The 144,179-nt window shown below is 41.1% G+C and overlaps 2 protein-coding genes and 1 long non-coding RNA gene across 8 annotated transcripts in view; 2 read left to right on the top strand and 1 right to left on the bottom strand.

The window, feature by feature from the left end:
* Positions 1 to 7,626, top strand: part of LOC307188361 — a 52,882-nt gene extending 45,256 nt beyond the window's left edge. Inside the window, exons 4-5 of one of the 2 annotated variants that reach the window (XR_013828917.1) lie at positions 3,143 to 3,271; positions 6,284 to 7,626. This is a non-coding gene — a long non-coding RNA (uncharacterized lncRNA). Of the gene's footprint in view, positions 1 to 3,121; positions 3,272 to 6,283 lie in introns of both variants that reach the window. The other variant, XR_013828918.1, reaches the window with a different exon arrangement.
* Positions 7,627 to 26,922: 19,296 nt separating this feature from the next.
* Positions 26,923 to 74,345, top strand: NEMP2 (nuclear envelope integral membrane protein 2). 5 transcript variants are annotated; one of them, XM_079924048.1, is made up of 12 exons: positions 26,925 to 27,209; positions 41,418 to 41,533; positions 45,768 to 45,999; positions 46,137 to 46,209; positions 47,647 to 47,740; positions 48,568 to 48,682; positions 50,324 to 50,549; positions 53,678 to 53,854; positions 54,582 to 54,770; positions 63,757 to 63,887; positions 65,322 to 65,404; positions 74,013 to 74,345. In XM_079924048.1, the coding sequence occupies exons 1-9, from the start codon at positions 27,104 to 27,106 to the stop codon at positions 54,721 to 54,723; spliced, it is 1,281 nt and encodes a 426-aa protein (XP_079780174.1). In that variant the 5' UTR covers positions 26,925 to 27,103; the 3' UTR covers positions 54,724 to 54,770; positions 63,757 to 63,887; positions 65,322 to 65,404; positions 74,013 to 74,345. The 5 variants fall into 5 exon arrangements, with proteins under 5 accessions (XP_079780176.1, XP_079780177.1, XP_079780174.1 ...); XM_079924047.1 differs by lacking the exon at positions 74,013 to 74,345 and adding an exon at positions 68,995 to 69,130; XM_079924049.1 differs by lacking the exons at positions 26,925 to 27,209; positions 74,013 to 74,345 and adding exons at positions 35,367 to 35,660; positions 68,995 to 69,130.
* On the bottom strand, positions 66,768 to 138,649 carry MFSD6 (major facilitator superfamily domain containing 6). The gene is made up of 7 exons (XM_079924046.1): positions 138,240 to 138,649; positions 111,823 to 113,434; positions 86,569 to 86,666; positions 71,366 to 71,527; positions 70,341 to 70,439; positions 68,834 to 69,114; positions 66,768 to 66,986 (listed from the first exon to the last, which is right to left on the bottom strand). The coding sequence occupies exons 2-7, from the start codon at positions 113,379 to 113,381 to the stop codon at positions 66,783 to 66,785; spliced, it is 2,403 nt and encodes an 800-aa protein (XP_079780172.1). The 5' UTR covers positions 113,382 to 113,434; positions 138,240 to 138,649; the 3' UTR covers positions 66,768 to 66,782.
* Positions 138,650 to 144,179: the final 5,530 nt, after the last annotated feature.

The raw sequence follows: 144,179 nt of genomic DNA, 5'->3' as shown, positions 1-144,179 counted from the left end.
AGCAGTTTGTTTTCTCCTGAGGCCTCTCTCCTTGGCTTGCAGATGGCCATCTTCTCACTGTGTCCTCACATGGCCTCTTCTTTATGCAATGCCCCTGATGTTTCTTTCTCTTCTTATAAGAACGCCAGTCACATTGGATTAGGGCTCTACCCTGAGGACCTCATTTAACTTAATCACCTCTTTAAAGACCTCATCACCAAATCAAAGATAAAGGGGATAAAGGCCTGGCTACCTTGGCCTGACTTGGGACAATTCTGAAGAGCCATTCTAGCTTCAGTATTCCCCATGGGCTTGGCCAAAGAGCTCATTGGGCCTTGAATCACAGCTCTACTTCATCTTTTGTCCAATTCTGTTTCCTTCTACAGGTTTTGATCCCAAAGTCTCACCCTAATGAATATTCTCAACTCTCAGTTCTGTCTCAGAATCTGCTTCCTAGGGAACCCAACCAATGACAGTGTTCGTTATGACCCATTAAAGTGATTTCATAACCCACAGTTTGAAAAAGCCTGGCCTAGGGGTTAGTTTCCTGATTAACAGTGCTTTGATTGTGTGGCAGTGGAGAGGGCACGGATGATCCAGCCAATGCAGATCTCGAATTCATTTTGCTGTTTATATCCCCATGCCTTATCCATGTCTTCCCTTTTCTCTTTTAAAACGTTTTTTATTTATTTATTTTTGTGGCTGCATTGGGTCTTCGTTGCTGTGCACGAGCTTCCTCTAGTTGCAGTGAGTGGGGGCTACTCTTCGTTGCGGTGCGTGGGCTTCTCATTGCGGTGGCTTCTCTTGTTGCGGAGCACAGGCTTCTAGGTGTGCGGGCTTCAGTAGTTGTGGCTCGCGGGCTCTAGAGCACAGGCTCAGTAGTTGTGGCGCATAGGCTTTGATGCTCCATGGCATGTGGGATCTTCCCAGACCAGAGATCAAACCCGTGTCCCCTGCATTGGTCGGCAGATTCTTAACCACTGCGCCACCAGGGAAGTCCCTCCATGTCTTCTGTAGACCTGATTTCTCTGATGCTCAGGCCTTTCCTGCTGAGTATCTCCAGGAATAAATCTCCCTCCTCACCCTCCAAAAAGGAGTAGGCTGGCTGCTGATTTTCTGTGCCTGGGGGTATAAGAGTATGTGACTGTTCCCTATATAAGCTTTCAACTTTTGCTTTACACCGCACACCTTACCCTCACTCTCTGCCAAATGTGGTGACTCCAAGTCCTGAGCCTCTTTCAGGTTCTTCAAGGTGAAGTATCTTTCTTATCTTCAGCATGCCCCACTGCACACACTTTAGATTGTGACTTCATCTCCCATTGGGCCACTTAACATTCCCCCATTCTCTTTCCACCAAATATTTATTGAAATCTTGCATCTATTCATAACTCCTCTTCTCATCTCTACTAAGAGGAGATATATGCCTCTGTTCGTTGCACCATCTTCAGCTAGAAGTTCACAGCTAGAAACTTGGTGGCAGTCATATCACCACTGTAACTGTGGAATGGGCTAGGAGGTATTTGTTTCTTACTTTTTATACTTTGCTTGCATCTTTCTATGTGAGGTCTTTTTTAAAAAATATTTATTTATTTATTTTGGGTGTGCCGGGTCTTAGTTGCTGCATGCAGGATCTTCATTGCAGCATGCGGATCTTTTAGTTGCAGCATGCGTGCTCTTAGTTGCAGCATGCAGGCTTCTTAGTTGCAGCATGCAGACTTCTTAGTTGCAGCATGCATGTGGGATCTAGTTCCCTGACCGAATCCCGGCGCCCTGCATTGGGAGCTCAGAATCTTACCCGTTGGACCACCAGGGAATTCCCGAGGAGTTTTTTTATGTAAGGGTCTTTGCTTAGTGTGAAGACATAAAGTTAAATCATATACTTAAAAGTCCTTATGAGTCATGATGAGCTCTAAGATTAAATATGATACAGGAGAGAAAGTGATAAATGCATAAGAGAGTAGAGCCAGCATTGTGGAAATTTAAAGGAGAAAGTAGTTATATTCAAAATAAAGAGTAAAATACTGGTGGATAAAAAGTAGAATAAAATTGGCCCTAAGGTTTAGTGCTGACAAGAGAAATTACCAGCCTTGTTAGGCATGTTACTACACCTCAGAGAGATAAATGAGGAGAAATGGTCCCAGCCTTCCTTCAAGGAGTGCACATCAATTTAATATAGAGAAAGCCAAATGACAAAACCAAATAAAAATATACCAACACAAATTCAATTGTGCACTTCTTAAAACCCACCATTATGCTCTTATTTCCTATTAACGAGTGGACTTGTAATATTGCAGAATAGATTCTCTTCACAACATGTGGCGTATTATCTGAGCTCCTTGAAAAGATGAAAATAGTTACCACAAATGGGAAGAAACTCCAGCAATATCTTTCTAATTCTTCATACTTTAAATACTGAGAAGGTTCAGGAATGACTCTCTAATGCTGGAGTTTTAGGCAAAGCAACATCAGGTTAAGGGTGATTTGGGGAAGGCCTTTCTGGTAGCCTTAAAAATATACACAAGGAGCAAAGACTGGCCTCCCCGCCTCCTCGGGGCCAGCCTCCCCAAGAGGAGGCCTTGGCAGGGCTTTGATGAGTGGGCTGACCCTTGTGTTGGCTCTGGAGTTGCTCTGGCATAATTCACAGCCAATTTAAGAATAAAAGAACTGTTTATTGACTATCTATGTGTGGATAGAGCTTGTTAATTAAAAAACACATGACGGTCGTTGGAAAAATTATTCTCTCCCCACCCTTAAGCCATTATTGTGTTTTGGCTGCTGAGCAGTAGGAGTACGAATATGTCCACCTGTGTAAAGGAGAGCAGATGAGTGGGTGGGTTTGTGGGAGAACAAAGGAGAGGGTCGATAGTAGGTGCCAGGTCGCTGAGTGTGTGTGTGGGCAGAGGCTGGACCCATGAGTTAGCAGGGAGTAGGAGGCCAGGTATGTGTGGGCAGTGAGTGGGTGAGAGGAGAAAACAGTACAAAGGCATTTTGCAAATGTGAATATCTTAAGAAAATATCCATAGGACAGTACAAAAGAGCATTAGAAAACAATTCATTAGCAATTCTAATTTTAAAAAGCAAAGCATTGCTGATAATGCCATCTTACAGATAGTCATTTTTAATTTTTAACTATGTCATTCAGAATTATATGTGTGTTATTTAGCCGGATAATCAGTGGTGAACCTGCCAACGTCACTGAGGAGAATATTTCAGCAGTGATCTCAGAGTTGCCTCCATAAACAAGAGTGGCTCAAGACAGAGCAGAGGAGCAAGCTGAAGACCCATAGTTGAGGTAAGCTTAAATTTTCTATCTAAAATAAGCTGAAAATCCCAGGAAGAAAGGGGTACCTTTTCTCCCTCTGTCTGTTAGGCACAGGCATCTATATTAAGTTTCTTTTGTAACTATACATGGGATTTTTAAAAAAATCTGCATTAAAGTCTGAAACTTAAGAATAGACTCATATAATATTAGGGTGAAGAGGAATCAAAGAGATCATCTTGATGAACAATCACATTTATAGAATGAATTACAGACTCAGAGAGCTGAAAAGGACTCAGCCAAGAAGTAGTGTGGGGAGTCTATAAAGTCTGATAACTCAATCAACTAACTGGAAACAAGGGCACTGCCCCCACCCCGCACCCCCGCAGCAGCCTCCTGAAATAGATATAAAATGAGAAACTCCGAAGCAGAAGCTGGGGAGTGTTCACTCCACGGAGAGGTAAGAGGCAGGAGATGAGGCATGTGGACTGGCACAGCAGGATGCAGACTAGGAAGAGCCCTGCTCTGATGCTACAGGGCAAGTCTATGCGTAACTGAGTGGGGGACTGGAGACGCCCAGTCCGTCTGTAACCATATGAGCTTCCTGGCTGGGAAGTGGCCTTATCAGACCAGAGCTTAGCTAAGGAGTTCTTGTCCCCTTTCTGCTGGTCTTAGCCTGTGTTTTTCCTTTGAGCTAATTCAGATCCGCTGGGCTTGCTTCTTTCAGAACTTCCCGAAGAGAGAAAGGGCCGTTTGGGTTTTCTCTTTTCAGTCAGCCCAGTGAATCCCAAACCACAGATTTCTTCTCTTTCTCTTCTCTTTTACTGAAGTGCTTTAATTACCATTTACCAGCTTTTCGTGCAAACTTTTCTATGTGTTGAGAACGTCCAGTCAAGGGCAGGGTGAAGCAGTTGGGCAGCAGTTAAGTACACAGTAAAATAAAAACTAAGACCTCCTTATTAAAAAAAAAATTAAGACTTTCCAAGGGGGCCACTAAAATGGAAGCTCTGTCTATCCATAATAGAATTAAGTAACTGAATTCATTATATCATGAAAATAAAGCTGTGATGTGATTTGTAATGCTGGTATTTTGGCATTTATTTTGTATAACATAAAAATGGCTGTATTTGATTTTTTTAAAAATAAACGTAAATGGTGCTATGGACTGTTGACCTAAAACAAATAGACTGCTAGTTATTTCTCCAGCAAAAACGGGTTTATATGGGATCAACAAAGAATTGCAATTCACAGTGTGCAACCATGGTGATCCCAGGTGCAAGTGCCCACAAAACTGGAGCGAACTCTTTTACAGAGTGGAAAAAGAAACTGGGGGAGGTATAGTAAACAAAGAGCCCATGGCTTTTCATTGGCTGAGTCATGACTGTCTTTCATAGGCTGGGGGCTTACCCGGAAAGAAGGAGTCTTTCTTCTTCCTGTTGGGCTCATGGTAGGGCATGAGAGCTCCCTCTTCTGGTCTCCTGACTGTATTTAATTGAGATTTCTGTTTATTAGGTTTTTACAGGGCTGAATTTTGTCCCCCCGCCAAAAAAATTTGTACGTTGAAGTCCTAAACCCTAGTACCTCAAAATGTGGGTGTATTTGGAGATAGGGCCTTTAAAGAGGTAATTAAGTGAAAATGAGGTCTTACAGGTGGGCCCTAATTCAATCCGATTGGTCTCCTTATAAGAAGAGATTAAGACACAGACACACAGAAGGAAGATCATGTGAAGACACAGGGAGAAGTTAGCCATCTGCAAGCCAAGGAGAGAGGCCTCAGAAGAAACCAACCCTGTTAACATCTTGATCTTAACTTTGTAGCCTCCAGAACTGTGAGAAAATCAATTTCTGTTATTTAAGCCACCCAGTCTGTGGTACTTTGTTATGCAGCCTTAGGAAACTAATACATATAGTCTTCATTATGTGCTACATTTTACCCTCAGTGTTCTCTATCTGAGAGAGAGAGTTAAAGTTCAATACAGAGATTACCCTCTCCCACTTCTTGGGTCTTCTCAAGTAGGATGACTAGAGAAGGTTCTGTTTGAAGTCAATTATCCTAGGAGAGAAGGGGACAGGCTGCAAGAGAATGAATGGTACAGAGGAGAGCAGAGAGAATCTGGCCCCAGGGAAAGGGTGTGCAGGCTGCCAGGAAAATCATGGTAATAGGGCCTGGGAACCTCCCCTCCTCTTCCTTCCCAATAACATCTCCTAAACCTCCTGGAAGAAGCATTGAAGTGTTTCTTAATGAGTACAACTTTGTTCCATTCAAAATGTTAATGAAGTGTATAAATTCTCTGGTTACCTGAGGTGCACTCCATCAGGGGTTGTGCAACCAACTTAGTGGATTGCATTAACTTTTCCTAGATGAAATTGGTTAGGGTGGAAAATATATAAATATCAGTCAAGTTTCAACAAATTTTTATTTTACATATATACATATGTAATCACATACATGCATATGCATGTATATTATGTATAATATATATAATCTGCATATATTGGCATGTAAAATGTTTTGTTTTGGTTTGGTTTTGGCTGCGTTGGGTCTTCCTTGCTGTGTGTGGGCTTTCTCTAGTTGCGGCAAGCAGGGCTGCCCTTTGTTGCAGTGCTCGGACTTCTCATTGTGGTGGCTTCTCTTGTTGCAGAGCACGGGCTCCAGGTGCACGGGCTTCAGTAGTTGTGGCTCGTGGGCTCAGTAGTTGTAGCTCTTGGGCTCTAGAGCACAGGCTCAGCAGTTGTAGTGCACGGGCTTAGTTGCTCTGCGGCATGTGGGATCTTCCCGGAGCAGGACTCAAACCCATGCATTGGCAGGCGGATTCTTAACCACTGCGCCACCAGGGAAGCCCTGTATTTCTTACGATACATGATGATCAAAGAAATTTAAAGCCATTCCTCTAAAACACGAAACTGATCAGGTCACTTTCTTTTTTGAAATGCTTCATTGGTTCCTCAATGTCTACAGAACAAAGTCCAAAGATTTAGCAAAACCTTCAAACTCCCAAGATGGAGCCCCAGTCTACTTCTCTGTATTTCTTCTTATGCTTTCAGACTGAGGAACACTTCAGGAGTACATGGTAACGTGCCAGGAGGCACCAAGAGCCACCAGAGGAACAGTCTACATTTTCCTATAACGAAAATTTTACTTGCTGGCATGTATGGAAAACACGCTTTTTGTATTCAATAGCACAGATATATTGCGAAGTGGAATTTAAACGTTGCATGAATTTTAAGGTAAGATATTAGAATGCAATGAGAGGCTGCCTGGAGGTTGGGACAGGATTCTCCCCTCCGCTGCTCAGGGTACTCGGGAGTAAACACTGGAGAAGCAGTGCCGCAAGCACCAGAGATGCTGACACTGTCCTTTCACATCTACCATGAAGCAAAGCTACTCATGTCCAGCAACAAGCAGGTATAGCGATGCCACATGGAGCCACTCCGAGTACTGCAGGTCACACAAAGCACACTGCTGACGCTGACCTTAGCCAGCGGGAAAAGCAAACCGCAGGGGCTAGAGTCCAAAAACCTGGGTTCAAGTGCTACTCTGTCTCCTCCAGGCTCTAAGGTGCTAGACGAAGCTCTTAACCAGACTGTGAGAGAGATCTCCCTGTAGCACCTGTCACCCCGTGGGTCCTCAAGAAATATTTGACTGTAGAGCTGGCCAGGCAGGTTCCACTTCCACCCACGTGCTGCACAAGGATCTCTTCAAAGCTGAGCCCTGGGCGGAAGAGTAAAACCTTTTCACATAGAGGTGGGAAGAGTCCTTTCTGCTAATGGCTTAGAACAAGTCATTTATGTCCTCTAAGCTCAACTTCTTCTGAAGGGTGGGACTCATAATAACAATACCTCCCTAAGAGGGTTATTCTGAGGATGAAATGAGACGTGAAAATCCTGGATAAACACACCTCCTCTTATGTAACAATGAGAATGATCATTTTTATAATCGTCAGCTTATATTTGCCTTATGTCAAAGGTTTATATAAAGTTGGTTTCCAATAATACATGGAGCACCTAATTTTTTTTTTCATTGGTTCAGGGACACCGAAATTTTCTCTCTTTAATTGTACCAGAAGTAAAACAAAAATTACACTGCTCCAAAGTTGTCAGAGGATTTTATAACATGGAGAACACATTTCCCAAACCCTTCTGAAGTTATAATAAAATCATCAAAGCTTAGGAAGTTATATTTACTATTTCTAACTTAGGAAGTTATATGTACTATTTCTAACTCTTGTGAAAATGCGGGTTCTGCTTAAAGAAGAGAGTAGTTTAAGTCTATTTAGTGGGTTCAGGGAAGATGACTACAGTGGCAGTGTAATTTTGAATCCAAATCTTAACATAAAAACATATGGGGCTTCTCTGGTGGCGCAGTGGTTAAGAATCCACCTGCCAATGCAGGGCACATGGGTTCAAATCCTGGTCGGGGAAGATCCCACATGCCGTGGAGCAACTAAGCCCATGCGCCACAACTGCTGAGCCTGTGCTCTAGAGCCTGCGAGCCACAATTAGTGAATCCCACGAGCCACAACTACTGAAGCCTGTGCACTCTAGGGCCCACGTGCCGCAACTGCTGAGCCTGTGCTCTAGAGCCCACGAGCCACAACTACTGAAGCCTGTGTGCTCTAGGGCCCACGTGCTGCAACTACTGAAGCCCGCGTGCCTAGAGCTGTGCTCTGCAACAAAAGAAGCCACCGCAATGAGAAGCCCCTGCACGACAACGAAGGGTAGCCCCCGCTCGCCGCTACTAGAGAAAGCCCACGCACAGCAACGAAGACCCAACGCAGCCAAAAGTAAATAAATAAAACATTAAAAAAGAAAACATATAGAACAACAACTTAGCAAAATCAAAATCCCATGGACAACATTTACATGGACGCTAGGCTGCAAGGCACCCACACAAACTTCAAAATACATGTGAATGAGAACAAACCACCCGCAGCCATAAGACCTGGATCCTATCAGCATGTGAGCAGGAAAAGGAGAGAGAAGCAGTGAAACTTGACAGCCTTTGACAGACTTGAGAAGAGACGCCCTAGATAGCAAGGACTATTTGCTGGAAAGCATGTAGTCAGGTTTTGCCCAGTCGGGTAGGTGGTGAGTGCAAGGGGTCTGCTACAAAGACTGAAGGTGCTTAAGCAGCCCTAGAGACTGACTTGCCAGAGCTTCCTTTCAGGACAGAGTGTCACACTGAAGAGAAATGCTGAGAGTGGAATCAAAATTAAGCTGAACAGAGACAGATAGAACAACAGATAGAGGAGGCCCATATAAAAGGGCCGGGGAAGGGAACAGAACCAGGAAATCTCGTAAAGCAAGCTGACCCTTCTTAGCACTACCTGAAAACAACAGAAGAGGGAGTTTATGAAGCTAGAAAAGCTACTCAAAGCTGTGTCTCCAACTAAAAGTTCTGGAAAGCCATTTTAACATAAAAATGAGAAACAGAAAAGTGTTGAAGCCAAATGCCTTGCAAAGTTATTTCTAAGAAAAACAGTGAGCACAATAAATATCCCTACACCAGAAAGACATGATCACAGAACAAATCAAAACTATTATCTTCTATCTCAAAAGAAGCAAAAATACATTAAGAAAGCGATAAAGACATGAAGTGAAAACATTATTAAAATACGCTGCCACTAAGGTGGTAAAAGCCAGGAGACAATTAGAAATTTTCTAAAAAATTATTTCAGAAGTGACACTAAACTGAAGGCATGCAGAGCAAACATAATAAAACAGATTAAGCCTTAAAAAAAATAAAATATTAAAAGGAGGACATTTTTTATTTTTTCCCAACAAAATTTTTTTTTAATTTTTATTTATTTATTTTGTCTGTGCCCGGTCTTAGTTGCGGCATGCAGGATCTTTTTTAGTTGCCCCAGGCAGGCTCATAGTTGTGGCATGTTGGCTTCTTAGTTGCGGCATGTGGACTTCTTAGTTGTGGCATGCGAACTCTTAGTTGCAGCATGCATGTGGGATCTAGTTCCCTGACCAGGGATCGAACCCCTGCCCCCTTCAGTGGAAGGGGACCACTAGGGAAGTCCCAAAGGAGGAAATTTTTTAAATAAAAAGTAAAGAAAAAGATAAGAAACATTTGACAGAAAATGACAAATATTGGGACTCTAGAGCCTGCGTGCCACAACTACTGAAGCCCGCGCGCCTAGAGCCCGTGCTCCGCAACAAGAGAAGCCACTGCAATGAGAAGCCCGCAAACCACAACAAAGAGTAGCCCCCAGTCACCGCAACTAGAGAAAGCCTGCACGCAGCAATGAAGACCCAGTGCAGCCAAAAAGAAAAAAGAAAAAAAAAAAACAAATATTAAAGATGGACAAAGAAGATTCAACCTCATATAACTGAAATCTTTGAAGATGTGTAAAGCAAGGGGACAAAACATATACTAAAAAATATAATTAAAGAGAAATTTTCTTTATAAAAACAATATGAAGCTACATATTGAAAAAATATACTGTGTAGCTGAGACTCTTGACCCAGAATTATCAACACCAAGACAAATTTCTAACAAAATAGATGAACTTTAAAGAAAAAAAAATTCCATTGAGTATCCAATCAAAACCAAAAGTGACTTAAAAGGTAAAAAAGTAGATTATCATCAGGGTTTTTTTGACAGCTATACTTTATACCAGAAGAAAACAGAATAAAATATTTAACAGATACAAGGAATAAAATGTAAACCAAGGATTTTATATTCTGCGAAACTGACTTTCAACTATAAAAGGCACAAAACAACAGTTATCAATATGCAAGGACTCAGAGCATATTGTTCTCAAGAATCTAGAGAAGGACGAGTATTAGACAATCAACATGATTAAAGAGACATCATCAGTAAAGAGACATCAGGTGGTAGACGGTAAAACATAGTTATCTGAAGAACTAATAATAAGTGAGAGTTAAATGAAAGTATAACATATAAAAGCTATATTCTCACATAATGTAGATACAGTATAACTATAAAAAATGGGATGAGGGTGAGGAGAGCATATAAAAAAATTCAGCTGTTCTTTGTAATTATATTGGTGGTGGTAATATGTGTATTGTTATTCTAAGCCTGTCATGTGTACAATGTAGAATAATGTAAATGAGTAATTATGAGATACAATTCCATCATCTACTGTACACTTGGGAACCAGAAATCTTGTTATGGAGGAAGAGAGATATAGATGCAGTAAAAGTATAAAAAAGACTAGGTTAAAATCCCATAGTACTGATTTTTAATTGGAAATATCAGCATAATCATTAGGTATTTTATCTGTAAAATTATATCTATATGTATATTTATCAATAGATAGATTTCCTGGCTCTGCCGCTGAAAAGGTCAAGTAGCAATTAAGTAACCAACCCAGGAGCAATAAGCATTAGCACTCAGATTGTGGTCTTGAAATCGTGGAAGAAATAAGGCTTTTGGAAACATGACTGATTTCCTATCTGGGGTAGGATGCATACAAGATGAATGTGAACATCTGCTATTAAAAATCAGAGAAGGGGGCTTCCCTGGTGGCACAGTGGTTGAGAGTCCGCCTGCCGATGCAGGGGACACGGGTTCGTGCCCCGGTCTGGGAAGATCCCACATGCCACGGAGCGGCTAGGCCCGTGAGCCATGGCTGCTGAGCCTGCGCATCCGGAGCCTGTGCTCTGCAACGGGAGAGGCCACAACAGTGAGAGGCCCGCGTACCGCAAAAAAAAAATCAGGGAAGTTATCAAAAATTACTGGGGTGTGTCAAAAGGGCTCAGACCAACCTGAAGAGAATCCTGCTGGCCAAAGATAGGACAATTTGAGCTTCAAAAAAAAAAAAGTTATAATTGCTATTGATTGAAATTTTATCAAATATGTTGAAATCATGAGTTCATGACAATGTTTTTTGTGTTTTTTGGTTTGTTTTTTTTTTTTGCGGTATGCGGGCCTCTCACTGTTGTGGCCTCTCCCGTTGCGGAGCACAGGCTCCGGATGCGCAGGCTCAGAGGCCATGGCTCACGGGCCCAGCCGCTCCACGGCATGTGGGATCTTCCCGGACTGGGGCACGAACCCGTGTCCCCTGCATCGGCAGGCGGACTCCCAACCACTGTGCCACCAGGGAAGCCTGACAGTGTTTTTGTTTGTTTGTTTGTTTGTTTTTGCGGTACGCGGGCCTCTCACTGCTGTGGCCTCTCCCATCGCGGAGCACAGGCTCCGGACACGCAGGCTCAGCGACCATGGCTCACGGGCCCAGCCGCTCCGCGGCATGTGGGATCCTCCCGGACCGGGGCACGAACCCGCATTCCCTGCATCGGCAGGCGGACTCTCAACCACTGCGCCACCAGGGAAGCCCCCGACAGTGTTTTTAAAAACAAAGAATTGGTGACCTTCAGAGAAGGATAAGGAACCAATTTATTCTCTTAAAAACTGGTAAATAGAGGAAAAGAACCAAGCACCTATCCTACCTTTTGCACATGAAATGTATCACTGGGTAACCAAATAGTAGATGAGAGATATGTCTCCTTGTCAAAGCATTTCAGCTAATATAATAAGTGAAAAAGAAATAATGGAATCTGAATATCACCCTTTTGCAACCCCTGGTGAATTAATGGATCTAGACATCAGTAGTTAGTAATACCACAAAAAGAGAATCAACCAGACATTGTATGACTCCTGATGAAAGAACACGACACAACCTATAGTCTTACCCAAAGGAATGAAACTAAGTCCAGTGAAGCCTCAGAATCCAGGTGCCAGTTTTCAGGAAATACCAAGGACAGAGGAACATGCCACACTGCACAATGAGTATGAAAACAGCAAACTTCAGACTATGGGAAACTTGACAAGGCAAAAAGCTTGGGTTCTTCAATAGATAAATCATAAAGAAAAGAAACAATGGAAGAGTGAAACTGTACAATAAGAGAGATTTAAATGACATATCCAAAAAAATTTTAATGGGCAAAACTGTCTATGGATGTGCATTTGGGTGTCATAAACTATAAGGAAACAAGTGAAAATGATTACTATGAAAATCAGGATGGTGGGTACTTTGAGGGGCGGGAGGTGATATGAAATTGGAATGAACACATGGAGGACTTCTGGAATAGCTGGAAAATTCTATTTCTTGACTTGGGTCTTGGCTACAAGAGCGTTTGCCTTATAACAACTCATTGGGGTATATGTTTATTTTGCATTGCCTTTTAAATCTTTTATTTTACAATAGATATAAGGATTAAAAGTAATAAAAACCTATTTAACGTAAAGGATACCTATTCTACGAAAGGGAGAATTTCAACAAAATCCTCTCATATATGTTATTCAACATTGATAAAGCATCAAAGAGAACCTATTATATTTCCAGTGATTATTATATCTGGCAAAGAGTGGAATGAGGAAAAACGAGGAAAAGTCAGTAAAGAACCAGGTGAGATGGTGAAATGAAAGGCAGGGACAGTAACCTCTTAATCCTAAAACAATCCAAGCAATATTGGTAGGTTTAGGTGAGCTGTTTTCTCTGAAGTGGGTTTAGATTGTACATAGAGGAATAAATCTTTATAAAGCCCCAATCATTTGGAAAGTCTGGCCCTTTGAAACTTAGAGCCTAAATATTTCCTTGTTTTAATTATTGCTGAGACAAGTTAAGAGCCTTAAATATTTAGATGGATTATTTTAAACATAATTGTTAGGCAAATTATCTTTAAATGAAAAAAAACAGGAGTGCCATCAGAACACTACTGCCAAGCCACATGAACATGAAATGAACATGAACATGAGTTTCCAGGGACACACCCGAAGTGTGGTTAGGACCAACAAATTCTAACCTGCAAAATGCATGCCTGAAGAGTCGACTTCCTCCTCCTTTTCTTCTATTTGCTCCAATGTCTTAATGGCTTATCCTGCCCATCATTTCAAGGGGCAAGTGACCTAGTTAACTGAACTCTGTCACATTAGATCATCCAGATTAGTCATTGCTCATTCTACTCTATCCCTCCTTTTTTTTTCCCTGCCTTTTTTGTTTTCTACCATTCCTATTATCTTCTCCTCATTTTCCCCATTATAACCCACACTCCTTTGTCTAATTTTTCTTCTTTCATTATTCTAATAGAAAATATTTGCTATTTTGGAAATTGAATGCTTTAGAATGAGGATATGTAAATCCACTAAACAAGACCGATAGAAGGAAAAACATATGATTTGTGTAGAAGTAACTCTCATTTTGAGTCAATGTGTAAATTTCAAAAAGAAAACATTTATTGAAGTTGAGAATAATGCATAAAACTCATTTTTTAAGTCAGCATAAAGTTTCAGAGTACCATTTTCAGACACTTATGAGGGCTTTCGGAAGCTGTCAAAAATATCACCATAATAAATTTTTCCCTATCTGTTGTTCTTCCAGTTTTTGTCTTCTGTGATACCACTTCCCACCATCGAGGCTGGAAATGCCCAACATTCACTCCACACAGTTTAACAAGGGCATGGGCCAGTCATTTGCTAATGGGACTAGCAAGAGAGTTAGCTGAGAGGGTGAAGGTGAGAGTTTCTTAGAAAGGCTTTATTTCTCTCTTCAAACGATGGAAGGGAAAATAGTGCTCCTGCTTTCGGTTACAGTTGTGTGAGGGAGGACCCAATATCAGTGGCAATGGCAGCTTTTTTCAATTATGAGGAGAAAAGCTTGAAAACAAGTCCCAACAAGCTGAGAGTGGTGGAGTAGAGAACTGAAAACAGCCCGAGACCTTGATAGGATGGTTCAGCTGCTGAATCAACCTGCTGGGACTTCCATGGGACATAATAAATGTCTTCATTGTTTTACTTGGAAATTCTGTTACTTGTAGTTGGAAGCATCCTAATACATACTCTGATAATATAGGTAGACTTCTTGACCCAGTCAAAAGGGACAGGGTATAAATCAAAGTAAACAAGTGTAATTGAGTTGGGCAGAATGTTACTGAAATGTCCTAAATAATTATTTTTTTCATCCAGCTTTACAGACTTTGCTTAATACAAGCAAAAATATATCTAATTTCTGTCAGATAGACTCTATCGGCAAAATAGGATTCATAGTATTAGCAAAACAGAAGTACATTAGTTGAATTATTTATACTTGCCACAATCTCTATTGAAACATGACTAATCTAGAAATTATGATTTGGTTATAGAAACTGCTCAGAACAGATAGACTTTCTTGTGTCCATTTTCTTCAAAAAATAAAGTATTATTTTATTATAAATAAAACATTATAAATTTCTTCCTAACAGTTAGTAACTTACACTGTCTTTCCACACCCATGGTCACAATAACATCCTGGAAAAATAAGGGAGTCAAAAATCTGTGTAACAACTCCATAATACACTTGGGTCAAGCCAGATATAGAATACAAAGAGACAGCAATATTGGAAATAGAGGCTATTGAGATCTGACTTACAGAAGCAAAGGGGGAGAGAAACAGCAGAAGAACAAAACCTGAGACATATTTATCTCCATCTCCCAGCCTCCACATACCCTTTTAAGAAAAGATTTCTTTCTAAAAACACTTGAAAGAATATAGGTTGAAGAATTTTTCTGAGTAGACTGTGACCACTGGGGACATCCTGAAGTAGCTGGTGGGAAACTGAAAGAAGAGAAAATCTCTATTTTAACTGAATTGAAGGGCTCCTTAAATTATACACAGTTCTTTTACATTGTCAATAAATGACTAATAAAGGCAGTTAAAGAACTTAACTAAAAGGATATCTGCAGTTTATAGCTTCCCCTGAAGGAAGAAAAGACTTTCAAATATAATTATCTCACTATAAATTATTTTTTGGAGAGATTACTCCAGTGGGGCAGGGGGCAGGGTGGGAGGACCAAGATTGTAGAGAATGGCCGATTAAGAAAAATGCTCCCTAAGGGTGAGTTGGCAGAAAAGAAGACTTTGGCAGAGCTTCTTTAGGAATCAAGTCAAGTGGAGTGGCAGGATTGGATGGTGTCCAGGTAAGAAATAAACTAGAATCCCAGTGCTGGGAAAATGTATGCATTTTACATGCAATCCTGAGCTGACTCACTGCAATTTAAACCTATTTCATTTTTGCTCTTAAGAAAACATAACAAATAATTGGTGACTATTTTTCTGTATCCTAGTTCCTTAAATTAGCTCTTAGAAAGCTGCAACTTTTCAACCTTCTTTTCCTCAGATTAACCAAGAACTTCCATCTTTTCCCATAGATACAGTACTATTTTCCAGCCATCATCAACTAATCATCAATCACTTTTTTTTTTTAACATCTTTTTTGGGGTATAATTGCTTTACAATGGTGTGTTAGTTTCTGCTTTATAAAAGTGAATCAGTCATACATAAACATATGTTCCCATATGTCTTCCCTCTTGAGTCTCCCTCCCTCCCACCCTCCCTATCCCACCCCTCCAGGCTGTCACAAAGCACCGAGCCAATATCCCTGTGCCATGCGGCTGCTTCCCACTAGCTATCTACCTTACTACGTTTGTTAGTGTGTATATGTCCATGACTCTCTCTTGCCCTGTCACAGCTCACCCTTCCCCCTCCCCATAACCTCAAGTCCGTTCTCTAGGAGGTCTGCGTCTTTATTCCTGCCTTACCCCTAGGTTCTTCATGACATTTTTTTTCTTAAATTCCATATATATATGTTAGCATATGGTATTTGTCTTTTTCTTTCTGACTTACTTCACTCTGTATGACAGACTCTAGGTCTATCCACCTCATTACAAATAGCTCAATTTCGTTTCTTTTTATGGCTGAGTAATATTCCATTGTATATATGTGCCACATCTTCTTTATCCATTCATCCAATGATGGGCACTTAAGGTTGTTTCCACCTCCGGGCTATTGTAAATAGAGCTGCAATGAACATTTTGGTACATGACTCTTTTTGAATTTTGGTTTTCTCAGGGTATATGCCCAGTAGTGGGATTGCTGGGTCATATGGTAGTTCTATTTGTAGTTTTTTAAGGAACCTCCATACTGTTCTCCATAGTGGCTGAACCAATTCACATTCCCACCAACATCTCCACACCCTCTCCAGCATTTATTGTTTCTAGATTTTTTGATGATGGCCATTCTGACTGGTGTGAGATGATATCTCATTGTAGTTTTGATTTGCATTTCTCTAATGATTAATGATGTTGAGCATTCTTTCATGTGTTTGTTGGCAGTCTGTATATCTTCTTTGGAGAAATGTCTATTTAGGTCTTCTGCCCATTTTTGGATTGGGTTGTTTGTTTTTTTGTTATTGAGCTGCATGAGCTGCTTGTAAATTTTGGAGATTAATCCTTTGTCGGTTGCTTCATTTGTAAATATTTTCTCCCACTCTGAGGGTTGTCTTTTGGTCTTGTTTATGGTTTCCTTTGCTGTGCAAAAGCTTTGAAGTTTCATTAGGTCCCATTTGTTTATTTTTGTTTTTATTTCCATTACTCTAGGAGGTGGGTCAGAAAGGATCTTGCTGTGATTTATGTCATAGAGTGTTCTGCCTATGTTTTCCTCCAAGAGTTTGATAGTTTCTGGCCTTACATTTAGGTCTTTAATCCATTTTGAGCTTATTTTTGTGTATGGTGTTAGGGAGTGATCTAATCTCATACTTTTACATGTACCTGTCCAGTTTTGCCAGCACCACTTATTGAAGAGGCTGTCCTTTCTCCACTGTACATTCCTGCCACCTTTATCAAAGATAAGGTGTCCATATGTGCGTGGGTTTATCTCTGGGCTTTCTATCCTGTTCCATTGATCTATCTTTCTGTTTTTGTGCCAGTACCATACCGTCTTGATAACTGTAGCTTTGTAGTATAGTCTGAAGTCATGGAGCCTGATTCCTCCAGTTCCTTTCTTCGTTCTCATGATTGCTTTGGCTATTCAGGGTCTTTTGTGTTTCCATATAAATTGCAAAATTTTTTGTTCTAGTTCTGTGAAAAATGCCAGTGGTAGTTTGATAGGGATTGCATTGAATCTGTAGATTGCTTTGGGTAGTAGAGTCATTTTCACAATGTTGATTCTTCCGATCCAAGAACATGGTATATCTCTCCATCTATTTGTATCATCTTTAATTTCTTTCATCAGTGTCTTATAATTTTCTGCATACAGGTCTTTTGTCTCCTTAGGTAGGTTTATTCCTAGATATTTTATTCTTTTTGTTGCAATGGTAAATGGGAGTGTTTTCTTGATTTCACTTTCAGATTTTTCATCATTACTATATAGGAATGCCAGAGATTTCTGTGCATTAATTTTGTATCCTGCCACTTTACCAAATTCATTGATTAGCTCTAGTAGTTTTCTGGTAGCATCTTTAAGATTCTCTGTGTATAGGATCATGTCATCTGCAAACAGTGACAGCTTTACTTCTTCTTTTCCGATTTGGATTCCTTTTATTTCCTTTTCTTCTCTGATTGCTGTGGCTAAAACTTCCAAAACTATGTTGAATAAGAGTGGTGAGAGTGGGCAACCTTGTCTTGTTCCTGATCTTAGTGGAAATGCTTTCAGTTTTTCACCATTGAGGATGATGTTTGCTGTGGGCTTGTCATATATGGCCTTTGTTATGTTGAGGAAAGTTCCCTCTATGCCTACTTTCTGCAGGGTTTTTATCATAAATGGGTGTTGAATTTTGTCAAAAGCTTTCTCTGCATCTATTGAGATGATCATATGGTTTTTCTCCTTCAATTTGTTAATATGGTTTATCACATTGATAGATTTGCGTATATTGAAGAATCCTTGCATTCCTGGAATAAACCCCACTTGATCATGGTGTATGATCCTTTTAATGTGCTGTTGGATTCTGTTTGCTAGTATTTTGTTGAGGATTTTTGCATCTATATTCATCAGTGATATTGGCCTGTAGTTTTCTTTCTTTGTGACATCCTTGTCTGGTTTTGGTATCAAGGTGATGGTGGCCTCGTAGAAGGAATTTGGGAGTGTTCCTCCCTCTGCTATATTTTGGAAGAGTTTTAGAAGGATAGGTGTTAGCTCTTCTCTAAATGTTTGATAGAATTCGCCTGTGAAGCCATCTGGTCCTGGGCTTTTGTTTGTTGGAAGATTTTTAATCACAGTTTCAATTTCAGTGCTTGTGATTGGTCTGTTCCTATTTTCTATTTCTTCCTGATTCAGTCTTGGCAGGTTGTGCATTTCTAAGAATTTGTCCATTTCTTCCAGGTTGTCCATTTTATTGGCATAGAGTTGCTTGTAGTAATCTCTCATGATCTTTTGTATTTCTGCAGTGTCAGTTGTTACTTCTCCTTTTTCATTTCTAATTCTATTGATTTGAGTCTTCTCCCTTTTTTCTTGATGAGTCTGGCTAGTGGTTTATCTATTTTGTTTATCTTCTCAAAGAACCAGCTTTTAGTTTTATTGATCTTTGCTATTGTTTCCTTCGTTTCTTTTTCATTTATTTCTGATCTGATTTTTATGATTTCTTTCCTTCTGCTAGCGTTGGGGTTTTTTTGTTCTTCTTTCTCTAATTACTTGAGGTGCAAGGTCAGGTTGTTTATTCGAGATGTTTCCTGTTTCTTAAGGTGGGCTTGTATTGCTATAAACTTCCCCCTTAGAACTGCTTTTGCTGCATCCCATAGGTTTTGGGTCGTTGTGTCTCCATTTTCATTTGTTTCTAGGTATTTTTTGATTTCCTCTTTGATTTCTTCAGTGATCACTTCATTATTAAGTAGTATATTGTTTAGCCTCCATGTGTTTGTATTTTTTATAGATTTTTTCCTGTAATTGATATCTAGTCTCATGGCATTGTGGTCAGAAAAGATACTTGATACAATTTCAATTTTCTTAAATTTACCAAGGCTTGATTTGTGACCCAAGATATGATCTATCCTGGAGAATGTTCCATGAGCACTTGAGAAAAATGTGTATTCTGTTGTTTTGGGATGGAGTGTCCTATAAATATCAATTAAGTCCATCTTGTTTAATGTATCATTTAAAGCTTGTGTTTCCTTATTTATTTTCATTTTGGATGATCTGTCCATGGGTGAAAGTGGGGTGTTTAAGTCCCCTACTATGAATGTGTTACTGTTGATTTCCCCTTTTATGGCTGTTAGTATTTGCCTTATGTATTGAGGTGCTCCTATGTTGGGTGCATAAATATTTACAATTGTTATATCTTCTTCTTGGATCGATCCCTTGATCATTATGTAGTGTCCTTCTTTGTCTCTTTTAATAGTCTTTATTTTAAAGTCTATTTTGTCTGATATGAGAATTGCTACTCCAGCTTTCTTTTGGTTTCCATTTGCATGGAATATCTTTTTCCATCCCCTTACTTTCAGTCTGTATGTGTCTCTAGGTCTGAAGTGGGTCTCTTGTAGACAGCATATATAAGGGTCTTGTTTTTGTATCCATTCAGCTAATCTGTGTCTTTTGGTGGGAGCATTTAGTCCATTTACATTTAAGGTAATTATCGATATGTATGTTCCTATTCCCATTTTCTTAATTGTTTTGGGTTTGTTATTGTAGGTCTTTTCCTTCTCTTGTGTTTCTTGCCTAGAGAAGATCCTTTAGCATTTGTTGTAAAGCTGGTTTGGTGGTGCTGAACTCTCTCAGCTTTTGCTTATCTGTAAAGGTTTTAATTTCTCCATCAAATCTGAATGAGATCCTTGCTGGGTAGAGTAGTCTTGGCTGCAGGTTTTTCTCCTTCATCACTTTCAGTATGTCCTGCCACTCCCTTCTGGCTTGTAGGGTTTCTGCTGAGAGATCAGCTGTTAACCTTATGGGGATTCCCTTATGTGTTATTTGTTGTTTTTCCCTTGCTGCTTTTAATATGTTTTCTTTGTATTTAATTTTTCACAGTTTGATTAATATGTGTCTTGGTGTATTTCTCCTTGGATTTATCCTGTATGCGACTCTCTCTGCTTCCTGGACTTGATTAACTGTTTCCTTTCCCATATTAGGGAAGTTTTCAACTATAATCTCTTCAAATATTTTCTCAGTCCCTTTCTTTTTCTCTTCTTCTTCTGGAACCCCTAAAGTTCGAATGTTGGTGCGTTTAATGTTGTCCCAGAGGTCTCTGAGACTGTCTTCAGTTCTTTTCATTCTTTTTTCTTTATTCTGCTCTGCAGTGGTTATTTCCACTATTTTATCTTCCAGGTCACTTATCCGTTCTTCTGCCTCAGTTATTCTGCTATTGATCCCATCTAGAGTACTTTTAATTTCATTTATTGTGTTGTTCATCGTTGCTTGTTTCATCTTTATTTCTTCTAGGTCCTTGTTGACTGTTTCTTGCATTTTGTCCATTCTGTTTCCAAGATTTCGGATCATCCTTACTATCATTATTCTGAATTCTTTTTCAGGTAGACTGCCTATTTCCTCTTCATTTGTTAGGTCTGGTGCATTTTTATCTTGCTCCTTTATCTGCTGTGTGTTTTTCTGTTTTCTCATTTTGCTTATCTTACTGTGTTTGGGGTCTCCTTTTTGCAGACTGCAGGTTCATAGTTCCCGCTGTTTTTGGTGTCTGTCCCCAGTGGCTAAGGTTAGTTCAGTGGGTTGTGTAGGCTTCCTGGTGGAGGGGACTAGTGCCTGTGTTGTGGTGGATGAGGCTGGATCTTGTCTCTCTAGTGGGCAGGTTCACGTCTGGTGGTGTGTTTTGGGGTGTCTGTGGCCTTATTATGATTTTAGGCAGCCTCTCTGCTAATGGATGGGGTTGTGTTCCCATTTTGCTAGTTGTTTGGCATAGGTTTTCCAGCACTGTGGCTTGCTGGTCGTTGAGTGAAGCTGGGTGCAGGTGTTAAGGTGGAGGTCTCTGGGAGATTTTCGCCGTTTGATATTATGTGGACCTGGGAGGTCTCTTGTTGACCAGTGTCCTGAAGTTGGCTCTCCTACCTCAGAGGCAGAGCCCTGACTCCTGTCTGGAGCACCAAGAGCCTTTCATCCACACGGCTCAGAATAAAAGGGAGAAAAAGTAGAGGGAATTAGTAGAAGTATGAGGAAAGAAAGAAGGAAAGGAGGGAAGGAAGGAAGGAAGGAAAAAAGAAAGAAAGAAGCAAAGAAGGAAAGAAGGCAAGAAGGAAAGAAAGGAGGGAGGAAGGAAGGAAGGAGGGAAAGAAGGAAAAAAGACAGAAAGAAAGAAGATACAGTAAAAATAAAATAAAGTATAATAGTTATTGAATTAAAAAATTCTTATTTAGAAAAAAAAAAGGGACAGATAGAACCTTAGGACAAATGTTGGAAGCAAAGCTATACAGACAAAATCTTACACAGAAGCATACACATACACCCTCACTAAAAGAGGTAAAGAAGGAAAAATCGTAAATCTTGCTGTCAGAGATCACCTCCTCAATTTGGGATGATTCGTTGTCTAAAGGAGGGAAGGAAGGAAGGAAAGAAAGAAAGAAAGAAAGAAGGTAAAGTATAATAACGTTATTAAAATTAAAATTGATTATGAAGAAAAAAATTTTTTAAAAAAACCATGGACGGATAGAACCCTAGGACAAATGGTGGAAGCAAGACTATACAGACAAGATCTCACACAGAAGCATACACATACACATTCACAAAAAGAGGAATAGGGAAAAAAATCATAGATCTTGCTCCTAAAGTCCACTTCCTTAATTTGGGATGATTGGTTGTCTATTCAGGTATTCCACAGATGCAGGGTATATCAAGTTGATTGTGGAGCTTTAATCCGCTGCTTCTGAGGCTGCTGGGAGAGATTTCCCTTTCTCTTCTTTGTTCTCACAGCTCACAGGGGCTCAGCTTTGGATTTGGCCCTGCCTCTGCATGTAGGTCGCTGGAGGGCGTCTGTTTTTTGCTCAGACAGGACGGGGTTAAAGGAGCCGCTGATTCGGGGGCTCTGGCGCACTCAGGCCGGCGGGGAGGGAGGGGCACGGAGTGCGGGTTTGCCGCCGTGACGTTGCACCAGCCTGCGTTCTCCCGGGGAAGTTATCCCTGGATCTCGGGAACCTGGCAGTGGCGGGCTGCATTGGCTCCGCGGAAGAGGGGTGTGGAGAGTGACCTGTGCTCGCACACAAGCCCCTTGGTGGCGGCAGCAGCAGCCTTAGCGTCTCCCGCCCGTCTCTGGGGTCCGCGCTTTTAGCCGCAGCTCGCGCCCGTCTCTGGAGTTCCTTTAAGCAGCGTTCTTAAACCCCTCTCCTCACGCACCAGGAAACAAAGAGGGAAGAAAAAGTCTCTTGCCTCTTCGGCAGGTGCAGACCTGGACTCCCTCCCGGCTAGCCGTGGTGCACAAACCCCTTCAGGCTATGTTCAAGCCACCAACCCCAGTCCTCTCCCTGCGCTCCGTCCGAAACCGAAACCCGAGCCTCAGAGCCTCAGCTCGCAGCCCCGCCCGCCCCGGCGGGTGAGCAGACAAGCCTCTCGGGCTGGTGATTGCCGGTCGGCACCGATCCTCTGTGCGGGAATCTCCCCGCTTTGCCCTCCGCACCCGTTGCTGTGCACTCCTCCACGGCTTCGAAGCTCCCCCCTCTGCCTCCCGCAGTCTCCGCCCGCGAAGGGGCTTCCTAGTGTGTGGAAACTTTTCCTCCTTCACAGCTCCCTCCCACTGGTGCAGGTGCCGTCCCTATTCTTTAGTCTCTGTTTTTTCTTTTTTTTTTTTTCTTTTGCCCTACCTAGGTACGTGGGGAGTTTCTTGCCTTTTGGGAGGTCTGAGGTCTTCTGCCAGCTTTCAGTAGGTGTTCTGTAGGAGTTGTTCCACGTGTAGATGTATTTCTGGTGTATCTGTGGGGAGGAAGGTGATCTCCGCGTCTTACTCTTCCGCCATCTTCCTGAAGACCCCCCCCATCAATCACTTTTGAATATTTTTTCCCCACCAGTTTTATCGCATGGTCAAAAGACTATTTGCCTCAGAATCGTAAATGTAAATTCCCAGGCCATACACTGTACCTACTGAATATGAGTCTTTGGAGATGGGACTCTTATCCACACCAAAATTTGAGAACCACTACTTTAAAGGATTCCACAGCTCTCAATTTGAATGGAAAGATCTGAATTGAATTTGACCAATTATCTTTTATCAAGGACTTTAGCAATTGAGTTTAGAGAACATTTGATGTATTTCTTAATAAATTATATTCTAATCCCTCCCAACATCATTTATTCATACTGAAAAGCTACCTATCTTTTACTTCTGACATGAATTATTAAAATTACTAAACTAGTATATGGCAAGTCAATTTCAAAGTATTTCTTAAATGAAATATGCTAAGAAAATCATGATCCAACAAGTCAACATCTATTTTTATTCTTTTCTTTTATGGAGAAGTCTTGAACAGCCTGTTTTTTTCTCTTGATATATAAAATTCTAAAAATGGGAATTTTTAAAAGGGAGAAATGATGGCGTATAACTTCTATAATCTTTGCGGCATTGGTGGATATCATTACAGTCTTTCTAAATCTTTCTTTATGAAAGAACCCAAAGTAGTAGAACTGCCTATTTCTTCTAATACATTTAATTAAATGTTCTACCTACCTAGAAACCAAGTGAAAGCTCCTAAATAATTTCTGACATGAGCTAAATTTTACTTCTGATTCACAATGACTGATTATAACCCTATGACAGTTACAGAAAATTAATTAGTTATGAAGAGCAAGAACTCTAGAAATAAAAATGCAGAGGCAGAAATTTGAATTGTAATCTTTTTCACACCATGTGGAAATAGTCATATGGAATTAAAGAACTTGGGTCATTAAAATAATATTAAGGAAGCTCTTTATTATACATTTTTTAAAAATAAGTATAAGTCATATTCTAACAATGTGAATTACATAAAATGCACACACAGTATTTTAGCTGTGATTATAAACTTGCCCAAAATTCTACTTACTGTCAAGCGTGAAACTTGTAAAACTCAAAATTTAGTCCTAATACTCTTCATTCACTTGGGTTACATGTTAAGAAGAGACATTTGGGGCTCTACGCCCGATGGACTGAATCAGTCTCTGGAGGGTATGTCCTGGGAATCTGCATTTACAATGCTAAACATTTACATATTACCCACACAACTAGCATTCTGGCAAGAGTTCCAACTTCTTCCCTATCTATGAGATCCAGATCCCCCAAGTGGCAGTGCTTCGTTTTGTCTTAGAGACGGACGTGGGGTGTTTACCAGAAATCCATAGCTGAGGGACTTCCCTGGTGGCACAGTGGTTAAGAATCCTCCTGCCAGTGCAGGGGTCACGGGTTCGATCCCTGGACTGGGAGGATTCCACATGCCAAGGAGCAACGAAGCCCGTGTGCCACAACTACTAAGCCTACGCTCTAGAGCCTGCGAGCCACAACTGCTGAGTCCGCGTGCCACCACTATTGAAGCCCATGCACCTAGAGCCCGTGCTCTGCAACGAGAGAAGCCACAGCAATGAGAAGCCCGCGCACCGCAACGAAGAGCAGCACCCACTTGCCGCAGCTAGAGAAAGCCTGCGTGCAGCAACGGAGACCCAATGCAGCCAAAAATAAATAAATAAACAAATTTAAAAAATTGTTTCCGAAGCAAAAGCATCAGTGACAATACTCAAAGTATTGCCAATGTTGTTATTAAAAAAAGAAAAATCCATAGCTGAAATCTGTAGGCAATACAATTGGGCAACTTCTTCAAAGAGATAATGAATTTTGTCCTTTTTCAAGCATCTCTTTTGGTGTAGAAATGTATGGGCTGGTGTTAAAATCCAGTTACAATTAATCGTTTTACATCATCTAGGCAAATTTAATGGTGACCCCCCAACTACAACTTTCTCACCTCACTGACCCAGTGATGGGCAAAAATATTCTCTATTTTCTAACAGAAAGATAGAAAGCAAACCTGCATAATAATCCCAGGAGGCTTTGAACAGAAGATTCTGCAGGTGTCCTGTTTATATGGGATTTGGTTTTGGTTTCGTTTGTTTAATCAGTATAGTTCATCTCCTAGAAAGAGGCACACAAATGCTGGTGTAATTTAAGAACAATAGACTGCACTAATCACAGATTGTTAATCCCATCTGCTCCTCATGAGAAGGAAGCAGTGTTCCATGATGTGTCAAAGGACCTATGAGCCTTCCTAAATCTGACCACTCTCCTTATTCTGTCTTCTTGTATTTCTTTCTCCACGGTTCTTTGGTGTCTTTTTTCCCTTCTTCTCATTGCATTGTCACCACAAAGCTTATCTATTTTCATATGAGAGGTTTTCATATGAGAGAGAGGTTTGGGGAGGTTAGGTCAGATTTCATCATGGTCCCCCAATGACAAAATTATCACCTCCTAAGAGTCTGTTATCTCTGGAAAAAATTTATTGCTATCCTATAAAGAGGAATGTGGTGTTTTGAGTTAGCTTCTTTACTAAGAAGCTAAAGATATTTATTAAGAGTATGCTACATGAATAGCACGTTAAATATTAATTTAATACACTACTTCCTGTCCTTTTATTCCTCTACCTGATACAGCTGTAGGAAAACACACTTGTCGTTCAAGAATATACCTGTTAAAAAAAAGAAAAAGAATATACCTGTTTCTTTTAGCCACGTTTCGTAGTGCCATTCAAAATTAAACTAAATCAAAATGAATATGGTTAGGGAAAAAAAATGTTGGGCAAGAGGCAAGTGGGGTCAGGGTCTCTGCTATTTCTCTGGAGATAGTCTGCAGGGTAAGACAAGGTAGGAGTTCAAGTAATAACAGTTTATCTGTAAAAATCATCCTCCCCAGGAGTCCTTTACAAGATTTCTGAACTTTCAAAAAGCCATATATGGGTGTGCACATGGCACCAGGGGGTTGAAGGCAGTTGGTTAAACCTAACTTTGAAGCCAGGGAAAGTCTAGTGAGTTCTACTCAGATCTTTGGGGAAAATGAGGCTAAGCTAGTTTTAGAGGTTGATTTCTGTTACAACTGGCTTCTCTGAAGTACCTTAGCAGAAGTCCAAAATTAGAAAAGAGGAAATGACCTTTTGTTCTACCGAGTGTTTAGTAGGAAATATTGAATCACATTAATGGGTTTCCAAGGCCTGAGGAGGGTTTGGACCTTAAAAAAAAAAAAAAAAGTACAGTATAATAATGTTTAAGACTACAAGCTCTATACTCATTATCAATATTAAAACCACACAAGATATTTTTCCAGGTTTATTGAGATATGACTGACATATAACACTGTATTTGTTTTAGGGGTACAACACAATGATTTGATATATGTATATATTGCACATATAATTTATTTAACATCCGTTTCATCACAGTTACACATTTTTTTAATGACGAGAACTTTTAAGATCAACTCTTAGCAATTTTCAAATATTCGTTACAGTGTTGTTAACTTTAGTCACCATTACATCCCCAGAACTTACTTATCGTATAACTAGCAGAAGTTTGCACCTTTTGACCACCTTCACCCAGTTCCCCCACCTCCCCCCACCCTGGCAACCACTAGCCTGTTCTCTACATCTTTTTAAACACACACACACACACACACACACACACACACGTTAATTTTAGGGGATATATTGGTGAGGGAACGTTTTACATGCCGTTTATACTTAAATGTGAAAAGTCAATGCTATTTAAGCAACCAAATTGCCAATCTGTTACTGTTACAAACAAAAAGGAAAAATAAACTGATTTTTATTTCTAAATAAAGGGTTGCTGAAGGGCCTTCGCCTTCCGGGGGTATGACTCTGAGAAGCTCTGACAACTGAGCCCTAAAGCCCCACAGTCACGGGTCAGGGCAGTTGTAAGCACAATTCTCAGACGAAGGGTCGGCTCCTCCCCACACCCTCCAGGGTGAGACGGGGCGGAGCCCGGAGGGCCCCGGAGGCGGGAGGGGCGGGACAGGGCGCGAGCGGGGCGGTGGCGGCGGGGGGGGGCGGGACCTCCGGGTTCCCGCGCGCAGGCCGCAGCGGCCCCTGGTTTCCTTCTGGGACCCGCGGCATTTCCGCTACTCTCGGCCGAGAGGGACCCACAGGTCTCGTCCCGCCGCTGGGCCGCGCGGAGCTGACCGCCTGGCGGGATGCGGCCGTCCCCGGGGACGTGCTGGCTGCTCTTCTGGCTGCCGCCGCTGGCCGTGCTGCCGGCGGACGCGGTGCGCGGCGAGGAGGACGAGGCGGCGTTGTCAGGTAATCGCGGGCACGGGCGGCGGGCGCGCGCACGCTCCTCGGCTCCCCCGCTCCCTATCCCCGCCCTCCTCGCCCCCTCCCCCCGTCTCGGCCGGCTCCCCGGAGATGGACCAAGCTCTCCCTTCTCCGGGCGGCGGGGCGCGGGGAGCTGTTTCCTTGCCCGGCTTAAGGTTTCCTTCGCGGGCGCGGCCTCCCTTATCGCCTGCTTGGGCGTCCCTGGACTCTGCTGGCACTTGGACATTATAATTTTAGGGTTAGAAGCAACTGCAGAGTTCATTCTGGCCCAGTTCCCTCGTTTTGCAGAAGCAGCCGAAGCCCAGAGAAGTTCTGATTAGTCCAAGGACACACAGATAGTCATTGTACAGATGATCCTAGTCTCCCGACTTTCAACACAGGGCATTTGTATACATCAACTTAGGTTGAAAATATTATTATTTATCTAGGTAAAACTTTGGACTCAAGACTAGAGAAGGTTTGGCTTTAGAATTGGACTGAACTTCGCCTGCCCTTACTAGCTCTGTGACCTTGAGTGAGTCATGCTACTACCGGTCACATGTAAAACACGGATAATATTTCACAGGATTACTGTGATGTTTAACGTGTACCTGGTACAAAGGAAACAAGAAATGGTAGCTGTTCGTAGTGTTGTTATGGGCTGTCTGGAGTGGGGCAAGGCAGGAGTTCTAACTCCACAACTGCTACTAATTTGCTATGAGCTTAACGTTTCTTTTTCACTGTTTTCACTATTTTTAAAAGATTTCCTGGAATCACTGTCCACTAACTTCATCTTATTGCCCCCCTGTGGTTGCAAGGGAGGCAACCAAGTGTAGCTGGGCATAGCTGCTACCCTCCGATAAAATCAGGATTGTTTGTCTAAGGATAAAGGCAGTTATCAGATTGAGCTGGAGCTACCAACTCCTCTGTATCTTGCAGTGAGGTACGCCTTGGGGGACTCTTCTATACCAGTTTTCATTGAATGGACATTTGTTGAGTATTTACTATGTGCTAGGCAGTGTTAAAAGTGCTTTAACTGCATTATCTTATTGAATACTCATAGTAGCTGTATGGGTAGGTACCATTTATATACCCATTTTACAAGAGGGAACAAAGGCTTGGTAGTAGGAGAGGTAACCAGTATGTACTGATGAAAAAATAAATCACAGATCTGTCTAAGAGGGAGGATTTCTGAGTATGGCTGCAAACAGAAAATTGTAAGTAGCCTTGGACCAGCATCCAGAACGTTGATTTCTCTAGTTCGGTCATTACATTCAGCCACCCACTTGCAGAATTACATTGGTCCAGGCTTGTTTTTATGGGCCATAGTTTTCTCATCAGTAAAGATGAAGAAGTTCTATTACTGAATGTTCTCCAATAATTTCCTTACCTTTTATTTGCCTCAATGAACCCACTGTTTTTCAGGTTTTTGTTACCAGATTTAGTGTTAACATGTCAACTAATTTATTTTGTTAATCAAATCATACATAAATGCTTCTGTTCTGCCTGAGACATGCAGGATGCCCACTGAGTTGATAAAATTCTAGTCCACAGCTAAGAGAAATGGCAACTTCTGTAGCCTTATAGCAACACTTGCCCTTACAGATGGGCTTCACAACTGAGATTTTTTTTCTTTTACATCTTTATTGGAATATAATTGCTTTACAGTGGTGTGTTAGTTTCTGCTTTATAACAAAGTGAATCAGTTATACATATACATATGTTCCCCTATCTCTTCCCTCTTGCGTCTCCCTCCCTCCCACCCTCCTATCCCACCCCTCCAGGCTGTCACAGCTCCTAGCTGATCTCCCTGTGCTATGCGGCTGCTTCCCACTAGCTATCTACCTTACGTTTGGTAGTGTATATATGTCCATGCCTCTCTCTCGCTTTGTCACAGCTTACCCTTCCCCCTCCCCATATTCTCAAGTCCATTCTCTAGTAGGTCTGTGTCTTTATTCCTGTCTTACTCCTAGGTTCTTCATGACATATTTTTTTTCTTAGATTCCATATATATGTGTTAGCATACGGTATTTGTCTTTCTCTTTCTGACTTACTTCACTCTGTATGACAGACTCTGGGTCTATCCACCTCATTACAAATAGCTCAATTTCGTTTCTTTTTATGGCTGAGTAATATTCCATTGTATATATGTGCCACATCTTCTTTATCCATTCATCCGATGATGGACACTTAGGTTGTTTCCATCTCCGGGCTATTGTAAATAGAGCTGCAATGAACATTTTGGTACATGACTCTTTTTGAATTATGGTTTTCTCAGGGTATATGCCCAGTAGTGGGATTGCTGGGTCATATGGTAGTTCTATTTGTAGTTTTTTAAGGAACCTCCATAATGTTGTCCATAGTGGCTGTACCAATTCACATTCCCACCAGCAGTGCAAGAGTGTTCCCTTTTCTCCACACCCTCTCCAGCATTTATTGTTTCTAGATTTTTTGATAATGGCCGTTCTGACTGGTGTGAGGTGATATCTCATTGTAGTTTTGATTTGCATTTCTCTAATGATTAATGAAGTTGAGCATTCTTTCATGTGTTTGTTGGCAATCTGTGCATCTTCTTTGGAGAAATGTCTATTTAGGTCTTCTGCCCATTTTTGGATTGGGTTGTTTGTTTTTTTGTTATTGACCTGCATGAGCTGCTTATAAATTTTGGAGATTAATCCTTTGTCGGTTGCTTCATTTGCAAATATTTTCTCCCATTCTGAGGGTTGTCTTTTGGTCTTGTTTATGGTTTCCTTTGCTGTGCAAAAGCTTTGAAGTTTCATTAGGTCCCATTTGTTTATTTTTATTTCCATTTCTCTAGGAGGTGGGTCAGAAAGGATCTTGCTGTGATTTATGTCATAGAGTGTTCTGCCTGTGTTTTCCTCTAAGAGTTTGACAGTTTCTGGCCTTACATTTAGGTCTTTAATCCATTTTGAGCTTATTTTTGTGTATGGTGTTAGGGAGTGATCTAATCTCATACTTTTACATGTACCTGTCCAGTTTTGCCAGCACCACTTATTGAAGAGACTGTCCTTTCTCCACTGTACATTCCTGCCTCCTTTATCAGAGATAAGGTGACCATATGTGCATGGGTTTATCTCTGGGCTTTCTATCCTGTTCCATTGATCTATCTTTCTGTTTTTGTGCCAGTACCATACTGTCTTGATTACTGTAGCTTTGTAGTATAGTCTGAAGTCAGGGAGCCTGATTCCTCCAGCTCCGTTTTTCGTTCTCAAGATTGCTTTGGCTATTCGGGGTCTTTTGTGTTTCCATACAAATTGTGAAATTTTTTGTTCTAGTTCTGTGAAAAATACCAGTGGTAGTTTGATAGGGATTGCATTGAATCTGTAGATTGCTTTGGGTAGTAGTGTCATTTTCACAATGGATTCTTCCAATCCAAGAACATGGTATATCTCTCCATCTATTTGTATCATCTTTAATTTCTTTCATCAGTGTCTTATAATTTTCTGCATACAGGTCTTTTGTCTCCTTAGGTAGGTTTATTCCTAGATATTTGATTCTTTTTGTTGTAATGGTAAATGGGAGTGTTTTCTTGATTTCACTTTCAGATTTTTCATCATTAGTGTATAGGAATGCCAGAGATTTCTGTGCATTAATTTTGTATCCTGCAACTTTACCAAATTCACTGATTAGCTCTAGTAGTTTTCTGGTGGCATCTTTAGGATTCTCTATGTATAGTATCATGTCATCTGCAAACAGTGACAGCTTTACTTCTTCTTTTCCAATTTGGATTCCTTTTATTTCCTTTTCTTCTCTGATTGCTGTGGCTAGAACTTCCAAAACTATGTTGAATAAGAGTGGTGAGAGTGGGCAACCTTGTCTTGTTCCTGATCTTAGTGGAAATGCTTTCAGTTTTTCACCATTGAGGATGATGTTGGCTGTGGGTTTGTCATATATGGCCTTTATTATGTTGAGGAAAGTTCCCTCTATGCCCTCCTTCTGCAGGGTTTTATCATAAATCGGTGTTGAATTTTGTCAAAAGCTTTCTCTGCATCTATTGAGATGATCATATGGTTTTTCTCCTTCAGTTTGTTAATATGGTTTATCAGATTGGTTGTTTTGCGTATATTGAAGAATCCTTGCATTCCTGGAATAAACCCCACTTGATCATGGTGTATGATCCTTTTAATGTGCTATTGGATTCTGTTTGCTAGTATTTTATTGAGGATTTTTGCATCTATGTTCATCAGTGATATTGGCCTGTAGTTTTCTTTCTTTGTGACGTCCTTGTCTGGTTTTGGTATCAAGGTGATGGTGGCTTCGTAGAATGAGTTTGAGAGTGTTTCTCCCTCTGCTATATTTTGGAAGAGTTTTAGAAGGATAGGTGTTAGCTTGTCTCTAAATGTTTGATAGAATTCGCCTGTGAAGCCATCTGGTCCTGGGCTTTTGTTTGTTGGAAGATTTTTAATCACAGTTTCAATTTCAGTGCTTGTGATTGGTCTGTTCATATTTTCTATTTCTTCCTGATTCAGTCTTGGCAGGTTGTGCATTTCTAAGAATTTGTCCATTTCTTCCAGGTTGTCCATTTTATTGGCATAGAGTTGCTTGTAGTAATCTCTCATGATCTTTTGTATTTCTGCAGTGTCAGTTGTTACTTCTCCTTTTTCATTTCTAATTCTATTGATTTGAGTCTTCTCCCTTTTTTCTTGATGAGTCTGGCTAGTGGTTTATCTATTTTGTTTATCTTCTCAAAGAACCAGCTTTTAGTTTTATTGATCTTTGCTATCGTTTCCTTCATTTCTTTTTCATTTATTTCTGATCTGATTTTTATGATTTCTATCCTTCTTCTAACTTTGGGGTTTTTTTGTTCTTCTTTCTCTAACTGCTTTAGGTGCAAGGTTAGGTTGTTTATTCGAGATGTTTCCTGTTTCTTAAGGTAGGATTGTATTGCTATAAACTTCCCTCTTAGAACTGCTTTTGCTGCATCCCATAGATTTTGGGTTGTCGTGTCTCCATTGTCATTTGTTTCTAGGTATTTTTTTATTTCCTTTTTGATTTCTTCAGTGATCACTTCGTAATTAAGTAGTGTATTGTTTAGCCTCCATGTGTTTGTATTTTTTACAGATCTTTTCCTGTAATTGATATCTAGTCTCATAGCGTTGTGGTCGGAAAAGATACTTGAAACAATTTCAATTTTCTTAAATTTACCAAGGCTTGATTTGTGACCCAAGATATGATCTATCCTGGAGAATGTTCCGTGAGCACTTGAGAAAAATGTGTATTCTGTTGTTTTGGGATGGAATGTCCTATAAATATCAATTAAGTCCATCTTGTTTAATGTATCATTTAAAGCTTGTGTTTCCTTATTTATTTTCACTTTGGATGATCTGTCCATTGGTGAAAGTGGGGAGTTAAAGTCCCCTATGAATGTTACTGTCGATTTCCTCTTTTATGGCTGTTACTATTTACCTTAGGTATTGAGGTGCTCCTATGTTGGGTACATAAATATTTACAATTGTTATATCTTCTTCTTGAATCAATCCCTTGATCATTATGGTGTCCTTCTTTGTCTCTTTTAATAGTCTTTATTTTAAAGTCTATTTTGTCTGATATGAGAATTGCTACTCCAGCTTTCTTTTGGTTTCCATTTGCATGAAACATCTTTTTCCATCCCCTTACTTTCAGTCTGTATGTGTCTCTAGGTCTGAAGTGGGTCTCTTGTAGACAGCAAATATATGGGTCTCGTTTTTGTATCCAGTCAGCCAATCTGTGTCTTTTGGTGGGAGCATTTAGTCCATTTACATTTAAGGTAATTATCGATATGTATGTTCCTATTCCCATTTTCTTAATTGTTTTGGGTTTGTTATTGTAGGTCTTTTCCTTCTCTTGTGTTTCTTGCCTAGAGAAGTTCCTTTAGCAGTTGTTGTAAAGCTGGTTTGGTGGTGCTGAACTCTCAGCTTTTGCTTGTCTGTAAAGGTTTTAATTTCTCCATCAAATCTCAATGAGATTCTTGCTGGGTAGAGTAATCTTGGTTGCAGGTTTGTCTCCTTCATCACTTTAAATATGTCCTGCCAGTCCCTTCTGGCTTGCAGAGTTTCTGCTGAAAGATCAGCTGTTAACCTTATGGGGATTCCCCTGTGTGTTATTTGTTGTTTTTCCCTTGCTGCTTTTAATATGTTTTCTTTGTATTTAATTTTTGACAGTTTGATTAATATGTGTCTTGGCGTATTTCTCCTTGGATTTATCCTGTATGGGACTCTCTGTGCTTCCTGGACTTGATTAACTATTTCCTTTCCCATATTGGGGAAGTTTTCAACTATAATCTCTTCAAATATTTTCTCAGTCCCTTTCTTTTTCTCTTCTTCTGGAACCCCTATAATTCGAATGTTGGTGCATTTAAAGTTGTCCCAGAGGTCTCTGAGACTGTCTTCAGTTCTTTTCATTCTTTTTTCTTTATTCTGTTCTGCAGTAGTTATTTCCACTATTTTATCTTCCAGGTCACTTATCCGTTCTTCTGCCTCAGTTATTCTGCTAGTGATCCCATCTAGAGTCTTTTTAATTTCATTTATTGTGTTGTTCATCATTGTTTGTTTCATCTTTAGTTCTTCTAGGTCCTTGTTAAAATGTTTCTTGCATTTTGTCCATTCTATTTCCAAGATTTCGGATCATCCTTACTATCATTATTCTGAATTCTTTTTCAGGTAGACTGGCTATTTCCTCTTCATTTGTTAGGTCTGGTGCATTTTTATCTTGCTCCTTTATCTGCTGTGTGTTTTTCTGTCTTCTCATTTTGCTTATCTTACTGTTTTTGGGGTCTCCTTTTCGCAGGCTGCAGGTTCGTAGTTCCCGTTGTTTTTGGTGTCTGTCCCCAGTGGCTAAGGTTGGTTCAGTGGGTTGTGTAGGCTTCCTGGTGGAGGGGACTAGTGCCTGTGTTCTGGTGGATGAGGCTGGATCTTGTCTTTCTGCTGGGCAGGTCCACGTCTGGTGGTGTGTTTTGGGGTGTCTGTGGACTTATTATGATTTTAGGCAGCCTCTCTGCTAATGGGTGGGGTTGTGTTCCTGTCTTGCTAGTTTTTTGGCATAGGATGTCCAGCACTGTAGCTTGCTGGTCGTTGAGTGAAGCTGGGTGCTGGTGTTGAGATGGAGATCTCTGGGAGATTTTCACCGTTTGATATTATGTGGAGCTGGGAGGTCTCTTGTTGACCAGTGTCCTGAAGTTGGCTCTCCTACCTCAGAGGCAGAGCCCTGGCTCCTGGCTGGAGCACCAAGAGCCTTTCATCCACACGGCTCAGAATAAAAGGGAGAAAAAGGAGAGAGAATTAGTAGAAGTATGAGGAAGGAAAGGAGGGAAAGAAGGACGGAAGAAAGAAAGAAGGATAGAAGGCAAGAAGGAAAGAAAGGAGGGAGGGAGGGAGGGAGGGAGGAAGGAAGGAAGGAGGGAAAGAAGGAAAAAAGACAGAAAGAAAGAAGATACAGTAAAAATAAAATAAAGTATAATAAAGTTATTGAATTAAAAAATATTTATTTAGGAAAAAAAAGGGAGACGGATAGAACCTTAGGATAAATGTTGGAAGTAAAGCTATACAGACAAAATCTTACACAGAAGCATACACATACACTCTCACAAAAAGAGGTAAAGGGGGGAAAATCATAAATCTTGCTCTCAGAGACCACCTCCTCAATTGGGGTGATTCGTTGCCTAAAGGAGGGAAGGAAGGAAGGAAAGAAAGAACGAAGGTAAAGTATAATAAAGTTATTAAAATTAATTATTAAGAAAAAAATTTTTTTAAAAAACCATGGACGGATAGAACCCTAGGACAAATGGTGGAAGCAAGACAATACAGACATGGTCTCACACAGAAGCATACACATACACATTCACAAAAAGAGGAAAAGGGAAAAAAATCATAGATCTTGCTGCTAAAGTCCACCTCCTCAATTTGGGATCATTCCTTGTCTATTCAGGTATTCCACAGATGCAGGGTATATCAAGTTGATTGTGGAGCTTTAATCCGCTGCTTCTGAGGCTGCTGGGGGAGATTTCCCTTTCTCTTCTTTGTTCTCACAGCTCCCAGGGGCTCAGCTTTGGATTTGGCCCCGCCTCTGCGTGTAGGTCGCCGGAGAGCGTCTGTTCTTCGCTCCGAAAGGACGGGGCTAAAGGAGCCGCTGATCCGGGGGCTCTGGCTCACTCAGGCAGGGGGGAGGGAGGGGCATGGAGTGCGGGGCGAGCCTGCGGCGGCAGAGGTCGGCATGACGTTGCACCAGCCTGAGGCGCGCCGTGCGTTCTCCCGGGGGAGGTGTCCCTGGATCCTGGGACCCTGGCAGGCTCCCCGGAAGGGGGGTGTGGATAGTGACCTGTGCTTGCACAGAGGCTTCTTGGTAGCGGCAGCAGCAGCAGCAGCCTTAACGTCTCATGCCCGTCTCTGGGGTCCGCGCTTTTAGCCGCGGCTCGCGCCCGTCTCTGGAGCTCCTTTAAGCAGCGCTCTTAATCCCCTCCAGGTACGTGGGGGGTTTCTTGCCTTTTGGGAGGTCTGAGGTCTTCTGACAGCGTTCAGTAGGTGTTCTGTAGGAGTTGTTCCACGTGTAGATGTATTTCTGGTGTATCTGTGGGGAAGAAGGTGATCTCCGCGTCTTACTCTTCCGCCATCTTCCCGGAAGCCTGAAGTTTTGACTAAGTATTTTTACCTTAAAATAAAAGGTAATTTAGTTTATGACTAAACTCTTTAACCTAATTGTATCTTTATACATTTAGGAAAACATAAATGACAAAAGTAGTACAAAAGAATAATTCTAAATTTATCAGTTAAAGCAAGTGATGTGCAGTTGTCTCTTTTTTTAATATATGATATGTAGTCCTAACATTAGATTAATTGAATATTTTCAAATTGAATGGTATTTTATGTGAACTAAGGGATTTCACTGGCAAAGGTAACCCTGACTCACATCCTTTGGTAATGTAAAGAATTGCACTTTGTCATAGCAGTTTGGGCACAAATGTCCAGAAATACACTGTTCTCCAGGAGTCAGGTTTATTGAAAGGTTCAAGAGAGCCTACCGAGGACTACAGGTAGTTAAGGAGGGCCGTGCTCGGTCCATGGCCTTGCTGGGGTAGCCATAATAAGCATGGCATTCGGGGTTGGTCCTGCTTATACTCCTAAGTTTTTGGGAAATGAGGCAGAGCTGGGATAGCCCACACTTGCAGACCCCTCTCCTGACTTGAGGCTTGAGGAAGTGAATGCCTAGGTTATGGGAGCACCCTCTGGGGAGGAGAAATATTTCAGCTCCAGGGGGAAGCAGTGGCTCTCCCTAGGCAGGTGTTGTTCTCGTCTGACCAAATGAATGATTATTATTACATTTTTATGAATCCCTAGAAATTCCCTTTTGTTTTCTGGATTGCCTCGTGAGGGGATGTTGTTGATATTGTGATATATTTGGATTTGCCCGGATCTGACACTAGGAGGTTCCAATCCTAGCTGAATGAACCAGCAAAGACTGAGACTGCATGAATAAATGACACCTGCAGACCTAACAGCAGCTTCACAGCCCTCAGTGTCAGGGCTGGAACAGGTGGTAGAGTTCAGCCAGGCAGTGAAGCTGGCTATAATTTCTGTTTCCTACCCGCAGGCAGAGATAGAGGAAGTAGAAACTGAATAATGAAATGTCTCTAGAAGCTTACTGAAGGGAGGAGGGGCCCAGGAAAGACAACGTTTATAAACAATCTAAGATTAAAAGATCTGGTTCCCTCTAGGAAGGCAGTGGGCCAGCTGTGGTAAGAATCTTGATTGTCAAAGTCACTGTCTTATGCTAGTTGGCCATGGCTTACGATTCACATGAACTCACTTGGAGCTAGGGTTGTGGTTTCTTGTGGCTGTGAGTTTCAAGTTCCTTAGATAATTAGGAATTCTTGTGTGGGTGGATTGAGATGCATTCACCTCAGGAGACAGGTGATAACAATGAGGGCAGCCAGAGGGCACCATGAATTGCTGACACTTTGTCTATAATGTCTCATGTATTGTGTGAATCCAACATCAGTTTCACCTCAAAAGCCAGAGGCCGCTCTGGAGAATTCCAGGGGAGACGCCGCTTGCAACATGCTTTTAGTAGTGTTTCTGTAAATATCAAGAATCAGGGCAACGTACCCCTATCTGTACTTTCCTTAATCTGGTTGAAGACCAAGGTGAAATCAGAGCAAGTTCTTTTCTTCTAACTGGGAGGTCTTTACACAGAGTACACTGATGTACCATATAGAGTACAACAAAAACACGCTGATCACCGCCTCCTGCCTCCCTCTGCCCTCTTCTACCTGGTGAGGAGAAAGAAGAGGGTTCTCAGCCCAAGGGATATTAAGGGTTACAGCTCTCCACCCTCTAGTTAAGGGTACATTGATGATGGGGTAGGGTAAGGCGGAGGTGTAGCCTGCAGGTTCTGTGGGTGGGATGGCAAGGCACAGGCTGGACAGGTGTCCAGCATTAGGTTGCTTCAAGGGGAAGAGCAGAGTGCCCCCCCTTTTACGGTGCTGGCACTGGCCAGCCTCTTAATAAAGATTGGCCAGGCTTTCACGGGGTCGGCTATGCACGCACAAATAACCTACCAGTCCTCTCGAATTACAACACACACGTGAAAGACAAATATTTAAATGCTACATACACGGTAATGAACATGCCATGTCCCTAACTTCATGGAAAGAGAGTATAAACTAAAAAATACATATATAATATGAAGAGAATAAAGCAGAGTAAGCAGAAAGTGGGTGAAAGGGGTAGGAGTGTGCCATTTTAGACAGTGGGGCCAGAGAAGGCCTTCCTGAGAAGGTGAATTTTGAGCAAATACATACGTTATCTATCAGAAGGAGCCAGCTCTGCCGAGATCTGGGGAAAGCCGGTTGCAGATGGAGGAAACAGCATGTAGGAAAGGTTGAGGCAGGGGTGGCTTGGCACCCTGAGGACAGGACGCTTGGTGTGGCCGGAGAGGCTAAGCAGGAGGAAAGGTCAGAGGTACCCAGGTCCTAGGAAAGGAGGGTGGGTTTTCTTACGGGTGTGACGAGAAGTCATTGGAGGGTTTTGAGCAGGTAAATGCTGTGCTCTGGTTGATGTTTCTAAAAGGTCCCTGTACTGATTAGAGAATAGGTTGTAGGGGAGCATCGTAGGGGTGATTCTGTAAGCAGACCAGCTAGAAGTCCCTTATAGTAACCCAAGTGCAAGAAGGCTGCGGCCTGGACAGCAGAGAAGCATTTATTCCTAAATTCAAGCTATTGCGCTCTACCCACATTGCGTCATCTTGCTCTTATCTGAAGAGTTACAGATATCAAATGATTTAGGAGACAGTCTTAGGACCAAAATGGAAAAAAAAAAAACACCTCACTGGAAGGCAGCGTTTGTTTGCAAAGCTCAGGCTCCAAAGGGTTTTTCCTCAGACCACTAACAAGAGGGTAGTTCGTATACTTAGGGGAATTGACTCAGCCCTCGAAGTGGTGGAACGCTCTCTAGGAGACGGGATGCACGGAGGGACCCTGGAAAGACCACAAGAAAAGCCCCTAGTGAGCACGCGTATGGTGTTAGGAGTAACCCTGAAGAAAGAACGGGCTGCAGTTAACGTTCTCATGGTGGTCTGGGCTGCTGGGGTCTGCAGACCACAGACCTCACGCTCTTCACCTGACCCCAGCCCCAGAGTGTGCTCCCTTCCCAACGATAGGTAGGAATCCCCTCTTCCACTGGGGATTCCCAGCATAAGGTTCTCAACTCCAGCCGCCTGATTTCACTCTGTTCCTGCCTAGAGAGCCCACAGGGGACCGCGGAAGGCAGAACATGGGATACCAGAAGGCGAGTCCGGAGCCCTCCCTGTGGTCACTAGCTGAGGGCTTTTAACGTGCGTGGTGTGTTATCATTGCAGTCGCTCAGGCTCTTCCAGGGTCTGCACTGCCTCCTTGGACACGCGTCTTTCATACGGCCAGCTGCAGCCCCTTGGGGTCCCGGGAGGGCCCTGTCCCCTGTGCAGCCCGTGGCCAGGAGTCATTTGTGTCTCAGATACACGCAAGAAGGCTCTCAGCATCTGTTGCTTTGTGTGTGTTGTTAACACTGTTCTGCATTCTCCTTCTTGCCCTTGTGTGTAAACAGACCATGAAAGAATGCATTTTTAATTTTTGTATCCTATATTTAAAAGAGAGCCTCTAGAGCTTCCTTCTCGTGTCTTTTTGAGATCTGCCTCTTAACCTGGATTCTTATATTTGCATCTCATACTCTCAAACTCTGCAAATTTCTTGGTATATTTAAAAACATATGCGTCACAGTGTTAAGAGTAAAGATTAAATGGTTTCACAGCATCACAGTGGAGGGTACTGGATCCTCGTGTAACTTCTCTGCTTTGTGCAGCCACCTGAGAACCTTGACTTTTATGCAGTTGTATTTTCAGAGCTGATGGGCATTCACAGTGTCTGTTTCTTCACTTTTCTCCAGCTTAATGCTAAGGTGTTTCTAGGCAGGACCAGGATCTATCTGGACTTACTTAGTGTTATTCCCTAAATGGATATAATTGTCGAGTTGTTATTACTGGTTACCCGATCCTTCCCCAACTTCGGTGTAGCAGGTTGTTCTAGCTTCATTTCAGGTTTTTCTGGAGAAACAGCTGATCACACTCTCCTTAGAGGAGTGAGGGTTGGGGCATAAAGCCTGTTTCTTGATGTGCACGTAAACATTCCCTGTTGCTGTTTCATATATGACAGACGTAGTGGTGATACCCTATCCTGGGTCCAGAAGCATCTGTGACTTTCATCTCACTTCATTTTAAATTCAAACATAGCAGCAGCCTCAGAAAAAAATGAACCCCATTACTTCATAATTTTCTTGTGGCATTTACTACATTTACCATCTGTAACGCTGCACCTGTCTTCTCTCTCTCTCTGTTACACTGTGTTATGTTGTATTATATATTACATACTATATATAAAATATTTTTTGTGTATTACACAGAACACACACACGTAGGTATGTACTACATCTGTCTCCAGCCAAACTTCTCCTGTGCTACAGACCTGTCCATCTTCACCTAGCCCCACCAACCAAGACTCAGTACTTCTAAAATTGAACCCTTCCCCTTTTTTTGCTTCTTCTCTAGTATTCCTTATATCACTCACCGGAACCATCAGGTCGTTTCTGAATCTCTGAGTCTGTTGATTCCACTTCCTGGGTGCTCTTACATCTGTTCTTTCTCCTGCCTCCTTAGTTTGTTTCTTGTTTAGACTGCTTCGGGAGCCTCCACAGCTCTTCTGCTTTCAGTCTTCTGCCCCTCTAACATTTTGCGTGGCCTACAGAATGCTCTTTCTAAGACACGACTGTGTTCTCTGTTCCCACAGGTCCATTCTGTGCCTTGCTCACCCCTGCTCAGTTCCCGGAAGCTGGCCTCTGTGGGCTTCTTTGCCCTCTGGCTTCCAATGGTTTGGCAGATGAGAGGCACTGACGGGAGGGCGGGAGAGAGCTCCCCCTGAAGCTCTGGCAGGGCTTGCATCCCCTTAGACTACTGTCCTTTCGGCTCTGGTAACAACGGGTCCTCCCTTTGCCATTTCAGGCCTAGGGATGTTGAAGTCTTTCTGCTCTTGTTGGTGCCTGGGAACTTCACGGTTCCTTGTTGTTAATGCCTGAACCCTGCCTACATCTTCACTGAACTCTTCTCAGTGAAACCCTTTGGAATGTCAACAGTGTCTTGCCGACACTTTGACACTTACCTAAAATCCTTCAATGCTCTGCTTTCTGCGGGAAGTCCACCCTCCTCAGTGTAACAGAAACCACCTAGCTCTCTAGCTGCAGGTGTTGAAATGTCCTGTGTATTCCCTACACTCCGTCCTCGTGAATGGCCGAAGCACTTCCATGATTTCCCTCATCTCCATGGTTCTGTACACATTTGTCACCCCACCCCCTGACTTCTGTCTCGTTGCCTCTGACTGTGCTTCAGTGCTCCTCTCACGTTTCCTCCTTTCTGGGAAGCCTCCCTCAATCCTTGCCCTCTACTTCAAGATTGAAGAAGTGCCTATTCTCCATGCTCTTGCAGTCCCTCCATCTGTCATAAGAGTATTGGTACTGGACTGTAATCTTTTTGTCTGCCTCCTGCTAGATTGGAAAGACTGAAGGACTATAATTACCACGTAGAAGAATTTACTGGCCATAGACTACAAAAACAGCCGTCATTAACCCTGTGAATAAAAAAGAAGATAAGATTCTGGGCAATTACATATTTAGGAAATATATTCTTTTTTCCATTTCTCAGTTGCAAGATGTAAAGCTTTGAAGGAAATGGATTTAATTAAAACGTCTCAGTCAGACTGTTACTGCTACAATCAAAAATCCCAAGTGAAATGGAAGTATATATGGTCAACTGTGCAGGTAAGAGCCTACTTTCAAATTATGTCTTAGGAACAGGGAGTTAAAACGTACTATTTCAAGAGTAGAAGTAGCTTTTGTATGACATAGAGCTGTGTATCAGTATGAAAGCTGCCTGGGGGATTACACACAGCAGTTCAGGTTGGGGGGGGGGCTATGGGAGGGGACGTTAACCTCCATACTCTTCATCAGCCCCTCTCCAACCACTCCAAGTAGATATACTATCTGAGTGCAGTGTGCTTGCTGTTCGGACATGGCTCAAGACAATACCCTCTTGCCTACTTTCCAAAATAATTGCTATCTCAGACCCTTCTCTATAGAAATCTGAAGTTACCTCTGATCCCAGGTGTGGTCAAGATAGTAATTACTCTTAATAGCCTAGCATTTTCCTTCCTTCAGCATTTAATGAATATTTATTAAGCACCTACTAAGTGCCAGGAATTCTTCTAGGCTCTTAGGATCCATCAGTGAACAAAATAGATCCCCGCTCCTGTGATGTTTACACTCTTGGGAATGGGGGTAGGGGGTAGGGTGGGGTTAGCTATAAATGTAAAAGAGGAGAAAATTATAAAACTAGTAAGTGCTATAAAAAAAGAAAATGTAGAGTAAGATAAGTGGAATGAGGGGGGTGGAGGCAAGTTGCAGTATTAAAAAGAGTGGTCAGGGTCTTTCTCATTGAAAAGGTGACACATGAGTAAGATCTCAGTGATGTGAGTTACCCAGCAGGGTATCTGAGGGAAGAGTGTTCTGGCTGAGGGAAGAGCTAGGACATCATCATATCAATAGGCACTTGATGTTGCTTTGTACTATTACTGATAATATACACCACTTTGGTCACTTGGTTAAGGTGTTATCTGTCAGTTTAGTTTTACCACTGTAAGATAACTATTTTCACCTCTGTAATGAATGACTATTTTGAGGGGATAATTTGAGACTGTGTATATATTTTATTCCTCATCAAACTTTTACCCCCTAGTTTTATTATCTGTTGATGATGCTTGCCTGAATCAGTTATCATCACGATGTTTATCAAATGGTGATTTTCTAATTCCATTATTCCTTCTACATTCATTGGCATTCTTCTATAAGGAAGAGTTTTACCTCCCCCATTTATTTATATCCATATGGTTTCATGGATTGCCAATTCATTTGCTGGACTACAATTCCTTACTTTTATTATTTGTTTTGTTATTCAAATTGTCCTAGATTTGGCCAGTAGGAGCCCCTTCGAACTAGCTCTTATGTTCTTTAACTTGTGCCTATCATTATTTGAGCACTTCTTTACCTTCTGGCAAACAAGATGTTCCCAAGCTTATCCTGTAATTTCTTAGACGCAGCTCTGGAGTCATACATTTTTGCAAGGAGCATTCAGTGTCAGGTGTGTTCATTACTACCGGATATCATTATCATATGTGTATATACACACCCATACTCCTGTACACATGGCTGTTTCTTCCTTCCTTTCTTTCTTCTTACTTCCTGTCTGTCTGTCTTCAAAAACCATGAATTCTGATCTCTCCAACACCACTGGGTTCACTCTAGTCTTTCTCCTTTCCATATCTATAACTCTCTTCTCTGATTGTGAGAAACCTGGTTCCCATTCTCATCAATATATTGATTTATTTGCCTAATCCTAGAGTAATTTCAGAGTTGTTAAGCCATACTGTTGTGAAAAACAAACCTAGTAACAAGAGCTCAGTATTTGTTTACAGTGTGTTTTATCTTTAGTTTGAGGGGTCACAGTCTAAATATTGTGCTCAAAAGTTACTTGGGTTAATTCATTCCTACCCATCCCCCTTCAATATGGTTATATTATTCATTTGAAATACACTTGTTTTTATTTGTTTCCATTTCAGAGTTTTTCCTCATCCTGGTTGATTTTATTATTATTTTTTAGTATGTACAATATTAATATGGCTCAAAAGTCAAAACTACACAAAGGTATTCTCAGAGAAGCGTCACTCCCCCTCATCCCTTCCCACCCAACCCATGTAGGTAATCAATCTTGTTAGTTTCTGGTATATCTTTCCTGTGTTTCTTTTTACAAAAGTAAGTGGTGATGCGTATTTATAGATGGTGCTTAAAGCCATGGGACGAAGGAGTGAGTTTAGACGGAGAAGAGGAGAGGACCAGCGACTGAGCCTGGGTCAGTCAGATATTAAGAGGTCTGGGAGGAGGAAGGGGCCAGCAGAGGAGAGAGAGAAAGGGCAACAAGTGAAGGAGGTGCCCAGGGAGCCCCAGGAAGTGCGACAGGGAGGAGGGAGTGATCAGCAGCGCCAGACTCTGTTGATGGATCAGATAGAATGACTGGGAATGAGTTGACCATTCGGTTTAGCGACACCATGCCACAGATGACCTTGTCAGGGGCAGCCTGTTGGAAATGAAAGCCTGACTGAAGTGGCTAAAGAGAGAAATGGGGGAGAGGAACCGGAGGCTGCAGGTATTGGCAACTTTTAAAAAGAATTTTATTGTAGTGGGAAGCGAGGAAAGGGGGTGATAGCTGAAGGGGAAAATGGAGTCAATAAAAGGGTTTTTTGTGTTTTTCTTTAAGTGGGAAAAATGCCAGCATGTTTGTAAGCTGATAGGAATGGTCTAGTAGAGTGGGAAGAAGTACTGGTGGGATGTCCTTGAGTAGCCAAGGTGGGTCGGATCCAGTGCACAGGTTGGGGGCTTGCTTTTAGAATGGAGCATGTAAATCTCCATGGCAGAAATTTCCTCTGGAAATGCACAGGCCAGAAGCAGAGCATGTGCCTGCAGATGCTGACAGATGGGGGGATATGGGGATAAGAGCCCTCCCGGTTCTCTTCCGATTTCTTCCGTTCTCAGTGAAGTAGGAAGGATCACCAGCCAGAAGTGAGGCAGGGAGAAGTCATTGAGGTATTGAGGAAGGAGAAGCCGTGAGGTCATCGTTGAAGAGTGGAAGAGCCACTGGATAGGAGTGTGTGGTATGATTGCCGACAGCCTTCCGGTCCTACTTCAGGTTCACAGTCAAGGGTTTGCAGTGAGAGCACTACGAGTTTCTCCAGCATGATCGGTGGTGCAGATGCAAAAGTGGAATAGGTGGAGGGTTGGATTTTGTAAGTGAGTGTGACAAAGCACAAGGGGTACAAACAAGTTAAGGGTACATATAAGGGAATGCTTTATAATGATTGATCATGGAACTTAGCTGGAAAAGAAGGGGCTGAGGACATCAAGGGTGAGGAGCAGAGGAAAGGTGCTTGCTCCCTGCTGGGGTTAATGCTTGCTGGGGTCGGGGTGTTAAGGGAGGCACGCTGGAAAGGTAGGAGGTGGTGGTCAGCTAGTGGGGTGCATTTCATGCAGCCTGTATTGGGGGCTGCAGTGTGGGACTGACAAGATTGGGGTGTGGCTGCAGGCATGATTAGCTGAGGTGAGTGGAGCATAAGAGGGGAGGAGTTCAAGGAACCAAGAGGACAGGATATTGGAAGGAGTTTTGTGTGTATCTTGTGTATATTTAATCCCAGAGACATGACAGGAAGTAGTATTGGAGAGCGAGCAGCAGAGAGCCAGGAGCTAAAATCCAAGAGAATCGGGGCATTGGTAGACAGATAATGGGTGATTTCACCTGAGGCCTGAGATTCAGAGCTGGTGCTCTCTTTTCCCTTTTCAGGCTTGCCGTATCCTTGGACAAAGAAGAGAAATAGAGAGGGACAAAGGCAGCAGCAGAGTTGTCCTTTAATGATCCCTGGGCTGTCATCATCTGCTTAGTATTGTAGGTGGTTCTTTGCTCTGAGACTTGAGTAGGACCTGGGGTTGGGTTCTGATCCTCCTTCAGCGGGCATGGTGAGAGAAGCCTGAATCACATATGCTCAGCTGATCTGTAAGATAGAAATGCTTTTTTCTCAGTCACAGTAGAAGTGGTAGATATATAAACCCTATTCTCATTAGGTTTATAACCAAATAGTTTGCTACCTATTATTTTCTATCTCATCCATTTTCACATGTCTCTTGGCCACAATAACCTGCTGGAAGAGGGAATTCCATTATCCACAACTCAGGGGAAGAAACATCCACTTTAAAAAGTGTCTGTGCTCCAGTGTGTGTTGACTAAACACAGATCTCTGGATCTGTCCCTGGGATCAGAATGTTGCCAGGTACCTCTGAGTGTTCTTTACTCAACCAGTCTTGGGCTCTCTTTACTCCTTTTCTCATGATTTTAAGAAGCTTGTAAGAAGTTTTAACTTCTGTGTTTGTGAATTCGTTTGTTCTTGTTTTGTAGGTGAAAATTACCAGTTCAGGCCTGCTCAGTATTGTATATATCACAGAAAGATATAATTGCCAGTATCCAGAAACCATTCTGTCTATTATCAAATGTGTGATTCATAACCTTTGGACACCAAAGGAGTCTAATGATATAACCATAACCATCAATCCATATCGGGAGACTGTGTGCTTCTCTGTGAAGCCTGCCAGGAAGATATTTATCTATACCGTAAGAGTGAATCGAAACAGTAAGTCTCTTTTTATTATACTTGATTTCTGGAATCAGTTTTTCTGGAGTGACATTTCAGTAAATTGACTTTTTTTCACTACACTACATTGACACAGAATCTTTGTTTGTTGTGTGTCTGTGTCTTTTTTGCTCCAGTTGTGGATTTCAAACTCTTCCTTGTGTTTGTGGCGGGCATTTTCCTCTTCTTTTATGCAAAGACCTTGAGTCAGTAAGTATTCATTTTTACTTTCTTAAATTTGTGAATCAAAAAGAGTAGGACATTTTTAACCCTGTGCTGAATAGTTCCACACTAGTTTTTAGGTCTTGCTTTAGATTTTGCAAACAATTGGTCTGAAGACAGTGTTTGAAAGGTTTTAAAACCAGTAACATTTGTTTGTATAGTATGATATGTACTGCTTACAGAGTACTTTCACATGCATTACTTTGTATTATGTATCAATATACATTTTTTAAATAGATTTATTTTATTTTAATTAATTTATTTTTTGGCTGTGTTGGGTCTTTTGTTGCTGCGCACGGGCTTTCTCTAGTTGCAGCGAGGGGGGCTACTCTTCGTTGTGGTGCTAGGGCTTCTTATTGCGGTGGCTTCTCTTGTTGCGGAGCACAGGCTCCAGGCGTGCAGGCTTCAGTAGTTGAGACACACAGGCTTCGGTAGTTATGGCTCACGGGCTCTAGAGCGCAGGCTCAGTAGTTGTGGTGCACGGGCTTAGTTGCTCCGTGGCATGTGGGATCTTCCCAGACCAGGGCTCAAACCTGTGTGCCCTGCATTGGCAGGCGGATTCTTAACCACTGTACCACCAGGAAAGCCCCTATACATTATTTTAATTGATTTGATTCTCTTAACAACTATGTGAGCTCTGGATTATTGTTCTCAATTTATAAATGAGAAAACCGACATCTGTCATTACATGAGTAGTCTTGCCAGGGCTGAAATTTATACTCAGGTTTTCTGATGCTGGGTGCCGTCCTCTCTCTTATATTTGCACCACCTCCTAGATTTGTGGCTCTGATACAGAAGGTTGAATTTAACATATTATCCTGATACTTTTTTTCTTATAACTTCTCTCATGAAAAAGGAATATCTTTCCAATAATATTTTACTTCTTAACTTGCTATTCTGGACATTATTTATTTTCAAGTTTTTCCTTATGGCTTAAGAGAGTGTGTTTCATGTCCTCCATGGTCTTAATAAATTGGATGTTGCTTACATAGCCTGAAGAGTAAAGCTTGGACTCAGAGGAGATGGGCTGCAGGCCTGAATCCTCCAACTGGCAGGTACTGACTTGGGAAAGCCTTTAATTTCTTGGCGCCTCAGTTTCCTCCCATGTAAAATTTTCACAGGACTGATGTGAGAGCATGTTAAGCTCTCAGACAAGTGCCTGCTATGTGATAGGTGCTCCAATAATTATTATTGGACCAGATTCTAAACATAGAAGATAACTCAGACATTCTGTTTCGAGTTAGTGGCAAGCTACCATAAATTTCAAGTAGAGATTTCATTTTTTAAGAGTATAGGATGTAATTAAAGCTGCCATCTGAGTTTTTCTTCTTAATAATCTTTATGACTACTGTCAAGTTAAACATGTTTCTAATACTGAAAGAGCGACTTGGCATTTAAATGGCTTTTATCTGCTTGTCTTGACAGGAGCCCTGTTTTCTTTTACTCTTCGGGGACTGTGCTAGGTATTCTAATGACATTAGTCTTTGTCCTGTTGCTGGTGAAAAAGTTCATTCCTAAGGTAGGTATACCATGTACAAATGAATAAAAAAATGGAAATCATGATCTCATAAACATGAAAAATTGATTAAAATTAATTCACGTTTATTGTGAAAGTTCCTAATTCAAACCGTATTTCTACATTGTATAAACTGGCTTAAATTGTTTCTTTTCCAAGAGATTCCATTTTTATTTATTACTATGTGTAGGCTTAAGTATTAAGTTTTGGCGATACTTTTTTGAGACCCTTTTATTCTCTAGATAATACGTTTTTCTTATGAGTGATGGGGGCTTATTCTATGCTGAGTGCAGATTTCTCTTGGCTCAGCTGAGGAATGTCATGATGCTGAACCATTGGGGCCTTGAATAACAGCATTGCTACATCTGGGGATTTCTTCATCATTATTAGTTCCCCCAAAACACCTTCAATAAAAGAATGCCCCGCATTTAGTTGAGGATACATATATATTAGTTCATGATGCTCATGTTGTAGTTACTCTGATGAAAGCTTGCAACACCAGCATTATTTTGAGATAAATTTATTCTTTAGAACAGTGCTTCTCCAACGGTAATGTACATGCAAGTCACCCGGGGGTCCTGTTGAAATGCAGACTCTGATTCAGGAGTCTCAGTGGGCCTGAGAGTCTGCATCCCAGCAAGCTCCCAGGTGACATCAAAGCTGGTGGTGCGTGGATCAGACCTTTAACAAGACACAAGAAGAGTATCTTGAGTTGACTTCAGTGCAGTTTGATATAGAAGTTTTGAATACAAAGGGTTTATTTGTTTATTTCTATTTTTATGAGAGTGAATGAACCAAAAACTGTGTCATTTATTTTCTTCCACACACAGTATAGCACGTTTTGGGCTCTAATGGTTGGTTGTTGGTTTGCTTCAGTTTATATTGTGTGGCAACTGATGGAAGAGCTGAAGTGGCTGTGGTGTGAAAACAGAATATATATATTAGGTAGGTAAAACTTTAAATAATGTGGTCTATTATTGGTAAAGCTGAGAAGTACAGCCAGGGGCCTTCTTTTGACATATGTTTCTCTCCAGAATCCAAATTTTCATTTTGAACTAAGGAGAACTGTTAAAACTAATATTTTATTTTATTCCCATGCTTGGTGATTTCAGTTCACTAGTTCCCATTTTAGACTATTTCTGTATGACATCCTTCTTAGTTTTCTATACTAATGATCAAAAGAGCAAAAAAGCATTTGCCCTTTTGGACTGCATGTGCTTTTGAGCTGCGGTTAAGCTCTAACCACATCTAAATTGTAATGAAAACACTTCTCTAAAATGTGGCTCTTTATTTCTTTTTCTTAATTTATTCAGTATGAAAGGTGAGAAATCCTAAATATAAATGACTAATGAAAACTTGACTTTTCAGAAACAGAGACACTTGTTCTTCTTGTTTGATGTTATTTAAAAAAACAAACAAAAAAGAAAAACCCAACTTTTTTAAGTGTTTTATTTGGGAAATTATAGAGAATGGGAGAATCAATTTTCTCCTAACCTCTTAGTGCCAAATTTCTCCCATAAGTCCACCCACCCAGAACAAAAGCAATCAATTCTTTGTTTCACTTGAAGGTTTTATGTTTTTAGCCCATTTTTCTTTTTACGCTAAAGTATTTTCAAACTTAATTATTGCTATTATGGTGTGTTTCCTTAAATACTTCACTAAGCATCTCTACAAGGCAAGAGCATTTTCCTCTATAGTTAAATAACTATTAAATCTAAAAAAATGAATAATTACATAAAATCATCTATTATCTAGGCCATGTTCAAATTTCCTAAACATCCTTGATGCTTGTTTTGTATAAGGTAGGATATAGTCCAGAATCACATTTTGCATCTATTGTGTCCTGTAAGTCTCTTTTAATCCATAACAGGTTTTGGGGTGTTTTTTTTCCCATCACAATGATATGCTGAAGAGACCAAGTTGTCCTATAGAATGTCCCACTTTCTGGATTTCTCTGATTATTCCTTTGTAGTATAATTTAATTTTTTTCTCTCTCCCCTGTATTTTTTATAAGCTGGAAATTAGATCTTGAGGCTTGCGTACATACAAATGAAACACTTGGCGAAATACGTAAGAGGCAATGTGCACGTGACATTGGATCACAACAGGAGACACCACAGAATATCTCACTGTCCCTCTTTTGGTAATACAGAAACTGAGCACTGGATTACGAGGGTGACAGCCCCATCCCTGCACTGTAAAATTATATTTTCATTTAGTGACTAGAAAATAAAAACTAGGAATAGCTTTTGTAGCAGACTGTGACATACACTGAGGCTTATTCCTGACCAAAGCAACTGTGATAACATTTGCCCTCTAGGACTCTGGACCAGAAAATAGGGATACTTACGTATTAATATTATAATAATTTATTATTATACATCCTTAATTATTACAAAAGTCAGCCTAATATCTCACATGGAAGGAATAACTAGCCCTAAATGTATTTTTCAACTTCATTGGAAAAAGAAAACAAAAATGAAGGTTTTCTGATATGTTCTTAGCTCTAAGCCATGGCTCTGCTGGTTTTTCCCCATAACTTTTCAGTTCAGTGTTATGTTGTTTTACATTCTTCTGCTTTTACAGGCTACGTCTTGATAGTTGGGTGTCTCAGCTTTACTGTTTGTTACAAGCACGGGCCCCTCGTGGAGGAGAGGAGCGTGACCCTCTTGGCGTGGGCGCTGCAGCTCCTCTCCCTGCTCCTGGTCTATGCTGGCGTGGCCATTCCTCAGTTCGCCTATGCAGTGATGCTCCTCACCCTGTCGTCCAAGATCCTGCACTACCCACTGAGAGCACTCGCTTACGTGAGATGGTGCGTATCTTTTTTTTTTTTTCCATCATAAATTTGACATTTTGAGCTCTGGTTTTATTTATTTTGGGGGGGGGATTTTTTGGACACATCATAGTTAATCTCACAATTAACTCCACTTCATCTGGATATTTCCCTCTGAGAGGGGGACAGTTAGAGAACGTAATAAGCATCTGATTCCATCCCCATTGCTAGTCGTCGTTCATCTTTCAGAGGTGCACCACCAATTACTAGGTAATGACAGCGCACCAAGAAGTCACTAAAATCAGTGGCAAAATTACTTGGGCTCGGAGTCGCCTATAATTTCTACTTTCATTTTACGTTTCCTTTTTTTAGGGCCCAGGACTGCTTTAGAGGTAATTGTGCATATGAGATAAGAGTTAGGGAACAGAAATGAATCACAAATGATTGAAAGTTATGATTTATATAATTCGGTTAAGCCTTTGGAAAGTACAGAAAGAAAGATGAGACAACTTCTGTTGTCACGGCTTTATGATGTCCTCAGTCATGGAGTCTGAGCACCTGTTTTTGTGTCAGGTGCTCAGGTGAAGGAGATGGTCCCTACCCTTGAGGTGCACTTGTTGACACATAGGCATATGTTTCTATAGCTCTGAAGTGTTAAAGTAGGCCTGCACAGGAACTGTGGCGTGTAGAAAAAGTTCAGGAAAGTTCCTGGAGGAGGTCACCGGGCTGAATTTTAATGAATCAAAACAGCCAGATGAATAAATGTAGGAAGGGCCTTCCTGACGGGGAGAAAGCCCAGTTTGGTACCATCACAGGGCCAGTGAGCGAGGCGGGTGTCGGCCAGGTCATGGAGGCATCACAGGCCCTGCTGAAGAATCTGATCTGATCCTGTAACGTGGCGGAGGCAGCTGACCGTTACGTATCTTCGTCAGTGCTCTCTGAGTACTGCCTCGACAGGGTTAGAAATCAAATGCCTGGGGCCCAGAAGGTAGTGAAGGAATGAGTCCAAGCAGAGGGAAGGCAGTGGTGAGGACTGTGTGAAATTCTACAACATTGCCTCCTTGAAAGGGGGTCAGTTGCCATTCAGCCTGAGCTGACTGTTGCCATGTGGGAATATGGGCCTTGCCTTGCCAGCTCTTCTGGTTTTCTAGAGAAGCTGGGAACGTGGATTAGAATGTAAATTCAGACAATGTTTAAATGTTGGCAACTAATCTGAAAATAAAAATACATTCAACAAGCAAAAATCAAAGCAGAGACCATGAACATGCCTCGGGCAGTAGGAGGGGCCCATCTGTCTCCTGGCACAGAGAGTGGAGGTTAAGGGGAGGTTCCGGGGCAGGAGACCAGTCGTCAGACATCACAGCAATCCACGCGAGAGGCAATGAGGGCCTGGAGTAGGGCAGTGAGATCAAGGCAGGAAGAGGGAGTTAATAAATATTTACAGGGTAAACTTGGCTGTGAGGAAGGAGACTCTGTGGTAACTGGTAGTTTCTGGATCTGATGACTGCATGTGTGGTGACGTCACAGGGTTAAAATGCACCAGCGACAGGACAGGGCCCCTCTGCAGAGAATGCTGGGGAGACTGAAAGGCAGCAGGGTCGGGGGACTGATGCTGACTGCTTCCCCCTGCCCTGTCTCAGAGGTAGACAGTGACTGGGGGTCTCAGAGGTCCCTCTGTCAGGAGGACAGTGGGCACTACACATCCTTCAGACCTCTGGTCCTTTGCCAGGCTTGTGGCCCAAGGAGCCCAAGAGAGAATTCCTTCCACTTTCCCTTTAAACATCCACCGCCCTGCCAAGAGCAAAGTATGTTCTGTCATGGTGATCCTTTAGTGCATTTGCTGTGCGTTGTTAACACAAACGTAATGATCAAGATATTGTAACTTCCTCAACTTTTCATCTTGCTAGTGAGCAATTATGTGAAACATTAGGGGATAAAACAGGAACTTATAGGTTAAATAATAAACCAGAGGAAATACTTTGATTTGTATAGTACTTTCTAGTTTGCAAAGAGCTGTTTGAATATATTTTAATACTATATGGTAGCTGTTCTTCTGATTATCTTTGTTGAACACTTATTATAGACCACTCACTGTGCTACGCACTTGACACAAAATAATGTATTTCATCTGTACAGTGACCTCCTTGTTGCTTTCATTTTTTTCCATGTGAGCAAGGTGAGGCTCAGAACTGTGAAGGAATTGCCCCAGTTCACACGGTGGGTAAACCTCAAAGCTAGGACTGTGTCCCAGGCTTCTCCTCAGAGCCCAGGAGTTTTCCTCTAGGGAGACAGTCTAGGTATTCAGAAAAGGAGAAGGAAATCATGTCAGTGTTTCCCTAATTGAGCTTATCAACCACCAGATAATCAATAAAAGTTTAAAGATTTTTCAGGTCCCAAACCTCAAGAAAATGTATGTTTAAAACACCTCCTGGTGATTCTCATGCTCACTTATATTTGGGAATCTCTGGTTAAATTAAATTTTAAACCACCTAAAAACATTTTTTTAACTCATTGGTAAGTATAACATATATGTTAAAACCTTTTCATCATTACCATTTTTATAAGATTCTTCACTTTAGGACTTTTTTGGTTGGAAAAGAATTCCAATCGTGAGCCCCTCAGCATGTAGCAGAGGAAGAATTATTATAAATGACTGTGTATACACGACCCTTGTACAGTGTTTACTTCCTCTAAGGTGAGTCAGAATCCCCACCACTAGGTGGAGGCGATATTCCACAAATCTTCCTGGCTTCTCTGTTCAGACTAAGTGGCAAGTGATTCTGCTAGGTCTCCATAAAAGGACATCTCAGAGGCTCGCTGCTAAGAAAATCAGCAGGGCAGGCATAAAGAAGCCAGACTTTTAACTGCCTGATTTGAAATCACTGAGGAAGAAAAATGCAATCAACATCTCTATCAGAAATCGATCCTCAAACGCCGTAGGACATTATTTCAGATGGTCCAGGAAGAGGGGAAATGTACTGATAGGCCCAAACTACACGTTCTGTAAACCTCCGTTGTGATAACAATAATAAAGTATAGTATGATATAGAGGAAGTTAAGAATTATTACCGTCACTGTTGAAGAAATGTATTTTTATAAATCTTAAGGGTTGAACTGAGCAACCAAATATGGCCAGGAATCTAGCAACCAAATGCCGCCTGTTTTAGGAAAATGAAGAAATGGTTTACATCAGAAAAGCCGGTGGTTAAGTTTCTTACTGAAGACGAGTACAGGGAACAAGCCGATGCTGCGACGACCCGCGCCCTGGAGGACCTGCGCCAGGCCTGCCGCAGCCCCGGCTTCCCATCCTGGCTGGCCGTGTCCAGGCTCCGGGCGCCTAAAACGTAAGCCCCGCTCCACTGCCCGCAACATAGCTTGGGTTGGAGTTACCATGAAAATAACAGGATAGTTTGGATCAGATACTTCAGGCTAGAAACAGACAACTTTCCTGGATAGCAAATGGCATGGAAGCTGTCAGAGTCGCTTTTGCTTCAGTGCTCTGCCTCGCCCTGTGGATGTGCCAGTGTCAGAATAAATGTTGATCAGATGTGTTTCATAGGGAAGGCCATAAAGATAACTCATAGGAGAAGGGAGACGGAATGGGATGTGTCACCTGCTTCTCTTCCTACAGGGGACGAAAAGTCATTTGTAAAGATCACCAAGAAAGACATCTCTGCCCCAGCATCTTTTCCCTGCTGCTTTCCCTTCTTCCTAGCTTTATCCAAACGACAGTGCCCTCAAATTAAAGATTGAAGGGGGAAAGTCGTGACACTAAAATAATGAATAAATAGTACGTTTAATAAGAAAGAGAGAAAGAAGGAATTAGAAAGCAGGAGTGGATATATTTGGCAGCGTTCGGTGCTCCTAAGTCTGCCTACTTCTCGATCCTTTCCCTGAACGTCTAGAGAAGGATCACATAAGCCATTCCTGTTTTTACACCCACTGTGCAAATGCCATCTTCTATTGATGCAAAGTCAAATTTAATTAAAGGGGATAAGTAGCCAGGGAACATGTTATCTTCCCAATAAACCTCTCTGTGATAACATTAACTTTATTTAAAACAAATACTAGGTTTGCAGACTTTGTTCTTGGAGGAAGCCACTTGTCGCCTGAAGAAATTAGGCTGCATGAAGAACAATATGGCCTTGCGGGTGCCTTCTTGGAAGAGCAGCTCTTTAACCTGAGGACTCCTGACAGTCTGCCTGCACACTGACTTCATTCTGGACAAGGAAGTGGGGAAGGGCAGGGATCCTATTAAAGGTGGGCAGAACTGTACCGGGGAACAGTGGCAAAAGCATTCACTATGGAGAAAAATCAAATCACGCTGGAAAGGAAAACTAAACTGTATTGAAGATAACTGATCCTTCTTGGACAGTTCTGTGTATTGTACTGTAGGTGGTCACCAAGATTCTGTGACAGTCATTACCACTGTCCTTGAATGAAGACTCTCATTAGGAACAAAGGGATCATGTTGATCTTCAAGGGGCCAGTTAATTTGAATAGGTGCCTTGTCAACCGCAGGGCATTAAATCCTCTCTTAATCCCCAGAACCTGTGTCAAAAGACTCTGCATTGCTCTTCCTGCGTGTTATCAATGTAAGTGCTGGAAGAGACCTGAGATACACTGGACCAGTATTTTCCAAAGTGTAGTCCACAGGATGCTAATAAGTGTTAGTAGGTAAAGGAATCCTGAGGTCAACTAAGACGGATGCATGATTAAACGTACTGCAGGACTTCTCAGAGCCTTTAATAATGCTAATGCACACTGTGAACTTCCTAAAGAGGAGAAATTGTGTGCAGCATTCTCCGGCTTAATTTGACAACAGAACCCTTTTTCATGAGATTAATATTTCTTGGAACACATGTTTGGAAAATGCTGATGGTGGAGGAATGGAGGTTTCAGAAGGTTAAATAACTTGTCCAAGACCACAGGGCTTTTTAGAGGCAGCCCTGGGACTAAAACTCCATCCCTGCTGTTTCCAATGACTCAGGTAGAAGAAGAGACCTTTAGAAATGAGGCGCCATCTCGCCACAGCCTTGGGTCTCACAGTATTGGTGTGAGGGGCCATCTCTCCATAGCCTTGGGTCTCACAATATTCATGACTTATTTTTTATTTTTTAATAATAGCCAACTAACTGTTTGATAACTGTGATAAAGAGAAACATTTCCTATGGTTATATTTTAAAGTTTTGATAAGACTTTTATAGACATATATAAAGATTAGAATTTAGAATTACTTTTTACATTTTTTTGTATGTTGAAATTGAAGGCATTTAACCTCAAGTCGACTGGCCTATTTTATTTTATTTTATTTTTACTCCCTAAATTCAGGTCTCAATAGTGTTCACACCTGAATTTCTACAACAATTCTGGTTTGGTTTTTTTTTTTTTGGCTGCATTGGGTCTTTCATTGCTACACGTGGGCTTTCTCTAGTTGTGGCGAGCAAGGGCTACTCTTCGTTGCAGTGCATGGGCTTCTCATTGCAGTGGCTTCTCTTGTTGCAGAGCACGGGATCTAGGCTCGCGGACTTCAGTAGTTGTGGCACGCAGGCTCAGTAGTTGTGGCTCGCAGGTTCTAGAGCACAGGCTCAGTAGTTGTGGCGCACGGGCTTAGTTGCTCCGCGGCATGTGGGATCTTCCCGGATCAGGGCTCGAACTCGTGTCCCCTACATTGGCAGGCGGATTCTTAACCACTGCACCACCAGGGAAGCCCCTCGACTGGCCTATTTTAAAAAATTGTTTAGTTATACGTGTTTATAACAATTTCCTACAAAACAGATTTGTGATCTTGTAGAGAACAAATCATTTTTCTTCTTGTGCTTCATGATTTTAGACTCCAGAGTGAAATGAGGGACTAACCATGAGCTTTGACCCTGAGGAAAAGAGGCCAAAACATAGGTCTGGGAAAAGATCTGAACATGGCAAAACAATCCAAGGGTTAAGATGTTGCTAACTTCTCTTTAAGAATCAAACGCAGGCTCTTTTGCTGTGGTGGGGCCATAAAGAGTAGCAGCATAAAGAATGAGGAATCTCCCTTTTCTAGAAGGGTTATGGAGGAGGGACACACAGATCATTTGGGCACTGCTTTCTGGAACCAAATTTAGTATAGCGTTTTTCTAAATTGTTCAATAAGAGTGTGGCTGCCTGTTTGGAATTCTTTAGATTGATTTCCAAATGATATTTCCTCTTTGAAGCAGTGTGTCAGTGTTTTACGGGTCTCTATTTTTGCCAGACACCTTTTAATATCAGGAGCTTTGCTATTTTTGTGAAATACACTAAATTTAATCTGTGCTTTCACATAGACTTCGATATAAAAAATCAAAGTATCTTCCATTCAGATTTATGAAGATGATGACTTTTATAAGTGTAAAGTTGTAATAGCGTTTTTGTTACAGTTTAATCTGATTTTTATTGTTTTGTAATTCTAATTATTGGTGCTATAACATATCAGATGTGTTTGTGGTTGTGCTCACCAAGAGACGGTGTGTGTCCTACATAATGTGTGTGTGCATAACGTGTGCAGTCTGCTGGAGTTCCCAGGGGACATCCCAGCCAAGACAGCCACTGGGCCTCACCTGCGCCAGGGTGAACAGGTGCCGACAGTAGAAGAAAGCAGCTCCTGGTGAGCCAACAAGCTAGGTGTAGCTGTTTTTATTGTGATCTTTATTGCAATAAAAATAGCTAAAGGAAGAGAAAAAGAACAACAAGAGGCTTTGGGGATATTGTTTTTCATTTTTACTTTTAGAGGAAACCATGGATTTGTCAGTTTCTATTATGTGAGTACTGTGAGAAGCTAGATAATTAAAAGCACTGCTTGTGATATATTGGGTGTATTTCTGTTGTGCTTATTTGAATTGGGGTTTGTTATAGTGCTGATCATAGGTCTAGTCCCCATCAAGCCGTATGTTTGTCAGCTCCTCTAAGAGATCTTTTTTCTCTCCTTCCCTTCTTCCCTTCTCCTGTCTGTCTACCGTCTGTCTCTCTCTCCCCACCACCCTACTCCCTCTCTCCTCTTTTTCTTCATTTATTTAAAGGCCTTTAAACAATTTAAATGACCATTCAGTAAAATGGTTATGCCCTTCACAGGTTGTTGACAGTTGGTTCTGTGCCTCATGCCACCCTAGGTGTGCAGCTGTGGAGCACAACAGAACCTTTGTTGTGTTAGTGTGCCCATGAGGTGCCTCACAGAAGCTCACTGTTGTTAGCAAGTTGGACTCTTTGACCCCAAAACATATGAGTGAGATGTAGTGTAGGTCGCCATGCTTAAACAGTCATATTCAATGTTATTTTTTAAAGGTTTTTAAATAATATTTATTATTTTTGGCCACGTCAGGTCTTACTTGTGGCACGCGGGATCTTTCATTGCAGCGCGCCGGCTTCTCTCTAGTTGCGGCGCACATGCTCAGTAGTTGTGGCGTGCAGGCTTAGTTGCCCCGTATTGTGGGATCTTAGTTCCGCGACCAGGGATCGAACCCACGTCCCCTGCGTTGGAAGGCAGATTCTTAACCAGTGGACCACCAGGGAAGTCCCTATTTTTTGAAGGTTTTAAAACACATTTTACATATCACAAAAAATGTTTTGTCAATTAGTTGTATAGTTTGCCAATAATACTTAGAGCTGAATTACAGGGGAGTGTCCATCTGACATTTAGGACAATACTTGAATTTATGACTTTTCAAATCTAGAAATTTATGAGATTTTAGATATTAAGAGATTTGGAATAGCTGACATCGAAACATGTGGAAGAATTAAGACCTCCAGAATGATGTCAAGAAAAGAAAAAGGATCTTATATTATTCTGTATGTGATTATTGCCCAGAGTTAGAGAAGTACAATATTTAAATCACCTTTTTCTTTTGTCCGACTGAAAGAAGGATCCTATGCATAGATAACATAATAGATGTGGAATTCTGAAGATCCCCCACAGTGAGACAGGTATTTTTATCTAACCTGGGAGCCAGCTGTTTTCTGTATATTTTGGATATTAACCCTTTGTTGGTCGCATCATTTGCAAATATTTTCTCCCATTCCATTTTTTTTTTCCCCCATAGGTTGTCTTTTCATTTTGTTGATGGTTTCTTTGCTGTGCAAAACCTTTTAAGTTTGATCAGGTCCGTTAGTTTACTTTTGCTTTTATTTTTTTTTGCCTTGGGAGACTGATCCAAGAAAATATTACTATGATTTATGACAAAGAGTGTTTCACCTGTGTTCTTGGAGTTTTATGGTTTCATGTCTTACATTTAGGTGTTTTAGCCATTTTGAGTTTATTTTTGTATATGGTGTGTGGCAGTGTTCTAATACAATTGTTTTGCATGTGGCTGTCCAGCTTTCCCAGCACTATTTGTTGGAGAGACTGTCTTTTCTCCACTGTATATTCTTGCCTCCTTTGTCACAGATTAATTGACCATAGGTGTGTGGGTTTATTTCTGGGTTCTTTATTCTGTTCTTTTGATCTACATGTTTGTTTTTGTGCCAATACCATGCTGTTTTGATTACTGTAGCTTTGTAATGTAGTCTGAAGTCTGGGAGGGTTACACCTCCAGCATTGTTCTTAGTTCTCAGGATTGCTTTGGCAATTTGGGGTCTTTTGTGGTTCCATATAAATTTTTGGATTATTTGTTCTAGTTCTGTGGAAAATGTCCTGGTGTTTTGATAGGGATTGCATTAAGTCAGTAGATTGCTTTGGGTAGTATGGCCATTTTAATAATAATGATTCTTCCAATCTAAAAGCATGGGATATCTTTCCATTTCTTTGAATCTTCATTTTCCTTCATCAGTATTTTACAGTTTTCAGCATATAGGTCTTTCACCTCCTTGGTTAAGTTTATTCCTAGATATTTTATTCTTTTTGATGTGATTTTAAATGGGATTGTTTTCTCCCTTTCTTTTTCTGATATTTCATTATTAGTGTATAGAAATATTTTGCATTTTGTGTATATTAATCTTGTATCCTGCAACCTTGCTGAATTCATTTATTAGTTTTAATAGTTTTGGGGTGGAGACTCTAGGGTTCCCTGTATAGAATATCATGTCATGGGCAAATGTTACAGTTTCACCTCTTCTCTTCTAATTTGGATACCTTTTATTTTTCTTGTCTGATTGCTGTGTCTGGGACTTCCAATACTATGAGAGTACACATCCTTGTCTTTTTCCTGAATTTAGTAGGAAGCTTTCAGCTTTTCACCATTGGGTATTGTGTTGGCTGTGGGTTTGTAGTAAATGGCCTTTATTATGTTGAGATATGTTCCCTTCTCTATCCACTTTGATGAGAGTTTTGGTTTTTTTGGGTTTTTTCCCCCTCAGCAACAGAAGATCCTTTACTGAATCCTGAGTGTGAAAATCTACCATTTAGTTCTTTCTCCCTTCTCCCCGTGAGATTCAATAATCCCTTGATTTGCATGGAACATTGGTGTGTCTGCTTGTTCTTGCTGTTGTGTCCATTTTGTTGTTCTGATGAGAGTTTTATCATGAATGGATGTTGACTTTTGTCAAATGCTTTTTGTGCATGTATTGAGATGATCATGTGGTTTTTGTCTTTCCTTTGTTAATGTGGTGTATCACGTTGATTGATTTGTGTGTGTTGAACCATCCTTGTGACCCAGGAATAAATTCAACTCGATCATGCTATATGATCCTTTTAATGCATTCAGTTGGATTCAGTTTGCTAATATTCTTTTTTTTTTTAACATCTTTATTGGAGTATAATTGCTTTATAATGGTGTGTTAGTTTCTGCTTTATAACAAAGTGAATCAGTTATACATATACATATTTCCCCATATCTCTTCCCTCTTGCATCTCCCTATCCCACCACTCTATGTGGTCACAAAGAACTGAGCTGATCTCCCTGTGCTATGCGGCTGCTTCCCACTAGCTATCTGTTTTATGTTTGGTAGTGTATATGTGTCCATGCCACTCTCTCACTTTGTCACAGCTTACCCTTCCCCCTCCCCGTATCCTCAAGTTCATTCTCTAGTAGGTCTGCATCTTTATTCCTGTCTTGCCCCTAGGTTCTTCATGACCAATTTTTTTCTTTTTTTTTAGATTCCATATATATGTGTTAGCATATGGTATTTGTTTTTCTCTTTCTGACTTACTTCCCTCTGTATGACAGACTCTAGGTCCATCTACCTCACTACAAATAACTCAATTTCATTTCTTTTATGGCTGAGTAATATTCCTCTGTATATATGTACCACATCTTCTTTATCCATTCATCTGTCGATGGACACTTAGGTTGCTTCCATGTCCTGGCTATTGTAAATAGAGCTGCAATGAACATTTTGGTACATGACTCTTTTTGAATTATGGTTTTCTCAGGGTATTTGCCCAGTAGTGGGATTGCTGGGTTGTATGATAGTTCTATTTTTAGTTTTTTAAGGAACCTCCATACTGTTCTCCATAGTGGCTGTATCAATTTACATTCCCACCAACAGTGCAAGAGGGTTCCCTTCTCTCCGCACCCTCTCCAGCATGTATTGTTTGTAGATTTTTTGATGATGGCCATTCTGACCGGTGTGAGATGATACCTCATTGTAGTTTTGAGTTGCATTTCTTTAATGATTAATGATGTTGAGCATTCTTTCATGTGTTTGTTGGCAATCTGTGCATCTTCTTTGGAGAAATGTCTATTTAGGTCTTCTGTGCAGTTTTGGACTGGGTTGTTTGTTTTTTTGATATTGAGCTGCATGAGCTGCTTGTAAATTTTGGAGATTAATCCTTTGTCAGTTGCTTCATTAGCAAATATTTTCTCCCATTCTGAGGGTTGTCTTTTGGTCTTGTTTATGGTTTCCTTTGCTGTGCAAAAGCTTTGAAGTTTCATTAGGTCCCATTTGTTTATTTTTGTTTTTATTTCCATTTCTCTAGGAGGTGGGTCAAAAAGGATCTTGCTGTGATTTATATCATAGAGTGTTCTACCTATGTTTTCCTCTAAGAGTTTGATAGTGTCTGCCCTTACATTTAGGTCTTTAATCCATTTTGAGTTTATTTTTGTGTATGGTGTTAGGCAGTGTTCTAATTTCATTCTTTTCCATGTAGCTGTTCAGTTTTCCCAGCACCACTTATTGAAGAGGCTGTCTTTTCTTCACTGTATATTCTTGCCTCCTTTATCAAAGATAAGGTGACCGACCATATGTGTGTGGGTTTATCTCTGGGCTTTCCATCCTGTTCCACTGAAGTTTGCTAATATTATGCTGAGGATTTTTGCATGTGTATTCATCAGAGATATTGGCTTCTGATTTTCTTTTTTTGTAGTGTCTTTGTCTGGTTTTGGTGTCAGGGTAATGGTGGCCTTGTAGAATGAATTTGGGAGTGTTCCTTTCTCTTCAATTTTTTTGGAATAGTTTGAGAAGGATAGGTATAAATTCTTCTTTATATGCTTGGTAGAATTCCCCAGTGAAGCCGTCTGGTCCTGGACTTTTATTTGCAGGGAGTTTTTATCATTACAGATTCTATTTCACTTCTAGTGATTGGTCTGTTCAAATTGTTTGTTTCTTTGTGACTCAGTCTTGGCAGGCTGAATATTTCTATAAATTTGTCCATTTCTTCTGGGTTGTCCAATTTGTTGCCATATAAATTACTTGTCATTTTTCCCCCTTCTCTTCAACTTATGTTTTGATTAATTTTGTCCCTTAACTAATTCATATTTCCAACCACTTAATGTTTACAATGCACGTTGGAACTGAATGTCTTACTAGACAGCTTATTAGGTATAGGTAAACGTTTAACATAGCACTGTAGTTTGGGAGCATGCAATATGGTTATAGATTAATGTTAACAAAGTACTAAGAGCTAGGGCCTGGATGGGAAATAAGACAACACTCCCCTTGCCATGGGCTATTTGTCACACAAAAATAATGGCAACATTTATCGAGTGTTTACTGTGTGTCAGGTATGTCATTTAACCATCAAAAGAACCTGTAAGGCAGATACTGTAATCATCTTAATTTTACAGAGGAGGGCCGTGAGACCCAGAGAGGTTACTTAATGTGAGTTCTCACTGGCAGAACTAAGACTCAAATCCAGACAATGGGGCTCCAGAGCCGGCAATCCTAACCCCAGCACTGTAAGGTCCTTGGGTTGCCATCTAAAAACTGGGACCTCCCTGGAGCCACAGTGGGGCACGTGGTCCTGTATTAGCCGTCCAAAGCTGATGGGAGTTGAGTGAGAGTAAGGTGCTCACCTGGACTGGCTCATTTCTTCCCCATTCTGGACATCACCAAGTTTCCAGTTACTCTCTTATTTTAAACCACAGTTTGTCCTCTCATAAGGTAAATTACTTAGTGATTTGAGAACCCACTCCCCCTTTCTCTCACCCCTTTATTCTGTTCCCATCCAGGCACTGACCTTTCTCCCATCTGCCTGATGGTTTGGAATTTTTGAGCCAGGAATTCTTAGAGCTTTGCTGAAATGACACAGGAGTGGTTTGGGGCTTCAGAAGTAGCTTTGTCTTGTCCCACTGCACCCAAGGAGAGAAAAATTTCTGAAGGGAAAATCATCTTTTATTTGCCTACAGTCAGCTCTGTCACAGCATGCCCTCATTTTCGCAGAATAACGTTAATTTTAGGGTCCAGTCTTTCACAATGAAGATGAGAAAACTAAGACCCAGAGATCTCCCAAAGGTAATTTTCTTCCTGTGTTCCTGCATTGTCTAGTATGGTAGCCACGAGCCACAGATGGCTGTTTAAATTTGACATGAGAGACTTCCCTGTTGGTGCAGTGGTTAAGAATCCACCTGCCAATGCAGGGGACACGGGTTCAAGCCCTTGTCCAGGAAGATCCCACATGCTGCAGAGCAACTAAGCCCGTGCACCAGAACTACTGAGCCTGTGCTCTAGAGCCCGCGAACCACAACTACTGAGCCCACGAGCCACAGCTACTGAGCCAGCATGCCTAAAGCCCATGCTCTGCAACAAGAGAAGCCACCGCAACAAGAAGCCCGTGTACTGCAACGAAAAGTAGTCCCCACTCACCACAACTAGAGAAAGCCAGTGCACAGCAACGAAGACCCAATGCAGCCAAAAATTAATTAGTTAAAAAAATAAATAACAGAAGTCTAACTCCTCAGATGCACTAGCCACACCGTAAGCACTTAATAGCCACCTGTGGTTAATGGCTACCACACCTGACAGTGCTGCTTTACGAAGCTGTTGCCTCAGGTTACTGAGCGGTGGGTGTGTCTGCTGGCCCTTCCCAGCTCCCCTGGCACTGGTCTTCAGAGTCCCTGCAACCTCCAAGTTTTCTCTGCAGGGTTGCCAGACCTTCCGAGTTATCTCCAGAGTGGCACTCATGATTAACAGAGCAGCAGGAGTTTGAAGGCGCTGGATTTCTATGTATCTGGGAATAGCCAGCGATCCTAAATGCAACTGCAACTACACAGGGTGAGTATCAGGCACACAAGGTAAGGGTTCAGAATGGCCGGGGCTGCTTTCAGGCTTGTTCTACCACAACAGAAGCAGAGGGTAGCCTCCCCGCCTCCTGGGGTTGGAGAAGGTCCTGGGTGGACCTGCACTTGGGCATCAGGCGGGTCTGAGTTTGAATTCTGGGACTGTGACCTTGTTCCCATAACGTAAGCCGAGTTCAGCTCCAAAATCCTCATATTTAAAGAGGGGGTAGTGATATGTATTACAGTGTGTTGTTGTTAGGACAAAACGATGATGTCATCAGCACACACCAAGCACCCAGTAACAGTGGGTGTGGCACCCTGTTTCCTGGAATCATTGCTTATCTCCAGATTGGCTGCAAGGAATACCACTTAAATAATGGTCTCAGCACCACCAGTAGCCTCCACGCCCAGCAGTCCTGGAGGAACGGCAAATCAGAGGGGAGCACTTAGCCGACTGTCTGCTTCGTGTGGCCCGTGACAAGACTAATAAGCCAGTAAGGCAGCGATATTCTTCCTGTGAATTCCTTAGGCTTTTCATGAGGTTTATTGGCTGGTGGAGGTATGTGTGTTATTGTCATCTATTATTCTACTTAAGGCCTTGAGTAATAGTTTAATAATCAGTAACTAACCTCTTTGGATCCACGTGAGCTCAGCGCTTTGCGTAATTCACTTTTTCTACAATTATGGGGAAAAGCATATGAAACAAGTCATTAAGGTCGTGATTACCAACCTGGGCTTTGTGACCTCCCTGGGTATTTCCAGGGGATCTCAAAAGGGATTAGAAAATTCTCAAATCAAAATTTAATTTGAATTCACTTTAATTTTTTTTTTTTAAATGGCACTTTGAGGACAGGAGGAAGTCACAAAGTCCACAAACCCATGAAGGTGTCTGCTCTCAAAGGCTGGAAATTACTGCACTGTTTAATCACCTCTCACAGTAAACGTCTCATAACAAAGGCCTGTAGAGTTTGATCTCATTCATTACAGAGTGAAGGACTTTTATTTGTTTGGTCACATCGTTATCATTTAAGAAATACTTAAAAATGGTATTTATTTTTATTTCAACATGTCAACTGTGCATTTCCAAAACAGCAGGCTTTTCAGAGGAATAAATCAGAACTGTAAACACAAGACACAGTAGAAGTTTTTTGACTTCCTACAGTCAGTTTCACAAATCCACATACTGTACATTCATAGGTGAGGTTCAGCCTGTCACCCATTTCTTTATTTCTATAATGACATAAGCATAATAAATACATCTGATTTTTAAAGGTCACTTAAAATGAGTCATGATAATTTACAGTACAGTACATTTCAGTTCAAGTGCAAAAATAACTATTTGCTTAATTCTATTTCTTCCCGTTATTTTGTTTTTAAGCTGTGTTCTGTGGTGAAGCTAGATATCCGAGTGTAGACTTTCTTCTTCCAGATGCAGTTGTGGGCAGAAGTACTGTATCATGGAGAAGTCCTCACTTTATAATTGGTCCTGCCTAATCAGAGTCAGAGAGTAAGGTGAGTTGCTCATTTTTAACTCTGTTCTTTTCTTTCCTCTCTCCTGTACTCATCCACAGTATCATACACACTATATAATTGACCTTCCTTCAGCTAAAGCAATGTTCCCTTGTCCACAGCCCTCCCCCAAGGCTTCCTATAACCTCAGGTTTCATTTTTAGCAGCAAGCTTTATGCATGAGTGAGTCACCCGGCCATTGTCGACTGTAGCTGTAATATTTACAGTAGCATGCCTGTATCTGAACTGTCCAGTGTCTGACTATGTCTTCGTGGGAAAGAATATACTGAGAATTTTTTCTTTAGTCATTGGAAAGTGTACTTACTTCTTATTTCTGTCTTTTTCATTCCTGGTTTCCTATTCACCACCTTTTCCCCTCACCAAAAACAAAACAAAACTGAACCAGTATGTAATTTTTAAAAATTGTATCCCTTCCCTAGGCACTTAAATCTTATACTGTTATTTGTAAGTAGTACTGCTTAATTAAAGAAACCCTTAGGAATTCAGTGATTTTGTGTGTTTGTTTTAGTCCATCAGCTAATTAGAGCCCACATCACTATAAAGTTGTAAATAGTGATAGAGGCTATTTACAGTATCAATATATTTCGTAAACCCTTGTCTATCAAGCCACAGGATACTAAGTTGGTTGGTTGATTTCAAATATTCCCTCCTCTGGTCTTAAAGCCCATTTAAAACAAAAGGCATTTTAAAGCTCAGCTTAGCTTGCAGTAGTCAGTAACAGCTTTCGCCACTCAAAGAATTGACTATTTTCATTTTACACCATACCCATATAAAAATATATTTGCTAGAGATATGCCAAGTTTCTGATGAAACTTTTTCCTTTTTTTTTAAACAAAAGCATAGATGCCACTAACTTTTATCTGGTTACTTTTAAAATATGTCTTAAAATTTTTTTAATTGTTCTCTTTAAGAGAAACAAAATTATAGATGTATTCTGTTTCTTCCCAGTTTGCATTAAGAACCAAATAATTAGGATAAATAATCAGAAGAGGGAAATTATATCAGCATTCACCTTGAAACACTTTCTTTCCCTCCACTCATTTAGTGTAACTGCTGGTTTCGACTCTTACTGCCCTGACAGAGAAGTCCTGTAGTCCTTAACCTACCAATCCAAGAACTGAAAGTCCTCACTGAAATCCATTTTCCCTCTGTGACTCCAGTGGGACTACGGAAGTTGACCTATTTCTGCCAATATGTACTGTAGCTTCTACGTGTGTGAGCGTGTGTGTGTGTGTGTGTATTTCTGTATTGATGAATTCAGGTGTTCAGCAGCATATGTGGTGCTGTGCTCCTCAAGGTGCTCCCTCTGTGCTGGCAGAGGAGCCCAGTTCCATGCAGGGTGTGAGATGAGCAGGACCCCTCAGTGTCCCCCAGAGGCAGGCTGAACCTGCTGGTCCTCAGTCTCCTCCCTGCGCGGGTCTACACTGGGGTGAGTGGGGCTGCTCTGCGTCTGAGATGCTGCTGCTTGAGGGGACGGCTGGCTTCTTGATGGGTCAGAAGGAGCCTCACGTGGTCCAGGCCGGGCTCCACCAGTTGGAGAAGTTTCCCGATCCTCACTGGTCCCCTGGAAGGAAAAAATAGGAGGTGCCCCATGGTCAATGCTAGCAAACTTTTTATATGCTTTCAAGTAAGATATACGAAACATGGGGAGATCATCCTGAAGTAACCACTTCAGGAAACAAGTAACAGAGGAATAAGGATAGAATGTCTTACCTTTCATCTCCTTTCCTACGTGCAACTGTCCAAGCCGCATGAAAAACACAGACACTATAAGCAGACGTATCTTGTGGATAAAGGAACTTTACTACCAACATGCCTGTTACTCCTAGGAGAACAATTTACATCAGCACATATTTACTGGGCCCCCACCAGCCACTGTGGCAAGTCACTGGGCAAGCGGCATGGAACGGGAACTCAGTCCACTTGCTAAGACCAGAGAATTCAAGGCTGGAAAGCACCTTGTCCCACAGGAAGTGAGGAAGGCATCCTCAGCCTCAGAAACACGGCCAGGAAAAGAAGGTCCTGAAATTGAGTCCTGATGTATAGTTGGGATTTTAAAGTACACACTAAAAGTTGGTTTGTAAAAATCAGGAAACATTTCTTTTTTTATGGATTTTCCTCTGAATTAGTACCCATCACTTCAAAGAGCTGAGCACCCAAAAAGAAAAACAAAAGTTTTATTTCTGTAGTTCTAAACTGTAAAAGAAAAAATATTAGTATAATGACTTCTTCATAAGAGTAGCTAAGCCATACTAGCCAGTTTTTATTAATCTTAATATATCATAAAAAATGTTAATGATACTTAAGCCTAATAGGCTTCTGTGAAAACAAGGGTGAGTATCCAAAGTAATGCAAACATTGCCATTCAGGCAGAACTCGTCTTTCCTCTGCATCACCTCCTTGCTTCACATCCTTCCTATGCTCCTCCTACCCTGATAGCTTCCTTGACTTGTGAGCAGAGGATTTGTGTGAGTTTATTATCTCGATAAGCCAATAGGATCATACATGGACTAGACTGCATTATGGTTATCAGCAAAGAATCAGATTTGGTTTAAATTAGAGAAATATTACAGGTCAGTTTACAAAATTGTGATAAATTTAATTGAGGTAGTTCAAATTAAGGCAATTACTCAAACTACTCTTAAAGTCTTTCCCCTTTATTTTTCTCCTCCTGTGTCCTCTGAAGCTACTCTAGATACAGAGCTGACATTCATCAAGTGAAAGGGAGTGATTAATAAAAACACAGGGGAAGTAGACTCATTACTTTGGCTAAACTGTTCACAGAAGTTACGCTTAAACATTTTCCAAAAGCATTATATAGCTTCAGTTACAATTACCTACAGTGTTTTTATCCATGCGATTCGACGCTACTCAGGAGAGACCACGCCTCTAGGGACAAGAAAAACCACTTTTTATCTTTCAGGTGAGCCCGCTAGCAAAACCACATTTCCACTGAGTTAGGTGTCCTGTCAGACCCATTTAGTGGCTCAGAGTGTTACTTAATTTATCAGATATTTACTGAGGTCCTATTATATAGAATGTCCCCATTAGAATTTTTAAATTACAGAGATTAATATATAATTCACCAAGGCAAGAACCATATATCCATACTGTAACTAATGTCCACCAAAACAGACATTTCAAAGAAATATAAAATCAGAATGGATTTATTTTCTTTCTTTCAAGAGGTACTGTCTTCTCTGTGAGGCCTTCCTGAACCGCATAAGGCAGAATTTTCCCTCTATGGAACCTTGTATACACCTCTATAATACACTTGTCACAAAGCACTGAAATTATTTGTCTGCATGTCTATTTCCCCCACCAGACCTCCCATAAATCTTGTTGAATGAATAACTGAATAACTGAAACAACTGAGCCTGCTTAAGGCAAGGCAGCAGAGGAACTTTCTACCTGTAAAGGCTGTATCTCAGAAGCACGGTTGTCTCTTGTTAGCTGCATCATCTCTTTGATTTGGTAGAGTGCGTAAACAAAGGTCACCCAGGGAGAGGAGCTGACACCCCAGGCTGGCTTGTTCACATCCTCCTGTTCTTCCTGGTGCTTGGTTTTCTTAGGTGGAAGTCTGGGCTCAACGCGTGGCAGAACATCTTCTGTCTGTTGCTGGACCAAGTCGATGGTTGCTATGGGAACAGGACTAGAAGGAACAGGAATCCTTTCTGCCAGCATCGTCTTGTCTGGAGAGAAAGCCATGTTTAAATCGTTTCTCAGAGTTTTTACATATTTAAACAGATGTATGTATGTATGTATAAATAAATAATAAAAACTGAACAAATGGACAACCTCGATAAGCCCGTTCTAGTATGCTTGGGAATGTTGATAAGTTGCCGTGTAACAAGGGCGGCTTCTCTACTTGGCGCAAGTACTGAGCAAATGAATGTGATGTTTACCTTCCAGGGTCTCCTTACAGGGCTTAACAGACATTAACTTATATTTATTTATGAAATGTATTGGTTCAGTTAACGTATATAACATCTGTGGGGCATAGGTTATAGTGAATGTTGCCTTAGGCCCACTTACAGGATTGAGATTTTTAAAGATAAGCATCAAAATAGGAAAAATCACACAGTAGCTGCCTTTATTGGCCTTTTACTGAAGGCATGGACTAAGCTGCCTAAGAGAGATGATCTAGTTAGGATTATAAAAGAACAAGAATAAGAAAAGTCAGTACTGGTCTTTCCTTCTGAGTAACTTGTTGGAATTAAAATCTGTCTCTGGGGTTTCTGTAACAAGTTAGTTTTTCTCTTAACAGAAGCACTTCGGGTACTTGAGGCAAATGCTCCTCAAAGGACAGGACACCATAGAAGATCAGCCCTGTTCCAGGACCCAAGAGCTGAGAAAGAATATTTGTTTTAATGGTTGGCCTTCTTCATTGAAAAAAAAAAACTTGATTCCCCCAAAAAGTTGAAAGCTGGTTCTCATCAACACATTATATTGGATATAACCTTCTTTCTGTATGATACGTTTAAGAAGGCCACGCCTAATTAAGGGAAAACTTCAAATTTAAGGTTTAGACATTTTTATCAAATGAAGGTAAAAGCACAGAGATTAATCCCACTTCCTATCGCTAACAGTAAAATTACTGTATAATCCTATACATATCTGATTTAAATTTTAAATCTCTTTAGAATACCAGAGAAATTTAAAACCAATACTTTCCCCAGTACCTTGTACCGTAAAACAAAACAAAAGCAAGCTGCCTAAAACAACCAGTTCTTTTCAACATAGCAAGTGGCTTCTCTCCAGCAATGGTGCACGAGTTCACTGATAACACCCCCGAGAAAATCTAGCCATGCAGGTCTGTGGTACACTCTGTTTCCACCTCTGGGTTTCTGAGGGGTATGTGTAGAATTCCCCACGGCTTCAACCTTTAGAACCGTTAAAGAACAATGAACATGCTTACCTTCTTCCTCATCTGGCACCGCCAGCCACTGGATCAGGGCAAAGAACAGGAGGATCACCAGGCAGGCCATGCCAATTCCTCGGAATGTTGCAGCAGCCCCTGTGGAAACAAACAGCACTCTGTAGAGTGATTCCCGGAAAGACAGGTAGCCCTCATCCAAAACTGTCAATGTTCTAAAGTTCAGGGCAAAGGCAGCAGAGCAAAGAATGGCAAATGGCCATTAGCTTCATATAGTAGGAAAAGCACAGGTCTGGGCAGGTGTCAAGAGATCCAAGTGCTGGTGTTGGATATCTGTCATTGATCAAATTTTAAAACTGCATTTATAAAATAAAGGACTGTCTCCGAGTGCCATTTTAAAATTCAGTGGTGCTCTCTTCATAAAGACAATTTACCTAACTATATATTAAACAACCTTATTAATCTGTAATTAGAACAGCCGAGCTCAAGTAGTGCTATATGTTCAGACATCTCTGAGCCCACCTTCTAGGGACCTGAATACTCAAGATTCCTGGAGCAGAATAATGCCATCTCCACCTCAGCCCCGCCCTTGTATTTCCAATAAGGGAGATCTGGCAGGGCAGACAGACTGTGTTGTCACAGATGCAGTGACGTTACCAAAGCCAGCATATAGTTAGATTTTTTTGGTTCAAAATCTCCTGATGGAACAACAATGATGAACTCTCTTTCCTCTAGCATTATTATCAGCAGGTTTAGGGTACTTTACTTCAAACCAAAAGCACATGTGATTATTCATTTGTTTGGCTCCTTTGAGCTATCTGTGTAGCATCGCATTAAGCTGTCAGAGAAGCGTGCACGGTTACAAGCTGGCTCTAATCATCTTAACTACTGAAGCATACTGCTCTGCAATTTTGACTACCATGAAAGCTAGAAAGAGAATATATGAACAATGGAGTTTAGCTTCTGGCAATCTTCAGTAATAATTTGAGTGTTTATTGAGGGGTTGCTAAAAAAATTTGTTAAGTTTTCATCAAAGAAGAAAGAGAAAAAGAGAAAACCATTCTTACCAAAATAATTGACTAACACGCCTCCGATCATGGCTCCACAACCTCTCCCCAAACCCAGATGAAGGCCCTGCAGGATGCCCTGAGCAGATGTCCTCAGCTCTGGGGGAACCGCAGCGCTGAGATAAGAGATGCAGGCTGCCCAGATGGCCGCGTGTGTCACTCCTGGAGAGGAAGAGGAGCGGGCAGGGTGACCGATCAGCACTCCTTACATTACTCTTTTTTGGAACATGAGTTATTTACTTAACTATATATATATATGTGTGTGTGTGTGTGTGTGTGTATATATATACACACACATATACATACCTAATAAAGATAAATATTTTGTGGTAAAATATACATAACAATATTTATCGTTCAAACATTTTTAAGTGCATGGTTCAGTGGCTTTAAGTACATTCACGGTGTTGTGCAACCATCACTACCGTCCATCTCCAGAATTTTTTTATCATCCCAAACTGAAATTCAGCACCCGTTAAACAATACTACCTCCAGGCCCTGAGAAACACCACTTACCTTCTGTCTCTATGAATATGACTATGACTGCTCTGGGTACCTCATATAAGTGGAATCATACAGTGTTTGTCCTTTGGTGTCTGGCTTATTTCACTTAGCACAATGTCTTCAGCGTTCATCCATGTTGTAGCATGTGCCAGAATTTCCTTTTTAGGGCTAAAGGATATGTAGCCTTGTAACTTTTTTATCCATTCATCTGTTAATGGACATTTGGGCGGTTTCCCCCTTTTGGCTATTGTGAATGCTGCTGCTGTGAACGCTGATGGGCAAGTATCTCAGTCCCCGCTGTCAGTTCTTTCGGGTCTATACCTAGAAGTGGAATTACTAGGTCATATGGTAATAATATATTTAATACTGTGAGGGGCTGTTTTCCACAGTAGCTGCACCATTTTACATTACTACTAGAAATGCACAAGAGTTCCAATTTTTCCACATCTCACCAGATGTTATTTTCTGTGTTTTTTTATAATAGCAATCCTAATGGGTATGAAGTGGTATCTCATTGTGCTTTTGATTTGCATTCCCTAATGGCTAGTGATATTGATCATCTTTTTATGTGTTTTTTGGCCATTTGTAAATCGTTAGAGAAAGTCTTTTGTCCATTTTCAAATTGGGTTGTTTGGGTTTTTTGCTGTTGAGTTGTCAGAGTTCCTTATATATTTTGGATATTGACCTCTTACTGGGTACCAGACGTATAGATCAACGGAACAGAATAGACCCCAGAAATAAACCCATGCATGTACAGTCAATCAATCTACAACAAAGGAGACAAGAATATACAGTGGAGAGAAGACAGGCTCTTCAACAAGTGGTGTTGGGAAAGCTGGACAGCTACGTGTAAATCAATGAAACCAGAACACTCCCTCATGCCATATACAAAAAATAAACTCAAAATGGTTTAAAGACCTAAATGTAAGACATGACACCATAAAGTTCCTATAAGAGAATATAGGCAAAACATTCTCAGACATAAATCGTAGCAATAGTTTCTTAGATCAGTCTCCCAAGGCAAAAGAAATAAAACAAAAATAAACAAATGGGACTTGATCAAACTTAAAAGGTTTTGCACAGCAAAGGAAACCATCAACAAAATGAAAAGACAACCTAAGAAATGGGAGAAAATATTTGTAAATGATGCAGCCAACAAGGAGTTAATATCCAAAATATATAAACAGCTCATACAACTCAATATCATAAAAACAAGCCAATCAAAATACGGGCAGAAGACCTAAATAGAAATTTCTCCAAAGAAGACATACAGATGGCCAACATGCACATGAAAAGATGCTCATCACTGCTAATTATCAGAGAAATGCAAATCAAAACCACAATGAAGTATCACCTCACATGGGTCAGAATGGCCATCGTTAAAAAGTCTGGAGAGGGTGTGGAGTAAAAGGAACCCTCCTACACTGTTGGTGGGAATGTAAATTGGTACAAACACTATGGAAAACAGTATGGCGTTTCCTATAAAAGCTAAAAATAGAGGTACCAATCCCACTCCTGGGTATATATCTGGAAAAAATTCTAATTTGAAAAGGTACGTGCACCCCAATGTTCATAGCAGCACTATTTACAATAGCCAAGACACGAAAGCAACCCAAATGCCCATCAACAGATGACTGGCTTAAGAAGATGTGGTGTGTATATATATATATATATATATATATATGCATACATACATACATACACAGTGGAATAATAGCCATAAAAAAGAATGAAATATTACCATTTGCAGCAACATGTATGGACCTAGAAATATTATACTTAGTGAAGTAAATCAGACAAAGACAAATACTATACGGTATCGCTTATATGTGGAATCTAAAAAATTATACAAATAAATCTATATACAAACCAGAAACAGACTCACACAGAAAACAAACATGGTTACCAAAAGTGAGAGGGAGGGCAGGAGGGGTGACAAATTAGGAGTATGGGATTAACAGATACTAACTACTGTACATAAGGAGATAAGCAACAAGGATTTACTTATAGCATAGGAAATTATATTCCGTATCTTATAACAACTTATAATGGAATATAATCTGAAAAAAATATAAGTGAATCACTTTGCTGTAATCTGAAACTAACACAGTATTGTAAATGAACTGTACTTCACTTTTAAAAGGTTATTTCCGGGCTTCCCTGGTGGCACAGTGGTTGAGAGTCTGCCTGCCAATGCAGGGGACACGGGTTCGTGCCCCGGTCCGGGAAGATCCCACATGCTGTGGAGCGGAGCGGCTGGGCCCGTGAGCCACAACTACTGAGCCTGCGCGTCTGGAGCTTGTGCTCCGCAACAAGAGAGGCCGCGGCAGTGAGAGGCCCGCGCACCGCGATGAAGAGTGGCCCCCGCTCGCCGCAACTAGAGAAAGCCCACGCACAGAAAAGAAGACCCAGCACAGCCAAAAATAAATAAATAAATGAAATTTAAAAAACAAACAAAAAAGGTTATTTCCAATTTTTTCCATTATAATTAGCACTATGATTAACATTTTTGGAGATACAGCTTTTTTTTTTTTTTTTTTGGTACGCGGACCTCTCACTGTTGTGGCCTCTCCCGTTGCGGAGCACAGGCTCCGGACGCGCAGGCTCAGTGGCCATGGCTCACGGGCCCAGCCACTCCGCGGCATGTGGGATCTTCCCGGACCGGGGCACGAACCCGTGTCCCCTGCATCGGCAGGCGGACTCTCAACCACTGTGCCACCAGGGAGGCCCTGGAGATACAGCTTTTTACATATCTTATTTACATTGGCTATAATTCTACAAGTGGGGTTAATGATTCAAAGAATATAAATTTTTTTTTGCCTTTTAATATACAGCTCCAGTTTGTTTTCCAAGAGTGTAGAGACTATTTACAATGCCTCATTACCAGTTTCATTATATCCTCACCATTTGTTGGCAGGGAGGGGAGGGTAAAGATAACAGGTGAAAGAAAATTTGATTATTTTAATGTACAGCAACTGTGCATTGTGTGAATTTAAATCTTTACTAGAGCACGGCTTTAAGTGTAATAGGAAGAGGGACTTCCTTGGTGGTCCAGTGGTAAAGAATCCACCTTCCAATGCAGGGGACGTGGGTTCGATCCCTGGTCGGGGAACTAAGATCCCACATGCCGCGGGGCAGCTGAGCCCATGCGCCACAACTATTGAACTCGCACGCCCCAATGAGAGAGCCCACGTGCCACAAACTAAAGAGCCCACATGCCCTGGAGCCCACGTGCCACAACTAGAGAGAGAAAACCTGCACGCCACAGCTAGAGGGAAACCCGAGCAGACTGCATGCCATAACGAAAAAGATCCCACATGCCTCAACAAAGATCCCGTATGCCACAACTCAGACCCAATGCAGCCAAAAAACTAATAAGGAAAATAAATGTAATAGGAAGATATTGTCACAACAGGTTTTATAGATAGCTGGAAAGGATTAAGAGATCATCTGGTTCTGCCTAGATTAAGTCTTGGACTTGCCTCCTGAAAAATAATCTCATTTGGAGATAATATCAACAGAAACTCAACCTATGTTTTAGAAAATTAAACTGAAAGATTAATATTCATTTAAGATTTAATCTGACAGTCTGCTTCTGCCCAAAATAAAATAACAGGGACTGGATTTACTTCCTTCTTGAAACAACAAACAACTGGACAAAATATATGAAACAATAGTTCCCAAGACACTGGACATCACTAACAAAGACAGTGATCTCAGAGAGATGGGAAACAATGAGGCGCTCCAGCTTACTGCCTGGTCAGAGTTTGAAAGCTACAGGGCACAGAGGGGGAACCAGTGAGTTGAAGAGATGGAGCCGACAGTCTGGGGAGACCAAGGCAGCTGGAGCTCCAGGTCAGAGTACCAGAGAGCAGAGAGTTTAACAGCAACTCCAGAGATCTGCAGATGGTTTCCCTCAAGTATTCAGCAGAGTACTGATTAGCAAGAGCGTGTATAGAAACTATCCAAAGCCAGGGAAAGAACCGCCCCAAAAGCATTACAGAAAGCATTCCTCAGAACCCATACAGGGCTGGGAATAATACCTGTTTCCACCAGCCACACTGGAAAAACTCATGATTCCTGGGATTGGTAGAGTACTCAAAAGGGTCTTGTGTTAGTATTATGAAAGGGTTAGCCCTAGTTTAAACACTGCTCTGGTACCACCTAAGTAATGTTTAAAAGCAAGACGCAAAAGGATCACACTAGTTCCAAGTAATCTAGTTGTGTCCCAGAACAAATCTCAAGAATATCTGTAGGAATACAAAAATATCCAGCACCTAACAAGGTAAGATTCACAATGTCGGACATATAATCAAATTACCAGGATGATTTTACTTAAGTAGATCCATAATAGAATAAACACTATTTTCACTGGGTATATTAGATTATATGCCCTATAGTAAACTGAGAAATATCAAAATAATTTTTCTTATATGTTTCAGTAATCATTTCAAGTAGGCTGTTTTTTAACTAGAAAGATGGAAGAGGCAGTATGCACACTTAATTTCCACAGAATTCAAATGAAGTGTTTGCTTTATCTGACTAAACAACTGCAGTACCTTAGATAATGCCAGCCTTCTCAGAATTGAATAATGCCTGGATAGAGTCTTAACTGTAAATGTTGACACAGTAATACACAATTAAAATATTATATGTTTTAAAGAATAGATTATTAAAGATGCAGCTAACTCCATTTCTTTTCAGATATGCATAGTTTTTCATTAACACTAAGGAAAAAACTCAAAAATATTATGAGAAATAAAATGAAATTTATTCAACATTAATTAGATTCAATAGTAACATCCAGCATAGATTTTGGCAATTATTTCTTAAAGATGAATCATCAAAGACCTGAAACCACATCAGATGGTTGTCAATTAACTTTAGTGGTGATGCCAAGTCTATTGTTATGTCTATATTTGACCAATCAATTACAGGATTTACAAGTAGACAAAGATGGGTCTATGTATTTATGTGACCAAAACAGTAACAAATATATTTTTGCTGTAATTCTAGATCAAATATAATTCTAGCAGTTATTCTCTTAAATGTGAAGGCTTGGACACACACAAAATCTTCCAATAATAGGGTTTCTTTTTTTTTTTCCAATTCTAAGGGTTTTCTAAACCTTTGAGTCTTCTAAGATAATTAAAGCATTTTCCAGCAGGATGACTTAAATTAGGATACTTTTAAACTATTGTTAAAATTTGTTGGCTGGTATTACGTGGCAGTTATACAAGATTCTCTGTAGTTAGAATCCCAGAGTTTCCTCATTGCTTTTTTGGGACTGATTAGATCATTGGAACACTCTTTAAAGCAACTCAGGGCATTAACTGAAGGGAAAAATAGTAAAGCATTTAGTAAAAAATTTTTTCTCTGGTACTAAAAGCAGAAGAATGAAAGCCATTTGGCTTGTATGTTCCAACATTTTCCAGGGTAGATGTAGAATTAAAATTGGTTTCTCTGAACTACCTTTATTTCAAAATATCATGTAAAAAGAAGAATCCATATTACTTCCTAGAAAAGAACCAGCAAATGTAAATCCACAAGAGGGGACTGGATTGATAACAATACCTCGTATACAAATGACAATTGTGGAGTTTTGGTTCTTGTTCTTAAACTTGAATATGCAACCTAGTAATCATATTAATAATCTGAAACGCTTGCCAATATTTTTACTACACTTGTGTTCTGGTCCTCTACAATAAAGCAATCTAGAAATCTAAAAAAATAAATTCCACCATTTTCCGTATTTGTAAAATGGTATTTTAGGTATAAAACAATTTTCCTTTAAAATTTAGAGGGTAGAAGATATCATAAGCAGAAAAAAGAAAATGTTTCTACTTCTTTCCCTTTTATTAGAGAACTGTGAAAAAGGAGTAGATGATTATTCTCTACATGATGAAATAAATAAGCAAATGTATTGTGTCACTGGTAAATGTGTTTACCCTAGAGCTATACCTTTTTAAACCTTTTAGTATGAGGTAACTAAGTTGGTGGATCAAACAGTAAGAATAAAAGGATGTTACCTCCGTGACTGACAGTAGTAACAAAGGCACATGAATTGACTCTCCTTGCAATGTTATTAACTCTTCCTTGGCTACTTGTTACAAAACTACTGATAATTTTGAGTGGCAATTCAACACCAACTCACATAACAGGTGCTTAATAAATATGTTTGAGTGGCAATTCAACACCATATGTTAACTGACAACAAATAACGCTCGAAGACCACATAGGTCACGGAAACTTAGCTTCTCAGTCCTTTCTTACCTTTACTGTGGTCCCTTGGGATTACCTTCAAGGCTAACAGAAACTCAGAGATATTTTCATACCACCTACTGCCAAGACCTTAACTGTTTGTGAATACACTACATTTGAATAACCTAGAACCATGAGAAATAATTATGATTAACATTTAATTTCTCTCATTAATAACGTTATTACAGCAGCTTACTCTACCAGGAGCTGTGCTACGTATTTTACAAAGATTATCTCCTTTATTCTTCCTAGTAATCGGTACCATTTTTTTCTTCATTTTCCAAAAAGGCACAGAGGGATTAAAGTGCCTTGTTCAAAGTGACACAGACAACAGGGTAGTGGAACAGGATTTGAACCCAAGGTGTCTAAGCTCGGAACTTCAGTGCTTAAGTACTATACTACACATCCTCATAATCACTGTTAAAAGTATTCTATAATAAATGTAATCATCTAATTTGAGAGGTTTTCTTGATAATATCAAACATGCCCAATAATGTATCAATTTTTTAAAAATGTACATTCTTACTACCTTCTTCCCCTCCCTCCTAAAAGAGTTCACATCACACATAGTATCAAGTTTTTTATATGCCCCAAATAACTCTTTACCTTATAATATTCAACATTCTTACCTGATCCTGCAACACGAATTTCAAGATTATTCAGTCTTGGCCCACAAGAATGCTCTATTGCAATACATGGCATGTACTGATATGAACAAGAAAAAATCCTTGCTTCCCAAGCAGACAGCTGCTTTTTGTACAGTGCTGCTTGGCTTGGGGGAATCACATCATAATGGCATGGGAGGGGTGAGAACTGATGCGGTATCGGGGAGCTAGTATTGTTTGTTTTGTTTTTCTTGCTCTGCCACTGACTTGTGCTTACTGAACACAACACACATATCCCTTTAGCAGTGGCACACCAAAGCAGTTGTGACAAACCTTTCCCATTGATGGACCAAAGCATACATTTCAATTAGCTCAGTGTACCTCTCAAATGCTGAGATTAAAAAAAGTTTCTGAAAGATCAACCTGGTAAAAACCAGTAAGAGACTACTCTTCAAACAACAACGCAAGAAAACAAAAACCAAACCAAAGCAAAAACAAACCCTCCACTGGGCAGGCGATAAAAGGAGGCAGTATTGGTTAAGGTAATGCTCCTGTTGTAAGAGAGAAACCTCAGAATCTTAGTGGTTTCACCCATTAGATGTTTTCTTTTCTTGCCCATATAAAGTCCAATGGTCAAGGCACAGGAAAAGTAACAGCTCTGCTTCACATAGTCATTCAGGGACCCAGGCTGCAGAGACTCTGTCTTCTTCCTCACATGGTTACCTGGGCACCGATATCCAGCAAAGGACGGAAGAGAGGATGGCACATGGAAAATTTTATGGGCTGAGTTTAGAAGTGACACGTCATTCCTGCTTACATTCCACTGGGCGAATCAGTCATATGCTCATACCTAAGTGCAAGGAAGGCTAGGAAGTGGAGTCCAGTGTGTGTCCATGAAGAAAAGGAAATAGCAGGTGAACAACAAGCCAGTATCTCTGCCAAAGTCAGGGCCACCAACAGCAATGGACCTTCCAGAAAGAGTAGAGGACCCCACAAAGAGCAGTGGACCTAGCAGAAGCTTCATGAACCTTCTTGTGTCGCATGAAAGAGACTTTATATATGACACGCAACAATCAGCACTTCCACGCCCACCCATGTGCAGCACTGCAAGAATCTCCTGCATTCATTCACTCAACAGTCCTTACTGAGCACCCAGACCACGTGCCAGAGCCCCTGCTCTGCACTGAGACTGTGACAATATACAGAACACGTGTTTAACCACCACAGAGCTTATAGGCTGGCGGGTGGAAGGGGGCAGGATTTACCTGAAGGAGGAGCAGACTGAGCTCCTTGGGGAGCTCATACCAGGACCTGGCACTGGGCTTGACACGTAACAGCAGCTGAGCAAAAGAGAGCTGAAACGAAACTGAGCAGGCAGTGGCCTGCGGGCTGGGATATAAGGAAGAAAGCACTTGTGGATAAAAGGCACCCTGGGTAACAATGGAGAAAACTTCCAACTCCCACGTATGAGTAAAAACGGAAAGAAGAAATGAAGTTTCAATAAGCTTCACTTTGCAAGTTTAAAAAAAGAAAGACATGTAAGTTGCTTTAAAAAAAGAAGTCTATAACTAATACAACAATGTTTTGGGGGCCTTTGTGAATTTTACATGCTGGCGTTACACCCTTGGCATACCTTCAAACAGGTCTTAGGAGACTGCCACCCCAAACTGCCTGTGTTTAAGGTCAAGACTTAACAACACTATATACTATATGCCCAATGTCTCCTCATAGCAAGCCACACGTGAGAACTGCTTTTACAGCAAAGCCAGTAAAAATTTCACTTCCCCAAAGATAACTTTAAAAACACTGTACACTGACTAGTCATTTATGGCCGGGCTCTCATGCATAATTGCAATGTAACCTCTTAGGGTAGAATCTTCTAAGTTACATTTCCCCTGGTCCTGATTTTTATTATAACTTTTTATTTTACTTTTATTGCATGTTATTTAACATTTATTGAAGGCTAACTATGTGCCAGGTAATATGCTATATACTTTGCATAGAATAGTTTATTTAGTACTCATTAGCCTATTCTGTAGCACAAAAGTCTAAGAGGCATAAAGTGATTAAGCAGCTTGCCTAAAGGACACAGAGCTTATAGGTAGGGGAGCTGGAATACAAGATAGTCTAATTCAAGCCTGAGCACTTTATGGTTTCCAGCTTACTGCATATTTTGGTAAGCTGTCTCAAATAATTTGCAGAATGAGGTGGGGACATAAGTAAATGATTAAAACACACTGCTGTTTTTACAAATGTGCAATGGATGGCAGGATGGTATCCTAGGGAAAAAGCTAACATATTAAAGATTCAACTTTTTTTTTTTTTTTTTTTTTGCGGTACGCGGGCCTCTCACTGTTGTGGCCTCTCCCGTTGCGGAGCACAGGCTCCGGACGCTCAGGCTCAGCGGCCACGGCTCTCAGCGGCCACGGCTCACGGGCCCAGCTGCTCCGCGGCATGTGGGATCTTCCCGGACCGGGGCACGAACCCGTGTCCCCTGCATCGGCAGGCGGACTCTCAACCACTGCGCCACCAGGGAAGCCCTAAAGATTCAACTTTTAAACTTAGTTTTCAGCTTTCCTTCACATATTTATAAGCTTCTAAGATAGAACTTCCTCTATTATTCAAAAGCTTTAATGATTAGAAAATATCAACTATAGTACATTTTGCAGGGGACTGTGAAATCAAACAACAAGCATTTACAGCATATCTTCCCGTGTGCATGCTTCTTTGGAGAATTCAAAAACTGTAAGGTGTGGTCTTTGCACTTAAGGGTTAAAACTAAGTCAGGAAGTAAAACTAGTACTTGTTAAATAAAATAATTGGGTAACAATTAAGTGCTAAACTGTGTAACATAGTCCATAACTCTGAGAACAATTCAGAAAAGGAAGAGCTAAGTGTCAGATGCAGTTTGCCAGAAAAGGATTCTTGCAGCAGAAGATATTTAAAATGAATTCTGAAGGGACAAAATAATGTCTATTTTTAAGAGATTGTATAAGAACTTTTAGTAACTGTAAAGCATGGGAATGATAAAGAATAAAACTGCTCTATTACAATTTATGACTATTCTGATTAAAAATTAACTTTAGCAGTAACATCAATGACATCCGTATGCCAATTTATTCACTGAAATACTAAACTTAGAGCATTTTGTATATCTTATATATTCATGTGACAAGCTACTTGTGTCTTAAGGGTTAAGTCAGGCAGCCTGGAATCACGGCTAGAATTTCCACTGTCAGATAAGGGCTACATTGTAATGCTTTCATAATTTCTCCATGTTCTTCCTGAGAGGAAGGAAAACATGATTCTCACTCGGCTGAGTAGGCATACTAAATAAGAGAGTAAAGCTTCATAAATTTCAGTTCAAGCTTTCCTACTGGTGACATTAAAAAACTATCTTTCATCATAATCTTAACCCAGATCCTACCGATCAAGCAATCTGCAGAGAAGGACGCGACACAGACCTCATTTTCACCCTTCAGTGCTTGAGCCATTAATTTGAGCACCACAAAAGGACCTCTTTAGTTATAGCAGCCCTGGTCTGGCCTTACTCTCCTTAAATACATTTTAATAGCAAAAATAATTTGAATCACATCCATCTCAAAGTCTTGCAAGGATTCACAACAAACACCGGCATAAAAATGAGCATAAAAAATTTGACTGTGATTTTTATCAGAAGTGTATACTCTGGATCACAATCAAGAATATGTTTAAATGCTTCTCGTACAGAAGTAAAGGAGAAAAACATGTGGGTTCTTAAAATGAGATCCTATAAATAAATATAAACTATCCTAACCCCTCCACTGCACCCAGCAATGCTTTTAGGCACTTGGACCCACTGTGTCTTTTTAAAATAAATTACAGGCTCCTTATGAGTAGGAAATACATCTTCTGCTTCTTTACATGGTGGCACCCGTTGCCTACTGAATAACATGTTTGCTGCAAAAGACAAGTGAACGGCTAAAAGGCTGCAAGAGACACTGGCTGCTAAATGTGAGAAAGATCATAGGAAAGAAACATCCTCATAATCCCCAACAGTCTTACCTTGACCCCAAAATAGATACCCACATAGCCTCCTTCCTAGGGGTCTAGAGAGGAGGAAATTTGCTTTATCCCCATCCCATCAGCTAATTATTACCAACATAGCCTGAGGAGATACATGCTGAGATGATGATCAAGAGCTTCCGGGAATGAAGGATAACAAGGAATCTTCCTCCCTCAGTTACAGGTAACCCCAAAGAGGAAGAGATGAGTAGTCAGAGATATGGAATAAAGCACATCCCTTGTCTCCTCCCCTTCCGTTGCTCCACTAGGTGGTACTAGTTCTCATGGTGTTTTAGGGATGAGGCACGGGGTGAAAGGTTGAAGAGCTAGACCTCACCTCTATTTTTTTTTTTTTTTTGCGGTACGCAGGCCTCTCACTGTTGTGGCCTCTCCCGTTGCGGACCACAGGCTCCGGACGTGCAGGCTCAGCGGCCATGGCTCACGGGCCCAGCCGCTCCACGGCATGTGGGATCTTCCCAGACCGGGGAACGAACCCGTGTCCCCTGCATCGGCAGGCGGACTCTCAACCACTGCGCCACCAGGAAAGCCCTCAGCTCCATTTTTCAAGAAGACCCTCTGTGTGGCGCTGGGGCCGGAATCAAAGAGTGGAAGTGCTGACTGTTCAGTGTCACGACCATCAGTGATGAGAGCCAATGTCCTGCTTCCCCACCCTCCCCCCTCCTAAGGCTGGGTCTTTGGAAATCATCAGGTAGCAGTTCCAGTCAAGGGATTAAGGGGCATCTATCATGATAGTGGGCTGGTCCTGTAATTAAATCATTCCGTGTTTTGTCATCATTTCTCGTTTTACTGCATCCTAAGTAGAGCTGCCTTAAGCACAGGGACTTTAAAGTCATTTGGATGAGCTTGTAAATCTGGAAGAGTTCAGACTGGAAAAACAAACCCGTTCAGTCACAAGTGTGTTCCTGTGAAACAGGATTTATTCCGCATAGATAATCCACTGTTTTCCGTAGGGTGGGCATGGGTCAAACAAAGGCAAGGGATTTTTTGTTGTACAGCCAAAACACTCAGCACTCACTTCTGCCAGGGAATGAAACCGTCTCCTCCAGTTTTAGACGCAAAGAGCTCTGTGGAACTGGTCACAGAGCCCCGCGTTAGATGTGGAGACTCCCCGTATTTACAGATTCCCCCTTTTTACTTGCTTCAGATCAGTAGCTAGGTTTCTACTGGCCCGGGGGAAATAAAATGAAACACAGAGGTATGAACTGTAGCCTGCCACGGGAAGCAGGGGTACCTGCCCTAAGGTGCACATAAATACATATTATAAAAATATGTACTGGGGGGGCTTCCCTGGTGGCGCAGTGGTTGAGAGTCCGCCTGCCGATGTAGGGGACACGAGTTCGTGCCCCGGTCCGGGAAGATCCCACGTGCCGCGGAGCGGCTAGACCCATGAGCCATGGCCGCTGAGCCTGCGCGTCCGGAGCCTGTGCTCCGCAACGGGAGAGGCCACAACAGTGAGAGGCCCGCGTACCGCAAAAAAAAAAAAAAAAAAAAAAAATATGTACCGGGTCAGCAGCTTAGGATGACAAACCCATCGAGCCCTAGCCAAAGCCTCCCACTCAGGTTCCCTGAGATGCCGTTCCACCCTCCACGGCTGTGCTTTGGCACGTGGCTCTTCTCTGTGCCAAAATGTCTGTTTCTCTTTAGGCCCCCGGGGGGGGTCCTGGTCACCCTTCAAAATCCAGTTTATCTGTGATTTCCTTGGGGAATCTTTTAATAATATCATCCTCCCACTCTCTGCTTCACAAAGCTAATCATTCCCTCCATGGAGCTCCTTCTCTGTTACCTGGCACATTTTTCTGATTCCATCTAACACACTGGGTAGCAATTATGTATTTATACATCTGGCTTCCAGAACAGTGAGACCTTGAGGCCTAAGTTAATATATTGTTTTTTAATTATATTCCCAGCACTCAGCATGCTGCGTGACTCTTGGTGGCTATTTAACATATCTTTAATAAATTAACAGGAAAAAAGACGTTTTCGATTCACAACAGCATTTGTTTTTTCCCTCTTATAAAATTCTTCTCTTGTTATGTCTTCTTTAACCACTGTTTTAAAAAAGCTTCTCTCTTTTGCTCTCTTTTCTTTTTTTTAATATATATATATATATTTATTTATTTGGCTGCACCGGGTCTTAGTTGTGGCACACAGGATCTTCAGTTGCGGCATGTGGGATCTAGTTCCCTGACCGGGGATCGAACCCAGGCCCCTTGCACTGGGAAGCGCAGAGTCTTAGTCACTGGACCACCAGGGAAGTCCCTGCTCTATTTTCTTAAGTCACTAATGCAAACCATCCTTTTTTATCTAATTCATATTAAATTAAAAGGAGAGAAAAAGGTCTATGCATGTATTATTATAACAGGTATACCAGTTTTTTTGTTTTTTGTTGTTTTTTTTAAGTAAGAGTCTGCACGTGGTGTCATACCAATAAATAAAGCAGTTAAGTCAGGCGAGCACCCTGCCTCACAGAATAGAGTCAGAATTAGAGGTGGGAACCCCTAAGGCTGTGTTGCTTATACCTTGTTGTTGCGCATTTCTTTCCTGCAGTTCATATTCTGTGCTTTGTTTTTCTTACATGACACAATACTGAGATGTATGCCCCACCTCAAGACTATTCAAGAGTTCTAATTATTACAAACAATAATTTCTTATTATAAGACCAAATTTCCATTTTCTATATATTTATAAACAAAATCTCTTTTCATCATTTATACCACTGCATCAGACCTGAGAAAAGCACCTTTAAAGTGTGTCCATATTTGAATTTTATAATTTTAATGTGACTATAAATTATGTCTCCTTTCAATTAGGACAGGTTTTTTTTTTTCATTGCCACGATGGGATTTGGTGAATGAGCTTTCGCATTTTATACATTTTGTTTAGATATATAATTGTGAGTCTTTCATCTTAGATACTATGATAAAGAATTATGTTGACTGTATGGCATTTGCATCCTCAGGGTTAGGGAAAATGACAATGGCAATCTATAAAGCTAATAAAATTGTATATAGTCATAGACTGTTTGGTACAATTAATGATTTAGGAGCCTGGGCAGCCCCGGAAGACCTCAACTCCAATGATGTTATCCTGAACCTTTATTTTAATCATAATGCCAATCACCAAATGGTTTAGCCAAGCTGCTAACAGAACTTCTCAGGATACAGTCTGGATTATATGAGCTAATGAATAGAAATCAATGTTTTCACTGCTCTTAAGCCACATGGCAAGAAATCTTTTTCAAAGTTACATGTTGAAGGGTCCAGTGAAGCAAAGAGAAGAACTCAGGTCGGGATATTTGAGCAAAGATTTTAAAGGTGCATGGGAAAACAACAGCCTGACTATAAAGCTTGTGTTACAAATCACTAGGTGTGATCAAAGTAACTGAAGAAATATAATAATTATGACTTTTTTTTTTCAGTAAGTATAGTTAACCTACAAAAATACCAAAATCTTTAAAATATAAATCGTTTTATATTTAAAACCACCTTTGGATGTGTACACCTAACAGCTGTACATGAGAGTTTATTGCAGAGTTCCTCTTTCTTTGTTTAAACAGAAGGGTGTGGGAAATAATCAACAAACAAACACAGAACACTCAGAGGAACTGAAGAACCAGCGCCCTGACGTAACCTGTTCCTTCACAACCACTTCAAACTTATAACAGTGCCTCTGCCCTTCCTTTGTAGAGTCAGATGCTGAGGGCCACTGAACTTTCATGTAGTCATAACTCACGTAGAAAAATAATTCTAATTCCAACTGTTAACTTGCCTTGAAGAACTTCCATGGGGAGAACAGTCCAGGCATTTTCCAGGTAGGAAATATAAATATAGCGAGCCGTATTGCAGGCCAGGCCAATGTACAGAACCCTAAAAAAAGCAAAGGAAAATAAGTTGAGGCTCTGGTAGAGATACAAAACATGCAAATATCACCTAGTTTTTCCCCTGCCCAAAACATCCATCATCCAGCAGGCAGTGTTCCAAACTCAGAAGTGGGGAAGCTAAAGGACAATTAAATTTAACCATAAACTCTTAGGAATAAGAAAACTGCTTCTAACATATCTGCTCTCAGCCTTTTCAAAATGCTTGTTAATATAAAAGCAAACATCACCCTTCCTGAAACTTAATTAGTAGCAGAGATGATGCTTTTTTAAGATAGTCTGGGCATACTGCCATCTGTAATGACATTGCTGGCTTCCTTCCAGGTGGCTGTAGGGTAAATATGCCTGGGATTGCAGCCACTTCACTATGATGGGGGAAGGACAGGCTAAAAATGAGAACATGTGAATATGTGGCCCCGCTTGCAATACCCAAGACACCAAGCAGTTTCACAAAGAGACTCTCAAGGTCATTGAAAACTGTCATCCAATGATGAATAATAACTATTTGGAAATCAAACACTTTTTCCTATCAGTTCAATTGATACAAGTTCATTATTTTAAAAAAAAATCCATGATATCACATGTTTACAAAATTGATAAATATATATCAGCCTCTAGCTTTCACTGTCACAATCACCACCACAAAAATTATGAGTAAAAACAAAATAAACAAAGGCCTTAAACGGTGAATCCAAGCATAAGGTTACCATCTCTCTCATTCTGAACTAGACAGGCTGGTTTGGAAGCAAACGGTGGCTACTTCTCTTTACAAAAACACAACCCAGGGGATTTCTTTTTCTTGGTTGTTTTCCATTTTCTGTTAATTTTCCCCAACCTTAATGCTTTTCTTGTGTTCTAAATCCAAGTGGATGAAAACTAGAAGGTAAAAGAAATAAACCAATTTGACAATCAGTGGTATTTTCCTAATCTTACTCAACTGTATTTTTATATTAAAATCATTCTTATAAACAGTGTCCTCTTTTTCCAACACTGGATCAAGGAAACGAAATGCTCTGAGGCATCCAGCTGGTATTAACTGCAAATATGGAGCGGAAAGAAATATGGGGAAAGACAACAAAAGGGTTGAGGGGGTGGGGATGGGATAGGAAATGGATATTAGAATGGATTTAGCTCTTCAATAACGAAAAGGTCTGGGTTGTCATATTCTTTGGACTTTATGCTCTTTTTACTTGTATGTTTTGAAGAAAAAAGTATGTTTCAAACCTGTTTGATAAAAAATTTGCTGAACAAACTTGCTATAAATCCGTCAGCCAGGGTCCCAATGCTAGGAAACAGCAACGAAAAGCCCACAGGAGATTAAAATGCAAAATACACTATACAAACACACAAGTTACACAAATATGTTTCCTTCCAGGTTCTAAGGCAGCCCCGCTGATGACATCAACTTAGCCTAACTCATGGTCAGCAAAGATTTTCTATAAAGGGCCATATAGTAAATAGGTCTTGTAGGTCTTTTGCACATTCTCAACTCTGCTGCTGTAGCATGAAAGCAACCATAGACAGTATGTAAATGAATAAGCATGGATGGCTGTGTTCCAATAAAATTCGAATTATGAACACCGAAATGTAAATTTCATGTAATTTTCATGTATCACAAAATAGTATGCTTCTTGTGATTTTGTTTTCAACCACTTGAAAGTATAGAAACTTTTCTTAGTTCCTGGGTCCTACAAAACAGGCAGTAGGCCAGATTTGGCCCCTGGCCATAGCTTGCCAACCTCTGACCTAGCTCACTAGTTCTTATTAACTCTGCCTGTACATCAGATTTACTCAGGCAACTGTTAAAAACTACAGCATTGAGGCCCATGCCACCCTCAGTTAAGGCTCTTTAGGATTGGAACTCAGGCTCCATGCTTTTGAAAGCTCCCCAGGTTATTCAGATACTGAGCCAAAGGTGGAGAACCACTGACCTAGCTCATTCTAAGCAGCTCCAAGTAATTCTTGCCCATAATCCCATCATAAAAAGATTTGGTACTACATCTTCCTTGTGTTCATATTGCCTATCCTATACCTTTCTTTTGAGCCCACTTCTGAATCAGGGTTACCATGACAACCGCTATTCAATCCAGGCCACAGTCCACAGGGCCTGGCCCTAAGTAACACATAAGAGGTAGGTTGCGCTATGCCTTCAAACCTCTCTCTACCCCCGTGGAATTCAGCCACTGGAGTCTGTAATTTCTCGGACCCTTAGGTCTCAGATTGCCACCAACCAGCCCAGTGACTACGAGCTTGATATACCTTTCAATTCTTTTCCATGTTTGTAATCTCACAACTGATAGTTCTTTGGGACCAAAGAACTGATAGTTCTTTGTAAAGATGAAAACACAAAATCAGAAGTATCCAGCGCAAATTACTTCATCTCCTAGAGCCTCAATTTCCGCATATATCAAGTAGACAACAACATCAACTCTGCAGGCTTGTGATAATTACAACACAGTGAGTTGCCCATAATAAGCACTCAATAAAAGGTATTATTATTACTATTCTTATTATTATTTTAAAGAAAAGTGTCCAAGTATCCTTCTTTTTTCTGATAAAACTTTTATCCCAGAATTCCAAGAGAGGACACTAGCATTCCTCCCTCACCAACCCTTCTGGCGAAGCCGGTGGCTTAAAAAAATCGGCAAGTGTAAAATGATGAGCAGAAAGGAAGGCAGCATTTTGATCTATGAAAAGGGAAAGAAGTAGACAACATATTTATTGAATAATCCCTGAAAAGTATTGCAGCAACCTAAGAATCTCTTTAATATCTGAATGGGATATTTAAACTGCCGTAGTATTCACTGTTATGGGCTGAACTGTGTCCCCTCCAAAATTCATATGTTGAAGGTTTAAGTCCTAACCCCCAGTATCTCAGAGTGTGGTTAGATATGGCAATAGGGCCTTTAAAGAGGTGATTAAGGTGAAATGATGTAATATGGGTAGGCCCTAATCCAACATGACTAGTGTCCTGATAAGAAGAGATTAGGACAGAGACAGACACAGAGGGAAGACCAGATGAAGACACTGGAAGACAAGCCAAGGAGAGAAGTCCTCAGAAGACATACATCCTGCCAACACCTTGATCTTGGACTTTTAGCTTCCAGAACTGTAAGGAAATAAAATTTCTATTTTTTAAAGCCAGTCTGTGGTGCTTTGTTATGGCAGCCCTAGGAAATGAATACATGCACACTCATGAAATTAAGGATTTGCTAATAAAAAGGAATTTATAATATGTTTTACTAGATCATCTTCTGGACAAATTCTTTATGCTGAATATAGAGCATATGTTTGGAGTCCTAGAATTTGCCTGAGCATTAAGAGGTCTGGAAATACAGAAAAATAGTCTGAAAAATGCCTCTCAGTGACATACAGAGACCCATTGAACACCTACAGTGAAATAGCTCAGAAACAACATCATTGCTTTCCTATTTCACAACAAGAAGTCAGTAAGTACAAAAGTAGACAAGAAATAAAGACAATTTTAGAACAGGTGTTATAGATAACTGATCTATAAAGAACACAATTGGTAAGGAGCAGATGATTCAGCAGAAAACACTACACCATGGAAAACCCAAATCACTGGTCAAACTCCTTGATTCTTTATTTGAGCAAAATATAATGGTAGGAGAAAAGTACTTATGAGTTTCTAATTTCTTACAAAACCACAACCCACAGTGTTGACAGGATAAGTTGATTGGTGATTATCTTATAATGAAACTGGTACTTTTTTGTTTTATTTGGTTTTTCAGAATGACAGTATTCAAGATACAGAAGCAATTAATTGTGAGTCATCCAGCAATTCCTAACAGAGTGTGGGTTAATTATGATGTCCTACTTTTCTAATTTAAACCATCTATAATATAACATGACTGAATAACCCCTGAGAACATTTCTAAATTACAAAGAACATGAATTTTGCTCAATAAACATTAACTGAGATACCACTATGTAACATACACTGTGCTGGATGAAAGGGAATAAAAATGAAGAGAAATCCTCCTTGCCTGCAAGGAACTTAGTCTAGTGGGGAGACAGGCACAGAAGCAAATAAGTTAAATACAATACCCTAAGAGGTCTGCACAAAGTGCTGTGGCTACACAAAGGAGAGGTTCTTAGCTACCCCTGGGGGTCCCAGGACACTTGGGTTAGAAGCAAACGGACAAAGGAGGAGGGACAAGCATCACAGGCAGAGGGAACAATAGAAAGGTTAACCATAAAACCTCAAGCATTTGCAGGCAGAGAGGGTATTTGAAAGATGTAAGACGGATCAAAGTCTAAGGATTTATGAAGAGATAAGTGAACTTTTCCAGCCCAGATCCAATACGGAAATTATTCTCTATTCCAGAGACAATACAGGTTATGAGCAGCAGAGAAAGATTTAAGTAGGATTATCCTATAATGCTCTCAGATATATGAGATGAAAGAGCAACACCACGCAAAGAGAACCCATTCTCAGCTGAATGAGTAATTGGCAGCAAGCATGTTGCAAAGCCTCTAAATGGAGAAACAGAAAAGTTCCTCAAAAAAGAAAAAACACTGGATGAAAACAAAATGCCCTGGATAAGGATGGTTCTTATCAACCAGACATGGAGCATTTGCAGATGGAGTCTGAACATGAGCTCAATCTGTGGTACAAGCCCTCGCACAAAGACACAGTGTTCCAACGCACAGAAGTGTTGCTCCAGGGCTGGGTGGAGATGAAGACACACTAGCAGGACTTCCCTGGTGGCGCAGTGATTAAGAATCCGCCTGCCAGTGCAGGGGACACGGGTTCAAGCCCTGGCCTGGGAAGATCCCACATGCCGTGGAGCAACTAAGCCCGTGCGCCGCAGCTACTGAGCCTGCGCTCTAGAGCCCATGAGCCACAACTACTGAAGCCCGCGTGCCTAGAGCCTGTGCTCCGCAACAAGAGAAGCCACCACAATGAGAAGCCCGCGCACCACAACAAAGAGTAGCCCCCGCTCGCTGCAACTAGAGAAAGCCCACCTGCAGCAACGAAGACCCAATGCAGCCAATAAATAAATAAATAAATTCATAAAAAAAAAAAAAAGACTAGCAACGAACCATGATTCAGAAAGTAATATTTTGACAGGTTAGAGGCCACTGGGACAAGGTCCTCAGCTAGAGGACAATGTCACCTAGCTAGAGTTTCACTAGGAACACCAGTTCCTAATGGGAAAGAAGTGCCTCATGTATGAGTCAGCTTAGGTTTTCTGTATGGTAAACAGTAAACGGACTCACCCTTAGGCTGGGTTCCATCATTCCCAGATCATCCTTTTATGGTCTATATGAACTTGTCAGTAAAAAAAAAAAAAAAGTTCTTTCAGATATTGCTACAGGTGTCTTTCTAGAGCAGACAGACACCAGCTGCTAATTAAGGTCAGGATTCTGATGCTTAATGCAAGCATTCAGCATAAGCAGTGCCCTCCTCCCCAAGAATGAAGCTTATTTCCAGCAATAATCACCTGATACTGACAACCTTAGAGTAAGATGATGTTCCCGACTGTCAGCTTTATCAGTAGGAAAATATAAATCCAAACTCTTTAGACGATAACTAAACTAGAAGGTGTAAGCCTTGAAGAGTTAAATTTTAGTCTCGAAAATTACTGTTTTTTCATATTCATCCCCCTCCTCCCAACCAACCTGCATGATGTAATGTCACTGTGGGTGTCCTCCCAGGATTTCTCTGCCTCTATGTAGCAGAATAGGGTTTTACTGTCACTGCCTGGAATCTCTTGTCCTGCCTCCCCTTTCTTGTCCTCTCTACCCTGTGTCCCATACCCAGGGCTGGCTGGCTTGAACGGATCCTAGCTGGCATTCCTTGGAACTCCCACCCTAAGCACAGGGCCCGAGCTACCATCATGGGACACTTCTCATGCCACAGTGGTAGCAAAAGCAACCAGAGTGAAGACGTGGCCTAGAGTCAATGACCTGAGCAACATGTGGCAGAAGCTGTCACACCCCATGCCCAGTGCTCACCTAGAAGTGGCAGAGCTGATGACACACCTGTTCCTTCTTCCAAGACACGACTTTGGGCACTAGTATCTCTGATTGTGAGAGTCCTACACTTGAAAGTGCTCATCTCTTCTAAGAAACCATCTCAAATGTCCCCAGGTATAACTGATCCTATCTCACCATCTCAAATGTCCCCAGGTATAACTCTTCCTCTGTTATACTCTTTGTTTCCATTAGAGTACTTGTCACAATCTACAAGTGCTATACACAGAAGACCGTGAGTTCCTGGGAGGCAAGGACTGTGTCTTTTTCACCTTGTACTCAAAAGGAGCCTGCCTTACTCAAGTGCTCAGTGAATTATAGTAAAGTAATTTAATATAATCTTATGTAAATGGATAAAACATGAGGACAAAAAGAAGCACTATTTCCATGAAAACAGCGTTTCTCGATGGGCCACCATCATTTTGGATGCTATATTCTTAATCATATGGGACCCACCCATTCACCGGGGGATGTTTAGGATCCTGGCCCTTGGGCGCTAAGTGACAGTCTCTGAAAAAACTAAAATGCTCCCTCACACATTTCTAAACACCTCCTATTGGGAAGCACTAGATAAGTCCCTTAAAACAAAGGCTTCCTGGTCACTGTATCATAAAATGTCCTGTGTGTGTGTGTGTGTGTGTGTGTGTGTGTGTGTGTCTCCATATTCAAGTTATATTAGTACCTAAACAAATCTAGAAGGAGACAGACACCAAACCATGATCAATGGTTACCTTGGAGATTTGTGATTACAGACCATTCATTGTCTAAGGAGTGTATTTCTGTAGATTTTGAGTTTGCATAGTGAGTTATGTACTTTTTGAAAATCACGTAAAAATAACATTTAAAAGATGGGGAAAAAACTATCAAATTAGGCATGGGAAGGCAGCCATTAAAAACTTAGGTTAAAATAATAAAAAAACTTGGGCTTCCCTGGTGGCGCGGTAGTTGAGAGTCCGCCTGCCGATGCAGGGGACACGGGTTCGTGCCCCGATCCGGGAAGATCCCACATGCCACGGAGCGGCTGGGCCCGTGAGCCCTGGCTGCTGAGCCTGCGCGTCCGGAGCCTGCGCTCCACAGCGGGAGAGGCCACAACAGTGAGAGGCCCGTGTACCGCAAAAAAAAAAAAATAATAATAATTTAAAAACTAATAGAATTCTGTACCCAAATTGTTTTTAAAGTATCTTTATGTCTGTGTTCCACACAAAAGAAACCAAAACTGATGGAAATCATAACCCCAATAACAGAATCATTTTCAAAGAAAATGTTTGGCCCTACAACCAAAGATTAGCAAATGTTTTTATATTTTTGTGTTTCAAAATGTTTAAGTTGTGAATATGTTACATCTTATCATTAATCCACCAACCACTAACTATTTGATACTGTCACCTAAAGCGAGCTAAAAGTCACTGCAGAACAGTAAGTACAGCACTGTAATCCTCACGTCAGGGAAGGAGAGTTACATACACATGTATTATGCACTTACATGTGAAGAGACTATCTCTGGAAGAAGACACTAGAACCGCATATCACTGATGGGCTCTGGGTGGGGGGCGGAGCTGGGGGACTGTCCCAAAGGTGGGAGAGAGACTTTACTGAATATCTTTTAGAACTCTTGAATTCCTTCCCATGTGTGTATCTACTTTCTCAAAGAATAGAGATTAGTCGCTGTGCTTCATGTAGCTATAAATAGGCACAGTAAATGATGTATGATGCTTGACCCATGGTTTTCCAACCTGAAGGGATCATTATCTGGGTTTCTATTTTGGTTTAAAAATAATACAACATTCTACCTTAATTAATATTCAATATTATTTCTATCTTTTGAATCTGTTATGAGATTGGGTGTAAGTCAAAGATTCATACAAATTAGTTAAGAAAGGCACATGAACTATTCAGCATTGCCATGATTGTGCTCTTTCTGGACAAAGAAAATTGGCAGTCTATAGAGATAAACTTAAGAAAAGTATTCATTTGGTTCAAGAGCCACTTGGATCATCAGAAAGTATTATATGTAATACAATGGGAACCTTTGAATCAAAACCGCTAAGAACCACCAAAAAAAAGATTCTACTATAAAACATCTTTTTTGGTAGACTGTCTGGCACAGTGCGCTGCCTAGCTTCTGTCCTCTAGCCACGTGAATTCCCAGTGGACCCACTGGGCCACTGTCCCCACCCATCCCTACCTGTGACCTGATTCCTACTCCTCCTTCAGCTCTCACTCAGCTCCTTCTGCATGATCACATCATGTGCCTCTCCTCATAACCCTTATCTCAGTTGTAACTGTCCATTGACAACTGGACTGTATGCTCCATGCAGAGTGATGTCTACTTCATATTATGTCGGCTCAGATTTATCTCGTGTGCTTGACACCTAGCAGGCACTCAATAAATAGTCATGGACTAGAGGGAAAATATAAATACTTTAACCAGAACATCACACAACAAATATTTACTGAATGAACATACTCTGTGTTAAGTGCCAGGCATATGGTGGTGAACACGATATAAATGTAAACTGTGCATATACTATGCCTGTAATTGTATGTGTACATAGCCACCTATTATATTGGTAATTATATATGCATACTTGTAATTATATATATATGTATAAGACACTTGATCATGGTACAGGAATAAGTGATGGGTATGTGAAAGAATGAATTGACTTATAAACGAGGCCTAGAAATAGAATGATTGATAAAATGGATGTCCACATTTGGCAATATTTTTGATTAATGTTAACAGGCTACGCTCGAAGATAAGTATTCAGTCATTTATGCGGACAAGGAATAGTTCAACGAATAGCTGACTACAGTCTGCTTTTGCGGGGCATCCTGAAGCACCATGCAATGGATCCTCAACACATGTGCACAAGCAGATAACAAGGATCTTGGGTACCCACAAGCCTATCTCACCAGAATAAGAGTTAGCATGTAAGCCACAAAGCTCAAAGAGTCAGTGGCCTTGACATACCAACCACAGCATAGCCAAAGGGATCACCAGTAGAGACCCTGGAAGCCACCAAGCTTCTATCGCCAAACAGGTGTATGTAGCTGGCCAGTGACCCATCTTTGTAGAACAGAGAATAAGAACCACACTGTGTATCAGAAGAGTAAATGGGGGAAAAAGAATATTCATCTAGCTATGTATGTTTTCTGCAGCTACTAATACTTCCTTCTATTTTTTCCCGCTAGAAAAAGAAAAGATAAAAGTGAAGTCTCAGTCTCTGCTGGTCTTAAGTCATTATTTTGCTGCCTTCAAATCTTTCCTCTTCAAATGACAGATAAGCTAAGCTAAGAGTATAATACTAGTAACCGTCAGCCGGGTCACGGTGCTGGTTCCTGGCCATATTTACATCTTTGCATTGCTCTTTTCGTTTATCTGCCCACTTTTTCTTAGCTTGTGTATATCTCTAGGTAGAAAAATAAGGATGCTGAAAACAAAATAGAACCTTGATTAATGGAACCCAACCACTTAAAAGATACAATATGCTGTTTTGTTGTTATACCTTCCATTAGGGTAAAAGTCAAATGACCAAACACACATACATAGACAGCACACACCCACGTACACCATGATTTTGTTTAAAAATTTTCCATGCGATGGCCTGAGGTATACATAAAATACAAATTCTATAATTTCCAAACAAGAATCATTGACATTTGTCACAGCAATTAATTTGAAAAAGGCCTCAAGAGTTTTAGTTGACCCTAAGCTAAATTTGAGGGAACTAAACAAGTTCATCAAAATTCAGGCTGAAGGAATATCATGACCAAACCAAAAGGACATAATAATCCTACTGTTCTGGACTTTGGCCAGACCACAGCAGGAAGTGGGTACAATTAGGAGATCGCTGACAAAAAAAAAAAAAAAAGGAAGGAGTTTGAATGAGGGGGAAGATTAAAAAGAGGAGAGTCTGGGATAAGATGTTCTGGGGAAAATCCCTGAGGGAGTGGGAGAAGCAAAGCGGCAGGAGGGACATTCAAATATGTGAAGGGCTTTACTGCTGAACAGGGTGTGGGCTGTGTTAGCCCACACCTGAGAGCAGTCAGTACAATATTGTTGTTTTAGCTGCTAAGCAGAAACTAAGGGAATGCGGCATTCTCTCTTTTCAACTGGACTTGATCCTGGGAAGATGTGCACCTGCCTGGGACCTCCGGTGTAAGCCTAGAAATGAAGCCTACCCAACAGGAGGCAGAGCTAGTAGAGGGAGAGACCAGGCTCTGATCACATCATTTGAGACCCGATTAGAGCCACACCTATGGCCATGTGCTAGACTTTTAAGTTAGACAATACACTCCTTGTTTTGCTTAAGCCACTTTGGGTAAGGTTTTCTGCCACCTCAAGTGAAAGAGTCCTAAGGGACACAAGATCTTAGCTACCTTGTGAGATAGCAAGTTCCATATCACCAGAAGGGGCCAAACAAAGGCTTAGTAACAATCTGCCAAGGATTAGGGGGAAGTGAACCAACCTGGGATGAAGCTGGGCCTACCTGACTGTATTATTTTGCTAGGGCTACTGTAACAAATACCACAGAGTGTGTGGCTTCAACAACAGAATTTATTTTCTTATAATTCTGGAGGCTCTAAGTCTGAGATCAAGGTGTTGGCAGGATTAGTTTCTTCTGAGGCCTCTCTCTTTGGCTTGTAGATGGCTAACTTTTCCCTGTGTCCTCACATGGTCTTCCCTCTGCATGTGTCTGTGTCCCAATCTCTTCTCCTCATAAGGACATCAGTCATATTGGATTGGGATCTACCCTAACAGCCTCATTTTAATTTATCTCTTTCAAGACCCTATCTCCAACGCAGTCACATTCTGAGGTACTGGGGAATAGGACTTTAACATACATGCATTTTCAGGGAACACAATTCAGCTCACAAAAATGACTTCCAAGGCTACTTACAACTCCAACATGAAACAAAATTTAGTAAAGAGCGCCAGTTTTTTGTTGTTGTTGTTGTTGTTTTACTCAAGAGCCATTAACTCTGTGGACCAGAAATAGAGCCTGTGATACCAGTGGCAGCTTCTCTGGCCTCTAAAGTCAGAGAGTGAGTCTGCACCCTTCGCAGAGGATTGTTAGCATTTTGTACAACCCAGTCTGACTATATTTATTCATTTACGTTATCTAGGGGATTGCTATTTACTTTTCCAGAGGTTGGTGTAAAATGAAAGGCTTTGACAAACAGTGCTAATAAATGTGTTTTCACAAGGAGCAGCACAGTGGGACGTATGCTGCACCTGGGCTGAAGTGGTGGAATCCGGGGCACGGGCATCCCGGAAGTGGACTTTTCTCAGGAATGGTCCTAACCGCCCCGGCTATACTACAGGGGTTTTAAAAAGATCAAATAAGCACGTCAAGAAAAACTGCAAACATCTTGCAAATGTGTAAACTACCATTAAATACGATGCACATATTTCACCAAGAGCAGCCAAGTCTTTCACAAATTCTGTCTGAGCCAGCGCATGGAGAAATGGCTAAGGTTTAGGATTCTAACTTCCATTCAAGTCAGCTGGTGTCGGAGAAACAAAATTCTCTACACACCGATCCCAACGACTGCCATCATAAATCACATCCCCAATCACTGGCTAGACAGTCTGTTGTCATGGCATGGCCTGGATGAGTTGGCATGAACGGCTGTGTGTACATTTCTGACTTATCAGCAAAAACCATTCAAAGCCTGAGTCCTTGGCAGGGTGGGCAGGGAGGGGTGAGATCCGATGTGTGGTTTTTCACACACTGAAACCAAGCAAAGTAAAAAGTTAGATCATTAGAGGTAGAACTAAACAAAGACACAACATCAAGTCCAATCCTCTTATTTTAGAGAGACAAGGAAATAGAGGTCCAGAGAGGTAGAATGGGGCCACTGTTAGTGGGCCAGTGGAAGGTCAAGGTCCCTGCCCCCTTGCCCTGGGGCTCTTTCGGTAGGTAATAACAACGTGCTGTGTTCCTACACCAAGGCCCCTGCGTGAAGTCAAACCTGGACACGGACTTGAAGAAACGCCTCTGGATTGGACCAGTGGAGACAGGGACTGGTTGTGTTGGCCTAGTTATGCTTCTGGTAGCAGCTGTGCACTTGGATTAAGGAAGTTGGGTGTATGTTTGAGTTGACTTTAGAAGATGGTTAATATTTTAAACTTGGATGAATGATTAGTAGGAATGAGGTAAGAGAAAAGTAGAAAAACAAATGCCACTCAACGGCTGCCCAATATCCTGGATCACAAAAGAAAAATTTACCCAGCAAAATTTTGTGTTCTGAGATGAAATGGACCAAAAGACCATTTCTACTGATGTAGCCCCAGAGGCCTCAGGTATCAAGGCAGAGGCAGGACACAGGATGAGCCAGGACTTCTGCCTCCACCTGTGGGCTGGACAAGGGCTGCCTCGAGCAAGCAGGCTTTGAAATCAAATAATCAGAAGTTGAGTGTAGGGTTTGGGTTGCATAAGGATCAGAAACTATGCAGGGGCACATCCCCACTCCCCACCCCCAACCCCACACAGAGAACAGGACTGTGAGAGGAGAACAAAGACAGGGGAAGTTCAGGAGGCTGCGTCTTGGGTAGATCCGACCACAGGCACAGGCTCTGCTCACCACGCCTGCAGGTCTCTAGATGAGCCCGGGAAGTCTCCGAGATGGGCTCACCCCCCAGGGGTGCTGAACGGCGCCCCGATCTTCTCCATTCCTCGACCCCTGAGGTGGCTCCACAGAACCCACTGGGAGGGGTCTCAACTGCTCCAGCAACACTGGGTTTGGGGCCATCTCCCTCTCTTTTTTGAACTTTCACTTCCAGACTTAATTCAATGTAATCCCAACTCATAATGCTAAACATCCTCCCTGAAGTGACCATGAACTTCTGGATCTTTCAAGTATGGAAAAAAGAATGCAAATACAATTACAATAAACTCCTGCCCCAAACTTGTCAACTAACAGATTTTTGTGACTAGGAATTCTGTGCTATTCTTTTTGAAAACAGGGAACTTAACTGAATAGTAGACAGTAGCCACTTCTGTCCCCTCTTTTTGTGACATTCGGGAAGAAAGAGCATCAACATCAGTAGTCTTGAGGCTTCTGTTTGCTGCAGGCCTCTCCCCATGCCCATTGCCCCATACGAACATTTTTGTAATATTCTCCAGTTCGCATTTTCCCCACTTAGTATCTCATTTATTCCTGCCAATAATCTTCTGAGATAGGAAAGGCAAGAGTTACCGTTCATTCTATTTTACAGCTGAAGAAATCAAGGCCCTGAAAAGTTGCAAGGTCTAAATAAATTGCAGAACCAAGACTCAACTCTGGGTCTTCTGCTGTCAAATCCCAGGCCCTTTCCATGGTCAGCAGAGCCCCTCCATCATGAGTGTAAGACTTCGACGGGAACTCAGGGAAATTTAAAAGGTGCTCTTTTTCACACACAAAAATATTAATGGCCGCCCTACCTTAAACATCTTGTTTCACAGAGATTTGCTGTAATATTCTCTCTGTACTTGAAACAAATTGTTAGGTTTCTAACAAAATCTCATTAACAGAACTAAGAATAACTCAATTATTAATAATAACTTAATAGTAATGAAAGAGTAAGAGTAATTAATAGTAACTTGATTGAGTAATGAAATAGTAATGATACTGGTCTTCATCTACTTTGATGAATACCAACATTGCTCTTGATAAACTGAAAAGAGCATGGGAATTATAAGCCAGACACCCTGGGCTGAGTCCCTACTCCATCACTCAGAAGGGTGGACCTTAGGCAAATCCTAGCAAATCTGTTCCTTCCTAGGCTTACATGGTAGCTCTGACCAACCAACCAGTATACCTGCTACCAGGAATGTGTACCCAAGCAGAAGAATAAGTTTGCCACTGCCAGACCCACTCTAACTGTCATCCCCATGCTGGGCCACAGGTCCCTCCTACTCTAGTGTCCTCTGACTCTTAGAATTTTTGGGAATCCCAGCCATCTATACCCTCCTCAGGCTCTCCTTGCTCTGTCTGTTTAGGCACATGTCTTAGTCTGCTCAGGCTGCCACAGCCTGCTCTGGGTGGCTTAAACAACAGAAATTCATTTTCTCACAGTTCTGGGGGCTGGAAGTCTGAGACCAGAGTGCCAGCACTGTCAGTTTCCAGTGAGGACCCTCTTCCTAGCTTGCATATGGCTACCTTCTCACTCTGTCTTCACATGGCTCAAAGCAAGAGCTAGAGCAAGCTCTCCAGTGTGATTTCTTATAAGGGCACTAATCCCATCATGAGGACCCCATGCTCATGGCCTCATCTAACCTTAATTATCTCCCAAAGGTCCCAACTCCAAATACCATTACATTGGGGGTCGGGGCTTCAACATATGAATTTGGGGGGACACAATTCAGTCCACAGCAACACAGTTCTCTACCCTAATACCCACACTCTCTAACACAATTAGGAACAGACCCTGGGGCTCCATGAACCCTGACTGCAGGTTCTCAGGGGCTCCACCCCAGGCCCCCTGGGAGTCAACATGGTCTTTCCACCAATGGAGGATATCAGGCTCTCATCAAACCACTGTAAAATGAATATAAGAAAACTTAACAGTTTTGCAAGGTGGTTGTAACAATAAAAATATTTATGAAAACTGTATAAATTATAAAGCCTACAATAATATTATTTCCATTTATTTTTATTGGTGATCTAGAAATTGGAAATGGAAACAATGATTTTCTGATTTAGCCTAATGAGGAAACTGAGCATAAAATTGTTCCCTATTAAAGATACAAGAATCTTCTTTGTGGAATAAAGTATAGTCCACCTATCAGTAGCATTCCTGAGGTAAGGCAACAAAAACAATCCTACCCTCGGGCATTTGTGTTAAATACAATAACAATGATTTCTTTGCTGTTATAGTCTTGGCTTGATTTCTTTCTCAGTTTACACTGTACTTAACAGATAAGCACTAGGCACAGAAAATCACACCTAAGCCATTAGGCTATTTTGGGCATCATATTCCCTCTGGTACTGTGGTTCTCCAGGCCCACAGAAACGCAGGGGCCACAGTTCTGAGGGTGAATGGAGGCTCACTGTAGGATAAAGGTCTCGAGTTATGAGTGAATAACATCAAGAGAACATTAAAGATACAGCCATCGGGCTTCCCTGGTGGCGCAGTGGTTGAGAGTCCCCCTGCCCATGCAGGGGACACGGGTTTGTGCCCCGGTCCGGGAAGATCCCACGTGCTGCGGAGCGGCTGGGCCCGTGAGCCATGGCCGCTGAGCCTGCGCGTCCGGAGCCTGTGCTCCGCAACGGGAGAGGCCACGGCAGTGAGAGGCCCGCGTTGAGGGCCTCTCAACCACTGCGCCACCAGGGAAGCCCCTATATTATTAATATTATACTGTAATTATATTTTTTGTTAAGGTTGGAGGTTTTTTAATTTAAAATTTTTATCTTTTGTTTATCTTCTAGAGTCTAGGGCTATTCTGAAATTTTGAAGTTGCTAAAAAAAAAAAATCTTCATCTGGGATTGAAGGCATTAAATCAACAAAGGTCGTGCGTGAGTCACCAGCTTATGACTCATAGAACAACTGATAATTTCTCTGAAACTCAGAGGATGAAGTAAAATGGGACTTTTCTAAACTAGAGCAGGATAAACAATAATAAATGCTCCACCCATGTAAGTGTTTTAAAGAAATACCAAAGTAGAAATGTGTTCACGTCACCTCTTGCTCACATTCACCAATGGCTTCCCACTTCTCTTAGAAAAACATTCTCTCAGTGTGACCTGGAGGCCTTGCACAAGCCCTGCCCACCTCGCTGACTTCTATTATTCTTCACGCTCTCCTTAGGCCATTCACACCTGTGGCTTCCTCATCTTCACTGGGTGGCTTCTATTCAAATGTCTCTCTGCTCCAGTGTCTCTTCCTCCGAGAAAGCCGCCGCCCGGCTGAGTCAAGCCGAAACAGTTGCCTCTCCTCAGTCGTTCTGGGAACCCTCATCCTGCATTAATTTTGCCATGTATCACTCATCATTATCAGCCATGAAATAATCTGTTTAGTGCTCACTGTCTACCCCAATAGGTTAGTTCCATGAGGACCAGCCTTTGTCTATCTTATTACACACTCCATATATCCCCAGGGCCTAGAAAAGTGTCTGTCACCTAGTGTGTGCTTAATAAATACTTGCTGAAGGAGTGAATTAATAATAACAATAATATTGATAATACTACCTGTTGTTTACAGTGGAGCACTTACTATGTGCTATGCATTACCTCATTCATCTTAATGCTATGAAGTTACATACAATTATTACCACCACTTTACTTATGAGGAATCTGAGGCTTAACAAAGCTAAATTGCTGACTTACCCAAGGTCAGACATACAGTTAAGTGTGGGATTTGAACCTAGGTCAAATGCACACACACACACACAGACATGCACACACAAACACGTGTGCACTCTTTACAGGTGAACTGGCAAAAAGAAGAATATAAGGAAACAGGATAGCTACTAGACTACTCAACACTCCTACCAGGGCTTGGGAAGGTGACTGGAGTCAAAACTGGACCAATTTGCTTCCTGCTCTTGTTCATTCTCCTTAAAGGAGTGAAATGCTTGGCCAACATCCACAGTTGTAACCCAGAACCATGCCAACCCTCCATCGCTGAGGAGTCCTCACTGCACTCAGCAGTCCACAACACACAGTAGCATGGTCCAGAGATACAGTCCCCAGACAAACGTAACCTAACGTTGATACTTTCCAAAAATGTCTGCGCTTCCATCTACATGTTATCTTTCTAAAGGAAAGAAAAAGTTAAGAAGTTACTGTTTGTCAGCCTACAGATTACTATTCAAAGATGTTGTTGTCAGCAGAGAAAAGGCAGAGAAAAGATGATTAATACTTGAGAAATAAGAATGGGGTGGTATTCTTCCTTCCAGCTGGAAAGGCTTTGGAGGGGTATGCTATGAAGTAAGCTCTAAGAATACTTCTTTTCTTATCTACTCTTCAAAGTAGCCTAATGAAATTATATAATTACAGTCTACCAAATACTCCAAGGATAAGTAGAAATATAGTTAGCTGCTTAGGTTTTTGACTTGTACAAAAAAGGCAGTAAGTTGACACTGTATGACTTGAGATAATTAAACAGCTGGTGCAAACTCTCATACCTGGACTCACTGTCAGCAATAAACTTCATGATCTTTGGGATACCACTTGGCTTTTTGGTACCCTGATTTCTTTTTATATATAAAGAAATATCAATATTATGATTATGACCCAAATCAGGGTTGTTGCATAATTCTGACACTAATTCCTAATGAGATAGTATAAATTTGCACCTGATTTCATTTTAAAGAGAAAGAAATAAGACCTGAGGCCATGATAATTACGTAAAGTAGGCTTTTAATCACTTAAATTTATGCTACTTAGGGAAAAATATATGGGCAATATACATATTAGTGGCACAAAATCTCAATGTTTACCTGATATATGTGGCTACAGTATGTCTCTTTAAAACATATACAGCTACACACACACACACACACACACACACACACACACACACACACACACACACACAGTTGGTCTTTTTATGGGAGGTTAATTATATTGATCCACTGTTAAGGAGACCTAAGCTTCAAGCTATTTTCCAATATAAAATACCAAAAAAGGTAGGGAATACATATATGTAGCACCAAGAATGGAAATTATGAATATTTTGCTATATTTCCTTAAACAAACAAAATGTTACAGATAAAGTGGGGGCTTTCCTTGTCCTCTTTGTTCCCCATCCCAGTCCCTTCTTTTTATGTCCTGTCCAGAAAGCTAAGGCTAATATGAATTCAGAATGCATTTTCCCTCTATAAATGTAAATGTTTTTCTATACGATTAGGTATATCCATAAAAATATGTGTAACTTCTGAAATGCATTGTTAAAATCTGCATAAGTGTACCAAAGTGTGTATCATTCTGAAACTTGTTTTTTTCCCATTCAACATATTTTTGAGAGCTTTCCATGTTGACATATTGATCTAGTCCATTCCTTTTAACTTCTCCATAATATTCCATCTTATGACTATACCATACTGAATGTACCATATTGAATGTATCCATATTGAATGTATCCATATCCCCAACTGATGGATATTTAGACTAATTCTCTTCCTCACTGTTAGAAAGCTGCAGTAAGCAAGTAATAAGCATCCTTGTACATGTCCTTCTGTGTGTGTATAAAGGTTTCTCTAGGCAGGTATATATATCTTAATATGCAATTTTCAAGCCAGAGGAAATGTCCAACTTGCACATTACCATGGACTACTGAATTTGTCTCCACAGTGGTTATCTAGGTCATGAAAATTTGTAGGAGCTGTCTTTACTCTTGTCTGGGGCACACTTCAAGGACTACCCACCTTGCCCCATGAGACGGTGAGGGGGGCCACCTGCAACTACAAAAGCTACAGCTCGTTCGGAGTTAGTCCTGCTCTCTTTAACTCAGTGAGTATCTCATTCAATGCAGCCACCAAAGGTGGAAGAGAAAACAAACCAGATATGACACCAATAACTAAAAGCCCTGGGTTCACTTACACTACCTTGCAACAATGGCCTTTTATTCTGAACTATGAATAGCTCAATTATCAGTAATGCTGTTATTAACAAGTCAGCCTGGTAGCTATGATGTAATATAGTAATATAGTTATTAGCAAAGATGTTCTTTCCAGGGGGCTATAAAAACCAAATTACGCCCTTTCAGCTCTTGATCATAAATTCTTCTACTTTTGAGACTCTACCTCTTACAGATTAATAATGAGAATCTATACTTGAAATAGCTCTAAAAGACTTTTCCTACAAAAATGAATACCAACATCTTTGAAGGTAAAGTGGGAAAGGAATAGAAAAAAATAGAAACCTACCCACATATAAATAATAATGGCTACAATTACAATCATTCTGTATGCCAGCTATTACAGAGCTAGTCACCAAGCCCTAAAAAATAGCACAGAGAATATAAACAATCTACAGTCATCACAAATTGGGGGGAGAAGACCTCAATTTGACCAAAATGTTTTTGAGGAGGAATTACTTATTTTGAAAGCCACAAACAACTTTGCAGCCTTAATGATCTGTACACAACCGATAATATACCAAGTCACTATATTTTTATCAGATCTAGTGGGTCTTGTACTCATAAGCAACATAATGTATCAGAAGATTGGCAAAGTAATAATAAAAAAACCAACTGAACTCCGAATATATGCAAGTCACTGTTCTAAGCAATTGCTGTGTTTTTATCTCATTTAGTCTTCATAAAAAAAATCAGAGGTTAGTACTAATGATACTCCTATTTACAGGTAACAAAACAGAGATACAAAAAGTAATATAACTTGTCCAAAACCACATGGTTCCAAGTGGTAGAGCCAAGCTCTGAACCAGGCAACGTGACTCCCAGCCCATGCTTGTAACCACTATGTAACACTGCCTTTCATGAATAAGGACAGGAAGAAACCTTCCCCCGGAGACAGCAGCGATTCCTCTCGCTATTTTCTTACTTTCGATCTCTGTTCCTTATATTTCCTCTCCCTTGACTTTTCCCTCTCCCTTGCTTATGTCTCAGGTCCATTGATAAAACACTCCTAGAGGGCGCCTGGATCAGGTAATGGCATTGGAGGGGTGCTCAGAAAGTCATTTGCTCCTGAAGCAAGATGTGGAAACAGGTACAGCAAGTATCATACAACACAATTCCTCTTAAGCATTAGGATACTTACTTTAAGCAATAAAACATAAACTAACATTTCAATAAGATCAGAAACTCAGAATAATATCTTGGAGACAATCATAATTGATTTTCCTTAGCCCACGTCTCTTCTTTCACCACAAGGTCTCCTTGCTGATCTTACCCATATTTCTGGTTTTAACTGTCCCAAATCTGTATCCCCAATCCTAACCTCTTTGTTGAGCTTCAAGTTTTATAATAGTCAACTGTCATCTAGACATTCCCGTCTAGATGTTCCACTTTTAAGCTAAACACACCCAACACTGGATTCTAATTGCCTCACCACCCTCTCCCCAATTCTGCATCTCCTTCTTGAATTTCCTACAGGATTTAGTGGAACCACTGTACCCAAGCTGAAACATGGGGGTCTCTACCATCACTTCCCACATCAAACCACTGCACTGATTTTACCTCCCTCAATTTCTGTTGCTACTGCTGCATACCAGGACTGTAACACCTCTCACTTAGACGATTTTGAGAACCTTCTCAGTGGGCTCCCTGCTTCAAAGTTACCCACTGCATTGCAAATAAATGAACATCTGTGGCCCTCCCCTGCTCTGAACCTTGCTGTAATTCCCTACTGCACCCAGAATAAAGCTCCTTTTCCTAATCCCAGCACTCATCTGGCCTTCAATCTCCCTGTCTTTTCCAACTCCCACCCTTTTAGTGCTCATCCTTGCATCCTATTAACCTGGGGCTCCCCAGGCCTAAATAAACTGTTTGTTTAACTAAACGTAACAAATATCCAGGGGTTTGATTTTTAAACAACACAGAGTAATACTCCTTTAGATTATATGTAAATTATAATTTCAAATTTACTATGAGTTCAAATTTACTATGAGAAATTAAGCCTTAACATTTTTTTTCTATTGTGGTGAAAGTCAATTTTTAAATAAGAAGTAACACTCCATTAGGACATGAGAAGGGAAAAAAGTTGTTTAAGGTCCACCATCTTGTTTTTTTTTTAAATCAATAATTGAGTTTTTCTATTTCCATTCTATTCCTTCACTGCGGCGATTGGCATCAGAAGTTCTAAGCAGTTAAGGATTGTGTATAAGTTAGGATATAATCAGGGAAACAGGCACCGATCTTAATTCGGGGGCTTGGTTAGATAGGTGGCGGAAGAGCCAAGAAGCCAGAGTACGGTGAGAAAGCCACAGACAGCCTCCACGAGGTCCAGGTCCGAAGGATGAAGGGTGAGGGCCACGTTACCAGAGCTCAAGGTCCCCCACAGCGGGCAGAGCCATAGGTGAGAGGCAGCAGCTATCAGAGATGCCGTCTGACAGGGTACAGAGGACTCCTGAGTTGAGGAGGCAGGGCTGAGAGTCTGGGAGCAGGGCTGAGTACCACAGTGGAGGGAACTACATCGAGAGAGGGCTGCAAAGATCTGCAGAGGGTTCCCCTGCAATACTGATTCCCTGCAGTTTCCCTGCAGTCTCCAGCTGAGTACTGATCAACACCTGCCTGTGAAGAAACCACCTGAGGCCAGGGCAAGAACCACATGAAAGGATTAGAGGGCACAGTCTCCAAAGCTCACACAAAGGGTAAGCTGTGACAAAGCGAGAGAGTGGCATGGACATATATACACTACCAAACGTAAAACAGATAGCTAGTGGGAGGCAGCCGCATAGCACAGGGAGATCAGCTCGGTGCTTTGTGACCGCCTGGAGGGGTGGGATAGGGAGGGTGGGAGGGAGGGAGACCCAAGAGGGAAGAGATATGGAAACATAGGTATATGTATAACTGATTCACTTTGTTACAAAGCAGAAACTAACACACCATTATAAAGCAATTATACGCCAATAAAGATGTTAAAAAAAAAAACCCTACGGAGAGCTAGGGTTTTTTCCCTTCCTCCCTCCCTCTCATCCTCCACCTGTGCCTCTCACCAGTATGGTGGTTAGCAGTTTTGGCTGGAATGACTGGGAACCCCAAGAGAGTCTGATGTAATTGGTCTAAGTGCAGGATGAGCATTAGGAGTTTTAAAAGCTCTCCCAGGAAGTCTAATGGTTGAGTACCACTGCAGGAGGTGAACCCAGCAGACCGGGTCCTAGAAAAAGCAGCCTGTGGAAATCTGCACCATGCCATGCAAGGTAAGGAGAGGACCTGAGAGCCAGGGGATCCAGGATCAACAAATATGGCACAAAGAGGTGGGCAGAAACAAGGAAGAGGATAGGAAGCAAAACAAACATAAACACAATCCTAAATCCTTCACTGGCTGGCTCAAATTCAGCTTCCCTGATCACCCCAGCTGCAGTTTCCTCCCTCTTATAACGCTGATTGCTATCCCTCCAATCACAAAATGTTAACAGGTACTACCTCCCAAGTGTTCTCAGTTGGTAGCCGGCGTCTTGCTGTCTGCTCTGGGTCTTCCTGCAGTGCCCACCAGGAAAGTCTGTATGTTCCTCCTCTTGCTAATTGCATCATGCACTTCCTTCTTTCCCTGACTGACTGGCTAGCTCATTTGGATTCTTAGCTACTATTAAGTAGTAATTAATGGCTAATAATGGTTAATCTATTACCCCTTCCAGATAGCATGTGCATGACAAAACTGACTTTAAGAATTTCAGGGCAGTCAGAGTTGCTTGAGTAGATTTTTGTGTGTCCCTTAAAATGTAAATAAATTTGAATCACATAACACAGGTGATGGCCTAATATTGAATAGTAATGATCTACAAATCTACAAATGATTAATTGCAATGTATTTTGATCACAACCCTACTCATGGCTGCTGAAACATTCAGCAAGGGGCATATAGCCTAAAAATACATTTATATCTCTAGTTAAAGAAATCTAGTCATCATCATTACATAAATTAGCCTAGAAATATGCTTGTAAATTCCAAAGTCTTGAGGTTTCAAATCAAAAGACATTTACTTTTTTTAGTGGAAATAGTAAACATTATCTTATTTGCCTGAGAAAGCCACTTTCCAAAGAGGACAGAACCCAAGGTCAAAATCAGAAATCATTTACTCTGTGTGTGTGTGTGTGTGTGTGTGTGTGTGTGCGTGTGCGTGTGTGTTTAGACTGATAGATAGGTTTTTCCCTGAAAAACTGAGCCCAAACTGCAGAAATGTTCTAATAGTAAATGGTTCAAAATTGGACATGCTGTTTTAAAAATTGTTTCCTCATTATGAATCTATATAAAAATTTGTGACGATCCACTTTTGACTCTCTTAGAATAGTTACAATCTTTGTGGTAGTGCTGACTCCTAGAAACAAACTCCCATAAGACAGTCACAGAATACTGAAAAACATGCGTGCATACATAAGGGCCAGACAGGTATCTCCTTATGATCCTACAAGGAAAACATAAAGACTGAATTCGTACAAAGATGATTTCTCTTCATCAACTAATGCATAATGTTCTTCCAGTGAAAAGTTCACACTTCCATCTCTACATTTTCAAACCCCCAAATCTCAACCACCACTAACTGGGCTCCAGAAACTCTCACCAAAAGAAACATATCCATTCTACCTGAATACGTGGGCATAATCTCACTACAACTATCAGAATCTTCTAAACGCAGTTAATACATTTTAATGGACAGAATAAAAATCCAAAAGAGGTAAATGACCACAAACTGATGGAACCCCAGTAGGCTTTTGGGACCAACAATGCGACAAGAGCTTTCTTCTTCCGTCACATCATTAAAGAAGAAAAAAAAAAGATGCTTTTGTACGTAAAACTAGAAAATTAAGGTTAAGTGAGCCATTGGTTTTTACGTAATGAGTAACTTGTAATACTTAGGAAAGAAAACACAAGTGTAAGTTCATGTAATTACCAAAATTAATAGCAAACCCACTAGGATTTTATCATGTTCGGTATATACCTCAGACAAAAAGCAAAGACAGAAAAGAAACTACTTTTCTTAGCATGTAAGAAGAACCTAACAATTTCTTTGAAAATAAAACCTATATACGTACTCTGTACTGAGTCAACATTCAATTAACACTATTTAGTGATTAAATCATGATGTCTAGGAACTCCACTCATGGCTAAGACCTGACAGGGTACCTTTCTGGGAATAAATGGCTGTGGTTTTTAAACACACTATTAGCCGAGGCGAGATCCTGCTCATACCAATAACCAAGCTGAAGAAATTCATCACTGTGAGTCGGATTCATCACGGTCAATCCACACAGCTCAGAGAATGTAAACATGACCTGGACAAGGTTAAAGGACATCCCCAGCCCTTAATATTACAAGGCTTTTTTTCTGATTGGTCCCAATGAGTGTGCCTCGGGGACTCTGTGTCTCTGGGAACTGCCCATACAGTGCCTGACTTTGTTTGTGACAACAAAGGGGTCAAAGATTTGAGAAACAGAAGGGACAGCACACAGCCTCCCAAAGCAAAACCAAACCAAACAAGGAAAAACACTCACAACTGTATGGGGAAAAGAATGATTCTAGGTTGAAACTTCACATTAGAAAATACTTTCTTCAGTTAGTCAAAGGGAAATTAAAGGAAAAAAGACCCATGTTTCTCAAAGCTTGTATCTATTTCTCCTTTGTAATTTCTCATGGAAACAGCAGATTTAAAGATTACCAACCACATATACACAAACACACACAGTTGCTTTCTTTTAGTTATGGCAACTTCAAATTTTAGGGACAGACATGCCATGCTTTTCTATGATGTAAGAATGCTTAAGTGTACCTGGCTCTACATTTTAGAGCCAACAGCAAAGCAGAAAGACTTATGAAGAGCAAGGTACTCTTCAAACAACTTCAGACAAACATTAATGGTGAGAAACATTACACAAGAAACACTGGGCATCTATAGATTTTTTGCTTAGAAGGATTACATGGGAAATTTTAGGTAGAAGCAAGATTTTTAAATAGCCCATGTCTTCGTGGCAGATAAAAACACAGAGGCTTATGTAATAATCAGAAAAAATTATGTAAGATTCTCTTCCACATAATATCATGGATTAGGGATGATGGTGGGTCACACCACAGCTTTAGTAAATATAATGGACATCTTCATATACCATATATTCAAGGTCTTTCTGTGTCAGCAAGTGGCTGAGAATAACTGAAAGCTGAAAAAACATAATCCCCTTTATCCACTTAAGCCCCTCTTCATAAATGCCTGAGACAGGTGGTCGGACCCTTCAAGGTCCATGGAATAATACAGTTGACTAAATTGGTGTTCCTGTACCTGAAAACATTTACTGTGAGATTCTCTTAGCATACAGCGCAGAAACAGCATATTTTGTGTATTTGAGATAATCCAACTAGGTTCATCACCTCCTTCCTTTTGTTTCTATTTTAAAGAGAAAGAGAAACAGAAATCCCCATTCCCACCCCAACCCTACCCCCAACACAAATGATAATATCCTTAAATGTGCCCAAAGGAGCTATAAACTACGAAAAGATAAAGTTCAATTGCTGAGGGGCAGCAACAGTACACATGTTCTTACCTGATGTGGCCAATCAATTCAATAAGCTTGTGACTAAAAAAATAAGCTGTCAGCTCAGACACATGGCTCAGGACTGAACAGACCCCAAAGAGGGTTGTCGTTCCATTCAGGTCCTCCAAATGCCAGTAGAGAAAGGTGAACACGAAGCCGTATCCGAAACCCATAAACCAAGCCACGAACAACACGGAGCCATACTGCACACTGCAAAGCAGCCTGATTAAGTCCCAGAAGTTGAAGGCCTGCACGTGGCTGGTGGTGGTTGGTGTCTCCTCAGAGGATTCTGTGGAGCTGTTCCTCTCTACTTGAGGGATCTCCACCTCTTTCCCTTTATTTTCACTGTTTTTGAAGTGGCTGTAGCGGAACCGGAACTGAGTAGCGACGATCAAGGCCATGGTCATGAGAACCCCAAAGACGATGAAGACAATCTGGTAGTTCCGGTATTCAGGGGGCTTACACCCCTTCCCATTGATGAGCACGTCCACGTGGGTGTAGTCAATGCCAATGCCCACGGACAGCATCGCCAGGCCCCAGCCCAGGGAGCCCCACATGCGTTGCAGTCCATAGCGGTCTCTGTGCTTTCCCAGATACTGGAGTGTTACCGTGTCCACAATCGTGACAGAGGAGGCACTGAAGAATTCTCCTATTATGACAACTACCAAGATCACCAAGAATATAGCTTCTACTTCTTGTTGATCATAAACAAGAGTGACTTGGTCAGAAGGTAAAGATTTGGTGGTAGTGACAATAGAAGTGGTTGTCTCCCAGGTTGCATTTCCTGGGGGAGCAGAGGTTGCAGTGCTTGGGTTCATGGTCAAGTTCATAACATGGTCAGTAATTTCATCAGTGTGAGGCTGCAGAGTGGGCGCACTGGTCTTGTTTGGAGCTGTCGAGAAGATGACAGTTTCCGTGACACTGTGCCCTGCTTCTAACATCTCTGACCCATTGTAAGGAGGCAGGTTCCTTTTCTCACGAATTCCTGGTGATGTAGTAATGGAAGAGACAATGGAGGAATTCGCTGGCAGGAGAGTGAACAGGTGACTTGAACTGGTGGGATGAACTGTCGGAGGAATCTTTGGTACACACCGCAAGGTAGCAGGTTTGACAAATCCGATGCCCAGGTTGAATAAAACCCAACACAAAAGAGAAAAGAGGAGGACGATTTTGCCTTTTTTAAAGCGATCTGCAACTACACCCCAAAAGGGGGCACTGCAGAATTCAATGAAGTATCGAATACCTACCAGCAGCCCACTCTGGCTTGGTGACATTCCCAGCTGCTTATAATACACAGGCAAAAGGGGGTAAAGAGAGCCATATGCAGAGTAAAAGAAAAAATAAAAGACCTTGGAAATTAGAAGATCATTGTTTATTTTAACACAATGTTTCTCTATCCAGTCTATCTCCTCCTCAGGAATAGCAGCTGTTTCAGAGGGGGAGGGTGTTTCATTTGAAGGTGGTTCTGGTTCCCTGGAAATACCATTAAAAGGATCGGCAAGCACATATTTTCTCTTCTGTTCCTCTTCATCATCGGTTAAGATGGCAACTTTATCATCTGTCGCCATGGCTTATCACCACCATCAGAAAGTTGATGACCTTCAAAATTTTGGTTGTTGATCTGTAAAGTAAAATTTAAAAGAAGGCTTAGTATGAAAATAATAACATTTAGACATAGAGCTTCATCTTGCCGGAAACTGAGGAGTTTCAAACTACATCTAAAAATAGTAATTGTGAGAGAGAACCATCACCACTTATCACTTGCAGCCATATAGTACTGATAAAGAAAAATGGCTTTCAAAAAATCAAGTACTCGCTTTGTGGCCGCTGACTGACTAATGCCATCTTCTAATGACAGGTGCATAGCTCACGTTCATTCTCAATCTTTTCATTGATTCCTAGGGAAAATGTACAAATGACAGGGTTTATGTCCAAACCAAATAGAGGGAATTGAAAGTAAACAGTATTTATAGTTTCTTGGTTTTACTTTTCAAATAAATCCACTGCACTATGAAGTCCAGAATTCTTAGAAAATAAAGGTAGCTAAAACCGTTCAGTTTTTAGAGAAAAACAGAAATAAGCTCTTAACCACAACCGCAAATGTGATGAGAAAGACGGAGCCAACTGCACGTTTGCATCTGTAGTTGGTCACTACAGCCATGCCAATGATATCCTGGTAAGGAAGTAGTCTTTACGCTGCTTATATCACATACATTTTCCAGATGTGCTTTTATAGATTACAGTTTAAGAAAATGTCAGAAAAAAAATAGCAGATAGCATTTATTGAGCATGTACTCTGTGCCAGGCAACACTGAAAAATCTTTAAATGTATTAATTCATATTCATTAAAATAACCCTATTATCTTCTCCATTTTACAGATGAGAAAAATGAGGAATGGTGAGTTTAAATAACTCACATGTGGCAGAGCAAGGACGTGAACCCTAATATTATGGCTTTATGACACATGCTCTATTACACCACACTGAACTGCCAAATACCATATCTGGATAATAAAGTGCTATTAAACCTTTTTATGAGACAGGGTGCTTCATATGAACGATAAGCAATATATCAAAGGCATAAATTTATAGGAACTGTAACACATTCCACCAGAATTTCCCTTTCTTCTATTATACAAATGATTAAAGAGTCAAAAGGTCTTGCTTGCATCAAGATTTGTCAAGTTGCAATGAATATAATTGGATGTAGGAGGTATACATATTAAATAGTTATTAATTCATTTCATCTTCTTTACTAGAGAGAAATAACTCCACTTGCCACCCCTTGGAACACATCTTGCTCTCCCTTTTCCCCACATGAAGAATAAATTTCTGAAGATCTTCCAGAATCATGCTTGTAAACATTTTAAAATCTCTATATAGCTCCTAGGCAGACAATAGAAACATAATTTACTGAGGCCTGTGTAATAAGTCAGTTTATCTTTTACCCCCAAGGCCAGGTGTTAACGTAGCTATAAGCTTTGAAAACGTTCATGTATTTCTTTTTCTTATGTCAAAACTTTTTTATTTGAGGTAAAATTAATATAACATAAAATTAACCATTTTAAAGTAAATGATTTAGTAGAATTAGTAGATTCACAGTGTTGTGCAACCACCACCTCTCTCTAGTTTCCAAATCATACTAAAAGGTTTTCCTCAATGTTCTCTACTTCTTTTTCTTTCTTCATTATTGCCTCTACCTACCCAAGTTAGCAGCTCCAATTCTCTTTCATTACCTGAAAAGAACGGCAATTCTCCTTTGGACTCATTTTCTAAATTAATTTCATTTTGAGCTCAAACTTGAAAGAAATATTTGTTTTTAAAACGTATAAAATTATATGACACTTCTAGATAAAAATGGCAGATTGAGTGCATCTGGTTTTACTCCATCCCTAAATCCAACTAAAACAACACACACATACACACACACACACACACACACACACACACACACACACACACACACTTTTAAAGTCATAATCCAAGCTGGGAAAATTAAAGGGTACATAATAGCAATAAAATAAAATTCTGGAAGCCAGAACATAGACAATTGGTAAATCACGGTAAATCTGAAAAAGCTGAAACCCTGGCTGACAATGGGAAAAGCAAGAACTAATACATTTGTTCCTCGGAATCCCTCAAAGGCTCATGGGTTGGCCATATTAGGTTTATCTGCAAGTAAGAGAGTGTGTGTTTGAGGGGGGCTTGATTAACAGAGTTAATCGAAAGTCTGGGCCCCCAACTCCGAATGCCCAATTCCCTTCTCCACTCCACATAGCTAGCCAAACAACTAGAGGTTTTTCCCTCTGGAGAGGATGAAACAGAGGTTCTTGAGCCCTAGAGCAACAGGAACAGTTGAGAGTAGGGGTGCCATATTGAAAACAGGGGGCATTAAGTGAACATACACATCCTAGATTCAAGCCCTGGCCCCGACTCCAGCCTCCATCCCACTTACCTCGCTAGGTTCCCAGAGGCTGGCAAGGCTTTTATCCTCCAAGGCTTTCATCCTCCCAGAGGCTGGCAAGAACTGGAAGGTTCTTTGGGGAGAATCTGACTAGCCCGAGGGAAATGACCTCTCAATCCTGATATTGAAGCCTCCCCAACTAAAGAACCCAACCAAATCACTCCACACAGGAGTTCAGAGTCTTATCTAGCCCTGCCACTAAATATGAGCAGTCACCGAGAATTACAAGGTATTTGAGGAAAGTCTCTTCCAGGAAAGATAGAACCGAAACAAAAAGGGGAAAAAATCAATATGGAGAAAATAGAAGCTCTGTGAGGAGGAAAATATTTTTTAAAATATATTATTAATATCTATAGGAAAAGAAATGCAACTATGAAACAAAAGATAATACATATTTTTTAAGGAGGAGGAGGAAGGAATAAAAGGAATGCTTGAATGAAAAAAAAAAAGGTATAAAAATGTGTTATAGAAAAAAGAGCACACGGACTTCCCTGGTGGCGCAGTGGTTAAGAATCCGCCTGCCAAAGCAGGGGACATGGGTTCGAGCCCTGGTCCGGGAAGATGCCACATGCTGCAGAGCAACTAAGCCTGTGCGCCACAACTACTGAGCCTGCACTCTAGAGCCCGTGAGCCACAACTACTGAAGCCCACGCACCTAGAGCCCGTGCTACACAACAAGAGAAGCCACTACAATGAGAAGCCCATGCACTGCAATGAAGAGTAGACCCACTCGCTGCAACTAGAGAAAGCCCACATGCAACAATGAAGACCCAACACAGCCAAATAAATTTAAATTTATTTTTAAAAAAAGAAAAAGAAAAAAGAGCACAAATGAAAAATTAACAGATGATGTGAAAGGAAAATTTGAGGTGACTTAGAAAAAACAAAAACAACAATAAACAGATACCTCGACCTCATGTCATATAAAAATCAATTCCAGATGAATTGTATATCTAAAAGTAAAAGATAAAATAACATAATTTTTAGAAGAAAACACAGAAAAACATCTTGAAGATCTCAGGATAGAAAAAAGATTTATTAAATAGGACATAAAAAGTGTTAAGCATTAAGGAAGAAAAAAATAAATTGGAGTACATTAAAATCAAGAGCTTCTGTTCATAAAAAGGCAACATTAAATCTGAAATGGCAAGGCAAAGAGTAGGAGAAGGTATTCTGGTGAGGGTGAATGTTATATATATTTGACACAAGAATGTATCTGATATATAAAGAATCCTTCTTAAAATTTATAGGTAAATATCAAGTAGCCCAATAAGAAAAATGAGCAAAAGACTTGAACAGGCACTTCACAAAAGAGCTTATGCAAATGGTGAATAAATATATAAAAAGATGCTCAACTTGACTAAAGTGAGCAGTGAAAGCAAATTAAAACCAGAATGCAATAATGTAACATACCTCCAAAATGGGAAAAATAAATAAGACAAATAATACCAAGTGTTGGTGAGGATGTGGAGCAACTGGAACTCTCATATATTGCTGGTGGGAGTGTAACGTGATACACTAATAACTGTTTGGGAATAGCTATTAAACCTGAATGTATAGCCCATGACAAGTCTAAGGTATGTATATTAAATAGTAATATATTCACCAAATGATATCTACAGAAATGTTCAGGACAATTTTAATAGCCTCAAACTGGGAGCAACCTGTCCACAGCAGAATACATGAGCTGTGTTATAGCCATACACTGAAATGCCATATAGCAATAAAAATGAAAAAACTACAAACATGTGCCATGACAAGGATAAATCTCACAAACATAATGTGGAATGAGAGAAGCAAAAACCAAAAGAACATATACTACATGATTCCACTGATACAGAGTTCAAAAGTTGGCAAAACTAATTTATGCTATTATAAGCCAGGTAGACTTCTGCTTCTGAGAAGATGAAGTAGACATACTTTTCCTTACTGCTCCTGCTAAGTACAACTAAAAATCTTGGACATTATATATAAAACAAACATAGAAGACTCTAAAACGTAGGCAGAAAAAGGCAGACCTGCTGGGGGCCTTGATACCCAAAGAACAACACAACGATGAGTGGGGCTAAAGAACTCAGAAACATTAATGAGGATGGACCAAAAAAAAAAAAAAAAAAAAACTGGGCCTATCCAGCCAAAGAACCAGGAAAGGGCAGCCTAGAAAACCAGAAAGCTATAGATAATTGCTCTATTCCAGTTAAGTAACACAGAGAAAGAAAAGCGTGTCCTACTCCCACCTCTACTAGCAAAGGCCAAATGGGGAACCTAGACTTCCACCTTCACCAGCTATAACAGAGCACCCCAACCCTTCAGCTGAGTTGGTGTCAGAGAAGGTCAAGTATGGAGCTGAGACTTTCATCACTGCTAGGTGGTAATGAGGCCACATGCCCACAGCAGTGTCAGTGGAGGCCAAATGGGGAATCTGGACTTCCACCCCACCTGTCAGATTAACAAGGCACCCTTTCCCCACTGAGGTGGTGTCAGAGAAGGCCCAGTGAAGAGTCAGAACTTTCACTACCACCCAGCAGTAACAAGATTACTCCCCCTACCTCCACTGTGGTATCCACGGGAGGCCATGTGGGGAGCAGTAAAAAGGCACTCCTACCCCTCCCAGCCAGGGAGGTATCAGTGGACACCTAATCATGAGCCAGAACACCCATCTCTACTGCAGGCGTCAGCACAGACTGAGTGGGGAACCTGGACTTCTACCTCCATCTGGAAGTAATGAGGCAGCGTCTCCCATTCCCTTGCCAGAGCAGTGTCAGAAAAAAATCCAGCTAAAACAGAAGGCTTAAGTAAGATCCAGAGTCTCACAACATAAAACCCAAAGTGTCCAGGTTTCAATTTAAAAAACCATCATACCAAGAATCAGGAAGACCTCAAACTGAGTGAAGAAAGACAGAAGATGCCAACACCAAAATGAGACAAACGTTAGAATAAGGTAACAAGGATTTTTAAATGGCTATCAAAAATGCTTCAACAAGCAATTACAAACATGCTTGAAACAAATGAAAAAAATAGAAAGTTGAGGCACAGAAATAGAAAGTCTCAACAAAGAAATATAATATATAAAGAAAAACAAAATGGAAGTTTTAGAACTGTAAAATACAATAACCAAAATATGAAAAACTCAATGCATGCACTCAACAGCAGAATGGAGGAGAGAGAGGGAAGAATCAGTGAGCTGAAAGAATAATAGAAGTCATACAATCTGAACAACAGAAAGAAAATAGACTGAAAAAAATTAACAGAGCCTCAAGAACCTGTGGGACTATAACAAAAGATTGAACATTCATGTCATCAGAGTCCTTGAAGGAGAAGAGGAAAAGGGCAGTACTGAATTACTCAAAGGAATAAAGGCTGAAAACTTCTCAAATTGGCAGAAGACATAAACCTACAGATTCAAGAAGCTGAATGAATTCTAAACAAGAGAAACCCACACCAAGACACATCATAGTCAAACTATTAAAACCAAAGACAAAGAAAAAATCTTGACGGCAGAGACAGGAATCACAACTTACCAACAGGGGAAAAACTATTCAAATGATAGCAGATTTTTTATCAGAAACCATGGACACCAGAAGGAATACAATATTTTTTAAATGCCAAAAGAAAAGAATTATCAAGTGAGACTCCTGTATCCAAAAAAAACGTCCAAAACCCAGAAAACTATGGACCAATATCCCTATAAACACAGACACAAAAATCTTTAACTAAATGTTAGAAAAGAAAATTTAGCAATATGTAGAAAGAATTGTGCATATGACCATGTGGGATTTATTCCAAGGATACAAGGCTGGTGCAATATTTGAAAATCAATCAATGTAATCCACCATATAAACAAGGTAAAGAAAAAAAAGTATCACGATCCTATTAATTGATGCAGAAAAAAGCATTTGACAAAATTAAACACTCATTCAGGAAAAGTCTCAGAAAAACAGGAATAAAGGGGATCCTCCTTAACTTGATAAAGATCGCCTACAAAAACCCACAGAGGGGCTTCCCTGGTGGCACAGTGGTTGAGAGTCCGCCTGCCAATGCAGGGGATATGGGTTCGTGCCCCAGTCCGGGAAGATCCCACATGGCACGGAGCGGCTAGGCCCATGAGCCATGGCCGCTGAGCCTGCACGTCCGGAGCCTGTGCTCCACAACGGGAGAGGCCACAACAGTGAGAGGCCCACATACCGCAAAAAAAAAAAAAAACAAACCCACAGGTAACATTACACTTAATGTGAAAGACTGAATGCTTTCTCTCTAAGATAGGGAGGAAGGGAAGACTGTCTGGTTTCATCATTCTTATGCAACTTTGTGTTGGAAGTTCTAGCCAGTGCAATAAGAAAAGAAAAGGAAACAAAAGGCATACAGATCAAAAAGGAAGAAACTGTCTCTATTTGCAGTTGGCATGACTGTCTATGTAGGAAATCCCAAAAAAGCTACAAAAGCTTCTAGAAAGAAGAAATATTTCAGTATAAATTAACAAAACATGTACAGGACTGTATGCTGAAAACTACAAAATGCTGATGAAAGAAACTAAAAATTTAAATAAATGGAGAACCATACCATGTTCATGGGGTGGAACACTCAACACAGTAAAGACTTCAATTATCCTCAAATTTATATACAGTTTTAACACAGTCCCTATCAAAATCCCAACAAGATTTTTTTGTGGATATAGGTGAGATTACTCTAAAATTTATCTGAAAAGGAAAGGGAACTAGAATAGCTAAAGCAATTTTGAAAAAGAAGATTTATTACTTAGCCACATACTAATCACCACTATGTGGTACTGGTGGAAGAACAGACACATAGATCAATGGAACAGAACATAGAGCCCAGGAATAAATCCACAAAAATATGTCCAAGTGATATTTGACAAAGATGCAGAAACAATTTGATGGGAGAAAGATAAAAAACTTTTCAACAAATAGGGCTGGTGCAATTAGTCATCAATAGGCAAAAAATGAATGTCAACCTAAGTCTCATACCTTATATGAATACTCACTCAAAATGGATTCATGGATTTAAATGTAAAACTGTAAAACTTTTAGGGAAAAAAAACCTAGGAGAAAATCTTCGGGTTCTAGTGCTAGGCAAACGATTCTTAGACTTAACACCAAAAGCATGACTCAAAAAAGGAAAAAATGAAAATTAGACTTTATCAAAATTTAAAACTTTTGCTCTGTGAAAGCCTCTATTAAAAGAATGAAAAACAAGCTATGAACTGGGAGAAAATATTTGCAAGCCACATATTCAACAAAGGGCTAGTATCTAGAATATGTAAAGAATTCTCAAAACTCAACAGAAAATATACCAAACAATCCAATTAGAAAACAGACAAGACATGAAGAGACATTTCACCAAAGAGAACATACAGGATATACAGATGCAAATAAACACACGAAAAGATGTTCATTGTCATTAACCGTTAGGAAAATGTAAATTAAAAACATGATACATCACTATACACCTATAAGACTAGCTAAAATAAAAATAGGAACACCACCGACTTCTGACAAGGATAAAGAGAAACTAAATCCCTCATACACTGCTGCTGGGGATGTAAAATGGTACAGCAACTCTGCAAAGCAGTTTGGCAGTTTCTTATAAATCCAAACAACGTGACTACCACGTGACCCAGCAACTGCACTTCTGGGCAGTTATCACAGAGAACTGAAAACTTATTTTCACACAAAAACCTGTACACAAATGTTTACAGCATCTTTATCAATAATAGCCCAAAACTGGAAGCAACTCAGATGTCCTTCATGGATGAATGGTTAAACAAACTGGTACCTCCATATCATGGGAAATTGTTCAGCAATAAAAAAGAATAGGGCTTCCCTGGTGGCGCAGTGGTTGAGAGTCCGCCTGCCGATGCAGGGGACACGGGTTCGTGCCCCGGTCTGGGAGGATGCCACGGGCCGCGGAGTGGCTGGGCCCGTGAGCCATGGCCACTGAGCCTGCGCGTCCGGAGCCTGTGCTCCGCAACGGGAGAGGCCATAGCAGTGAGAGAGGCCCGCGTACCGCCAAAAAAAAAATAAAATAAAAAAATAAAATAAAACAATAAAGTAAAAAGGAATAAATGATTGACACATACAATAACCTGACTGAATCTCCAGAGAATTATGAAGAGTGAAAAAAGCCAATCTCAAAAGATTATCCACTGTATGATTCCATTCATATATCATTCTCAGACTGACAAAATTATTGAAATGGAGAACATATAAGTGATTGTCAGGGGTTCAGTAGCGAGTAGAGGTGGGAGGAAAGAGGCGGCGGCTACAAAAGGGCAACGTGAGGGATCTGGTGGTGATAAAAATGTTCTGTATCTTGACTGTATCAACGTCAGTATCCTAGTTGTGCTATTATACTAAAGTTTTGCAAGATGTTACCACTGGGGGAAAGTGGGTACTGGATAAATGGTCTATATCTGTATTATTTCTTATAACTGTATGTGAATCTATAATTATCTCAGAATAAAAAAGATTAATTTAAAAAATTCAAGATAGTAATTACCCTTGGGTAAGGTAGTAGCTAGAAGGAGTTCTGGGGTCCTGATAATTTGGGGGTTTTGGGGTTTTTTGTTTTTGTTTTTATCTGGATCTTTATTAAATGGAAGTATTCACATTATAAAAAGTCAGCGAACTATATTATTTTTCAACAACAAAAAAGAAACTTAAAATATGAAGCGAAAAAGAAAAGAGATGAAACTAGCAGAGAAAAGACAAGACAAATATAGGATCACCCAGAAAGTCAAGTACCTAAAAAACAGGAACTCCAAGAGAAAAATAGAGAAAATTGAGAGTTAGGAATCTTTTTAATTCAAGAAAATTTCTCAGAACTGAAAGATATATGAGTTGTCTGAAATGACCACGGAGTACTTAACACAGTGGATAAAATACATCCAAGCCAAAGTACATCATCAAGCTTTCAGAACATTAGGACAAAGAGACGACCCTACAAACTTTCAGAGAATAAAATGTGTCACATACTAAGGATCAGGGACCAGAATGGCTTCAGATATCTCAACAACAACACTGGAAGCTGTACTCAACCCAATTATCATTCAAGTTTATAGGTAAAAGAAAGACATTTCACATATGCAATTTCTCCAAAAAAAATGTACCTCTCATATACCCTTTCTCAGGTTGTGCACTGCCAAAACAAGGGAATAAAACAAGAGAGAGTAAGACATGGAATTTAGAAAATAAGAGAACTAACATAGGAGAGAGGCAAAGGGAATACGGCATGCTGGTGACTGGAGATCCCAGGATGACACAAAAGGCGGCCAGTGTAGCTGGGTCAGGTGTGCAGGCTCCAGGAGAGGCTTTGTCAGCAAAGTGACACCGGCAGAATACCAATAGATCTGAATGTCCTAAGAGGAAATTTAGACCACTGGTGAAGAGTTTAGGGATGAATTACTGGTAAGTTTAGAGAAAGGTAAACAAAACACTACAAGAAAACAAAAAGTTGCACAAGAAAAGAAAAATAATCGTAGTTTACTACATGTCTCAGCTTCGATCACATAGTCATACTAATGTAAGGAAGGGCTACTGAACTAACCAAAATTGCCACGTAACTATATGGGGAAGATAGGGAAATGAGAAGGCTGAATGGGCACAGAGAGCCGGGACAGCATGGAGATTAACTCTGTATCTTCCGTAGTGGGAAGACAACAGATAATGCCTACATTTAAAAATCATGAATTAAGAATACAAGCTTTTTATTTCAAAATGCACTGGTGAATATCAAAATAATCACCTTAAAGACAGAGAATGTAGTTGCCTCTGGGAGGGAAAATGAGGAGGGATGTTGTAGAAGTCTGATTTAAAAAAAAAAAAAGAAACAAGTTTTGTAAACTTGCTAATTTTTTTTTAAAAAAGCTTTGTACATGCATAACTCACCTAAAAAATAAAAATCAAAGCTAAAAAAGAAATATGCAGTCACATGGGCTTTGTCTTGGTACAAGATAATCAAAAGCAGCTGCTAGTATCTTTCTCTCACAGACTAAAAATAGTTTTCAGAATTGTACAGAAGGAATGCTGACTGCATGAATTCTTGTCAGGTGGCTTTTATTTAATTATCCTCCATAAGTCAACTGCTGCTTCTATAACAAGTAGGTCAGAGAAGAACACAAAGTTACCTTTAAAAAGCATAATTCCCGAATTGTTCAAGTGATGATGAAGAACTGAATCAACCCCCAAATGCTCATTCAAAGCTGCAAAATATATTACATTAGGAGGTTGATTTAAACCTTGATGAGTGACTTCCCCTAAACCACTCATTCCTCTCCATCTGATTCAAATGATTTTTAATTATCATAGGTTATGCAAAGTTTCTCTTGTTAACATGAGTCCAGATGTTAAGTAGTTGTCAAAATATCAACAAATGCAAAGTAGTGAAGAAAATGTTCCTGTAATATGGCATTCAGTACCTTTTATATGAATGTCACATTCAATAACTTCTATATGAATTTCAAATCTAAAAATACAAACAAACAAAAACTTTTAGTTTCAACTCTGGACATTAAGTGTTTAGACTCAATATTTTCAGGTCATATTTAGATACTGATGAAAAGGAACTGAAATAATCACATTGTGAACAGAGAAACAAAATAAAGTATAACTACAGTCATCTACGTAATCAAAGTATCAGGGACAAAAAAGAAACAAATGAACCCCCAAAAAACCTCTGCATTTTAATAAAATTAAAATATGTCCCAAAGCAGGGCATGCTTTGGATGACTTAGATTACATTTAATTTGCCATAAGGATTGATAGAGTAAGTATAAGGAGAAGTTAGAATATTTACATGCTGTATGAAGTACTTAACCTGTTTACAAATCTAGGGGAGACTTTTTTTATTTAATAGTCCACCAACATGAACCCATTAAGCTAATATTTTGTTTTAAACTTCTGAATCTTAAAGATTTTTTTAAAGAAACTTTAAAAAAGAGAGAAGACATTTCAAATTATAAACAGAAATAAATCTATGAATTTCTCTAGAAAAATCTATATTACAGGTTTGCAGTTAATCCTACTTGGATAAGAAGGGCTTTTGTTTGTTTTTTAGAAAAGCTTTCTCACTTGGCACTCTCTAATGATAGCAATCAACATCATTACTGTGAACATACATAACACAGCCTTTTAAAACGTGGAAGGGCATTCATTCTACTGGTACCTACACTGAGTCATTAAAAAACAGCAGCTATTTCTGAATTATTGATGAGGGGTGAAGAAATCATTCTTGTTAAAATTGATAGCTTTCTTCATTAAATATTTAAATTAAAGCTGCTCAAAATTACATTGAGTTATCCACAAATACATGAGTATGGAGACGGATTCAACTTTTGAAGAAAGAAAATCTTAAACCTGAATATATTCCTTGGAATAATAATTGCCAAAGGTCAGATCTGCCAACGCTATGATAATGTGTGCTCTAATGTATCAGTGACATAACTACCAGTGATGGAGAGGAAACAATCCCTGGATTACTGGGACATTCCTCCTGGCACCACAGCTATCAACACGATGTTGCCCAGAGACCAGGACTGAAGCTGCAAAATGGGGAAATCCACTTCCTGAACCCTCAGAGCTATAGCTCTACCCTGTCAACTCTTACTGACCACTCTCTATGCTTCTGAGCAATGTGAATCCCAGAGCAGAACTCTAATCACTGCTGCAGTGTATTCCCAACATAGACATACAGAAGCTCCTCTAAATGAGCCTTCGCATCCTGGTATTTACATACTGTACTGTGAACATTCAGTTCAACCCCCAGCATTTTCCAGAATAGAGCTTTCCTCAGAAGCACAGCACTCAATTTCAATTCCAACACATCTTTTCTCAATAAGGATTGCTTTAGCATCTGCTACACATTGAGCCAATGTCATGAAAAAGAAATATAAGGTTGGTTTTACAACAGTTACACATGCTACAAGGGCATTAAGGTGTGCAAAGGTGAATGACTATTTTGGAACCTTCCTCTTCCTTTTGCAGCATTTTGACGTGGCTCCTTTATGGCTACATCAGATTGTGAAAGAATCAAACTAGCTCTAGTTTTGTCAGCCCCGATTCTCCGGAGTCTAGTTTGAGCCCTGCAGGCACTCAGTGCTACACCCACAGGCTCCCCACAGCTGCTAGCGACAGCATTCCACTTGGACTGAAACTCTTCCCAGAACCCAGAACCTGCTGTCCTCGTCATTCTTGATGGACCTTTCCCAGGCTCACAGCAAAACCTGTCTGCTAGGTGACAAACTGATCCATACAGTGGTTAATTCACAGCCTGTGGTTGTCCCCCTTGGACAACATTTTTGTATTTTAATAAGAGTTTTCAGTGGGCTATATTATTCTCACTATTATTACTAACTACACCACCACAACACTTAAATAACACTTGCTATGGGCTTAAAATGTACTAACTCATTATTCCTCACAACAGTTCTCTGGGGTAAACATGATTACTTTCCTCACTTTACAGATGAGGAAACTGAGGCACAAAGAAGGTAAATAATTATCCCAACGTCACACAGGGAATATGCAGCAGAGCTGGGATTCAAATCCAGACAGTCTGTGCTCTTAGCAGGTACTGCCTGTCAACCCACTGTGCCGCTTACTAGACAAAGAGGTCTTGGGCCTCGAAGACTTTATAGTTGACAAGGTGAGCCCAAAACACAAGGAAGATTTAAATGACAAGTCAGAGGAATAATACAAGAGAAGTCACAGAACACTGCATAATTAACCAAAAATGTTACTGATGACAGGGGTGCTTCTGGAGTTCAGAGTAGAGAGTCCAAACTCCAGATGGGAGTTGTCAAGAGAATGAGGGACTCAACTTGAACCTTGAAAGATGTGTACGATTTGCCTTAGACAAAGGATGGAAAAACTACTCCAGGATGCGGGAAAGAAAAGACAGCAGGAGATCCTTACAAGGTTAATACTGGGGCTGAAGGGCAAACGAGGCTAGCAAACAGCAATAGATTACAGATGCCCTCAAGTATCAAGCTGAGGGATGACTGGGTAGAATACAAAATACTACATCAGAGAGTTATAGTGAAGATAAAGACATGCTTTCTTTTTTAATCCCACAAGCATGAATTTAACACCAACCATTAGATGGGATGCATGCTTGGTGATCAATAATTCAAATGGCGTAAAGACGTAGTCCCTGCTATCAAATCCAGTGGAGAGAGAGAGGCAGGGGTCTCTCCACAACCATGACCTGCTGTGCCCAATGTTAAAATAGGTGCAAGCACGGGTGACACAGGAGTCTCTGGGGTGGGGCCTTAAGGGGAGCCTTAGCAGATGAGTAAGCGTAACCCACAAAGGAGGACCATGGAAGGTGCTGATCAAGAAAGGCCTTCTGCACAATGCCAAGGGGTTCCTGAGTCGGGAGTGAGAGACTGGCCGAGATTGGGATCCTAGCTCGGCCACTGTCGAGTTCTGTGGCCTTGGGAAAGCTTTTAATTTCTCTAAGTCTTACTCTTCCTCATATACAAAATAAGGAACATCATAATATTTTTCCGTTAGGGTAGCCGTGAGGATGAAAAAGGACAATGTGTGTTGAGCTCTTAGCACAGTGCCTGATACGTAAGAACTTGGGCGTATTAAGTGTTTTGAGCATAAAGGGGAGCCTCCAAAGAGAACTGAACGGGAGAGTAGAAGGGCCACATTTGTATTTTACAAAGATCATTATAGCTTCAGTGTGGAAAACAGACTGGCAGGGTTCTGCCACTGCAACCTCTACTAAGGATTCCCTAACATCTGACCTTCTATTTTAGTGTAACACTAATTGCAAATACTGATATCCTGTGATGGAATCATTTTAGACAGTACTTTATGAACTGAATCTAAGGCAATTTTTTATAACATCTGGAAATAGAATAAACTTGCAGTATTTTCCTAACTCCTTCCTCTACCTCTGAAGACTACTCCCACACCTAAGCTGTTGCATGACATAGGGGTAATTTTATTGCTCTTTTTATAGATATTTCCTGTTTGCCCAACTAGATTATAAACGCTTTGAGGGAGGAATCCAGTACTTAGCATACTGCGCTTTACTCTTGTAAGCTCTCAATAAATATTGGCTATTTTTGACAAATACCTGATGGCAAAATACACATAAGATTTTACTAAAGCTTAAGGTGACAGACATTAATTTTAGGAAGTGCAGAGAGAAGTCTCAGTTGCTCTCCTGGCTTTGACAAAGCACCGCCTCTTTGAGCCTCCCTTTCCTCATTGTAAAATGGAGATTAAAAACACAAACCAGAGTCAATTAACTCTCAGAGGGGTTCTAGGGCTTAAATGAAATAATGTATGAAAAAGCATTTTTCTAACTCAAAAGCAACATAGCAACATTCGGTGGTGGTGGTGGCTGTGATCTCATTCCAGGGTATGATATTTCATTACAATGCTGGGCCTTATTTTGTAATCACTCCAAAAGCATTCTTCCCAAGTTTTTCATAATCCCTGGCACCACCCTTGAACCCCGGAACCCAGCTAGCATTTTATCCATCACGGCTCATGAATTTACATCCATATCCATTTCCACGACCACAGCCTAGCTGGGAGGTGGGATGGGTGCACAGGCTTATTAGAGAACACATTGTTGGCTTATGGACTAGAATGATAATTAAGTATCCACGGCAAGAAATAACTATTCATTTAAAATAGAGCCCCCTGGGACTGAGTGAACTGATGAGGATGATTATAATTTTTGTGACTTTCTGTTTGAATAAAAAAAAAAAAAAAATCCCACAAGGACTCAGAGGCAAAAAATATACAAATCAATTTTCACTGCAAAGTAAAGGAGCTGTTACAGTGGAGGATTACTGGACTGAATGTCAATATTATGACATAGTATGAGTGTGTTTCCTGTTTGGTAATTGCAATCATTGTTGCTTTTGTTGTGGTCATCCATTTACCATGCTTGGTGTCAGTCTATTTATCTCTTGTAAAAATAAAATACTGTGTGTGTGTGTGTGTGTGTGTGTGTGTGTGTGTGAAAAAATAAAAAAAAAAAATAACCAGGTGTCTTTGGGCAAGTTATGTTACCACTCAGGTCACTGTCCGCACCTGGGAACAGGGGCACAAGCCCAGCCTATTTCACTGGGCAATTAAGAGGATTGATTGTGCTTAGAAAGGGTGTCACGTCATAACTAAGAGGGTGAGCACGAGAGGCTGAAAGATCAGTTTTGAAGCAATTACTAGCCACATGGCTTTGGCCAGGTTTCTAACCTCTTCACCTCTTAGGTTTTACATTTATAAATCTGTAAATCTCATTCGCACTAAACTCTTAGGATTGCTGCAAGGAATAGATGAAAACAATGCATGTGACAGGTTAATAGGGCTGGTACATGGTAAGCTCTTAATAAATGGTAACTTTAAGAAAAAAATAAAAAAATAAAATTTAGCCCCCTGGGACTTCCCTGGTGGTCCAGTGGTTAAGACTCTGCGCTCCCAATGCAGGGGGCCCGGGTTCCATCCCTGGTCAGGGAACTAGATCCCGCATGTCCCAACCAAGAGCTCGCGTGCTGCAACTAAAAAGATGCCACAGGCTGCAATGAAGATCCCGCGTGCCTGTGCCGCAACTAAGACCTGGCACCACCAAGTAAATAAATATTAAAAAAATTTTTAAATATAGGAACAGTTTAATTATATCTGTAACATAATAAATGTGAAAGAAAGGGGACAAAGCCGACTCTATTTCCCTTCACCTACTAAGATGGTAAAAAGAACAAATTATTTCCATGGGGGGTGGGGTGGGAGCGCAGGGGCGTGGCATAGACTTTAACCCTAAATGTGGTTTTAGTAATAAAAGCCAAGGGGGTTTTCACTTTCACTTTGTGGAAGATACATTTAAATGTCAATAAAAAATTTGTAATGTAGGTCCTTAGACCTTATCAACCATCATGGAAGCAGATTTCTATTTATTCGTTTTAGGCTTTTGATTAAATATTGTGCCAAGAGCTTATAGTATAAATTTGAAGCAGGCCCCCGAACCTCGTTTCCTTCTACCTCTCAAATAAACTTCCTAATACTACCAAATGTCAAATAGAAAGCTAGTGGGAAGCAGCCGCATAGCACAGGGAGATCAGCTCGGTGCTCTGTGACCACCTAGAGGGGTGGGATAGGGAGGGTTGGAGGGAGATGCAAGAAGGAGGAGATAAGGGGATATATGTATATATATAGCTGATTCACTTTGTTATAAAGCAGAAACTAACACACCATTGTAAAGCAATTATACTCCAATAAAGATGTTAAAAAATAAATAAATAAAACAAGCCCAGTGTGAGGAACAAGTAACAGTTCATAGTACAGCATGGAAGAAAAAGGTTTTTAAAAATATATTTATATCTTGTTTCTGCAACTAAAAAAAAAAAATCCAATAGGTGTTGAAAATAGGAAGTAAAATTAATTGAATATGCTGCTGCTGACACTCTGCATTCATTTGTCAAGAAGGAAAACAATGTAAGGATTTAAGGGGGCCACAGAAACTTTGGAAAAATAGAACCAGTGCATAGTCATCTCTCTCTAAACCAAAATCAATAGCCAGACACGGCAATGAAATTGTTTGTTTAAAATAACCAAACTCCTGAACGGCCGGGTTTCCAATATTCATTGTACTTCAATTGCTGAAGCTTAGAAACCATTTCCCCACTGAAATAATCTTACAAATAGGGGTGGTACTCAGATTACTGAACCAAGAGTGCCAACCTCAGTGTTACAAAGCACATAACTTTTAAATTGGGGAAAATTCTTTCTACTTTGCAATGTGGAATGCCGGCAACAGGTCTCGAAAGACAAGCCCACCCAGAGCTTCCCTACCCACTCCCCTCCAGCCATGAGCCACAGAAGCGGGCATGGACTCACCCGCCACTGGCTTCCTCCAGGGCAACAGTTCTAGCCTGTGGGAGCTGTGGAGTTACTGCCAGTGGTCTTTGAAAGCACTGAATAAATGTGTCATACATACATGTTCCACTCATTTTCCAATGTATATTGATGCTACCATCATACATCTATTTCTCTAATAAATGTTTATGCAATTCTTATTAGCTTTCCAACATTATGCAGTTTCTCAGATTGAGAACCCTACAAGTGCAATTATTTTCATGTGGGAGCCTGAGAACTATGCCAGCATTTCAACGGTGTCTTCAAACACCTTCTAGGTAATAGAACAGGTACCGGGTTAGAAGAGGAGAGAAAGAGGGAAGGCTGGAACCTGGTCAGCACGGGCACAGGCCACAGTGAAAGCAGAAGCCACAGCAAGTCACCTCTTGTCATTTGAAAACTGTCTCTATTATCAAATTATTTACTATTTTAATGATTATAGACACAATTTTTGTTTCTTTGCCAAGAAGTTAACACAGAAAAATCTCAGCTTTTCTTTTTCGTTTCTTATCTTTTTGAAGTATAAAACAAAGACTTTTTTAAAGATTGATATTGAAAGCTATGTTATTTACTTAAAGTTTCAGATTTTCCTCTATAAATTATTGCGTGCTATACTTGAAAAGCAATTTATACAGAATATATATGAGTAAAAAAGAAATTAAAATTCTATTAAAATGTTTTTTGGCTTATTTTTAAACCTAGTTATGTGAATATTTGTTCTATACACACAGACACACATTCAATTTTTTTTTCAAATCTTTTCAGAAAAGGACTTGGGCAAATACAATTAGTATAGGACTATGGGTCCAAAATCTAAAACTACTAGGAACACAGGAAAAGTAGACTGTGGAAAAATAAGAATTATAATGAGAAATAAAAATACAACTCCAGGTATTGGTACTGTAACACTGGGTTAGAGCACCAGTACACATATTATATATGTAAAATAATGCTCTATTTATAATGGGTGCTTGATAAATGCTTATTCAACAAAAGACTGGCATTATTATGTAGCTATTCTGGCACTATTAAGACACTGAGAAACTTAAGAGGCTTAAAGAGTATACAGTCTATCTATAAGACAAGGCATTCTAAACAGAAATTTATAGGTGTTTCTTTCTCAGACATATCTTTTACGAGTTTACAATCTAGATGAAAATACAGACCTCAAAGTTTAGGATACATTCTTCTATAGACATGTAGCTACTGTCAATGACTTTTCTTTATATCCCTTAAGCACACTATAGTCTAAAATAATCATTTATATCCTAAGCACATTCCAGCATATGTAATCTAAAATTATCTTGTTTCTTATGCTGTTAGGACTCTGATAAATTGAGAGGTACCAAGTGCTATCAGTTTCTTTCAGAAAAAGATTTACTACCTCGGCCATTAAAGAAACGAGATACTTCAATAAACATGCCATACTAATATTTTTGAAAATGAAAATATTCAATGCTGGTAAAGATGAAGATCGATAGTCACTCTCATCAACTGAGAATAGAAGAATAGTCTTTCTAGAAGGCAAGGATTTAAGTGTATGGATGTTTACCATAATGATCAAAACTGAAACAAAGTGAGCAGTCAGTAATAGAAACAGTTAAATAAATTATGGTATGTCCACATGAGAGAAAAACAGAAACTTACATCCACAGGATGGAAAAACTGAAGTTAATTAATAGAACTTAAATAGAATTAATAGAATATGGGAAAATGCTCATAATCTGTGCACTGCATTAAGTGAAAAAAAGCAAGACACAAACCTGTATGTATTGTAAGAGTTTATATTTGTAAATCTATGTACTTCATACAAAATATACTTTAGAAAAAGATATGAAAATAATACCAAAATATTACTAGGAGTTATCTCTCAGAAGTAAAATTAGGAGTTACTTTAATTTTTTCTTAGACTTGACTGGATTTTTCTCCAATGAGCATATATCACTTTTAAAATATATGTTTGGGACTTCCTTGGTGGCACAATGGTTAAGAATCTGCCTGCCAATGCAGGGAACACAGGTTCGAGCCCTGGTCCAGGAAGATCCCACATGCTGTGGAGCAACTAAGCCCGTGTGCCACAGCTACTGAGCCTGTGCTCTAGAGTCCGTGAGCCACAACTACTGATGCCCGCGTGCCACAACTACTGAGCCGCGCACCTAGAGCCCACGTGCCACAACGAAGAAAAAGCCACCACAATGAGAAGCCCGCACACCACAATGAAGAGTAGGCCCTGCTCGCCGCAACTAGAGAAAGCCCGTGCGCAGCCACGAAGACCCAATGCAGCCAAAAAATAAGTTTTTGAAAAAATAAAATAAATAAAATACATATTGTAAAGGCATTATTTGAAATATAAGGTATCTGAGTGATAACTGGGACACCCTTGACCCTGTAGTTCCTGAAAGGTCACCTGGAGTTGCTCAGCTGAAGTCCGCCTATCCTTGTGCTGTTCCTGCTCACCAGCAGGAACAAGTGAAAGGGCCAGTTACAAGAGCTCTGAGATATGGTTTTTTTGGTTTTTTGGTTTTTTTTTTGCGGTACGCGGGCCTCTCACTGCTGTGGCCTCTCCCATTGCGGAGCACAAGCTCCGGACGCGCTGGCTCAGCGGCCATGGCTCACGGGCGCAGCCGCTCTGCGGCATGCGGGATCCTCCCAGACCGGGGCACGAACCTGTGTCCCCTGCATCGGCAGGCGGACTCTCAACCACTGTGCCACCAGGGCAGCCCTGAGATACTCTTAGAGATATTACACCTTCAAAACACAGGGAACCTCATTAATGGGAAATAAAATTTAAAAGTGTGTCATTTTACCCCTTTGATACTCTTTTATTCAAACTCCCTCATAAAGGTGAGTGTGGGGTCTACCTGTTCATTAGCTAAACACAATTCCACAGAAAGCATTTTGAAATAGAAGAGAGAAGGCACCCCACACAGCTACAGAAGCTTGGCTATGGTGCATCACATCAGTGCACTTCTTTAAAAAGTCACAGATAGTGTCCACGTCGCTCTGTATGGTTCTGCTTTAAGTGTTTAGTGTGGGGCTTTGGGGCTTGGCTGTGTTGAGAAAGGCCTTATTTACCTTGGGCCAAGTGTGTTCTACCTTAACCTTGGGCCTAAAAAAGCCCAGAGCAGTTATAAGAGAAGAATTCGCCACATGGCTTATAAGGACTCACTCCTCCTCTGTTCTGGGGCTCAGAGTTCCTCTGGGAGTCCTGGACTCTACTGCTCCATTTCCGCTCTTCACCCCACAGTGGCCACGTGGGGAAAGTGGGGTGGGGGGCACCCAGGTCTCTCTACAGAACCACGCAGGGAGTTACTACTAGTCTAGGCTTCTCGTGCACTTTCACCAGGCACAATTAACCACAAATCAAGTTTGTTGAGACAACACCAGTTCCTCTTTCCAATTCCCCTTTTATCCCCAACAAATCCACACCAGAGCTCCCTTGGCCACTGCTGACTCATAACGTCCCATCTCCCTCTCCCCCAAGTTCCACTCTTGGTCTCACATCAAAACATTTCCTCAGAGTCATTCAAAGCTGGACTTCCCTGTTTTCTACTTGCACATCATTCCCTGAATTTGTCTCCCCTACTCAAACACAGGCCAGAACAAATGTCAAAAAAGATGTCTCGGCCATCCTTTACTCAATCCTCTCTTATATCTCTGGAATATGGTTTTTGTAAGAGCCTAGATCTCTTCTCATCTTTGCCCCATTCTCTCCCATTCCTAAATACAGCAGGACCACCAGGTCACAAGGTAATACAGGCCAGTCATTCACATTTCCAAACCTTAACATCTCTTCAACACAATCATCAGCACATCTATGGCTCAGCCATATTCACATTACAGTGGACAAAAGCAGATGAAAGCTACTTTTAATACACAACATTTGGGGTATTTTTGTTGGTGCTGAGGTAGCGGTGTGTGTGTGTGTGTGTGTGTGTGTGTGTGTGCGCGCTATTTAGAGCCACAAACTAGCAACCTGAGTTGCAATAGCTATAGCAGACACATATTAATATACAGGTTCAAAGTTTAGGTGTTCCACATTTTTTATTTGTTTTGGTTTGGTTTAGTTTTCTATTGGGCTCCGCGCCAATAAATCAATATCTTAGCAAATGGCTCTGATAGTTTCCAAAAGCTACGCAGCCAAGTAACTTAATTTAAACAATGCCATTTTACAAAGCAGTAAATAAGTGTCTTATAAATACAGAGAAGGAAAACCAGCTACAAAGCAAAGTTACTGAAACCCAACAATAGGGCTAAGTACTGGATAACATGTCATTCAGGATTTAGGACAACAAATCAGGCTGACACAGGCATTCTCACCCTCCAAAATGCCAGTAAAGTAGAATAAATGGCCAAAGACAGCTAATGTTGGGTAACTAAACATGGAGGAATCATATCCAAATGGAATGTTCCTGATGGAGACATTAAGGGTGTTTTCTTTGCCCCACACAGAATTCACAGCAGATGGGTACGTCTGCATTTCCCAGGAATCCAAAATGCTGTGCACTGGGAAATGACACATTCATTTTGCTTTGAGGAAAAGGTTTTACCAAAACTGGCTTTGTACTAGGGTAGGATTTTGCACTTGATTTCTGGGTTTAAAGAGAACCTACTGAGCAACAAAGTTTCCTAAATCAAAAGCCTGAGACTTCCCTCAGCCCAAAACATAATTAGAACCTTGAATGAAACGTTGGATGACATCTAAAATTGTCAGAATATCTCTTCTGCAAAATAATTTTACAATTATGTTTTTCTCGTTATTGCCTATTACGTTTATAATGAACCAACCTTATTCACTTTTCCTTTGGGTACAAAACACAAGGAAGAATGTGTTTTCTTGATTCTGAAAAGTCTGAATGTATTTGATTCTGGATTTCTAAGTCTGAGCAGGAAAATGTATTAATTTTTAAGGATTCTAAGCAATGATTTTTATTAGTATTACATAAAACAGAATTGTGGGATTTGTATATATACATCTGTATGTATATATACACATCAGACAAGATTATGTACATATATGCACATGTATATGTATCTATACATATATATGTTCAGATATGCATCAGACTAGATTAACTTGACAACTTCCTGCTCCTAAAATTATGTTACTAAAAATAATTACACCTGAAGTCATCCAGAATGCCGTAATTTCAGGAAATGACACAGCAGATAAATTTATTTCTCCTACTCCTACCTTCTACATAAAGAACAATTACGCTTCCAAAGACAGCCACCACTAGCAAGAGCAGGAAGAAATTCTTATCACCCTATCCAGCAGGTAAATTGGGGTGTGTGCACCAAAGCATTCTTATTGGGGAGGAAAATTGGGGGTGCTGTAGAACACCCTATAGATACTGTTAGAAAAGGTAAAACTTAGTCATCCAAGACTGGTCACCCTTTGCTCCTACACATGCGATTCCCAGAATACCACCTTCCTCTTTGATCTCCTGAGTCTCATATTTCACTTCTCTAACATTACAGAGTTTAGGCACATTCAATTTTTTTCTTATTTTTGATTTTTATTAAGTGAATCAATTCTATTCCTTTTGTTTCTCTTTTTAGTTTCTATAATAAAATAACAAATGCTTGTTGCAAAAAAAAAAAAAAAAAGCTTTTTAAGCCCAAACATAACTTTATAAGGTAAAAAGTAAAAGTACCCTCTTTTCTTTACCATCTGAACCCACTTCCTTCAGGAAGCCACTGTCAACAGTTTGGAGACAACAAGGTATACGTGTGCTTGTATGATGGTTTGTATATAAATCTCTTCCTTTTTTCACTTACCATATCATGATTTTTTCCCAAGACAATGTGCCAAAGCAGCTAACAAATACATTTACATCTATTGCATTTCTCCCTTTCCCTACAATGAGACTGCTAAATCAAGATGTACTGAATATCAAAAGAAGTCAAACAAAAAACCTGTCAGCCTAACACTAAATATATCTGGTTATATTCATTTTTACACTTGCCTTCAACCTAAAAATGGTGAGAACAAATGGGTAAACATACATGCGTAAATATATATGCACTATATAGATTATCTTACACAGATAAATGTTAACATATGTAATGTATGTATGTTGCAATGAAATTAATTTTCAAAGGCAAGAAGCAAAGGAAGGCACCTGTGTAGGTGGTGAGACTTAATGGGTCCTGAATAGGGAGGGACACCGTGTGGAAATTTCCTGGGCTTTGGAGCCAGAGACACGGGGTCAAACCTAACTCCACCTCTTACTGATTATGTGGTTTGTGTAAGTTCCTTAACCATTCGAGCTTCCTTTTCATCATCCATAAAATGCGACAAGACTTATCTTACAGAGATATAGAAATCAAGTGTTTAAGATGGTGTCTTGAACATACTAAGTGCTCAAAAAGTGCCTTATTACTGTTAATCATCCAGAAACTATATATGCTAGACTTGGTGATCCAATACCTCATATCACCAAATACCTGCAAACCTTGCTGTTTCGTTTATCTTTGTGTTTTGGTTTGCCTTCATGTTTTTACATTTACCTTATTCATACAGATACAGAAAGTGCCTTAGAAATAAATTACTGTAAACATGCTTAGTAGCTTTAATGCATTATTGAAATATGATCCTTTCTCCTCCTACTCCCCCAGCCCTGGGCTCAGCAGCAATGTCCCAGCTTCCTCCTAAAAGCAATCTTAAGTTTTACTTGCAACTTGTGGTAAACACAAGCGATCTGACTACCACAAAATAACTGAAAATATCTTCCGTGTCTGCTGATGACCATCAGCTTAAAGTGTCAAAAGCCGACCTTCCCAGTGAGGCGACTTCCTATCCTCTCCTTTTACTTAACAAGGCCATCAACGATGCATACACCTTTAGCAGACTAGTGGCCACGTCTTGGGGAAGAGATGCTCTGCAGACACCAGAGGCCTACCAAAAACACATCTGCTTTTATCACATGTCATTGGTCAACTGTACGTCCACCCACCCTTTACATTCATTTATTTTGAAAAGGTTAGATTTCCAGAAAATCCTAAACTTCTAGAACAATTAGGGGGAAGCTTGACCACTGTACTATCCAACCATCTCCTTTTACAGGTGAGAAAACTGAGGCTCAGGAAGATGTGACATGCCCAACAGCATAAAAATATTTAGACACCAGTCGGGATTAAAACCTCAACTCTTCGAGGTTCTTTTCTACTACTAATAGGCAAGATTTTATCTGTTCCAGTAGCTCTGTAAAATGTTTAACTATTAAAGATTTTCGGATGAAAGGAAATGTTTGTGGTTGCGAATATATGTGGGAGAGGCGAAATGCACCGTGTGCTGGCCTCCAGGGTAACGAATCCACCTGCCTGTCCACGTGCAGATGGGATAAATGAAGGGGAAAATCGCATTTGGAATTTTTCACCCTCCTACTTAAATTTACAGGGAGCCGTGTAGGGGACACAAAGGACCCCAAAGGACTAGAAACCCCGACTGTTATCTCATAATGGCTCTAGGGACATGTTAGGCCAGGCTGAAGTAAAGCAGCACGGAGGCGGGGAATTTCTCCCAGGATGATAGCAGGCAAGGGAAAGAGGTATTTTGCGTATTTATTCACCTGGGTAAGCAGACGCTGTCAATTTCCTCCTCTTGCCACCCAAGGAGCTACGTCCCTGCACTCGGATTGTCTGGTGTTCTCGCCTCCCTTTCTCCCGAGGACGGTTATGGCAAGGGCGCGAGTGCGGCCGGGCCGACAAGGGCCTGGGCACTGGGGCGCAGCCCTCACCCGGCTCCCTGGCTGCTGCCGGCGCCCGGCGACGGCTTCCTTGGGCAGCGCCTTTGTTTTCCCGACTGCAATTACGTTTGCGGAAGTGCTGCTCGCGCCGGGCGCACCGGGGGTGCAGGCTGTAGCTGCCCTCAGCGCCCCAAAAGATGACAACCGACTCGGGATCCAAGGGGAGGGAGACAGTAGCAGGCGAGCGGGACTGGGAGCGGAGACACCCCCCCACGCCCTGAGGCCAGGCCCCTCCTCGGAAGCCTTTCAGCGACTGCAGGTGTGAGCGCCGCAGGGGGCTCCTCGCCCTCCGGCCGGGCCCGGCCCCTGCAGGGGAGCCCAGGGTGGGGCTACCCCGCCGCCCCGCCGAGCGCGACCCCTTCCCCCTCGCGCCGGGCTCCGACTCACCTGCGGCGGGCGGCGACGGCGGCGAGAGCTCAGCTGCGCGGGGCGCGGGGAGCCATCTCCCCCGGGCACGGGGCGGCGGCTCCGGGCGCCGGGGCGGCGGCTGTCGAGACGGCGCTCACCATCTCGGGCGGGTCACTGGTTCCTCGGGAGCTGCGGCGGGGCGGGGCGCGGCGGAGGGATGCGGGCCGGTGGGGGGACCGGGAGCGGCGAGCCGAGCGTACCGGTCGGCGCGACCTTCTCTCCTCCTCCTCCTCTTCCTCTGGCCCGGCTTCCGCCGCTCGCTACCGGCTGGACCCGTTTCAGGGCTGAGCGCCGAGGACCCGCCGCCAGGTGCAGCGCTCCGCCTCCTGCGGCGGCGGCGGATGCGTCGGCGGCTGCTCCTCCCGGCCTCCCGCCAGCCCTGGCGGCCCCGGGGGACCCGCCGCCCCAGCCCTGCCGGGGAGGCGCGCCACGAAGGGGGAGAGCAGACGCGAGGGTCTATCCCCAGGTCCCCGCACCCCGGCTCCCGGCTAAAAGCCTCCCACCCCGACCCCAGGCAAAAGATGCAGGCCTAGCTCCGGGGGGAGGGGGCGGAGAGTAGATGGCCGGCTGGTTGGGAATTGTAATAATAATAATAATAATAACAACAGTAGCAGCAACAATAATAGCCATCGTTTGTAGGGCATTTATTCAGTGCCAAGCAGAATGCTAACACTATTAATGCGTTGCCTCAGCGTCTCTGGGCCAGCGGTGGCTGTGGCCGACTGTCCTCAGTTGACCTGGGAGAGAGGAGCTTGGCAAGAGACAGGAGGCAAACAACCAGGGTTTCAGGACTCACCGGGGAAGGGCTGAGACTAAAGCACTCTTTCAAACTGAGAAAGTGCTACGGAGTATCTGGCAGCTTGCTGAAGAGGTAACCATGTGTGTCGCATCTGTAACGCAATTATAGTTGTATTTCTGGTTAGACACGTAGAGAGGGTGGGGAGAGTGGAGTTGGCTGTAAAAGGTATCATTCCTTCAGCAACTATTTTTTTTGGTGCCTGTAATGGGCCTTTGGGGTGCCAGATCCTGTCCTCAGGGAGCTTATCGTCTTGTTCTGGGAATAACAACAATAATAATGGCAGCTAGCATCGACGAACATTTCTCATACATGAAACACTGTATAAGTACTACTTAAGCTTTACCGTAATCCTAAAAATATAAGTACTATTATTCCCATTTTACGACTGAGGAAACCAAGGCTGAAATTTAATGTGACTAACCTAAAATGACTAAATAGTAAAAGGGTGAGAAGTCCTTTATCTCCAGTGTTTAAGCTCTTAACCACGAAATCATACCGATGAGAATTTTATAGGCCCTGAAGCTTTAGGAATTGAGGTCCCTCTTTAGGAAGAATAAAACAAAATTACAAAGTCACTGTGGCCCCTCCTGGAACCTACAAAGGGTCCCTGAAGTTTATGCTCCATTAGCCTCATGATAAATCCACTTGCAATACTGATAATAGCAAACCGATGAAAAGCAGTGAGTGCTCAAGTTTCATATGAAAGAGATTAAAGTGGTTGTTGGACTCTGAGATTGACAGATTTTGGTCTGGTGTGGCCTGGAGACATCTTCCCCTGCAGTATTTGGAACTGAACGGCTCATAAAGTACCCAGTTGGTAGCTGTCATAATAGAATTATCATCCTTCTTATCTGTCCAGATATTAAAGAAGTGACCTTTTGAAAAAGAAGGAAAAAGAAAAGTGAACAGACTCCAGGTCTAATATGATTTAGGTTCTCTCCTGTATACAGAAGGAGGGCAGGAAGGGGTGGGGGGGTTGTTCTTAACCTACAGCTGCTCAGAAATGGCTCCATGTTGAAAAGTGAAGCCAAATCAAACTAGAGGTTAAAGCTGGTTTCAAATAGGACAGGGTAGCCTCCAGGGTCATCACAGCAGAAAATGTTGTTTTAATTGGCCTTATTAGGGCAGGATTTTTTTTTCCTGGTAGCCCCTTCCCTTTTCAGTATAACTAAGGAGAAGATGCAAATATGTATGAAGAAAAAGTGACTACCACTCCTCCCACATCTCCCTACCCGCTGTGAGGTAACTAGTGGGTGTGGTGTGGGAAGTTAGCTTCCAAGTATACCAGGAGGCAAGCTATCCCAGAGGTCATTGTACAGAAAGGCTCAAAGACAAAATTAGGGTGTTGAAATCACGTGGCTAATTGAATCAATTTAAAATGCAGAGTAAGAAGTCAGGAGATAGAGTAGATTAACACACTTAGGCTAGGGCACAAGCAGGGGGTATATTTTATGAAACGTGTAGAATCTGTGCCTCCCTGAGTCAGGCTTCTGGTGCTGATGGTGTGATTACAAGGACCAGAGCTGAGGTTGATACTGGCAGTCAGAGGGTACCTGGGGCCAGAGCCAGCACACACTTTCTCTGTTGAGAGACACAGGAGCGAGGATGGCTGGCCAGTTCCAGCTCACCAGTTAGCCCGATGAGCAGCTGTGGATTTTATCTGCATTTCTCAGGCAGAGAACAAATGGAGGCTGTGTAGCTGTCACCAGTGGGTGGTCATTTGAAGCCTGCCTAAATATTGAGTGCTAATATGCCTCATGAATATTTACTGTATCAAGAATATTTGGTGCCTATTTGGACCTTCCAACCCTTCCTCTCTACGTTCAGCTCATATATGCACTACTTACTTTGTCTCACAAACTACTTGCTTTCATTTAATTTCATTTCTTCTCTTATAATGTTTGTTTCTCTTATTTCCTTTGGCAGAATTGATTATTCTTTTTTTTTTTTTTTTGCTGTACGCGGGCCTCTCACTGTTGTGGCCTCTCCCGTTGCGGAGCACAGGCTCCGGATGCGCAGGCTCAGCGGCCATGGCTCACGGGCCCAGCCGCTCCGCGGCATGTGGGATCTTCCCGGACCGGGGCACGAACCCGTGTCCCCTGCATCGGCAGGCGGACTCTCAACCACTGCGCCACCAGGGAAGCCCCCAGAATTGATTATTCCTAAATAACAAAGCAAATGCATGACAGTAGGTAATAATGAGAACAAACAGCTAACACTTATACAGGACTTACCTGTGCCAGGTACTGTTCAAAGCCCTTTTTATGTATTTATTAATTTAAGCCTCACAACAGTCACGTACACGTAGGTACTATCACCCCATTTTACAAATGAGGAAATTGGTGCATATAAACGTGAAGTAACTTTACCAAGCTCACACCACTTGTAAGTGATAGAATCTGCGTTTGAACCTAGGTAGTCTAGCTTCAAGGTCCTGGCTCTTAACCAATCCCTCTTCCTAGCTCATGCAAACTCTTACAAACACGTATATTCACATATGGCAGGTTGGGGATTTTATTTTAGGCAAATGGTATCATCTACTTTTCTCAGCAACACTAGACACTACTGAGTGTCCCCCACCTTGAAACTCTCCCTTCCTCAGACTTCTGTGACCCACAGCCTTGGGTTTTGCTCTTCCTCTCAAGCCACTCCCCTTTGTATACTCCATTTTGGTTTTGTTCTAGGCCTTTCTTCTCTTTCTTCTGTGATTGCTCTTACCCCCTCCCTTGGCTTTAATCATGGAATATTTGAGGATGTCCCCAAACCCCTCTCTCTGGGACAGCCTCTTCCCTGAGTACCAGATCTGTATGGCTAATTCCAGTAGGTTGTTTCACAGGCACCCATCTTCCACCCCTTCCTCCCGGCTTTTACTTCTGGGTTCCCAAACGTCATCCTCCTAGTTGTACAAGGTCCTGTACTCACCGCTCCCTCCACCCTTACGCCCATACCCAGCATATTAGTTTTCTATGCTGCTATAATAAGTTACCACAAATGTAGTGAATTAAAACATGACAAATTTACTATCTTACATGTCTGTAAGTCGGAAGTCCAAAATGGGTTTTACCAGGCTAAAATCAACGTGTCTGCAGGGCTGCATTCCATCTGTAGGCTTTGGAGGAGAATCCACGTTTTGGACTTCTCCAGCCTCTAGAGGCTGCTTGGCTCATGGCCCCTTTCTCCATCTTCATAGCACCTCACTCTAACCTCTGCTTCAGCAGCCATGTTGCCTTTTCTGACTCTGACCCTTCTGCCTCCCTCTTATAAGATCCCTTGTGATTACACTGGGCTCACCTTGATGGTCCAGGTTAATCTCCTCCTCTCAAGAACCGTAGCTTAATCATATCTGCAAAGTCTTTTTTTTTTTTTTTTTTTTTTTTTGTGGTACGCGGGCCTCTCACCGCTGTGGCCTCTCCCATTGCAGAGCACAGGCTCTGGACGTACTGGCTCAGTGGCCATGGCTCACGGGCCCAGCCGCTCCGCGGCATATGGGATCCTCCCGCACTGAGGCACGAACCCGTGTCCCCTGCATCGGCAGGCAAACTCTCAACCACTGCGCCACCAGGGAAGCCCTCTGCAAAGTCATTTTGCCATGTAAGGTAATATAGTCACAGCTTCCTAGGATTAGGACATGGACATCTCTAGAAGGCGATGATTTTGCCTACCATACCCAGTAAACACCAAGCCCTGCGGAGTCCTCCTTTCAAAATATTCCTGGAGTTTGTCCTCTTCTCTGTGTTCCTGTGCTATGCTAATCCAAGAGGTTCTCTCTCCTCTGCCTTATGATGATCACTTCTCTGGCCTCTCTGCCTCCATGTGTTTTCTCATCCAATCAATTTTCCCTATTGCAACCAAAGTAATCTTTAAGAACATCTGACAGGGTGATTTCTTTGCAGTCCCACAGGGTTGCACAACATCCTGGGGCACCTTTCACGTTGTGTTGTGCCTCCTGGATGTGCTACCAGCAGACCTTAATTCTCTACTTAAAACCCATCCAAAGGAATTCCCTGGTGATCCATTGGTTAGGACTTGGCACTTTCACTGCCAGGGCCCAGGAACCCTGGTCGGGGAACTAAAGATCCTGCAAGCTGTGTGGTACCGCCAAAACAAAACCGAAACCCAAAAACCAAGGCCCCTTTACCATAACAAAGAGAGTCAAAAGTCCAGTAGTCAAATAGAATTTTGTTTCTCATATAACAGTCCACAGGTAGGCAGTCCAAGGCTGATGGTGCGACCTCACCATCTGCACAACACATGGATTCCATGTCTGGTCCAGGGTGACTGCTTAAGTTCTCACTGTTCCCAGCACATGGGCCGGGGAGAGTATAAGCCCTGTCCCTTAAATGGAAGCCCTCGCGTTTGTACACATCATGTCCATACATATCGCCTTGGCTGAAACAGTCACGTGCCCACATCTGAGTGCAAAGAAGGAAAACGTAGTCTTTAGCCAAGTGGCCAGAGACCCAGCTAAATTCCATTGCTACAAAAGAAAGGGAGAATGGATTCCGGGAGTCAACTAGCAGTCTTCCACAGGAAAGAAGACAAAGTGTTATGCAAGA

This window comes from Stenella coeruleoalba (genome assembly GCF_951394435.1).
Source record: "Stenella coeruleoalba genome assembly, chromosome: 6".
Lineage (NCBI taxonomy): Eukaryota > Metazoa > Chordata > Mammalia > Artiodactyla > Delphinidae > Stenella > Stenella coeruleoalba.
The sequence above is the reverse complement of the archived record's forward strand: the minus strand, read 5'-3'. Positions and strand labels throughout refer to the sequence as shown.

Coding starts and splice junctions, on each gene's coding strand:
- MFSD6 (XM_079924046.1), bottom strand. CDS start 113,381: ATGGCGACAGATGATAAAGTTGCCATCTTAACCGATGATGAAGAGGAA. Junction 69,115..70,340: donor GGTGCCAGATGAGGAAGAAG/GTAAGCATGTTC, acceptor CTTTCTCTCCAG/ACAAGACGATGCTGGCAGAA. Junction 66,987..68,833: donor CTGAGATACAGCCTTTACAG/GTAGAAAGTTCC, acceptor TTTTCCTTCCAG/GGGACCAGTGAGGATCGGGA.
- NEMP2 (XM_079924048.1), top strand. CDS start 27,104: ATGCGGCCGTCCCCGGGGACGTGCTGGCTGCTCTTCTGGCTGCCGCCG. Junction 41,534..45,767: donor ATATATGGTCAACTGTGCAG/GTAAGAGCCTAC, acceptor CTTGTTTTGTAG/GTGAAAATTACCAGTTCAGG. Junction 47,741..48,567: donor TGAAAAAGTTCATTCCTAAG/GTAGGTATACCA, acceptor TTCCACACACAG/TATAGCACGTTTTGGGCTCT.